General features: G+C 38.7%; 1 protein-coding gene across 7 annotated transcripts; it reads left to right on the top strand.

The window, feature by feature from the left end:
- The first annotated feature begins 22,591 nt into the window (after window positions 1–22,591).
- Window positions 22,592–139,356, top strand: adgrb1a (adhesion G protein-coupled receptor B1a). 7 transcript variants are annotated; one of them, XM_067448259.1, is made up of 32 exons: window positions 22,592–23,149; window positions 57,112–58,041; window positions 70,887–71,045; window positions 71,245–71,319; window positions 71,770–71,874; window positions 73,055–73,222; window positions 74,579–74,743; window positions 75,084–75,413; window positions 76,439–76,540; window positions 76,746–76,852; window positions 77,531–77,725; window positions 77,818–77,886; window positions 78,409–78,517; window positions 83,206–83,349; window positions 88,029–88,104; window positions 89,858–89,960; window positions 92,218–92,261; window positions 109,181–109,307; window positions 115,976–116,079; window positions 117,702–117,804; window positions 117,955–118,105; window positions 119,271–119,340; window positions 119,583–119,649; window positions 122,292–122,377; window positions 126,079–126,177; window positions 130,060–130,231; window positions 130,332–130,427; window positions 130,516–130,555; window positions 132,245–132,903; window positions 135,642–135,677; window positions 135,774–135,932; window positions 137,737–139,356. In XM_067448259.1, the coding sequence occupies exons 2-32, from the start codon at window positions 57,324–57,326 to the stop codon at window positions 137,929–137,931; spliced, it is 4,833 nt and encodes a 1,610-aa protein (XP_067304360.1). In that variant the 5' UTR covers window positions 22,592–23,149; window positions 57,112–57,323; the 3' UTR covers window positions 137,932–139,356. The 7 variants fall into 7 exon arrangements, with proteins under 7 accessions (XP_067304360.1, XP_067304359.1, XP_067304362.1 ...); XM_067448258.1 differs by having other exon boundaries at window positions 74,564–74,743; XM_067448261.1 differs by lacking the exon at window positions 71,245–71,319.
- The last annotated feature ends 4,823 nt before the right edge of the window (window positions 139,357–144,179 follow it).

Raw genomic sequence — 144,179 nt, 5'->3', positions numbered from 1 at the left:
CGCCACCTAGTGGATAATTTTTTTTTTCAAACGCTTATAACTTTGGGTGTGGTTGACATATTTTGATGGGAGTGTGTTTTTTGGTCTCCTGAATCCTTGCCGACTCCAACGATACCAGACTTGCCAGGTTTCGGCATATGGTTTGCGCAGAGTTGTAATTTAGTGCTTAAAAAACATTTGCTGATATCTTCGAAACCGCTAGTCCGATCGAGACGAAACCAGCCTCAGAAGTTCGGAAACATAGGTCGATAGCTATACGCTAATGCCCAAATCTCAAAATATTGATAGTAAGGGGTAGTAAAATCCAATCAAAGTCAGGTGTCAGTCCTTTTTTACGTGTTTTTTCATATAAATGTCTATAACTCCAAAACAAAATGAGATATTTTCACCAAACTTGACACACATATGTATGGGCTCACTATGAGGACACATAAAAAAATTGGTGGGATTGTGCCTCTTGGTGGCGCTATAATAAAACAAAACATGAAATTCCCATTGACTTCAATGCAGTATTATGGTTTAAAATGCTAATGCTATAATTTAAGAATGCATTAGCGTATCGTTACAAAACTCGGTATGTGTCTTCCGCTCCATGTCCTGAAGATACTCAAAAAGTTTCGGGGTAGCGCCACCTTGTGGTCAAAAGTTGTAATAAAATGTACAGAAATGCGAATAACTTTTGATTAAATTAACCCATTGTAATGAAACTGGTCATAATACAGTCAATGGCTCATGCCGAGAACATGGATACCAATTGTGCCATATTTTGCAAACCTATCTGTCCTCCGTCTTGTTATTTGTTAAAAACCTACTTTTTCAAACTCATCCTAGACCGTTTGTCCGATTTTCACCAAAATTGATCCGTATCGTCTTCAGACCATGCTGACAAATAGTTATGGATTTCGGATTGATAGACAAAACAGTTTTCATATACCACTGCAACAGAGTTGAGCCATGATGCAAAAATTACTCTTGAGGCTGTATCTCTGCAATGCTTTGACATATTGACACCAAACTTTGCATGTGTCATTGTCATCTCAATCTGACTAAACCACATCAGTTTCGTAACAGTGACACCTATTGGTCGAAAGTGATAAACCATTAAACCATTATTATTGACTGTATTTAAAATTTGACTGCTATTTTGCCTAAAATCAACTTAATAGGTCCTTAATGGCTCATTGTTGCAGTTGGCTTGAGACTTCCAGCCATGCTGGCATGTCTTGTCTTCTTCTTTGCGCTTGGCCCCGATAATGGCTGCTTGCAGCTATATTTAGGGGCCAAGCACCGAAGGTGCGGAGGCACCTATTGAAATCGTTAGTGTTCCTATTATTATTCTGCTTCTTCTTCTTCTTCTTCTTCCGCCATAGGAGTCTCTGGCAGCCCATAGAACCGTATGGTAAAAAGTTGTGAAATTTGGCACACTCATAGAGGCCAGTCTGAGCTGTCACTATAGCAAATTTGGTGCCTCTAACTCAATCCCTCTAGCGCCACCACCTGTCCAAAGTTTCACTCATATTTATGCTTATAACTTTTGACCCCTAAGGGCTAGAAACAAAATTCTTTTTTCATCGGATTCCTTGGCTCAAGCCGATTCGATTTCACCCTATGATGTCATTTTCCGGTATGCAAATTTTCCCGCCATTTTGAATTTTCTGAAAAACCTACTTTTTCGAACTCCTCCTAGGCCGTTGCTCCGATTTTCACGAAAATTGAAACAGATCATCTTCAGAGCATGTTGACAAAAAGTTATGGAATTCAAGTTGATTCGTCCAATCGTTTTCAATAAACGCACAAACAAATTTTACGTGGAGGTTGCAAAAACACACTAAAGGCTATATCTCCGCAACGCTTTATCGTATTCAAACCAACCTTGGTACATGTCATCACAAGCATGACTTGAAGCAACATGCAGCGTTTCGGCGCAGCGCCACCTACCTGTCCGGAGATACGAAAAATGCCTATTTTGGCTTATAACTTCTGAACCGTTTATCCAAAAATCATAAAATTGGTCTCATTAGATTCAGGGCGTCATGCCGAGTCGACTGATATCCAATTTTACCATGTCGGCCATTTTGGATGTCGGCCATTTTGAATTATGTGCAAAAATGCTGTATTTTATGAACGCATGAACAGATTGTTATGAAACTTGGTATGGGTCATCACCACGATGCCCTGAAGTAGCCTGACAAGTTTCGAAACAGCGCCACCTAGTGGAGAATTTTTTTTTTCAAACGCTTATAACTTTGGGTGTGGTTGACATATTTTGATGGGAGTGTGTTTTTTGGTCTCCTGAATCCTTGCCGACTCCAACGATACCAGACTTGCCAGGTTTCGGCATATGGTTTGCGCAGAGTTGTAATTTAGTGCTTAAAAAACATTTGCTGATATCTTCGAAACCGCTAGTCCGATCGAGACGAAACCAGCCTCAGAAGTTCGGAAACATAGGTCGATAGCTAAACGCTAATGCCCAAATCTCAAAATATTGATAGTAAGGGGTAGTAAAATCCAATCAAAGTCAGGTGTCAGTCATTTTTTACGTGTTTTTTCATATAAATGTCTATAACTCCAAAACAAAATGAAATATTTTCACCAAACTTGACACACATATGTATGGGCTCACTACGAGGACACATAAAAAAATTGGTGGGATTGTGCCTCTTGGTGGCGCTATAATAAAACAAAACATGAAATTCCCATTGACTTCAATGCAGTATTACGGTTTAAAATGCTAATGCTATGATTTAAGAATGCACTAGTGTATCATTACAAAACTCGGTATGTGTCTTCCGCTCTATGTCCCGAACATATTCAAAAAGTTTCGGGGCAGCGCCACCTTGTGGTCAAAAGTTGTAATAAAATGTACAAAAATGCTAATAACTTTTGATTAAATTAGCCTATTGTAATGAGACTGGTCATAATACATTCATTGGCTCATGCCGAGAAGATAGATACCAATTTTGCCATATTTTGCAAACATATCTGTGCTCCATCTTGTTATTTGTTAAAAATCTACTTTTTCAAACTCATCCTAGACCGTTTGTCCGATTTTCACCAAAATTGATCCGTATCGTCTTCAGACCATGCTGACAAATAGTTATGGATTTCGGATTGATAGACAAAACAGTTTTCATATACCACTGCAACAGAGTTGAGCCATGATGCAAAAATTACTCTTGAGGCTGTATCTCTGCAATGCTTTGACATATTGACACCAAACTTTGCATGTGTCATTGTCATCTCAATCTGACTAAACCACATCAGTTTCGTAACAGTGACACCTATTGGTCGAAAGTGATAAACCATTAAACCATTATTATTGACTGTATTTAAAATTTGACTGCTATTTTGCCTAAAATCAACTTAATAGGTCCTTAATGGCTCATTGTTGCAGTTGGCTTGAGACTTCCAGCCATGCTGGCATGTCTTGTCTTCTTCTTTGCGCTTGGCCCCGATAATGGCTGCTTGCAGCTATATTTATTATTCTGCTTCTTCTTCTTCTTTTTCCGCCATAGGAGTCTCTGGCAGCCCATAGAACCGTATGGTAAAAAGTTGTGAAATTTGGCACACTCATAGAGGCCAGTCTGAGCTGTCACTATAGCAAATTTGGTGCCTCTAACTCAATCCCTCTAGCGCCACCACCTGTCCAAAGTTTCACTCATATTTATGCTTATAACTTTTGACCCCTAAGGGCTAGAAACAAAATTCTTTTTTCATCGGATTCCTTGGCTCAAGCCGATTCGATTTCACCCTATGATGTCATTTTCCGGTATGCAAATTTTCCCGCCATTTTGAATTTTCTGAAAAACCTACTTTTTCGAACTCCTCCTAGGCCGTTGCTCCGATTTTCACGAAAATTGAAACAGATCATCTTCAGAGCATGTTGACAAAAAGTTATGGAATTCAAGTTGATTCGTCCAATCGTTTTCAATAAACGCACAAACAAATTTTACGTGGAGGTTGCAAAAACACACTAAAGGCTATATCTCCGCAACGCTTTATCGTATTCAAACCAACCTTGGTACATGTCATCACAAGCATGACTTGAAGCAACATGCAGCGTTTCGGCGCAGCGCCACCTACCTGTCCGGAGATACGAAAAATGCCTATTTTGGCTTATAACTTCTGAACCGTTTATCCAAAAATCATAAAATTGGTCTCATTAGATTCAGGGCGTCATGCCGAGTCGACTGATATCCAATTTTACCATGTCGGCCATTTTGGATGTCGGCCATTTTGAATTATGTGCAAAAATGCTGTATTTTATGAACGCATGAACAGATTGTTATGAAACTTGGTATGGGTCATCACCACGATGCCCTGAAGTAGCCTGAGAAGTTTCGAAACAGCGCCACCTAGTGGAGAATTTTTTTTTTCAAACGCTTATAACTTTGGGTGTGGTTGACATATTTTGATGGGAGTGTGTTTTTTGGTCTCCTGAATCCTTGCCGACTCCAACGATACCAGACTTGCCAGGTTTCGGCATATGGTTTGCGCAGAGTTGTAATTTAGTGCTTAAAAAACATTTGCTGATATCTTCGAAACCGCTAGTCCGATCGAGACGAAACCAGCCTCAGAAGTTCGGAAACATAGGTCGATAGCTATACGCTAATGCCCAAATCTCAAAATATTGATAGTAAGGGGTAGTAAAATCCAATCAAAGTCAGGTGTCAGTCCTTTTTTACGTGTTTTTTCATATAAATGTCTATAACTCCAAAACAAAATGAGATATTTTCACCAAACTTGACACACATATGTATGGGCTCACTATGAGGACAAATAAAAAAATTGGTGGGATTGTGCCTCTTGGTGGCGCTATAATAAAACAAAACATGAAATTCCCATTGACTTCAATGCAGTATTATGGTTTAAAATGCTAATGCTATAATTTAAGAATGCATTAGCGTATCGTTACAAAACTCGGTATGTGTCTTCCGCTCCATGTCCTGAAGATACTCAAAAAGTTTCGGGGTAGCGCCACCTTGTGGTCAAAAGTTGTAATAAAATGTACAGAAATGCGAATAACTTTTGATTAAATTAACCCATTGTAATGAAACTGGTCATAATACAGTCAATGGCTCATGCCGAGAACATGGATACCAATTGTGCCATATTTTACAAACCTATCTGTCCTCCGTCTTGTTATTTGTTAAAAACCTACTTTTTCAAACTCATCCTAGACCGTTTGTCCGATTTTCACCAAAATTGATCCGTATCGTCTTCAGACCATGCTGACAAATACTTATGGATTTCGGATTGATAGACAAAACAGTTTTCATATACCACTGCAACAGAGTTGAGCCATGATGCAAAAATTACTCTTGAGGCTGTATCTCTGCAATGCTTTGACATATTGACACCAAACTTTGCATGTGTCATTGTCATCTCAATCTGACTAAACCACATCAGTTTCGTAACAGTGACACCTATTGGTCGAAAGTGATAAACCATTAAACCATTATTATTGACTGTATTTAAAATTTGACTGCTATTTTGCCTAAAATCAACTTAATAGGTCCTTAATGGCTCATTGTTGCAGTTGGCTTGAGACTTCCAGCCATGCTGGCATGTCTTGTCTTCTTCTTTGCGCTTGGCCCCGATAATGGCTGCTTGCAGCTATATTTATTATTGTTATCATCATCATCTTGGATAAGTTTTTTAATTCATGTCGTGCAAACACTGATGTTTTACTCAGATAAAATAAACTTACATTGACATAACATAAACTTACACAAATCCTTGGTTCACCCGTGCTCATCAGCATCCGTTTTCCGAGAGAAACAGCAGCCGTCCCACTCCGAGAGAAACAGTTCTGTTCAAGACGACGCTATCACGCATGCAGTATCTCAGCTCACCGGTTCTCACAGCAAAACATGTCTCAGTTCAGTGAACTGTTGGAGTTACAACATATACTTCAAGATATTAGTTTATTTCTAGTCTGAGGGACTGTCACTCATGTCAGAAAGTGAGTAACTATAGTAACTTGTGTGATCAGCGCTGATTTGAGACGTGAAACGTTTAGAACGATTCAGTCCGATTTGGTGAACTGGTTCGACCGGATCACTAAAAAGATCCGGTTAAAAAGAACGATTCGTTCTCTAACCGGACATCCAGCGGCTATTGTTTAGGTATTGCCACCACGAGACAAATCGGCATTGCAAATTGAACATATAGCTCGACTTGAATTGCCTTCTTGTGACTGAAAGTACTGCCAAACAACACATTTTCTGTTCACAAGTTCCATTTTCACTTTCTCCCAGCTGCATTCGAATGGTCCACCTAGTAAACACGTTGCCATAATCAACCGCGGCATCATGTTCGACTGCGGGTTCGGTTCGGTCGAAAAAAATTCTAAGGTTCGGCAGAAACCGAACCCATTCAAAAAGCCCAATATTCGGCCAAATCCGAACCCGAATCCTGGATTCGGTGCATCCCTAAAAAATATTAAAGGAGTGTCTATTCACACCGTGCAAATAATGTGCCTTGTTGGCAAGTGCTATTCGCACTAGCTTTGCCTAAAAATGCCTGGCTGTACCAAACAAAATAAAAATAAAAACGTAATAATTCAATCTTTTCAGTGGCGCATTCAGTAATGTGTAGGGATAATTTATTATTTTTTGACGTGATCATCACGGGTTCAAATCCAACATTTGAAGAGCTTTCTATTCTCTCTTTTCACATCACAAATGACATCAGAAAGGCATTTACTTTCAATAAAAAATTAAGAAAATGTTCTACATATGAAAATAAAGTGCCTAACGAAATAAGGCACTTAATAATAATAATAAAAGCATTCATTGGGTAGGGTTAGGGTTAGGTTAAGGGAGGGCTTTTATTGTTTTATCTTACTTTTACTATACTTTTGATAGAAAAATGCAGCCTTGAATGTTCAAAAACATTAAAAACTATATTTTAAAGCTTATATTCTATATGTTAAAATATATGCAGTATATATAGTGTCTCTGTTCCTTTTTTCAAGGCAAATCAACCCGCTTTTCAATTTTCACAGAATCAAAGGCTATAGGTAGATGAGGAAAATGTCAATGAAGGAGATTTAAGATGTGTAGGAAGATTGAAAGGAGATGAAGTGAGCAAAGAGGGGGAACAATTCCTAACACACCACATCAAACACTGTTCCTTCCATCAGAGCTGAACGCTGGATGTGTCTACTTGCTGAATTTTGTGCCACCATATGGTAGTCGTTTCAAGTCTGCAAGTTCATCTCATCTGGATTATTCTCATATTCAAAGCTATCAGATTGTTTCATGTGGAACTGATTCATTGAGTCTGTTGAAATTGCGGGTTGTCTTTCATGTGAAATATGCTAGCTTTTGAAGTTTTCTTGTGTATTGGGAATAGTAGATCAGCAAGATTAATAATATCCATATATAAAAAGAAAGTCCGGTGGGTTTAACCCTGAGAACCGTCCATGTGCATTGTGTGAAAGTGTTTGTTATTTTCAGCTGTGACAGCATATGGGCCGGCTGTTTGTTTATATCTGTGTGTGTGTGTGTGTGTGTGTGTGTGTGTGTGTGTGTGTGTGTGTGTGTGTGTGTGTGTGTGTGTGTGTGTGTGTGTGTGTGTGTGTAGGTTTTCCCTGAGAGAGGGAAGATTGTAATGACCTCCAGGCTTTCACAATAGCACATGAAATGCTTACTCTGTTTCCACGACCATGACCTTTCTAGCCTGAGGTCAAAATGTCTGACACTCATCTGAACATGGAGAATCTCTTCTCTCGCTCTCTCTGGATGGAAAACAGTCAGGAAGGGATGCTGAACCAAATAGAGCAGAGCGAGCATTGAGCTGAATGACTAGCACAGCACATTTCAACACAGAAACAGAGCTACACCCTGCCAAGTTGCATCTGACCCCTCCATAACATGCTGGACTTTTTTTCTCTCTTTAGGGATTGTTTTTCTTTTCTTGTTACATCAAATCAGGGCTACAGTTAGTGATTCTTGGGGTATGGACAAAACCATCATCACCCCGACCCCCACCCCCTACATTGCACCCTTTCGGTTGATCAAATCCGTTTGTGAGCCAAGCAAACTAGTTCAGTGAGTCGGTGTGACTTGAGCTTTGATTCTTGAACAAGTCAGTGTGCTCAACTGAATCATTCTATCCAGTGTGTGAACCAAATCAATGATTTCGTAAGATGATTTCTGATTCTTGAACAAATGAGTCAGTTCAACTGAACTGTTTTATCCTATTTGCAAAACAAATCAGCTGATTAATTGAATAGTTCAAAACAATTTGTTTAACAGTTTTTTAACCTGATTCCTTAAATCAGTGAACTGATCTCCAATTCTTGATCAAATCAGTCAGGTGCATTTCCCATACAATGATGCATTTTGCTGATGTTATATATACAGTATATATATATATATATATATATATATATATATATATATATATATATATATATATATATATATATATATATATATATATATATATATATATATATACACACACACACACACTCACACTCTAAATAATGTTGGTTTATTTTTTAACCCAAAATGCTGGGTTAAGACTGTTGGGTAATCTTTGTTGGTTTATTTGATCACATTTTAAACACCATTGGGTAGTTTCAAATTTCCAGTCATTGGGTTAAACCTGCTGGGTCGCAATGCTTGGTTGATTCTACCCAGCGCTTGGTTGTTCCGCGTGCTTCCCGCCTTGATTCGTTTAAATTCGCTCTCAAACTGTCATTTTGAAAGGACAATGCAAAAGGCAAAGCCACTGGTTGCGGATGTTTAAAGATAAGTTCATATATTTTCATTAATAATCATTTTAATTAGCATAATTATAGTTTTTTTTTCTTCTTCTCGGCAACAATTCTTAAGCTTACATGACGTTAAGACGACAAAAGTTTTACCTCAGAATCTGATGCAATGTACTGACTCGTGTTAGTTTAGGTAGGCATGTGAGACGATAGATTACAGTTTGTGATTACACAGAACCGTGATCCCCTTACGAAAATTAAACATGTTTGTATGTAGGGATGTGGATGTCAGAAGTACCAGTACTTCGCTACCAAGTAGGCCTACATACTGAAATGTTAAAAATGTGACGATAGTATCTGTATTAGCATCGACTCACATGTAGACTGTATTCGGTCCCACAGCTGCGTTCAGTCGCGTCACGCAGGGCTCCAGACTGTAGCTGAATATATAGGAGTTTCTGTATTATATACTATTTAAATATTAACGTTACTCTTCCTTGTTTTGCGTCTCTATGTGCTTGTCTTATCATGAACACAGAGACTCAAAAGTCACGGCAACCCGTCAAAATAAAAGTTTGAATTAAACGTGAATAAATTGACAGAATATATTAGGTTTGTAGTTGTCATTGTTGCCAATTTTAACACATTTGTGTATTGTACCATTTGTCAAGCAATAAAAATGATTGTTTTAACAGTCTAAACATGCATTCTTCATTTGTTCTTTCATTATTGTCTAGTTGTACAGTAGGCTAATGCACAGGAGATATTTTAAGAACAACCCAGCAAGAATAAGCCAGAATAGCAAATCCATTAATGGTAAAAAATTGACTACATTTTGGGTTTTCTCAATAGCCCAGCCTGCTGTGTTAAAATGCCACTGGGTTAATTTAACCCAGCATGTGTTCTGTCCAATATTTACCCGGCGCTGGGTTGCCAATTGGGTTGTTTTTAACCCAGCCATTCCGATTACTTATAAACTTGATAAAATGCATCGCCTAATATGGCGAATAAGCCCCGCCTTCGAAATGAAAGAGTCAATCTTGACATGTACTAGGGTAATGGACAGAGGCCAGTAAGAGCTTAGCATGTAAACCTCACTCCTCTAAACTCAAGAGGCAGTAGCGACTGACGTAAGTGGCTGCGGTCTTTAGTGCTCTTTTTAGCTTGCCTCCCGTGCCAGAGACTCCGGTTTGAATCCCACTCGGACACTTGCATAGATGCTTTTAGTCAGTAGAATGTCTTTTGGGGGACAACCACAATAAAGAGTTAGTAAATATTAAGCAGATTCAACTAATACTGCAATGTGAGTTAGTTGACATATAGTTGCTAAAGTTATAGTTAAAGGTGCCCAAGAATGATTTAAAACGATGTTAAATTGTTCTCTAATATCTAAATAGAGGGTATGTGGCTTATTTAAGGTTAAACATGGTCCAGAAACAGTTTTACAGGTCCATTTACAACCCTAGAAATTGTCCCTAGGATGTAATGCTCTGTTTTTGCCTTATTTGGAAGCGTCATGAGTATTAATGCAGAGTTCTGCTCTGATTGGCTGTTTCACTCCACTGCTGCTTAATGACAGCTAACATATATACCACCCGTCATGGAAACAATTTTACAATGATAGCTTTTCAACTTTGAATCACGAACTGGGTAGCGCGTAAATATGTTGTTTGTACATTAACGTTATAGTTTGACAGTAGAGTTCTGATTTGAAAGTCGATTTATTTAGCCAAACAAAGTAATGAATAAGCCACAATAGTCAGTGTCATGTGTACTACTCACCTGCTGCAAAATAACACTTCAGTCCTCAAAAATGTAAATTTATTTAACAAATTGACTAGAAGCATTGTCAAATGACCATCGTTTCAACTTAGATGGTGGAGAAGGTGATGTTAGCTACAATGATCGACTGAGCGATCTGTAAGCAACTAAACCGTAGTAGTAATTAAACGTAGTTAGTTTCTGAGTTATGTGTTAATGATGAAATATAGGCTAATTTAGATTTCATTCCATCAAAAGGGATCGGCATACATATCTACTGTTGTATTTTATGACAACACTGGCAGGAAATAATATTAACCTTTATCATTTGACAAACTGTTATGTGTGCTACTTGGAGTTTCCAATTGTTACTTTAGCATCTTGCGTTAGATCTAGGCAACACAGGGGATATTATTCTAATGTTGTCTTACTAAGAAACTTTCAATTTAATCCGAAATGGGTTTGACAGTCAATAAGTGGATAAAATCACTACCTACTGCTTCCAGGAATACGGTTGAAATCGGCCTTTCTTCAATATCAGACGCTGAGCTAATCCTGCTATATTACCCCAGGTTAGAAAAACTCTCTGCAGTGAAATGGGGAGCAAACTAACAACTTAGCATTAAATTGTTGCGGTAGCCGATTGTAAATAAACATCAACCATTGTTTATCTGTAGGAAGGCTATGAAAAGTCCTGCACAGCCTGGAACATGACATCTGTGATGATCTGCCGTTTTTGCTATCCTCGCGTGACCCTTGTTTACCTGCTGAACTCCCGACCACTGCGCAGTTCCGCCTGAAAATAAACATGGGCTGACATACAAATGTTGGGGGCGTACATATTAAGGATCTCAGCGATTGTGTCACAGTTGCGGTTATGTTGAAAATAGCCTGTTTTTCATCCTTGGTGTTTTTCACAAACAAGATTTACATATGAAGGAGGAGGCAATGGTGTTTCAGACTCACAGTATGTGATGTCCATGTATTGAATTCTCGTTATTTAACAATGGCAAGGTTAATTCAATTTTTCATTCTAGGGCACCTTTAAACAAATGTTCAAAAGGGACCATCGAAATAAATTGTTACTCAATTTTTTTTTGTTTAACCAAATCAACTGGTTGACCTGAATCTTGAACAAACTAGTCAGTTCAGTTTGTGAAATGGATTATTAAAAATATTTTTTCAAAAGGTCGATTTACTGCTGATAATGCTGAGTTAAAAACAACTCAAGTTGGGTTGAAAATGGACAAACCCAGAAATTAGGTTGTTGGAACCCAGTGAATGGACCCATTCAAAAACCAATTTCTGGGTTTGTCCATTTTCAACCCAACTTAAGTTGTTTTTAATCCAGCATTCTTTAGTGTTTATTCATTGATCTGGTTCTCAAGCATCAAATTCAATTGATTAAATTTTGATACAAAATATTGTGTGGTTTCAAAACTGGTGAGGTACTTTTATAGATTCCAGCCGAATTTAACTCTGCCCACAACATTTGAGCTCGGGAAATTCGGTCTGGACTTGATCCGTTGTGGAGCAACTATGTTACAAGTGTCACGTTACGCATACAGTCCCTGACAAAAGTCTTGTCGCTTATCTATTTTGTAGAAATACCTGATATTAACCTGACTTTTAATTCATCAATTGGTGTTAGAAATAGCTCATATGAAAAGCAAAAACTCTCCCAAATGATGTTTAATGCACTGAAATAAATAATTTTCACAGAAAAAATATATATATCATTTAATCAAGACAGAAAGGTCAAATTTTGGCAAGACAAAAGTATTGTCGCCTATACAGAAATGTAACAAATTTACTGCAAATACAAAAATATGTCAGCAAATTAAGTTGTGGCGCTGTGAGATCCAAATTTAATATCTTGTATGACTTCCATGAGCTTGAAGGACTGCATCCATGCGGTTTGGCAAGGATGCATACAATTTATTGATGAAGTCATCAGGAATAGCTAAGAAAGCAGTCTTGCATGCCTCCCAGAGTTCATCAATATTCTTTGGTTTCGTCTTCCATGCGTCCTCTTTCATCCTACCCCACATATGCTCAATGATGTTCATGTCTGGTGACTGGGCTGGCCAATCCTGGAGCATCTTGATCTTCTTCGCCTTGAGGAACTTTGATGTGGAGATGGAAGTATGCGATGGAGCACCGTCCTGCTGCATAATTTGGCCTCTTTTATGGTTGGGATTATAAGAGGTAGCTAAGATTTCTTGGTATTTTAGACTATTTATGTTCCCTTCCATCCTGCAGTTCTCGCACACCCCCATACTGGATGTAACCCCAGACCATGATTCCGCCACCAAACTTCACTATTTTCTGGGTGAATCTCGGATCCATTCGGGCACCAGTAGGTCTCCTGCAATATTTGCGGCGACTGTGGTGTAATTCAACTGAAGATTCATCTGAAAAATCCACCTTCTGCCACTTTTCCTGCGTCCATCCTTTTAGCAGGCTGTGGGCCTTGGCAAATGCCACACGGTTTTTCAATTGTCTTTTGTTTAGTGCTGGCTTCTGGGCACTGATTCGACCATGGAGGCCATTTCGAGACAGAATCCGACAAACTGTTCTGGTTGACACAGGGACTTCAGGTGACCAGGTCTCGTGGAGCTCTGCTGCAGTGGAAAATGGGCTGGCCTTGGATTTTAGAGCCAACAAACGGTCCTCTCGAGCAGTTGTCTTGTGGGGTCTGCCTGACCTGGGCTTGTCAAAAACGTCTCCAGTCTCTTCAAATCTTTTTTTTATCCTCTGTACTTGATGCTGAGACACATTGAAGGTGTCTGCCACATCAGCAGTGGATCTGGTCTTCAGCCTCTTGATAATCAAAACTTTAGTCTCAGGGTGAATCTTAGGCATGTTTGCAGAGGTCTAGTTGCAGTTGATGTGAAGGTCTAGCGTACTGGGGTTCTTTTTATATACACTTGAGACCTAATTGATCCAATATTAGTCACAGGGGAAGCTCATATGACAAGGTGACAACACTTATGTCTTTGCAAAAATTGACTCAATGGGCTTTACCAAGCTGTCAATATTAGAATACTTTTTGAAAGTTTAGTTTTTCACTGAAACGTTTTCACAAAAGCTGGTGGGATTAAAATGAGCCATTTCTTGTAAAAAAAAATCTTGATTAGAAATATATTTCAGCGGCACTTTAGGTCAATTTGTACACAAGTGACAAGACTTTTGTCAGGGACTGTAAAGGAAAATGGTGCGAGGACTCATTTGCAGGAGAAGAAATAATTTTTTTACAAAACCAAACATAATTACAAAACAAAACCCACAAGGGGGAAAAACACATAAACTAGAAAAAACTGAACACAACTTAAACATACCAGAACAGAATCACGGTGAGGACGGGAGACGTAGACATTACATAACAAGGATCCGACCCAGACTGACAAACACAGGGAGCTTATAAAGGAGCGGCTACCAGACGCTCCTCTAGGGACGGGCGGGACAGACCGGGGGGGATGGGAGGGACAGACCAGGGGGGGACGGGAGGGACAGACCAGGGGGGGACGGGAGGGACAGACCAGGGGGGGCACAGGAGGGACAGACCAGGGGGGGCACGGGAGGGACAGACCAGGGGGGCACGGGAGGGACAGACCAGGGGGGCACGGGAGGGACAGACCAGGGAGGGACGGCAGGGACAGACCAGGGAGGGACGGGAGGGACAGACCAGGGGGGCACGGGAGGGACAGGGGAAACAGACAAGGAAGGAACTGGCAAGGAAGGGGGCAACAAGGGGAGAAATGGGAAAACAAAAAATGTATGAGGCTATGGTGGCCCACAAAGTTCAGGCGCCCAGGGCGACGCGGTCGGAGCAGGGTGCCGGTTCGGCGCAGGCAGAGCAGGACGCCTCAGCGGTGCGGGCAGAGCAGGGCACATCAGCGGCGCAGGCAGAGCAAATTAAACAAATAAATGTTTAATTTGACCGTTTTACAATCCATTGTTTCCAAACTTTAAAATAATACAGTGATGAGACAGCTTTGTTATGATGTTTCCAAACGTGATTAGTTTTATACACTTAACCTGTATTTCATTCCTCTGAACAAATAACACACATGCGCAGCTCATCGGCTCATCGGTTCTCAGTATCGAACGTGTCCGACAGAAACGGTTTTCGATTCTGTACTGCTGAACCGAGGATCCGAGAGCCTCTCATTCGGTTACACGCGCATGCTCAGTATCAGCTGCTCGTGAGTTCATCAGATCTCTCAGCAAAACATGTCTCACTTCAGCTAACGATTGGAGTTACAACATCTACTTCGAGATATTAGTTTTATTTCTAGTTTGAAAGACTGTCACTCATGTCAGAAAGTTAATAACTATAGTAACTTGTTGGATCAGCCCTGATTTGAGACGCGAACCATTTAGAACGATTCAGTTCGATTTGGTGAACTGGTTCGACCGGTTCACTATAAAGATCCGGTTAAAAAGAACGATTCGTTCGCGAACCGGACATCACTACACCGGAACACGATCCACCGACACCGGGACCACCGGCATCGGGACCACCGGAACACGATCCACCGGCACAGGGACCACCGGAACACGATCCACCGGCACAGGGACCACCGGAACACGATCCACCGGCACAGGGACCACCGGAACACGATCCACTGGCACAGGGACCACTGAAAGTGGCACGGAGGGAGCATTCCTTCTCCTTCTCCGTTTCAAGACCACCAGAACAGGATCCACCGGCACAGGGACCACCGACATCGGGACCACCGGAACACGATCCACCGGCTCAGGGACCACCGGAACACGATCCACCGGCACCGGGACCACCGGCACAGGGTCCACCGGAAGTGGATCCACAGGTACCACAGGACTCAGGGGAGGGGCCCTCCTCCGCTGTCCAGTGAAATAATCCACCATCACCTCGAATGTTGCCCCCTCCAGTGCCCTCATTACAGTCCAATCGAATGGTGCGTCGAGGGCATAATTGAAGAGCTCCTTAAGAGTCTCATCTCTGTATCCCAGTCCCTCTGCAGCCCTCTTAAACTCCCGTGCAAATTCCCTCAGATCAGTTCCCTGTTGCTGCATAGCTCTAAGGTTGCTAAACTGGACTATACGGTCCCAGAGGGGACAGGAGATAGCAGAGGGAGGGGATTGCGGTGACCTCTTTCTCCACTGAGTCCTCATATTGGTCGGATCCTTCTGTCACGTTACGCATAAAGGAAAATGGTCTGAGGACTCATTTGCAGGAGAAGTGATAATTTATTTACAAAACCAAACATAATTACAAAACAAAACCCACAAAGGGGCAAAACACATAAACTAGAAATAACAGAATACAACTTAAACATACCAGAACAGAATCACGGTGAGGACGGGAGACGTAGACATTACATAACAAGGATCCGACCCAGACTGACAAACACAGGGAGCTTATAAAGGGAAGAAATAAAGAGGGAACAGGTGGGAGACATTAAACACTAATCAGATAACAAGGGGGAGGGATCAGACCATGACAGGAGCACATGCTCAACTAACAAAAACCCACACGTGCACACAAGACAGGACAGGCATGTGACACCGAGCAGGAGCTTTTCGGACCAATCAAATTGTCAGAGCGGGATTTATACGATGATAGACAGATGATGAACAGTAACGTAAGTATTAACGTCACCAACAAAGCACTTGGGTTGAATTCGTTCTAATCCTAAACACAGAACTTGTCCGTATATGCATTCACCTTTAGTATTTCTCTCAAAAATGATGACCGTGTCAGAAAGTACTTTGTGTGTCCTTAAGTTTTTTAACAACACCGGGAAAGATTGTTTACACTCATCTTCCTCTTCTACTTCTTCCAGCATGCGTGCACTTGAGTTCTGTTGACAACTATGCGTCGCTCCATTGCTCTGATTGGTTGTAGGTCTATCCTATTATGGTCTTTCCTGGTTCGGTTGAAACACGCCCCATAACCACAGCCCTATGGAGCAGTTTCAGACTCCTATTCAGGCTAGAATTGAGTATGATGACGTCAGGCAAACTTCTATGGTGTCTTGTGGAACAAATTATTTTTGTTCAACTATTCCTTTAACTACTATAACCACTCTAACAAGGTGTTTACGTGTGTGTTTGTGCATCTGAAGGTCCATATACGAGATTGCGCATGCAAACACTCACAGGCAGAGGCAGATGGTTGCATTACTCATCTGAGACTCTAAAACTGACACATATTTTCATCCCCCTCTCCTTCTTCCTTTCTCAGCAGAATCGCGGCCCACAGTGCTGTGCGTTCACACGTCCAAACCTCCCCCGTATTCCAGCAAGACGAGACGCTTAGATAGAACAGGGACTGCTGTCCTAAAGCCTCACCATCTTTGCAGAAGCCATACCAGTGGAAAAAAAACAAAAAACAAACACCTTGGGTATAAGACAAATAAACAAACAAGTCAGCTAACCAACAAAACCACCTGCTTCATAAATAAGGCATGATTAAAACACTTTTTTGTATACTCTATAGATACAGAGCCGTGTTGAACATGACACTTGTGGTATGAACATTTTGCTGATGGTAACCAACAGTATTTTCTGTTGCACTTATATTTTATTCACATTCTAGTATTTGTTTATCCCCACATCTTGCCACAGTTTCCATGTGCCGCAATCTGAATCCAAATGACAGAAAAACCTCAGGGTATGGCTGAGGGAATTTTATGCAAGTATGCCAGCAGACGTGCCTTTAATGTCTGTAATAGGATTTCTAACAAGATGGGGCTGTGAAAATGACAAGTTAGATGGTACTAACACAGATAAGACATAATTCAAAAGTGATGGCCTTTGTACATTCCTGCCTCATCCTGGCCTTAGTTATCTCTCCACTAGATCATTGCAGCTCACTCATTTCTAGTTGGCCTGTATTCGTCATTTGCCCCCTTGAGCACAACCAAAACACTGCCTGCTGTCTGACTTGTATTCAATCTGCAGACATTTTCACACACTATGCCTTTGTGGCAAGAATGAGACTCAAGACAGCTTTTCTGGCCTCCATTGCAACTGTGATCTGCTGATTGTTGCTCTTCATTGTGAGAATGACCTCCCAAAAACAATCAACCACCAACTAACCCACATGGGTTGCACATTATTGTTTATTTTAGGGTCCCATATTCCCAGATACATTTGGGATATATTAGGCTATATCTATCTATCTATCTATCTATCTATCTATCTATCTATCTATCTATCTATCTATCTATCTATCTATCTATCTATCTATCTATCTATCTATCTATCTATCTATCTATCTATCTATCTATCTATCTATCTATCTATCTATCTATCTATCTATCAGAATGCAAGGATTTGGAAGGTTCAAATTTCAATATTTTATTCAGAATACAACATAGAGGACCATGTTGTAATTGATGCTGTATGTGGTCTGGTATTGTTATTTTGGAAAAAGGTCTTCCCTGAAAGAGACGTCTGGATGGGAGCATATGTTGTTCTAGAACTCTAGAACTACCATCAGAGATGCAGGCTTCTGAACTGATAACAACTTGTGTTGTCCTTGTCCTCTTTAGTCCAGATGACATGGCGTCAGTTTTCCTAAAAGAACTTCAAATTTTAATTCGTCTGACCACAGAACAGTTTTCCACTTTGCCACAGTCCATTTTAAATGAGCCTTGGCCCAGAGAAAACGCCTATGTTCTGGATCATGTTTAGATATGGCTTCTTTTTTGACCTGTAGAGTTTTAGCTGGCAACGGCAAATGGCACGGTGGATTGTGTTCACCGACAATGTTTTCTGGAAGTATTCCTGAGCCCGTGTTGTGATTTCCATTACAGCAGCATTCCTGTGATGCACTCTAAGGGCCCAAAGATCACGGACATCCAGTATGGTTTACCGGCCTTGACCCTTAAGCCCCGGGTATACTTCACTTTCCATGCACGGACGGTCACGAAATATGGGCTGCACGCGGACGGGGTGTGTGACCGGCCCGCGAGCCCTCCGCATGACGAAAATTACATCATGTGGACGGTGCAAGAACGTGGACGGACGAAGTATACCCGGGGCTTTACGCACAGAGATTGTTTCAGATTCTCTGAATCTTTGGATGAAATTATGCACTGTAGATGATGATAACTTCAAACTCTTTGCAATTTTTCTCTGAGGAACTCCTTTCTGATATCCTCTATTTTCTGCCGCAGCATTGGGGGAATTGGTGATCCTCTGCCCATCTTGTCTTCTGAGAGACACTGCCAGTCTGAGAGGCACTTTTTATACCCAATCATGTTGCCAATTGACCTAATAAGTTGCAAATTGGTCCTCCAGCTGTTCCTTACATTTAACTTGTCCGGCCTCTTATTGTTACCTGCCCCAACTTTTTTGGAATATGTAGCTCTCATGAAATCCAAAATCAACCAGTATTTGGCATGATATTTCAAAATGTCTCACTTTCAACATTTGATATTTTATCTATATTTTATTGTGAATAAAATAAAAGTTTATGAGATTTGTAAATGATTGCATTCCTTTTTTATTCACAATTTGTACAGTGTCCTAACTTTTTTGGAATCGGGTTTGTAAATATATATACTGTTTCAATATATGAAAGTAACCCTAACAATAACCCTAACCCTAAATCTATCACAACTTCCATTTCATGTCAACTTTAAAGGGGTTCTTGATTATGATTTCACTTTTTTAACTTTAGTTAGAGTGTAATGTTGTTGTTTTAGCATAAACAACAGCTGCAAAATTACAACGCTCAAAGTTCAATGCAAAGGGAGATATTTTCTTTCACAGAAACCGATTTTTAAGGACTACAACAAGCAAGGGTTGGTGACATCATGAACCCTAAAGTTCAGTAGCCCTGCCCACGGATTTGAGCATGACAAGGTAAATAACAGATGTGACACTAACACTGGATCTAACAACTAAGTGATAAACATGCCTTTGAAAAGTGCAAAATGTTTTGCAGTGCCAGGCTGTCGAATAACACAGTAGCTAAATTGGATTTCCAGAGAGCCTGAAATTAAAAAGCGATGCTGTGCCTTCTTCTATATTGGATCCGTTGGGAATGGTGCAACACACTTATGCTTCGTTACAGATTGTTTATTTATGTAAATGTCTAACCAAAATCACCAGTATTTCTGATATGCAATGATTCATTTAGGCCTACAGTCAAATGTTTTTGTCTCAAAATCGTTTATGGCCAGTAACTCAAATCAGTGACTAAATGGTCAACTTCACATTTTCTCTTAGTAGGATAAATAATAATCTGTTGTTTAAACTGTGATTAAATTATATATAGAAAGCGATCAAAAAACAACCCCTTTGCAATCGCTGAAACTGAATCACTTTTGTGCCAAGATCTAAATATAATGCTATAATTAACACTTTTCCAAATTAGCAAATCTTGACAACTGTAATAGTATAGATGTGCTAAATGTTTTTGAGAGAGTTACATATGTAATACTTTGCTATTTCATATGCAAAGATGTTAGCCAATCACAGTGAAGTCTGAAGTCTTACAACAGACACACCCCTTAAAACAGAGCGTTCAAATCAGAGGACTAAAATCAGGTCTTTTATTTTTAAATGATGACATATTTTGATGTAAAAAATCAATAGCATTATAATTGCACCCCAGGAAACATTATAAAATAATAAAAATAATTCAGCCCAAGACCTCTTTAACTAATGTTACCCCTTTAATTAATGTAACTAATGTTAATACATGTTGTGGTGCTCATGTGAACAGTTTAACCCAAAGGTAAGACGGCACTCTGGTCTAGCTCTGGCGTAACTCTATTTGTATGTATTTGTGTCTGTATTTACTACGTCAACAGCGTAGGAGACTGACAGACGCGTAGAAACTGTTGAATAGTTAGCTCTCGGATTTCATCAAAAATATCTTCATCTGTGTTCAGAAGATGAACGAAGGCCTTGCGGGTTTGGAAAGACATGAGGGTGAGTAATTAATGACTGAATTTTCATTTTTGTGTGAACTAACTCTTTATAGTTTGAATAATAGGCCAGATTAATGCACTTTTCAGTGCAAACCAGCACTTTTCAGCAGGGACGACATTTGCTTCAACCACACCTGCCAACTAAATAATATTTCTCTTCATCTGATACATGGCAGATCGCTCTTACAGCCTCCAGATTATTATTTGAATGCTTCCACCAAATCATTGACTCTCATTTAACATTACAGGCATCCCTTTACAGGAACTTGAAGTGTATGTTTTTCACAGAACACTTCAATTTATAGCTGAGACTAAATAAGGAGCAAAACAATAACTCCAATCTAACTGAACCTGTCGACAGGGTGAGAGAATATAATTTTATTGCTGAGACACGACATCAGCGTCTCCGCTTACTTTGAGCTACTTTATAATACATTCATTTTTCTGATGGCATATAAATCAAATATGCATATTAAAGAATAAATCTGAAGCCCATTTGTAATGACTGTGTTATGTTTGATTAAATATTTTAATAACAAATGCATGGTAATAGTGAATAAATCATAACCTGTAATGGCTGAAAATGCAAATGTTGTTAGCTGAGAGTGTGTATAGATTTGTGGGATGGGTAAGGGATTGAAGCGGACATTACATGCATCTCAGTGTACCTGTATCAGTGAAACCTTTACCCATGCTCCTGCTCCGGAAACACATTTTCTTCTTCATTCTCACATCAGAGTGTTTCCCCTGCTGTGATGTCCAAGCCAGGGGCAAACACTGGAATAAATACAAGTCGTTTGATCATAAAGGCAACACATTTGTGCTGACATCTGAATACGCAGTGAAAAAGACGATAGCATTATCCGAAAGTTAAAATAGATCAATGAAGCCCAAAATAGGGATATGTATACCCCAGGGGGGCACTTAAAGGAATGATTCACCCCAAAATGAACATTCTTACAGTGTCATTCCAAACCCATGTGACCTTTTTCTGTGAAACTGCGACAACTCAAAGAATAGGAACCCTTTACTTATAAGTATACATATGTTACAAGCCTTCAAATAAGAGTTATTGGAACATGAAGGCATGACACCCTAATGATGGATAAAAAAAAGTATTACTATTTGTACTAGGCTAATTGTTTTTCTGTTCGGGGAGCGTGCAGAGCACATGGTTTAGAAATACCCTTCACATAATTCACAATTTCATTATTCTGTCATTCCGATCTTATACACATTATGTTGCAAAGCGTTCACACTTCATGGCACATGACACAGGTAGCCCAGCTGCTTATCCAGATTTACATCCTTTGCGCACAGGAAAGTGGCGTCTGGTGCCCTGATGACGACATGTTTTTGCGTAATATTGCTCTCCCTGCTTCTGCCAGGCCCCGATCGCTTCTATGAGGAACAGCTTTAGCATCAGAAGCCTCCCACTCCCCGCCCTCGAGCTGGAGAACCCAGAGTCTCCAGCTCGAGCGCACGCGGTGAGCAGGTGGCCGCCCACGGACCAAACGCTGGAGAAGCCGAAGCGCGTCTTCCAAGCGCACCTCCGTTGGTTTGGCGCCAGAAATCAGTGAGAGTACATTCAAATCGATGTCGCATATTGTTGTGTATCACGTTTTCCCCTCTAAAATGTGTTAAATACATGTCCTTAAAAAGCATTGTGGGAAATTGTGCGGTAGACTCCGTTGGACTGCTGTTTAGAATAAGTCTGACAGAGGTGATAAAGAAGTTATGGAGATCATGGCTATTTATAAACACGCACACACACATGCTCTTATTTATTTATTTAATAAATCTGTTATGCATTTTTTTTTATGCTTTAAAAAAAACATTTTTAATAATGTAAATTATATATATATATATATATATATATATATATATATATATATATATATATATATATATATATATATATATATATATATATATATATATATAGTTATTTTGTGTTATTTTTTCTATTTTTATATAAAAATAAAAGTATTATTTTTATTATCGGCTTTTAATGGGTTAAACAACTGCCTCCGTGCGTTCTCTCTCTCTCTCTCTCTCTCTCTCTCTCTCTCTCTCTCTCTCTCTCTCTCTCTCTCTCTCTCTCTCTCTCTCTCTCTCTCTCTCTCTGTGCGCTTCATTTTCACTTTCTCATCGTTGTGTCTCCTTCATTCTTGTGTGACCCACGCAATGCTGTTGCTCCACAAGGGGGGGCTGCTGGATATATGCTTTAAGTGCCCAACTCCTTGCCTTCAAACACTAAATCCAGTTTGTGTGGACAGAGCGGGCGAGGAGAGGAATACTCCCACTGCCTCGACACGAGAGAACACCCGACCCGAGCCTGGGCTACACTCATCGCACACTTCCCTGGAGCCTTCACGCACCACCTGAGGACTTTTTATCCGGAAAAACGGGAGAACCATTACGACTTGCAGTTTGGATTAAATAAGAAACATTTGGGGGAAAGAGTAACATTATCAGAAGTGACAGAATAGAAACACACATTAACGGGATCCGCTGTGAATTTATGGATGCTTGTTGCTTTATTCGGTCCTATGAGCACCCCTCGTCCACTGGAGCAAACAGACCTCCTTTTGTGTCATTTTTCAAGCAGATATTGCCTGTTGAAAGAATGAATACACCGAACTTATTCTGAACAAGTTGGAGGAATAGTCGAAGGCTTTTTTTGTGTGCAGACAAACAGATGGGACATGACAACTTTTCGGAGGTAAACCCTTATTATGATTGCTGACATCTATGCGATTTGAGACCCAACATGACAGGGTCATCTGTGCGTTTGCACACATAATAATACGCATTTGTTTAGACTCACACGATATCAGTTATGCCTTATAAACAATAATTGAGTGACATCTTTTACGCACGCATTTATGGAGGCTAGGGTTATGCTCATAAACTCTGTTGCATCTTTCGTCTGTTCTTCATAAGTGCTACATCAAAGAATGACATGACAAATCTGTGTAATTCAGTTTGAGGAGGATTGTGCTGTGCTTGCGGTTCTCGTCAGAGAGCTTCCCTGTCCAAGGTACCAAACGGCGTTGTTGACCAGTCCAGTGTCCAGGGAACAAAACACTTTTGACATGATTTCAAAACACACACTACATTTCATCATTTTAACTTAGCTAATCGCATTTAAACAAGTGCTGTCTGTGTATTTTCCATTGGTTTTCCATTGTGCGCAATAGTTGCTGCTCGTATCTCCCTTGTGGATTGGGAATACACCTTGCCGTCTCGTGCCTCCTTCGCTTCCCCAATACGGACAAACAGTCTAAATGTGTTTCAACTGTTTCCAACATAAAACAAAGTTTCCCTCTAGTTAAGATTTTACCACTTTTTATTTTTTATTTTTTATTATTATTATTAATAGTATTAGTCACATTTTAAATCGATGTACCATTATAATTGCAACGACACGTTACACATGTTGGTATCGGTTGCAAACACGCGTTTTGCAGCATTTTATGTGAGATAGCATATATGACATAGTTTAAATATTGTTACTGAACCTGTATGTCATTTGGTATTAAGTGCAAAAACACCTGTGATGTAGAGCCAGTGCAGTATTCAGCAGCACATGGAAAGAAATAAAAGGTTGAGAGCTCGTGTTTTGTCCGGTTCAGTGATGATGTTCCTCTTTAACAAAGACAATAAAAGGCAAAGTCTCTCTTTTCTCTCTGCCTCTCTCTACCTTTCAGTTTTTCAATTACAGAGTACTTTGCATGTTGTTGCAAAATTACATCTTTTTTTTTCAATAAGAAGCCAGTGATTTGACTAAAATAGCATAATATTTGCAATAGCCTAATGTAAAACACAGCAGAGCCAGTGAAGTGTGACCTATCTTACTTTAATGAACACTAACTCCTTAAAACGGTCTCTCTTTTAGACTCGTTCAGATTCTGTTAAACTGTCTTACCACATGCTGCTTACGATGTCGAAAGCAAGCTACATGCGCCATTACGCACCGACAGAATGGCAACTTCTCGTTTGCTAATAGATGTGGTTTGCTGGTGTTTGGCGGAGAGTCAGTGACGGCGAGCGAGTAGAAGTTCCGTGTTTGTACAGTAGGGGGGACTGTGCCAGCGCTCAATTCCCTCCGTGGGAATAGGGGAATAAACGGCGATCACGGAGCGGGAGATGCCTCACTGCGCACTTTTGAGACTCACAAGACGGAGCCCCTGACTGCAGCACACAGCAGAGCTCCACAACAGGTTATGATGGTGCTCAACCTGTGTGCTTAACTCAAAGCTATTGTACAGATATCTACAAACACATTTTTTTTTTTTTATATTAGCTATATTTTATCATCAGTGTCACCAATAGCGACACGGGTGATTAGATAGGCCTACATAATTTAAAATGTTAATAATAATAATAATAATAACAACTACGTTTGCAGAGATGAAACTCGCTGATAAAATTGTGTAATGTGCCCACGGTACCCCAAGTTTTCTCAGTACATTGGCCCGAGCCAAAATAGCCCGAATCGACGTGACTGTGATATTCTGGTGCTAAGATATACGGTTGCTGGGCTGTTCTGACTCGTTGTTAGGGTGTGGCTAGGAAGTTGCTATAGTCTGTTAGTGAATGGCCTGAATTAAAAATCCCACCTCCTAGTTTTTATTACTCTATGATCTGAAGAATATGACCCCTCACATATGACAAAGATTGTGACATATATATATATATATATATATATATATATATATATATATATATATATATATATATATATATATATATATATATATATATATATATATATATATATATATATATATATATATATATCACAATCTTTGTGTTAAATCTAAATGGCACATTCATATCAGTTCTGCCCGACTGCATCTTTTAGATACATGTATGCCGCGAGTCTCCAGGGAATTTTGAGCTTAAGAGAGGCAAGCATAGAAGGCAGCGCTTGCCCGTGGCCACGGATATTTGGACGGCCGTGTTTTCTTCATCTGAGGAAGGGAGAAGAAATGATACATTGAGAATAAAAATAGAGCAGACTGACTGACAGCATAGTTTTGAATTACGAGCTGAGGTGAAATTGGGCAAGCTGGCACTATTGGCTTTTTTTGGAGGGCAGCCATGCATGCCTTTTAACCTAGATGCCCCGCTTTTGTCTTTTTCTACAACCTTATTCTGTCGCTCACTTCCTCTCTTCTTATTTCCCTTTCTCGTCTACTATTCCTCGTCAAGACACGGAATCAGAAGAGCACATTTCATTAAGCACTATCAAAGAATACTCGCCACACCTCATCCAAATGACCAAAAATGCATTAAGCGCAATCACACATGCAACATCGCACCAGATTTGAGCCTCTCACACGCCTCTCGACTAGTCTGTTTGTGACAGGTTCCTGTTCCCAACATACACAGAAACACTTCACAGGCCCTCTCCCTTGGTTTACACAACACGTCGTGTTCTGAAAATAATATTCGAGGCTTTTCGTAGTAGAGAGACTTGGAAGGGATTTCAGTTTAATGACATTCAGTCAGCAATGAAAAAATGCTGGCTCCTGATGTCTCACTCAATAAGCCACCATACACTTTTTTTGACTATGCCAGTCAAAAGATGTATTTATTTGTTGTATTATGCTCAACAAGGCTGCATTTCTTTGATCATTAATACAAAAACAGTAATATTGTGAAATAGTATTACTATTTAAAGGAACTGAGTTTAATATATTTTAAACTATATAAAAAAAACAGCAATAATAATAATGAATTGGAAAAATCGGAATTTTCATCATCCATTACTCTTCAAAAAATCTTTAGAAATCATTATGCGGATTTGGTTCTCAAGAAGTATTTTGGTATTAACACTTTATATGGGAACAATTCTCACTTTTAACTAGTTGCAAATCTGCAGTTTATTAGTACATATCAGTGCTGTATTCTGCATGACAACACTTAATCCTACCCAATACCAAAACTTAAATGATACAATAACTACTTTATTAAAATATGATATAAACTGAGGCATAATCAGTAGTCAATATGTGTTCCCCATACTAAAGTGTTAGCAATATTTCCTATTATAATTTTTTTTTTGTTGTTGTTGTTTTTTTTTGCTGCGTCAAGTAAGTAAAATAAAATATATACATGTTATGTATGTCAGATTTCATCAGGCTCAAACTGTAAAAGAATATTGAGGGAGCATGAAGAATATTTCACGCATGGATTCCAGACCATAAATTCACTAAAGAATCCTGAAAAACTGCATAATGGGATCCAAAAAAATATCAATAAAAAAACATTATTACTAATTGAGCACCACAACAGCATATCAGAATGATTTCTGAAGGATCGTGTGACACTAAAAATTCAGCTTTTCCATCATAGGAATAAATGACATATTAAAATATATCCAAGCAGAAAGCAGCAGTCGTATTAAATTGTAATAATATTCCACAATATTACTGTATTTTATATTAAATAAATGCAGCCTTGTGAGCATAAGAGACTTTCAAAAACATTAAATGATCGTAATTATTCCAGCAATTTGACTTGTAGTGCAGTGTATAGATATAATACGATATATGATATGAAAAATGAAATGGGGGATGCGATTACAGGCCAAACTCGAACCTGCAGCCCCCACATGAGCAGCACCACACTAACTGTAGCCACAGCGTTGTCTTGCAGCATTATTAAGACTCTGTGATGCTGCATACATCCTTTAAACTAAGGTTGCTGACTGTTTTGACCTCTTATGATGGAGCTGGTATGGAGGGGGAGGCAGGTGTTGAGCGAATGAGGTCGGTATGTTCGCAAGGTGCTAAGCGATTAGTGGTATGATTGTGCACAGGAGCCTGTGGCCCCTGGCCATCCTTGTCGAGCACAATGATCAGGGCTGGAACACAGCGCATTTGGCCATTCGCTCTCTAATTAGGGTCTAAACGAGAGCCTGTGCTCCTGCCTAATGAATCTTAGACGGAGAGCCGAGAGACAGAGGAAGCAGGCTTGGAATGAGGCGGCGAGGAGGACACAGTTTCCAGCATCCCATCTGAGGTCCTTGCCACGAAAGTGTATTAATGGCTGCTTTTCAAACGCCGCGCAGATGGCTTTGCCACTGTCTGTGTTTGTTTCGGTGCCGCATGATGCAACTTAAGAGTAAAAGTGTAAATGGGTGTGCCATTATGTATCTGGTGCAATGACAAAATGAGCTGTATCTGCTGGATAGATCCAGATGTGGGTGACGCTTAAACCAGAAGTGTGTCAAAACTAAATGAGAAGCAGTTTTAGATTCTATGCAGTTTCTATGTAGCAAATATTCATTGTGTACAATAAAAAAAGAAAGAAAACAGGAAGGTTTCTGAACAAAATGCATCATGCTGTGTGCTTGAGACAGAGAAGTGTGTGGTTGTATATCTCGCTCAGAAGGTTAAAAACATTAAAAGACATTTTAAAAAGTGTACTGGCATTGTAACTTAGCTCAATGTTACTCTCAGCAAGTTCAAGTTTCTGAGACCTGCGCAAAAAAATGGAAACGTGGCCATTCAAAATGAACTTGAAATCACATTGTGCACATTCCCAACCATTGGCTTCATAGACTCACCATAGCTTTGTAAGGAGAGATATTGCCATTAGAATATCCAAACTATCTCACCACCAATTTGTATGTATTTTTGATGTAGGTTTAGTGGAGGCATTAGGGGTAGGCCATTTGTACAAATTCATATTGGGCAACTCGGAAAATTGACACATTTTACTGTTAAAATAGTATTATAAATATTAGATTATTAAAAATCATCAATTATTTTAAGGTCGTTATCCATTCCCTGAAAAGTTTACACGATAAAAGTCAGATTTTTAATAAATGCATTTTTTACATTTGCAAGATGCAAATGCAGGCCATGATTCAACATATCATCCTCTCATTGACTCGTTCACCGGTCATCGCCCCAACATAAAAGTGAAGAATATGGAAAATAATGAGGCCTATTTTGTCTGAGTGCAGTCTGAGAGGCTGGATGGTGCTGTTCCACGAACCAGCGATCTCACAGATCTGAGCTCAAAATAAAGCTGTGATTGCTTCAGGGAGGGAAACACCTTGTTTGAGAACTCTTTTCTTACACGCATACACATCTAACTCCGTATGTGTTTTTTTTAAAACTGAAATTATGCAGAGAAACTCCATGAGTGGAAGGATGGCAGATGACACAATGTGTGAGGACACCGGAGCTGGATGACACCTTTGTCAGCTAATTATAGATGGCAAAGTACGACTAGAGCATGATGACGGGAAGCTTTTTCTTGGCTATGCGCGTGTTCATATTTTTAAATGTCAAATGCATGTGCACAGAGGCGTTTCATTGTTTCAGTGGCATCCGTACGGGTGCCGAAATCAAACCACCCATACACAATGAAAATGTTATTTCTCTCCTCTCCTTTAAGCAAAGAATCAAATAAGGCCGCTGGTCTTCTAATGTGAAGATAACGAAGCACTATTTCTCACTATTTATGAAGTGAAAATTAGCCCGGCAGACCAGGACTGCACTCTTTTTTTGTGTGAGGATTTGATACATAATTGAATTGGAGCGACTTCCAATGCTTTGTCGCTGTGCATGTTCAGTGAAAAGTAAGATAGTGATCTTCCATTCATATTTACGGTAGGCACATAAAAGTCAAAAATTGGAGAAAAAGATATCAAACCAAGGGTTTTTCCCCCCTTCTGGTCTATCTACTTTTCTAAGCCATTTTTTAAATTAACTTTTAACCAACCGGTCTCAATAGGTTTTTTTATTGGATGCATGAAATCAGCTCATTAAGTTAATCACAAAATTAGATTTTTTGCTAACACTTTATTTTAAGTTTACTATAGTAATAACAGTACATTATGCATAATTTCAAGTAACTAACCCTAACCATAACTCTATCAGCTATTATGTGATTTTGTTTTTGGTGATTTTAGTATCTTATTTCTCTCTCTCTCTCTCTCTCTCTCTCTCTCTCTCTCTCTCTCTCTCTCTCTCTCTCTCTCTCTCTCTCTCTCTCTCTCTCTCTCTCTCTCTCTCTCTCTCTCTCTCTCTCTCTCTCTCTCTCTCTCTCTCTGTGTGTGTGGGTATGTTTTTGTGACATATGAGGACACAAATGTGTATAATTACATGGGTATGACGTAGTTATTACAAAGAGAGGGTACAATATGAGGACATTGGCCATGTCCCCACTTTTCAAAATGCTTATAAATCATACAGGATGAGTTCTTTTGAGAGAGTAAAAATGCAGAATGTTTCCTGTGATGGGAAGGTTTAGGGGCAGGGGCAGTGTAAGGGGATAGAAAATACGGATATACAGTATATAAAAACCATTACGCCTATGGAATGTCCCCATATGTCACAAAAACAAACGTGTGTGTGTGTTTGTGTGTGTGCGTGTGTGTGCAAGTGTGTGTGTGTGTGTGTGTGTGTGTGTGTGTGTGTGTGTGTGTGTGTGTGTGTGTGTGTGTATTTTAGTTATTGTTATTCCCCTATTATAAAGCACTTTGTAAACACTGTTTTAAAAGATGCTATATAAATAAAACTTTACTTACTTGATATTACTCAGTACTTATTTGAGTAAGTACAATGTAACTTCACCTTAAAATAAAATGTGACCCATTTCAGAAATTACAGAATTATTTTGTATGCTTGTGCAACCTTTCTTTAAAAAATGCCAGTTGGTGTGATATAATGCTATGGAAGTCTCAATATTTTTTGGTGAGGATATTATATACACCGATCAGGCATAACATTAATATTGAGTTGGTCCCGCTTTTGCTGCCAAAACAGCTCTGACCCGTCAAAGCATGGACTTCACTAGACCCCTGAAAGTGTGCTGTAGTATTTGGCACCAATATGTTAGCTGCAGATACTTTAAGTCATGTAAAATGCGAGGTGGGGCCTCCATGGATCAGACTTGTTTGTTCAGCACATCCCACAGATGCTCGATTGGATTGAGATCTGGGGAATTTGGAGGACAAGTCAACACCTCAAACTCATTCCAGAGCCATTTTTGCATTGTGGCAAGGCCCATTATCTTGCTGAAAGAGGCCACAGCCACCAGAGAATGCAGTTTCCATGAACAGGTATACATGGTCTGCAACAATGCTAAGATAGTTGGTATGTGTCAAAGTAACATCCACATGGATGGCAGGAACCAATGTTTCCCAGCAGAACATTGCCAAAAGCATCACACTGCCTCCCTTTGCCCCAGCCTTTGCACCCAACGTGCATCAATGAGCCTTGGCCGCCCATGACAGTCATCGGTTCACCACTGTTCCTTCCTTGGACTACTTTTGATAGATTCTGACCACTGCAGACCGGTATCACCCCACAAGAGCTGCGGTTTTGGAGATGATCTGACCCAGTCGTCTAGCCATCATAATTTGCCCATTGTCAAACTCGCTCAAATCCTTACGCTTGCCCATTTTCCCTGCTCTAAACACATCTTTGAGGACAAAATGTTCACATGCCACCTGATATACCCCACTCACTAACAGGTGCCGTGATGAAGAGATAATCAGTGTTATTCACTTCACCTGTCAGTGATCATAATGTTATGCCTGATCAGTGTAAATGAAAAGGTATCCCATTTCATGCCGACTTTAAACACATTAGGAGAAAGGAGAAACAGAGGATAAAAGAGAAAAAGAAAACAACAAAGTGAAGGAGAAAGCAATGATACATATCACAGATGGCGAGCCTTTTCTATCGCTGTGATTTCATTTTAAATATTCATTTGACCCTTTATCTGCAGCAACCAAGAACATTTAGAAAAAAGACAAAAGAAAGCAAAATGGCTTGGTTTTTATCTTTGGCTCACTTTTTATAGGTCTTTTTTTCCCTTTCCTCTTTAGTCATTTGTTTTCTGATAAAACAGTGTTTTTCATGCTAAAACAGTTTACACAAAGAGAGTCCCTGTCTGCAGCAACGCATGCAAGACTGAATAGCTCAACATCGTCACATCCTAGTGTGCCTACGCAATTTTGTACAAGAAATCTCTTTTAAAGTCTTTTCAGGGCTTTGTGCCGCGTCGGTTTAAGGCCAGTTTGTGTACAAACTTCAATCAAAGGGGTCTGTAATAGCGAATGAATGAGTGTAGTCGCTCTTTTTCCGCCTGTCTATGTTCTCTTGTGAGAACAAAGCTGTCTTTGATGTGAAGTGCATGCATAATCCTCTGTATCTGACATTGCATCTCTGTCGCGGAGTAAAGCCCCCTCAAATCTCGGAGGGCCTGCGTCTCCGGAGCCGTGTCGTTAACTCCCCCACTGCGCCGCGTGTCACTCTCGGCACCGTTGTAGTGCTTGAATAGCTGTCAGCACTACGTGTTTGCTATTGTGATATACCTGACTCTATCACTGTTACTGTTTGTTACCTGAAGACATGTTTGTGACTTTAAGTCACTGTGCATCAGTGACTGAGGGCGCAGCATTCTTATTTTTTCTTTTTTCAGTTCTGAGCTCATAGTGTCCTTTCAACATATCGCTGCTATTGCCTCTCGTTGCTTTTTATGACTGCGTAGACATAAAAAGCAACAAGAACAGATGAACCCCAGTGTTCCTCATCTGTGATTCTTTCTACTGGCTAACGTGTTGTAATCAAATCAGTCTTTTGAACAGAATACATCTGCGAGTAATTAGACTTGCTTTATTTCTCTGTGTTTATCATAAAAGTATTTCGTATTTTTCCCCCTTCAATAAACAAGTTCAAGGATGAGAAAAGCAGAAGAAAAGTGAAAACATCTGCTCCCGGAAGTGCAGACTGTCCAATTTGGCCATGTCAGCCATTTTTGTCGACTCTGGTGAAGTAGAGCATTTATCTGTGGCAGTGAAAACTCGTTCTTTCCATCCCATTAATTACCAAATTCTGCACAAATGTGGTTTCCCTCAGGCAAACTGCAGCTGCATTTCTGTTTACTGCACATATGATGCAGTGGGTATGAATCTACAGGCCCAAATGTGAAGGGGTCATGTGTCGTTTCTGAAATCCACATTAAAAACGATTTACCAATTTTAACACTGGAAAATTAAGCATTGAAGACTGAATTCATACAAACTATTTGCAAGCTGTATTTCACCTGACTTGTGAGTGTGAGTTTGTCGTTTGTATTGAGTTTGAAGCTGATTTATGAATAAACACTCTTAAAAACTAGCCTGGGAACAGCTTCCTAGACAACTTCTGGAAAATTTAGAATTGGTCTGCAAGTAGTCTGCCAAAAGAACCCATTCAAACCCATTTCTAAACTGTCAAAAATGCGGCACCAATCAGAAATGTTGGGACGGGCTTTACACGATGACAACAGCGCAGCGACGGTGAAGCAGATTTTGTTCACTACAAAGATGGATGCCGTCGTGAAACATCACTCGTTCGAATCAGCTATTGTGTCTGTTTTAAGCGATTTCTTTTTTGTTAAAAACCGAGCAAAGAACACTCGGCTACCAGATGTGGATTAATATCACACCGGCTACTTTGATGAGGAGGATGGGGAGTGTTGATCATGTGCTAACCATCACACAGCAGCTCTGGATCCGGCCTTTCTGTGCTTATTTCCTCACACTAGCCAGATATGAAAAAAGACAAATTCGCAGTTCCAGTAAAGCATCCAGTAAGCGGCAGTCCTGTGGGCAAAAATGCTTTGTTGATGCTAGAGGTCAGAGGAGAATCGGCCGACTGATTCAAGCTGATAGAAGAGCAACTTTGACTGAAATAACCACTTGAATAATTTCAAATTGGTTTCTTGAACATGACAATGAGTTCACTTTACTAAAATGGCCCCCACAGCCACCAGATCTCAACCCAGTAGAGCATCTGTGGGATGTGGTGGAACGGGAGCTTAGTGTTCTCACAAATCTCCATGCTATCCTATCAATATGAGCCAACATTTCCAAAGAATGCTTTCAGCTCCTTGTTGAATCAATGCCACGTAGAATTAATGCAGTTCTGAAGGCGGAAGGGGGTCAAACACAGTATTAGTATGGTGTTCCTAATAATCCTTTAGGTGTGTGTGTGTGTGTGTGTGTGTGTGTGTATATATATATATATATATATATATATATATATATATATATATATATATATATATATATATATATATATATATATATACCCATATTGAGTACCAGTCTGTGATTGCACCGTTCTTGAAGAATTCAGATTAATGTGGTGTTCAAGGTTGGCTAAAGCGTACCTGTTTTATACCCACAATTTTTGGTGATTTGCTTCTAAAGGATTATTCCTCACTTCACTCTGTCTCACAAATGTCAATCTGTCCACATTGTCCATACAGATTCTTATAATAGGACTATATATCTTTTCTAATGAGAGAGAGCAAAAGAGATTAAACAGGCTGTAATCTCTCTTTGTCTCTCTCTCGCTCTCAGGTTGGGACAGTTTGATGGATGAAGCGGGTCATCTTTCAGGCGCTGACAGTGATAGCCTGTGTCAACCCTCAGATAGTGACTTGGCTCAATTGCTCTCGTTCCCTCCCCCTGTCATTCTCCTGCTCTTTTCATATTATCATTACTGTACTGAGGACAGATTGGGTGGGGTTATCTCAGAAAGAGGTTTGGATTACTCTGTATGTCTTGCTGGCATGAAACAGTGTCCCACCGGTACTGTCAATGCGTGTAATCATCCATATCCCCCTGTGGAGTCTGCGTAACTTGGCTTCTCACTCATAACCCTGCTGGGGAACCAGGTCATACTAGCATAAGGTGTTCAAGCTGGTTTTTGGAACATGGTGAATGTTTTTTTTATTTTTTATTGTGCTAGTTCAAGATGTTCCACCAGTCCAGCCAGGTCCTCACCAGCTGGTAGTGCAGCTGGTCAACCAGCTAAACCAGCTTGGACCAGCGAGGAACCAACTGAAACCGGTTCCAAAACACAGATACTATACAAATTTGGTTCTAGCTAAATGTAATTTACACACACCCACACACACACGCACGCACACACACACACACACACACACACACACACACACACACACACACACACACACACACACACACACACACACACAAAATGGAAATGTCGTGTTTCCATAGGTGTAATGGATTTCATACTGTACAAACTGTACATCCTATCCCCCTACACTGCCCCTGCCCCTAAACCTACCCATCACAGGAAACATTCTGCATTTTTACTTTCTCAAAAAAAAAACTCCTTCTGTGTGATTTATAAGATGTTTTCCTCATGGGGACCTAAAAATGTCCCCACAAGGACAAGGATTTCGGATATTGCCATCTTTGTGGGGACATTTTGTCCCCATAACGTAGGGATTACCAGGCCACACACACACACACACACACACACACACACACACACACACACACACACACACACACACACAAAGATTAAACAGTAGGTGTTTATTTTGCTTCAAACTAGTAGTTTTAGAGGCCATTCACACAGAATGTGATTATGTGTTGTACTGCAATACAAGGACAGTTGAATTGGGGGGGAAAGCAAGGCCTTCTTCTTAAATTCTGTTTTTAGAATGCTGTGCAATCAGTGAGACACTGCAGAAGATGCAAGACCCGTGCAGTCAAAGACATGTGCAGTTTTTTCTTTTGGTTACATGAGTGACTTTTTGGCATACATTTGTGTAACCGAGCCATCATGTTAGCATTCCATTGACTCCCATTCATTTTTGTGTCACTTTGACATCTGAGGTGTTTAAAGACTCCATTTGTCCATTGTTTATTTCTAAAGAAACACAACAGTTTGAAGGCACCATTACTTTGTATCTTACACTATTGCCCCGTAGAAGCCGTTTTTGTAAAAACAGGCTAACGGTTGCATCATAACTAAACGACAGTAGAGAAATTACCTTATGGACCCGTGTAGACAGGAGGAAAAGCTCGCAGGCACATACCGATGTTACATTTTAAAATAAATAATACTATGCAAAATGTCCTAAATAATTCATCAGAATACTTAACAAAAGTTGATCTTGCTCACGCTCTCCATCTCTGCAAGATTCGGTGATTCAGATTTTTACTTTGGACAACTACTAGAAGACTTACAGCTGTCAGACAGGTTGCTTACATCACATCTACGTCGTCAAGCTAAGTCTGAGGGAGCGCAGTTCGCTCAGCCATCAGGAAGTGAGTGCTTCTAATTGACTTCACTTTTCTCAAACACCAGTAAAATGTTGAATACCTTGTATGATTCATTTAAATTTAATTTTGTGTCTGAAAGGGAAACTCCTAAACATAAAGTCAGCTATAAAAATATAGCCTAGAAATCTAGACGCACCCTAGCGGCAGCAAATTTAATCTGCCCGCGAGTGTCGTCTAGCAACTCTCAATACCCTTCTGAGCTGTATTCCCCTAACTCTTGCCGGGCCAATCACATTGTGTATAGAGTCGGTGGGCGGGGCCATAATGACGACGGCCGAGTTGCATTTGCGTGCTTCTAGTAAACATAGAAGCTGGCGAACGGCGGTCTTTCAAATCAGCTTTGACCGCGACTCTGGAAGACTTGGAGTTAAGCTTTTCTCTGAGAAAAGAACAAAGAACGGCACTGAAGTCATTCTTAAAAAGGGAAGATGTGTTCTGAGTTTTGCTGACCGGATACGGTGAATGTTTAATCTGTCAACGAGCTCCGTTTCACCTTCGTTGCTCTGGTTGGTGTAGCGCTATCCTATCGCGTGCAGAGGGAGTTTGAAAGACAACCGTTTATCCCGCCCCTCGGATTGAGCCCTGTCAATGGTGAGTTTCCAGACCAAACATCTTGATGTGGGTCTGGCTTGTCAGGCTAGCAAAAATAAGTACTAAATCCTAACAGTAGTTTTTATCGCCAAATGAGGGTTTGCACGTTAGTAAATCTAGCCCTAAATCTTTATTCAATCAAAAAATAATTGATAATATTATTTATATCATCTAGACAAAAATTTAAACAAACCATTTCAAAATATAATATATATATACATTGAATACGCATCATTTCCAATTTAGGAAGAAATGTGAAAACATCCTTTTCAATGCTAGCTATGAGACAAAGGTATTAGCCATTTTACTCTAAAATAAATAAAAAAGAAAGTTAAAATACCATTTCCAATACATCATTTCAGAATGATGACTTCCAGAAAAGAAAAAAAAATATGATGCACGTACAATACATACAATACTCAACAATGTTCACTAAAAAATTTGTGAACGTTTTAGATTTGTTTTAGAAAATAAAGTGCACACGCTCAAAAGTGTGCACAGCTGAAGATACTATATCATGGTACATACACGGTACAACTTTTTAAAGAGAGGTTAAGGATACACATAAGTTCCTTGGGGCTCCATATGGACGTGCGCGCGTGCCTTCAGAGACCCCTCTGTGAAGTGCCTGCATGAAGAGCTAATTGTTGACATTGGGTAATTGTGCCCTGAAGGTCTGTTGTGTTTTATTTAGTTTCGTGATGAGCAACCACGACAGGCCCCTCAGGCAGTGCAGGGCAGAATGGAGACAAATAGAAAAAGGAAAAAAAGCTGGATAATTCTTTAAACTTTTATTGCTTCGATGGCACTGCGATCAACTCAGCAAGCATTTAATGTAATTAGCCACTGAGCGTAATGTTAACACTCATTGACTTTTTTGTTTGTTTGTAAGACATCTGCGTGCCAGTGCCGTTGACCCCGCGACGGAGCTCACTCTCAGCCTCTATATCCGCCGTTCGCATCTCGATACCCTTGTTTATGTATTCATTTATTCCTGCCCATGTAGTGAAATGTTAGCTGCATTGGCCTATAGGTAAAACTCGTAAATTTCCTGCCATTGATTTGTAGTAGATATGGATTCTTCTCTCTCTCTCTCTCTCTCTCTCTCTCTCTCTCTCTCTCTCTCTCTCTCTCTCTCTCTCTCTCTCTCTCTCTCTCTCTCTCTAAAGTGGTGGGGTAAAATAAGCTTTGTTTGTTGGACCGGCCTTGTGTAAATCTGCCTGTGACATTTTGATAGCTGGAGATATACTGGAAAAAAGCAAATATAATTAGAGAGGAGGCTGGACTAGAAGCTGTCACTCAAAAGTTCCATTATCAAACCAGCCAAGAGCGCCGGGCTCAGAACGGATGCAAGAAGAGAAGACCAGTTTCCGTACAGTACGTATAACTTGGAGACAAAGAGAAACAGCACAGGAGGAGAAAACGCGAGGGGACGAACTTGTGGGCTAGTCAGTCCGAGAGTCTTTCAGTAAACAGCGAGTCGCAAATATTTCAGCCGTCATGGCAAAGTGTCGACAGCTGTTCCCATCTGCATGTTAATGAAGGCAGAGGCGAGGGACTCTGGCTCAATGGGTCCCTTCAGCTCCCATACTCTCTCTCACGCACACACACACACACACTCCCACACCCAAACTCTCTCTCTCTCGATGTCTGCCACGGCTCTCTATCACTGGATGGGCATTGTACGCCCAGAGCACCCTCAGTCCCACGTATCTACAAACACACTCGTGCGCTTGTTTCTCTAGAGCAGCCTTGAGGTCAGTAGGCTATAGACCGAGAAATATAGAGAGACAGAAAGAAAGAGTATGAGATGGATGACGTGGTTGAGTGTGAGATCAAGTCAAGGTGAGTTTTGAAAGATACACAATATTCCTTAATATACATATATTATATTATAAATTATTATAATTATATATATATTTATGCCTACATTTAGATTTTACTTGTATTCTGATTTTATATTGGAATTTTTTTGAGCTTAATTGATTTTAAATAATTTATTGTATAATAGTATATTTATGAACATTTTAACAGTCAATTGGGGGGTTTTGACACAGTATTTTCTTTTAGATTACAGTTTTTCTCAGTCGCTTTGGTACATTTCTCAGATCAGAATTGAAATTCTCAAAACTACCTGTTTAATTCTCACATCATTGTGTCACTTGTGCACATCAAAAAAGCAGTTTCTCATTTCTTTGAACAATTTGCAAATGCTTTGGTACATCCATGCCAATGATTATGTCAAATTCTCTGCTGTTTCCTACGTTATCAGTTGCTTATGTCATCAAAATGATTATATTGGGTCTCTGTTGAATAGTCTCACTCCCCTCAACATTTAGGCACAAGCTCATAGCATCTTTACATGCAAAATAATTAAACAAGTTATCAAAATATGTCAAGCATATTTCTATACTTTCTATATTTCCAGTAGACTATTTTCTAAATCTGTCCTGAATTGGTAAATTTCTCCCAGGTGGATCTTGACTTTATCTAACGAATGTGCTTCTCATGAAACATCAACTAGCAGGTGTATATTTCTACAGCACAACATGTACAGTTTTTCCTATGTTCACATTTCTTCTTTAATTTTGTTTGTGCTATTCAGTGCTGTATTTTCATTTCTGTATCTCAATGACATGTTCTGTCAATAAAATACAGGAAAAACAGTAAGAGTGTAAATTTGAATCTTTTCCATTCACTTGCAATTCCACTCACACATAGGCTAAGATATAACTTACAATTGACAATATTATTGTCATCAAAACTTTAGCCATAGTTTCCATTAGAACATCACTCCAGAGTAAACTGTTATTTTGACAACATGACTTAACAATTTGACTGTCTTATCCGTACACAATGACACAATGACTTGTCATTCTGATGGCAATGACATGCTCATTGATACAGACATTTACTTTTGAGAGATCGAGGGTTTGAGTAAGAGGTGTTTTGGTCCATGGTGTTTTGCTATTTGTACAAATTGTTTTGAGAAATGCATTTTCTGTTTTGCAAATTGTGAGTTTGATTCGAGAAATGTACCAAAGCGACTGAGAAAAACTGTAATGAGGTATTTTTTTTTTACATAATATTATGAAAATAATACATGTATGAAACCATTGAAAAAATTATCAAAATTAAGAATATTATATTATCTACCATAGTGGCACATGGGTTTCAATTTTGTGCAATACTAAATTACTAAATTAGCAAATTATTTCCTTAAATTTCTTCTACTAATATACTAAAGCCGGGTGCCCACTGTGCAACTTTGCCCACGATTTGGCCGTCTGAGACAAATTTTGCAAATCCTAAAAGATTTCTCTGATACTAGGCTAAAGTCTGAAGTCTTTGATCGTTAGTTCGACATGTTCACCGGCAGCCGATTAATGAACGCTACGATTACATTTTACCTCGACGAATAGATAGCCACCATTTCAGTCCCGCGTGTAATGCAGCTAACTGTCACCGAACCCGTCATTCATTGATGATATAAAACTCAGGATGAGTTTTCTTGTGTGAGTCCGTTTTTAGTGCGCCTTGAATATACTACAGTCTGACATTCGTGACAACTGAGATCTAACTGTGTGACATGGCTTACATATATATATATATATATATATATATATATATATATATATATATATATATATATATATATATATATATATATATATATATATATAGCTTTATATGAGTAGCTTTACAGTGTACGCTTTACAAAGTAACTTTAAAGTGTAGGGTTTAATAAAAATTATGTACGTCTAACTCAGTTCAGTTCTCATACAGTGTCAGTACAGTTAGATCAATAATATTGTTGAATATTAAGTGTACCCCAACTAAGCAAGCCAGAGGCAACAGTGGCACGGAACCCAAACTCTGTCAACCAACTGAATGGAGAAAAAAAACAAGCTCAGTCAGGAGGCCAGCTTTCCTCTGGCCAACAAACAAACACAGTGTGATTATGATTCAAGCTGCATACTATATGTAATAATGTATATGCTGAACTCATATCTAAATATGTTAGAATTTATCAGTAAATGAACAATGTTGTTAATGGGATATCTTCTCATATATACTTTATAAGTATCGTCAAAGTGAAGGCACCTGGGAAACAAAAAATATGCAATGATAATACTGTCTCTGAGTAATGCATTAACAAAGGCTATTATCTGCAACATTAAAGCGCGATTATGTGTGACAGCTCTCCCTTGCTCCATAAAAGAGTGCCATTTAAACATAGGACATGTTATTCTGGATAAACAAAAAAAACTGTGTCATCCATCTAAGGCACAAAAACAGTTCAGATATCTTTTTTGTATGTGTGTGTCAAAGAATCATGATGCAATACTTCTGGTTATGGTTGTCCTTAGCAAACGAATTCCCCCTTTCGTCTCCCGCCGCAGATGTCCCCTATAGTCAATGGGTGAGAACTGACTCAGGCTAACAGAGTGGGATTGTTAGTTCTGTTATGGAGCTGATGAGAGCCATACTGTGCCTGTGTGTGTATAAGAAGAAGCATGCAATGTTTAGCCTCAATGTCACCTCGTGGATGTTGTGAGGTCATTTAGTCTCTCAGCTGTTGGGGTCAAGACCTCAGTTCTGCATCATGTGCTTATCAGAGCTTCGTACAATAATACTGACGGAATGGATGCTTTTATTTTGTAATTGTCTAGAGCATGTCTATTTAGGCCCTTTTTGACAAAAAGAAACCTCAGCCCTTACAGTCTTTTTCTGAATCTAAACATTGTGGAATACGCCGTTGTATAATAGACAGACAGACAGACAGACAGACAGACAGACAGACAGACAGACAGACGAGAGACAGACAAGAGACAGACAGACAGACAGACAGACAGACAAGAGACAGACAGACAGACAGACAGATGAGTGACAGATGAGAGACAGATGAGAGACAGACAGAAAACAGACAGACAAGAGACAGATAGACAGACAGACAGATGAGAGACAGACAGACAGACAGACAGACAGATGAGAGACAGATAAGAGACAGACAGACGAGAGACAGACAGACAGACAGACAGATGAGAGACAGATGAGAGACAGACAGACGAGAGACATACAGACAGACAGAGAGACAGATGAGAGACAGACAGAAAACAGACAGACAGACAGACAGACAGACAGATGAGAGACAGATGAGAGACAGCCAGAAAACAGACAGACAGACGAGAGACAGACAGACAGACAGACAGACAGATGAGAGACAGATGAGAGACAGGCAGAAAACAGACAGACAGACGAGAGCCAGACAAGACAGACAGGTAGGCAGAAAACAGACAGACAGACAGGTAGGCAGAAAACAGACAGAAGAGAGACAGGCAGATAGATAGATAGATAGATAGATAGATAGATAGATAGATAGATAGATAGATAGATAGATAGATAGATAGATAGATAGATAGATAGATAGATAGATAGATAGATAGATGGATGGATGGATGGATGGATGGATGGATGGATGGATGGATGGATGGATGGATGGATGGATGGATGGATGGATGGATGGAGGGAGGGAGGGAGGGAGGGAGGGAGGGAGGGAGGGAGGGACGGACGGACGGACGGACGGACGGACGGACGGACGGACGGACGGACGGACGGACGGACGGACGGACAGATAGATAGATAGATATACAAACCTACAGATATACACATGGATTTATGCATGGATGGATAAATTATCATGGATATATAGATGGATGGATGGATGGATGGATGGATGGATGGATGGATGGATGGATGGATGGATGGATGGATGGATGGATGGATGGATGGATGGATGGATGGATGGATGGATGGATGGATGGATGGATTAACTAATGTTGAGAAGTAGGAATGTCAAGCAGAAGGAAAGAAAGAAAGAAAGAAAGAAAGAAAGAAAGAAAGAAAGAAAGAAAGAAAGAAAGAAAGAAAGAAAGAAAGAAAGAAAGAAAGAAAGAAAGAAAGAAAGAAAGAAAGGATCTTGTAAAAAAAATTGGTATATTAATAAATACATAACACTTAATACTTATGGTAAATTCGTAAATACATAACAATAAAAATTATGATAAAAGAAATAAAGAAACATGAGAGAAGCTGTTGGTATCAAACCTATGAGATGGTCCCTGAACAAGTGGGTTCAGTCTGGCAACATAACACCTCATGGTACGAAACCTTTATCCCTGCTCTTAAAACCCAAATGCTCCGCCTGGCTCATTTGCCGTGGACGTGATATGGCTTGATTGGATTCGATGTTCACTACAATTCCCTCTCATATGTATCTGATTATGTTCAGGCACAAAGCACTCATTATCTGTGGGATTGATTCTGATGGAGAAAAAAGAGGACAGTCTCGACACCATCTGCAACAGCCCCACTGTGAGATGTGTGAATTATGACCGATTAGCCATTTCATCTCCCGAACTCTCCCAAACACTGTCTGCACGCTAAAATGCACTCACTCACACACACACAGAGGCCAGTGTTTTTCCCAGCCACGATTGATTCATTTTGTCACCCTGCTTCCGGAAATAAAGGACCCCTTTTAAGCTAACTGAGCCCCTGATTGTAAATGTTTGTGACAAACCACTGCAGCAATGAATGTGTTTATCATTAACAGCCCATAAAAGTGTTTGTAAAACCACTTTTATAATTTTCTTTGTTTGGCTCCACTATAATCCGAGTTACAGATGTTGTAAATTCTGCCGGCATGAAACCCAATTAGGGTAGTATGCAGCGCTGCATCCTTTGCAAGCCCCTGCTCGGGTGTTGTGTATGGGAGAAGATAATTGCTTTCTTTCATGTAAAGGGATGATGCCTTTGGGTATCTTCTGGACGGATGGACAAAGCACACACAGATGTGGAAGCTGGATAAGAGGAATTGTTTATTTAATGAACTGTTGGTTCACATATAATCTAACTGTGAAGGTAATGAAGAGGCATCAAGTACATGCATGTTAGCCAGAAATTAAAAGAGCTTAAAATAGATTTGTTAAAGACACTAGGTTTCATTCACTGTTTTAAGTCTTACGCATGCAGAAATGATTCTCATGCAACATCTTCAGATTCATAACATCGGTTTGTTCTTATCTTTATTATAATATTGATGAATCTGGATATATCTATAGACGGTTTCATCGAACGCACGCGCGTTGCTACGGTTACGCGCCTGGCCCGAAGTTAACTTCCGGTCTGTGTCTGTTTGTATGGCGCACTACTCAGTAGAAATACATTTTGACGTACTATTCTTGGTTAACATGATATAAATATTAAAAATCAAGCAGAGAGCACATGACACAAGTTTCCCAACATTATTCTTATATTATGAAACAAAGAAACATGTTATGCCGACGCATTGCATAATTGAAAGGCGAGTGCGCATGCATTTATATAGGCTACTGTGAACCCACCGGTAAAATTATGTTCGTTCAAATCCAGCTCAGACATGACATAAATCTGTAGCTTACTATACTTGTTGTAGCCATTAAACAATGTTTTTTTTTCTTCATATTTATGTTTAAATATTATAATATTATTTTTAGATTTCATCTGATTATGATAGGCTATAAGTGCAAAGATGCGAGTGGGTCAGAAATGATTTTGGTGGTTATATTTAGTTTAATATTAAGTTTTGTTTTGTAAAAAGCCTTTCTTTCGTTTTGTACAAATTGTCTCTTAATTTTAATAAAGGGTTATTCGGTTAATTGCATGTATTTAATTAATAAGAAATAAATAAGTAGACTAGGTCGCGGAAGCCATCGCTTTCATCATGAACCGAAGCGCGTCTCAAACTGAAACTCGGCAGGCTTGCCTCACAGACATGAGGAATAGCCTAATATGTGTAGAAACGAAAAGATTTAAATAAGCACATGGTCGTTTTCTCTAATGATTTCAAAAACATCTTGTAGTGCTTACCTGCTTGTAGTTATCAGTAGCTGTACTGTTATATTCTATTATATGATTTTGTCATTTCACACGGTGGCCAATTTAAATGTTACCAACTAAATGAGACATACTGAGTTTATAATTAAATTTATTAATTGCGTTTAATTATTGCATCTAAAGATTTTTCACGTGAATAAAGGCAAATAGATTTGCACACTTTGTTTAATCACTGGTCTAGTCTGTTAAACTTGTCAGAAGTTCTCGTTTCTAATCTGCCCTCGTGGTCTATTTTTTCTCTCATCAAAACCGAATACCATCAGTGGTTGTACATCAAGAGCAGGAACAGTTTTTGTGCGTTTTGTTTCGCGATCTGACCGGAACAAACAGAAAGTCTCTGCAACGGCGTTAAGCGTTAGATTAAAGCGCTCGTCTGTGTGAAGATTGCATGAGCCGCGTTTGCTGCATTGAACTGCATTGTTTGTATTAGTTAGGTTAATCCGTGAAGCAAGATGTTTTAAAAAAAGTGGTAGGGACATGTCCCACCTGTCCCACCCGCAAATTACGCCTATAAGTTAAAAAATTGGTTGATTGACGCCAATCGGACGTTCATGTTTTTTTTTCCGTCTATTTGAAAGTTCGGCTAATAAACATGGTCATTTTTTTTTAAGTTACATAAACTGCTTTCAGGAGTTTTTGACCGGCATATCATCAAAATGTCCGGCACCATTTTTTTCTAGCGGAAACTCTGGGATCAACGTGACGGTGAGTAATGAATGACAGGATTTTCAGTTTTGGGTGACCTACCCTTTAAGTGGGGCGTTTTCCCACTCTATATTAAAGACATAAATGGGAGATTATTTATAATAAACATGCTGAAACAAAAAAAAAATCTACACATTAAGATAATGGTGCACAATCAAAATTAAAGATGCTAACGCATAAGAAAGATAACGCATCCTCTGGTGTTATTGATGTCTACCGGAAGTTAAGTTTGGGCCACAAAAGCGCGCATGCGCAGTAGCGTTTGTTTATGTTGTTACCGTTGAAACCGTCTATAGTCCACAGTTAGTCATTTTTTGGTAACTAAATCTCACTCCCCTGATCTCAGGAGGTGCTCTAGAGACTGATGCTAGAGACTGCGGTCCTTGTTAGAGCGCCTCCCATGCCAGAGGCCCGCACAGAGCGGGGCGAGTAGTACCTGACGACTTACATTGGTGCCGTGACCCAGATGGGAGTGAGGTTTAGGGCGGTGAGTATAATGAAGGCCAACTAGTAAGAGTTGCACAAGTAAACCTCACTCCCCTGATCTCAAGTGGCCCTCTTGTGACTGACACTAGAGACTGCGGTTTTTAGCCTCCTTGTTAAAGCACTCGCCTCCCATGGCGCAGACCCAGGTTCCAGGTCCACATAGAGTGTGGCGAGTAGGACCTGGGAAGTTACATTAGTGACGTGACTCAGATGGGAGTGAGCTTTAGGGGGTGATGATGCAATAGTCATAGTTATGGTTGTTCTTAGCAAACTATGCCCCATATAGTCACTGGGTAAGAACTGGCTCATACTAACAGAGTGGGATTGTTAGTTCTGTTATGGAGCGAGTTGGGCCTGAGGGGTTACATTGGTACCATGACCCAGATTGGAGTGAGGTTTAAAGGGTTGAGTGTAATGTAGCCTAACTAGTAAGAGTTATGCGAGTAAACCTCACTACCCTTATCTTAAGGAGCCCTCTAGTGACTGACACTAGAGACTGCGGTCTTTAGCCTCCTTGTTAGAGCGCCCGCCTCCCACGGCGGAGACCCGGGTTCGAGGCCCGCGCAGAGCTGGGCGAGTCAGACTCGAGGGGTTACACATAAAAAAACATCTCCATATAGGGATTTTCCACACAATTTGTCTTGCTTAGCCATTTGTCAGAAACATACTTTACACAAGTACACACACAAAGGTGCAGTCCAGTACTGAACTCAAGGGGGCGATAGAGTTATAAATGTCATTAAAACCTTAGATGTGTTTTAAAGATTTTTTATCTAGTGCCTTCGAAGTATCCTAAGATAGATGGTCTAAAATAAAAACTGCTTATGCCGTGGCTTTTACACAAGATCTCACAGGGCTTATATACAATTTGAACAGCAACAATCGTAAAGAACATTTTATTTTAAAAGCACAGTGTGTACTTGGTAATGCGCTACTAAATACTTGATGTTGGTTTCCTATGCATGGATGTGTCCATTTGTTTATATTGTATCTGTCTCCTACAGTCTGTCTTAGTTGTTGTCTCTGATGTGGCTCTTCAGCTTTATTCATTTCTTCAGACAGTTAGACGCCTAATTGAAATTAGCATCAGGTAAGCGCTAGTCTGTGGCAGAGATGACAGAGAAAACAAACAGTAGCGGAGCAGGCGTGCCAGGGGAAAGAGAGCATGCAGACGCAGCCTGTTAGATCATCACACAAACAGATGTTCAGTTTTCTCTTTCCCCCCTCAACATTTGTCCTTCTAACACTCTCCATCCCCTGGCAGTGTGTCCATCTCTTACTCTTTTTCTATCCAAATCATGATGTCAACCTCTGCCTGTCTCTGAGCAACCTCTGTGCGATTCGTACATCTGAGTTTTGCGTTAGGCAACAACATACTTGGTTTAGGTCAAGTAGGTCTATAATACCATAGAAGTGCATCATTTGAATTCTTTGCTACCACAGAAGCTTTTGAGTCTGTCACCTGAGCCGTAAATGCCATGTGACTAATCACTCTGGAGCCAGAAGGAAATTGTTGTGACAACAGTGATTGAATGATGGCAATGATCTTTAGCTGCGATATAGGCAAGAATATGTGAAAAACTGTCAATTTCATGTTTTTAAGAGCTCTCAATAAATCAATGAATAAATACATAAATACTATGGTTCCAAATAGTGTAGTCAAAGCTTCCACCAGGAGGGGCACTTGTAGAAACTTACAAACACAATGAAGCTGAAGCCACAAGTCTGCTCATGCTTCATTTCAAACCTGAGGATGTTATCTTTAAAACTACGAATTTTATGAAACATTTTCTAAGACCATTTTCTTTAACCATTGTTAGAGAAGGCTGATATGATGCTAGTAAAATATTTTATTGCGCTGTAAACACCTACTTGCTGTCTATTGTCTAATGTCTGGTGAGGTTAACTGCTCCATTGTGTCTATTGTTCTCACCCAACGAACCTTTCACACCTCTCCTGTGAACGAAACCTAATATTCATTATTCTTTTGTTTGTATTAAGCCATTATTAGCCTTTATTGCGGCATTTATTCTTTCCCATCCACATCACTTTGATCCCACTATACATTAATCCATCAATTATCTGAAGTCTTTCTGGAAAAACAAACAAAAAAAAAGCATATTCTTGGGACAATATGTGCATTATTTTATGGAATATAATTGCTCCTGGAGCGACAGGTGCATTAGAGCTACAATTAGCATCAAGCTATATGACAATTTTACTTAAAACTCACTATAAACCTAGACTGGGTTAACCCAGCCTGATCTGCTGGCGATATGATTTTCGCCCTGCATCTCAGTTTGGAAACCTGTGCATCCATTTCTACTGCTTCTGTTACACTTTTGCGGGAACCAATCACAGACTGGCTTAACCACTTGGCACACGATTGGCAGGTTTAACACAATGACAGATAAGCCCCTTATACACTGCGATTCGGCAAATACACGGATAATGCGACCCGGCATTTGTTCCCGGCAGCTAGATTTGGTCCATTCACACAGCCAGCGAAATACCGTAATATGTGCGCTTTCACACACAACCCGTAACGGTCCCAGGTCGAGTTGACACGTGACATCCTGATGTGACAAATAACGGCGAGCGATCTCAGCTTCAGCGCGGATAGTAAGGAGCTCCGTGGTCTCGACTTGTGTCCAGTTTGTGCACATTTCTGCTTGTTTAATTTTAGTTTATTTTGTATACGAACACTCTCTGCGTTTAAAACACTGACTAGCTTTCTGGCACTGCAGGGTTGTGTTATTGAAAAAACAAGCTCTAGGAGTCGCACGATAACTACGTACACGTTGCGGCATTAGTTTTGGCTTTTGTTCACAAAGCGCTCGTCCCGGGTCGAATCCCGCAATATTACTAGGTCCCCAACCCGGGTTCAACTCGGTAATCAATTCCGGGACGTGGTTGCTTTCACACAGAAGGCGACCCGGCAATGTTCCGGGAATATTGCGGGTCCGACGTGCAGTGTGAAAGGGGCTATAGAGAAATGATGGGTCGTAGCCTGTTGATCACGCCTCTTGTGGTCTGTTTGGTTGAATGACTATCCAGTTGCATACAGAGTCATTCAAATAAGGCTTGTTTATCCCGCCTCTTGTGCAGAAGAAAATGCAAAGCAGACTTCCCAGACCAGTATTCAATTTTAAATTGAGCTTGGTCTGGTGATAGCCACACAACTTTAAACCACCATTGAGAGTTTGTATTAATTTCCAATCACAATCTAATGTGAATCGATGTTATTAAATAATCATATAATTATGTTGAAAAATGTTATGTTAGTCTTTTTTATGCAGCTAATCGCTAACATGGATCAATAAAGTATAACCTTTAGGGTTTAAGTGCAGAAGTGGGTATTTATAAGATAGCCATATCTTATAAATGGGTATAAATAGTATGAGTGTGCAATCTCTTGGAATGTATACGCCAAAATGGGTTTTGACGTGCACTTGCTACGCAGTTTTACGCGTGCATATGATACACACTTTATTGCGTATTATATGTAAGAACCACCCACCCCACCACCCCGTCCTACCCAAGAGTGTTATATGCAGGCCATAAAGTGCGTATCATATGCACGTGAAAAACTGCGTAGCATATGCATGTCAAAACCCATTTTGGCGTATACATTCCACGAGATTGCACACTCGTACTATTGATACGCATTACCATGAGATCGTGTTGGCTAGAGAGATGATATTCATATCACACATCCTCAGTTAGCACCAAGTGGCAACCTCCCCCAGTATCTCTTGAAGCCAATACGGAAGTGACTGTATCCATTGATTGACCCTTATGGACAGGCTCCAGAAGGGAGCAGAATCTTATTGAGCCCCATGTTAAAATGCCCAACTTTACAGCAGAAAAAACATGTTTACAGCCTGGTACAAATTGTGGTTTTGGACTATATGGCTAATTTTGCCCTTCATGACAACTGTGAGGGGGCGTGAATTTATTTGTTTACATTATATAAAGCCTTTATTTCACAATTAAGGGCGAGGCCATTTTGAGTGACAGGTGGATAGCAGGTTTTTTGCTGTCTATTAGTCATCACGTCACCTCACCTCAGCTCCGCCCACGTCCCACATCTTTGCCCATTGTCAGTTAACCGGGGGTGACGTGTTGCAAAGATGGCAACGGCCAGCTCGGCCCTATTTTACACTTCAGAACTGCTCTTCATAATTTTATGGGTGACATATATTTTTTTACAGTCTATGGTCTGTAGCAGTCCAAGCAGCCACGTGTGACCATTACTTCTAAAAAAAAAAAAATAAATAAAAAAAAAAGATCAAGGTAGAAAGTAATATTTTTGTCACACTGTATAAACTTTTTGCATGAAGCATTGATTCATTTTAATAATTTAAAAATAATTGTATTCAAGTGTTTTCTTAGCTCCTAAAAGGCATAGCTAGCATGTCGCAAATCAATTGTGTCAACCTAAAAAATAGCAAGTTTCATCATGGATGTCAATTTTATGTATTTATAAAGAACCCCTGTTAATAGTCAGAAGAAAATCAGATTAGGCATACATTTCAGCATGCCACAAGAGGAAATGCACAACTTCTGATGTCAGCAGCAATAGTGAAGCACAAAGGCCGGACACTGGGGTCTGAGGCAAAAGACTTTACCATTTGTCACATAACCTTGCAAGAATATATATTAGAGAATGTATTCCAACATTCACTTAAAAACACAGTTCTTTAAGCTTTTACAGAAGTTCACAGATTATTACATTTCAGTGTTGATTTAGATTTAAAACAAATTACTTCGTAGTTGAAATGTATTGTAATAATTGACCAAAACCTGGTTGTTACTTGTTACTTGAAAATGCTCCTCTTATGGACTGATGCAAAACCTCTGTTATGGGGTCAGTTGGCAACATTTGACATTGTATATTGGGGTATAATTTGCACATATATTATCATATCTACACATGTTGCAGTAGTGTGGGTGTAGCTGACAGATATATTGTATTAAAATTTTGGCTTTCCAATCCAATACAATATCAAGAAAAAGCTAAATGTGTTGCAACCATCTCCTCTCTCCTCCTACAATAATGTATCATGTTCAATGCCTGATCTGGACCCTTTGGTTTAGGCTAAGAGTTTTGAATATACTCTTCAGGAATCTAAAATAAATGTGTTTGTGCTAAACAATTATGGGGAAGAAAAAGAAGGGCATTTCATTTCAATACAATACTTGCAAGCGCTAAAACATTCTGTATTCATGACAAACGCGTGCAAAATATAGCACACAAACATATAGTTTATATTCTATAAAATATAGTGTGTTTTAAGGGTTTCCAAGCTCTTTGCTTAACCTCTCTCCTAATTTTAGACTTAAAGACGATATTAGCTCTGTTCCGTAAATCTCAGAGGCAAGCTCTGATCCTATAGGTCACAGAGAGCTTGAGACAGCAGAGTTAAGTATTTCCAGAGCAAGAATGCTGCTACCTTGGATCTGTTTACAGGAAGCACTGAACATTGAAATTAAAGTCTATTCAAAGAGAAAAGTCTATTCAACCTCACATAATTTGAAAACCGGGATTTTTTATTCAGTGAAACAAAAAGAGAGATTTTTGCAGAATAAACTGCTCTTTCCACAATTCACACAAAAGTATGGCAAGCTCCCCAAAGCTCCTCAAAAATAGTCCATACCAAGCCTGCAGTATCCCTCTCAGATACTGAAGCTTTAGCGCCCCTCCTTTCCTGTACTTCCAGCTCTCTACTGCGCAGACTCGGCCCCAAGATGTCAGTGCCGTGCAGGCCATCTGAAAGCTTCAAATCTGGCGAGCGGAAACGGATGACGAGTCGTCCATATTTTTTACGGTCTATGGTCCATACATACAACTCAAAATGTGCTTCTAAAGTCATACTCTTCATGGGGAACCACATTTTGTTCTAATGCAAATACAAAGTGTTTTTGATTTTGGATGACTTTTAGCTTTGAAAATGTAACTTCACTGGTATTATCTGGTATTGCTGTATCTCACAATTAACAATGCACAAATTATCCCCTTTTGACCTCATACAATGAAAGTCCAATGTTGCTTGAACACCAATAGTCATCATAATATCTTCTTTTGCATCAATACATTCATACAGGTTTAGAGCGAGGTTTAGTCAATGATCACTTTTTGGGTGAAAAAGTAAGGACTGTCCCTAAGGACTTTTTAAGAACAAAAGAACCTCCATCTGACGCAAGATCTCTCCTCCCTGTACTTTGTCTGATAGGAAAAGCAACGGTTTATAAGCTGATGAAAGAAGGCCTGGCATTTAGCACGGTAAACACATTCATCACCAGAGACAGATAATTATCTCTTTAATTCCACGACCGCGTGGGGCCTAGCGCTTGTTGTCACAGACGTTGGAGCGCAAATAGAGGAGAATGAGGTTGGTCTTGAAAGAGGCTGCAATGCTTGTTGCCTTCTGTTTGCTCAAATAACCTTGTTCGCTGAGGTGTCATTGTAGCTCTTTAATTTGAGAGGAAGAAAAAATAAATAAGGGGCGGAGCGCAGAAAAAGCGATGAACGAGAGCACCCATGCGACATGACAGTCTGTCTTCTCTCCTTTCTCGATCCCTTTATCTTTCACTTTGTCTGTCGCTCTCTTTATCTGTCTATTTGTCCTCTAACTCCGGCGTCTCCCCCCCACCCAATGTTTTTACACAAACTAACAGTGATACTTTAGGCACTGTTATCATGATATACTATGATTGCATGCTGTCTAAGACAGACAGTGAAATGGATAATGAAATGACATTTAGAAGCCAACACAGTGTAAGAGGGCAGAAGTCTAATTGAAAGAAGGCGGTTGCATTTTCCGAGAGGTTAGAGACATCATAATAATCCTTATTTTCTGCCTAATAAATGTGGAAAGCAGGTCCCATCATGGCATAATCCTGCTATGAGAAAATTCCTGTATTTTCTATACCTTGTCTGTTTTTTTATCTACCCACCTTCCCAGAAGCCAGTGGCGTACATGAGCCCATTCTGCTTGGGCGATTTTTTCCCCAGCATATTTACAATCCAAGGCTGCTAATAATATGTGAGAATCCATATTGGATATAATACAATATCTGTGTTTCCATAATGCCTTAACGCCCACTTCTGGATTTATCCAAATACAGATACAAATAGAAATACTTTTGGGACTGTTATAGATATTGGCTCCACTGCACACCCCTACTTGACATGTGTAAGCAGTGTTGGGGAAAGTTACTTTTTTAAAAAAGTAATGCATTACAATATTGCGTTACGCCATAAAAAGTAACTAATTGCATTAATTAGTTACTTTAAATTTTAAAAAGTAATGATACTTTTGTGTTACTTTTTCTCACATGGGCTGGGCTTGTCTGTTTTTTAATAACAGCAAAAAAGTTCTTTGTTTTTGGCAAATGTAAAGGTCCTTTCACACCAAAAGTGAAACGAATAAGCCTCAGCCTGAAGGAAATGCTAATTTACACCTGTTAAGTAGAGGGTGCAGCTCAAACAAACCTCTGTGCTGCCATTGAGGATTATAAAATATGAGATTTGAAAGAAAAAAGAAAAGCAAACAAATATGATGTGTATCTAAAGTCATTTCTTTTGCTTATTAGTGTGGTTGAATTTGATCATTTAATGTCAGCAGCAAAGACATTGGTTAAAGGGATAGTTCACCCAAAAAATATATTTACTCTCCCTCAATTTGTTCCAAACCTGTATGAGTTTCTTGAACACACACAAATTCATATTTTAAAGACTGTTGGCGATTAACCAGTTGATGGGCCCTACTGTCTTCCATATAGGGGAAAAAATATGGGAGTAAATGTAGCTCCACTGTTTGATCAGACCAAATGGGCCAGTCTTCGCTCCCCACGTGCATCAATGAGCCTTGGCCCCATCACCGGTTCCCCATTTTTCCTGCTTCTAACACATCAGCTTTGAGAACATAATGTTTACTTGCTGCCTTATATATCTTACCCAGTAACAGGTGTCTTGGGTTTATCTGTCAGTGGTCATAATGTTTTGCCTTATTGATGTATTTGTGTAATATGGTATATGTAATTATTGCAGGCTTGAGTAATATTCTAAATTGCATCCCACAAATTTTTTTCTTTGATTTAATTTTTTTCATTTTGAGGAATATTAATCACTTGTTTTTTTGTTGTTTGTTTTTGCGAGTGAAATGAATAAATACATGCTCACATTTAGTCTACAATAGCCATCATGTTTACACGGTGCACATAATGCCTCTGCACTTACTCACAATTTATCTTAACATGGGGGACAGGAGAGCTGAGAGTCAATAAAACAAAGTAATTTGCATTACTTATTTGCAAAAGTAAATATTTTGATGGAATTTTAAAAGGAATGTTACTTCCTTAGAAAAGTAATCTGATTACATAAGTTAAGTTACTTGTAATGAGTTACCCCAACACTGTATGTGAGTGACAGATAAGGAAATGTTTGAATGCCAATGACTGCATCAAAAAAAAAAAAAAAAAAAAACACACACATTAAAAAAAGAATACATATGAATAATTTAATCACCCTCAGTCCAATTCTGTATGACAGTCCTTTTTCTGTGGATATTGAGAGAAATGTTTGAGTTATTAAGTCAATTGTGTTCAACATTGTAAGTAAATGATGAAATGGTAACTTTGGGCTGAACTATCCTTTTAAAGTATAACAGCAAAAGATACTTTGTCAGGTTTTGTCAGATCAGTCTGTTACCCCTGTCCAGAGTCTGTTGGAGTCTGTCAGACCATGTTTTTTGCTGATTAAACAAGCTAAATCGGGATTTGCCTTTCTTAAAACGTCTTAGAAGTGATGTGCTGCAATTTGGTGAATGTCAGCGTTGGTCTGTGTCTGTCGGTGCAGTGTGAAATAGCCCTAAAGATACAACCAACCAGACTCATCTGTTTTTTTTTTTTTCTCACCTGGCTCTTTTGTATCCATCCAAAATGTAAGTTGTACAGCCTTTCTTCCGAAATGGCATAGAGTGTAAAAGCTTGGGCTCAAATAACCGAATAGCAGTTTTTCTGTGTGTCACTGCTACCGATCAATAAACAAGACATGTCTACAATGGGCTGGCCACTGCGCAACACTTGCCGACCCCTTCCAGGGCATGCTTGGATAGTAACATTTCTTGGGGAAGAGGAGAACGAGTGCTCATCCCTGCATCTGTAGAGGTCCTTCATGTGATTCAGCCTTGAAAGTGTCCTGGTTGACGTCAAGGCTAATTTAAACCATGGGTTATACGATTACACCTTCCAGCTTCATTATGGATACCACTGGTATAAAAATCACTGTTTATTTTGTTTAAAATACACCCAGTCTTTGAACTTAAAGACTTTTGCTCTGAGCAACCTGAACACAGCGTATCTTGGACCAAACAGATATGTGCCGTTGTGTGTTTGTGTGTGTAAGGCAATGTTTGAGGTCATGCTGAGATCAATTGGAGCTTTTTTATGTTATCGGCCCATGAAAAGATTAAACCACCTGTGCAGTCAGCAACATCAACATATTTTGGTCTGCTTTTCACCCTAGGTGACTACAGGATGCAGTCTGAGGTGAAAGGTTTGGGAGTTTAGTTTTGTTATTAAAATATAAACTCTTTACCCAGGGGATTCCAAACTCGGACCTGGATCATGTTTGACTTGGGATCGTACGGGCTCTGACGCGATTGGGAGCAGTAAAATAGTCGCAAGGACACCACACGATTGAGGTTTGCGACTAGCCTAGAATCGGGACACACCCCCCCCAGATTGCCTGGGGGTGAAAATCAGGCTCAGAATTGGACTTAAAGGTCCCATTCTTCGCGTGTTTTCGAAGCTTTGATTATGTTTACAGTGTGCAATAAAACATGAGTTCATGTTTTGCATGTAAAAAAACAGTATTTTTCCCACAATTTACTTATCTGTACAGCGCTGTTTCCTATGTCCAAACGGCCTGATGATTTCCTTGTTCTATAAAGTCCCTCCTTCAGAAATACGTAACGAGTTCTGATTGGGCCAGCGCTTCCCGTGTTGTGATTGGACAGCAGCTTAGCGCACTTTGCCCGGAAAGGTCCCGCCTCTTACGATAACGGGGAGATGCAAGCGCTGAATGCGCGCTCTTCTTCACGTGGGAGAGCAACAAGACCACGCCCCCTTTTTTGCGTGTTCTTGTGGGCGGAGGGTTAGTCAACAAACGGTTCTAGTGACGTCATTACATCCCTGCACTTCCTGCTGTAGTCCAAACCGGCCGTCCGCTGTAGGCTTTGAAAAGGAACTTCTGTTAAATAAAATATCTCGCTTGGCATTGGACTTTGAGCTTTATAATTTTACAGGTATTATTTATGCTCTAACAGCAACATTACACACTATCTAAAGTTTGAAAGATGGAATCGCGAAGAACGGGACCTTTAAAATCTTCAAGTGTGTGACCAGCCTAATTAAGACTTTGATTAGCTGGTTGAGGTATGTTTAATTGGGGTTGGAGCTGAACTTATGCTGCCCCCAATCGCGTCGGAGCCCACACGATCAAAAGTCAGTAATTTGTCATACTTTATTCATTAGTGTTAGTTGATTTTTCTTTACCTGACATTGCTATTATGTATGAACGCCCTCTAATGAATAAAGTATGACAAATTACTGACAAATTACATTTTTATCAAAAGACAAAATGTATGACTAAAAACAAAATATGGTGCAAACTACACATACTCACTCTTGCACATTCACAAAACTGGATTCAGTTCTGTAGTTGTAATACACAGGCATACACAGATCTTTTGGTTTCATTCATTTGCTGAAGAATGCACACTCTCATAGACATACACATCGATCTCACCCACACACATTCATAACAGCATTATCCAGCATGTTTGTGGAAACTCCTGTTCTCAGACAATACTCCGCTATACACGGCAATAGCGACTGCTATATTTATTAACAATACTGGAAGGAATGAACATACTAAGTTTGCTGAACATATTCATTACACATATTCAAGACATAATGATTATTATAAAGATCACTTAATGTGAAGCTTCCCATTTTTCTTTACCCATTTCCAGAATCCTCCAGTATTTAAAACCCATATATGACTCGGTGCACTTTTCCCCCCCTGTCTGGGTTTGTCTCATTTCTTAGCATGCTGCATATGAGGAACAAAGCTAATGCCTTTAGATAAGGATGATTAACCTAGAATAAAATCTGCATGGTATCTTCCTGTATAGTATGTGGCTCTCTGGGTGAGCCTGGTGCTTGGGCGCTCACTTTGTAAAGTGACTAATGGCACATGGAAATGTTGCGATTACATCAGAATAGTCTCCAAGATGTCTGTCTACTGCTCTTGGATGTGACCTCACATATTTCTTTTCTTTAAGTGCTGTAAAACTGCACGAGACACTCAATTGTCAGGGAAAGGAATGACAAGCTGGCCCGTCTGAGAGATGATCCAGCCACTTTTAGCCTAATGATTCGCTGAGGACTGAGGCTATTGATCATTTTGGCATGAAGCAAATGCACTGGAAATAATGAATGACAGCAGGTGTTCATATTTTTGTAATTGATTGCTCCATAATTGGACAAATTATTGAGCTCACTGATGAAATGCAAGATTGAGGATGACGTTTTTGTAGAAAGTGACTGCTTGCAGGGTACAAAGTGTTCTTTTTGAATGTGAAGCACAGGTGTGGCACTTCTTAATCAATATATCCCAGCGTGGTAATTCCTAAGTACCAAACTTTGTCATGTTGGTGTCTACACACTTTTGAAGTTATTATGTTCACTCATATCTGGTCAATGGATAATTGCTGTTGTTTTCCCATCTGGCTCATACAGTCTTTTCTCTGTCTTCTCTAATCCTGCAGATCTCTCTGAGGGCGCCTGGCATCATGGACAGCAAACTGGATCAATGAGCCAAAGTTCCCTCTCATCCTGAGCTGTTGGTTCAGATGGTCCTGCAAACATCTGAGAATATTGGCTTGTCAACAAAACAAGGCTGTTGATCCTACGTTCACAAGCAAAGACGCAGAAAAAGTTATCTTCAGCCTTTCTGCAAACCGTTCTGCCGTTTACAGCCATGATATCAAAATTCCTACCGAACTGTTCATCGTTGGTGCTGCTGTTACCTCTTCTTCAACTGCTGCGGCTGGACATGCTCAACGCTGCTCCCTCTGGTCCGGAGTCTGACACCTGCTCCACACTGGTCCAGAGCCGCTTCTTTGGATTCTTCCTCTCGTCCTCTGTATTTCCCAGCACGCCCTGCTCCTGGACCCTGCAGAACCCAGACCCACGGCGCTACACCATCTTCATCAAGGTCACAAAACCAACCAGAGACTGCATTCCCCGACAACACCGGACCTTCCAGTTTGACTCTTTCTTGGAGACAACACGGACCTTCCTCGGGATGGAGAGCTTCGACGAGGTGGTGAAGCTGTGTGATGCCTCTACCCACGTTGCCTTCCTGGAAGCTGGGAAACAATTCCTGCAGATCCGGAAAGGGCTGCCCAGAGCAGGTGCCGGGTCCAGGAATGGGGATGGGGAATTTAAGGTGGAGTATCTTGTGGTTGGGAAGCGTAACCCCAGCATGGCAGCCTGTCAAATGCTGTGCCAGTGGTTGGAGGACTGCCTGACCTACAGTACCTCCAACCGGCCCTGTGGCATCATGCAGACACCATGCCAGTGTTGGGACCAGCCTCCTCTGGACAAAGAAACCAATGGATGCTACAGAGATGGGGTCTACTTGGAGAACTGCATCCCTGTTGTGAAAGAAGGAACCACTGACACTAACACTAGCGGTAAGCTAACAGTTTTTTGTTTAGTTATAATTCAGAGTGGTTCAATGCTTATTGAATTCAAAAAATGTTGTTCTATCACTGTGGAGTTGGTAGCTTGTCATATTTAGTAGCAAAGCAACAGAACATTTGAACAAACAATAGTTCAGAGAGAACTGATGGAGGTTAAAAAAGAAGAGAGAAAAAAGGAGTTTTAGGTTTCAGCTGATGTGTCCTAGCTAGGTGACCTTGGCTTCTTGGCGCCATGTGTAATCCTGTGAGGGTTCAGATAGGGATATCGGATCGGCCCATGGGACAGTTGATGCGGCAGACATGCTTTGGGAGTGATACAGGATAGCAGTGGTGCTGTGTTTGGAGATTGATTATTAGGAAGGGAATGTGGCTGGTTACTGAGTTCAGAGCTATGATGTGATCTCTTTTCCAAGAGTGGATGTGGCACAGAAACTCAACCCCTAGGAGAGGCTACAGCCATCGGAGTGGAAGATCACTCACTCCCTTGCACTATGTGACCTTTATGTGGACTTTCTCCTCCTCCTCCTCCTCCTCCTCCTCCTCCTCCTCCTCCTCCTCCTCCTCCTCCTCCTCCTTCTTCTTCTTCTTCTTCTTCTTCCTCTTCTTCTTCTTCTTCTTCTTCTTCTTCTCCTCTTATATCCCTTCCTTTTTTCTGCTATTTAAAAACATAAGAGGGTAATGGATCGCCACAGCTCACAGTATCCAAAGATATCTAAAAAAAAAAAGCTTGTTTAACTCTGCAGTATTTTTATATTTAAAAAAAAGATGACACCACAACAGTCAAACACACTGTCTAATGCACGTATAGCAGAACTTTTCCTATGTGAATGGCAACTAAGACAAACAAGGCAGATGAATAGATGGGCAGAGGGCATGATAAGGAGTGAACATCTCATTAATTGATCGAGAGCTTGGGAGGCAAGCCAGGAATGTCCGGCTGGGCCCACTGGATGGAGCCAGGATAGAAAGGCAAATGAAAGATGACTTTTGAAAGATAGGCTGTGCATCATTACGATGCTCTCTGAGACCTATCACTCCATGGTTATCCCCAGCTCAGTCTTAATGACAGGCTGTCCGTTTTATCTGCGGCCAATTTGGAGACGGGTGGGGGTGGGGGGTTAAGTGGCCCACCCCTCTCTTATTCCTAAGAGGGAAAGTGGAGAGTTAAATAGACTCATGAGGGAAAGAGTGTGCATTCCATCTTAAAATGCTAAAGGCGTGTCTATTGTGTGAATGTGACCCATTGCGCAGAGGCAAGGCATCAAGGCAGATGAGTAGATTCATCTCTCGCAGCTCAGAGCAGTGACAGATTACGGGCTGGATTTGAGAGACAGAATGGAGGAGGAGTTGAGTGAGAAAGAGGTGTGAGGTGACAACAACAGAGAGAAGAATATCCTGTCCTCATGACTTGCACTTTTTCACTGTTTGAGACTGATGCAGAGAGCTTTGGTAAAGCAATATGTAAGCACATACTTGTTCTTTCTCAGCGAGGTGCTTTGAATCGAGAGCAGGGCTGATTACAGTTTGGCTGTAATGTTGCTAAACGAGTGATTTGAAATAGACTGCCCCCATAGTCGTCAGTTCTTCATCAGGCACAATAACAAGATTTAACTTACTGTTTTGTTATAGTCATGTTTCCTCTGACTATAACAAAACACACACACACACACTTCTGCAGGCTAGTGAGTTGTTTCATGCTGAGCCATTTCATTGTGGATGGCTGAAAACGGTTGTGCGGGCGGCACTCTGTCACTGCTTGTGTTTGTGGGGGTATATGTGTTATGATCGTGTTTGGCCACCAGGGGCACAATCGTTTTTAGACGTGCAGCTTATAAAACTGCTTTGAGAGGGATAAGCGCTGTGCTTATCTCTACTGGACGGATGGTCCGTCTCTGTATCTTTTTCACTCTCTCGCTCTCGCTCTCTTAACGTTGCCAATGCTAGCTCATGGGCCCTCCACAGTTCTCCAGAGCTCATGAAATATTAATGTTTTAATTAAGCAGTTTTACTGCCTCTATGCCTGATAATAAAAAAATGCCCCAGGTTGGGTGAGTATATGTATTTTAGCAATGTATGTTTTGCTATGAGACTGTGACTAGTCTATTGTAAACATTCATAGGGGATGGGGGTGTTGAGGAAGGGGAAATTTGTCAAACATCTGTCTTGCTTTAGGGGTTCATTGCTATTTCATGCACACTTTCACCGTGGGATTTTTGAGGGTTTGTTTCAAGAGGGTGTTGCATTGTTGTTCAGGAGAATATCAGTTTTTCATTGTTTACTTTGCGACTGAAGTTGTTTCAGCTATATTATCTCTGTTTACAATGAGACGCCTCATGTTTGTCAAGTAATTGGCTAATAATAGCTCTAAATCTGTAGTAAAATGACTGTATTAAAATAAAGAGAATCAGCATTGAGAATAATATAAATTAAACATAAAAAATGAATGAAATAAGAAATAAAGTAAAATGTCCAGGCATGTTATGCTAATAGAAATTTAGTACTACACTTGTACTACACAATATATATATATATATATATATATATATATATATATATATATATATATATATATATATATATATATATATATATATATATATATATATATATATATATTGTTATATATTGTTATATATATAACAATATCAACGGCAAAATGAATTTGCAGCAGTCAGGTGATACAAGAGTGAGCTCTGCAAGTTGTTTATCAAGTTGATAAATGTTCATTATTATTGTAATGTTATGTGCATTGTGACTAGAGAAGAGTCCGTTTTGGAAAGATGAAGTATGTTGTGTAACAGTATATTGGGTCCTAGAATAAACTCTTAAACTAAGGCTAATAATCCTGCTGCTGTCTGTCATGTTAATCATAAAACAAAGGGCAAAGAAAATAACTCTCTGCTCTTGACTGAACAAGGGTTATAATAATAATAATCCAAAGTGATCTTGAAGTTAATTCTTAAAGTGATAATTGTGTGATATCAAAATGCTTAAAAGTGCTCCCACAAACGAATACAGGCATTTCAGATTGGTGTCTGGCCCTCGATGAGCTTTAAAAAGTCCAAGGGAGCTGCTTATTAGTGAATACGTGCTCCTGCCGATAGATCTGTTGTGTTTGTGCGTGGGAGTATGTGTGTGTCTGTGATGGAGCACGAAAGACAACATGCTGTAAAGAGCTCCCCGACCTATCTGTATGATTACCCCCTCTCACATCTCTAGAGTCACATCTAACCTGCAGCCCATACAAAATAGAATCTATAAAAGATAGAAAATCTCTTCTAACATGCTAAGATTGACCCAGTGAAAGCGAGCAGGAGAGATTGAAAGAGGAGAGATGAATGGTTTGATTAGTGGGATTAGGGGTAATTTGTCTGATAATGCCACACACTTTTGAGAGGCACCACAGATGGACATGTAGGAATGCCTAATGCACCTAAGACTCTTGAACATACATGTGCCATCAAAGTGGTTTCCATAGGAACATTAGCTCAGGGTGAGACACTCAGTATGTACACTGTTGAATTCCCAATCTGAAGGCTGTTTTAATCAAGCCAATGCATATACTAACAAATGCATATTTATTTCTACTCTCTTAAAGTGAACATTAAATAGAAGTTTTAAGTGTTTTTTCTTCTCTATATGGTGTACACTATATTGCCAAAAAATTTGAGACGCTTACCTTTACATGTACATGAACTTTAATGACATCCCTAATCTTAATCTGTAGGGTTTAAAATAGAGTTGGTCCACCCTTCACAGCTATAACAGCTTCAACTCTTCTGGGAAGGCTTTCCACAAGATTTAGGAGTGCATTTATGGGATTTTTTTGACAACTTTTCTAGAAGCGCATTTGTGAGGTCAGGCACTGATGACGAGAAGGCCTGGCTCGCAGTATAGGTCAGTCAAGTTCCTCCACACCAAACTCACTCATCCATGTCATTATGGACCTTACTTTGTGCACTGGTGCACAGTCATGTTGGAACAGGAAGGGGGGCCAATCCAAACTGATCCCATAAAGTTGGGAGCATGAAATTGTCCAAAATGTCTTGGTATGCTGAAGCATTAAGAATTATTTCACTGGAACTAAGAGGCCAAACCCAACCCTGAAAAACAAATTACAGAGCTGAAAGTTCAGTGCAAACAGAGACATTGTCTTTTAAAGTTACGCCAGTTTATTGTCACAAAAACTACAACGAGCTTCTCGCCAGGTTGGTGACATCATAAACCCTTGCTAGTCACTGCAGATGTGACTTCCTGCCCATAATGGTAAGGGGCGTGGCATTTCCAGACAACCTGTGCTTGGCACTGCAGCCAATAAAAATACATGAAACTACATTTAGCCATCTAACCAATCTAAAGCCTAGTTCAGACTGCACGATTTTCAAACTCGTCGGGTCACTGCTCTATTCACACTGCATGACTATCTGGGGTATCATTCAGTCACTGCTGTGTTCACACTGCACGATGGTTTGACGACAGAGGAGTTCACACTACATGACTGAACAAGAGGAAGAATCGCCGACAACTCTCTCTCTCTCCGGTGCGCAAACTACGTTTCCCAAACACACGTGCGATGTGCCGAGTAAACAACGCGAGATCACACGTGCATCAGACGGGAGTTCTCGCGCGAGACTTTGAATTGTTATTTAAAATGATAAACTGCACAACGTTTGCTTGAAACTGTATGTGCGCTGATTTGTGGAGAAAAAGAAAAAAGATTATGGTGGAAGAAATTGTTGGAGAGACAGAGGGAGCCAGGATTGTGTTCTGCAAAGACAGTTTGAGGTAAATAAACAATTTTGTAATGCGCTGCTGCTGTGGCTGGATGTGCAAATGTTTGGGCTTTGTTTCTGTTTGATAGAATTGTAAATATATCTATTAAAATACTGATATTCTGCTCTATAACTCCTCTCTGAACGTCCTGCTGCCCTGTATCTCACTCTTTCATTGGCTGTCGGTCATTCCCGATGTAATTTTCAGTCAGAACGCAGTTCACACAGCAGGAGTTTGAATCGCCGACAGCTCCAGATATTTAGCATGCCAAATATCTCACCGGCGTCGGCGACTCGTCGGCGATTCTCTCTGATCGCGTCTTTGATTATTCACACTGCGTGATTGTCACTCGCGTGCATGAGCACCGATTTGCCTGTGATCTCGGGCATTTGTCGGCGATTTCACAAAACCTGTCGGCGACTCAAAATCGGGCAGTGTGAACTAGGCTTAAGACCGTTGCATTTTTCGGAGGAATGGGCTTCATAGAAGCAGGAATCAAACAAGCCGTTCAAAGGACAGTTGAGACAGTTGTGTGGAATAAAGGAAAAATATAAGAAAAATTTGCTGTTTAAAAAAAAAAAAGTATTAAGACATGTTATACTGCTCCCCATAAACACAACCAAGCCTAAAAAAAACCCCACAGAACCACTGCTTTAATTTTTGTATTGTGGTGTGCTATTACTGAAATCTCATATGATTGACAGGTTTTCTCATCCTTTTGCCGAAAAAAGCCATCAGAGAGTAGATGTCACTGCAAGTGGGAAGAGAAGGTTATTTTGATTAAAGATTACGAGAGAATGTGAAAAGATACCTTTATTACCTTAAAATACCTTTATCTCCTGTTCTTTTAGTGTAACTGCTGTTGGAGTGAAAACGCTAGTTCATGGACCAACTGATATTCAACAAGTAGCAGCCTCAAGTATTACTTTTATTTTAGTTTAATTTATCTATGGAAATTTAATGGTATAAAATGACTTTTTTAACTGCTATTTAGAATAGCAAGATATTTTAATTGCATACACGTAGAAAGAAATAAAAATTGATTTCAGTTTCTAGGCCACAGATCAGAAATATACTAGTTTTCTTGAAATGGTCAGACATTAAATATATAGAATTCATAGCAAGTCAGAAGCTGTGAAACATGCCAGGACATAATCAATCAATCAATCCATCAACTTCTTTTGTTTTACTTTCCTCAAAATTAACTGGAATTATAGGGCATTTTGCTATTATAGGGTTATAGGGTTATAATAGGCAGTTGTGACCTAATGGTTAGAGAGTCAGACTTGTAACTCCAAGCGGGACTCGAACCCGGGTCCGCCGGCATGAGATTTGGATGCTCTAACAAGGAGGCTAAAGGCTGCAAGCACTAGTGTCAGACACTAGAGCTTGAGGTCAGAGGAGTGAGGTTTACTTGCACAGTGACTACTAGCTGGCCTCTGTTACACTTACCCTCTTAAACCTCACTCCCACCTGGGTCACGGCACCAATATAACCCCTCCAGTTCAAACCGCCAGCTCCAAGCGGGACTCATCCACCGGCATGAGAGTCAGACGCTCTAATAAGGAGGCTAAAAGCTGAGCGTCGCTAAAGAGTCGCTTGAGATCAGAGGAGTGAGGTTTACTCACACCGCAACTACTAGCTGGCCTCTGTTACACATTCTCATTCATGGCAACATCAAACTACGCCTTTGTATTGAATAAGCGACCTCTAGCGGGGAAACTTACATACTGTGCTTTTAATATATATCAGTATCAAGATTACAGTTTTATTATTATTAATACGATTATACATCAATGTGATTTATTTTTTCTTAGCATTTAAAATCAGAAATTAAACTAAACGCATTTAAAATGCCTTTATTTCTCTGTAAATGTCATGGAGTTTTGAAGAGTTAGATGCTATTCCTGGTAGTTCAGGCCCAGGGTGATGATCCATTTGGTGGTCACTGATCCAAAAGCTGAAAGTTCATGGAAGTGAGGGCAAGATGGCATGTTTATGTGTATATTTGTGTGTGCGTTCACATGTGCACCCACGTCCTTTTGCTCTTATGAGCAGATGTTTCTCTGCCTAAGATTGATGTGCAAGGGGAAAATAAGAAAAGCCTGTTATTTTTCCACTCATCTGTGGGCCTGTGAAAAGTGGGAGGCCCATCTGATCCTTTTAGTGAAGGTGTTTTTGATTCGAGCTAGATTTTTCGCCTTTTGTTCCTGCAGAGGAGAGGCATCCATCTTCGGAATTGAAACGTCGACTTCTCTGACCCGCACCTGCAACCAAAGAACATTCAACCAAACCCCTATTCATATCTCTTTCGTACTTTTGATCTGTTTATCTACTTGCTCATCAGTAAACAGTGTAGACTCTGAGCTCCCCACCTGACACAGTTAGTAATCCTGTAACGCCTGCACTCCGCCGATGAGAAGTCACTGCTATTGTCATTGCGTGACCATTGAAAGACAGAGCAGTAGTTGTGATCATCACTAAACCGGTATCACGGTCACCAGGATGAACCTATGAGATAGAAAGACCCAGGCCCATTGCTCATTATGAAAGTGTGTGTGCGTGTGAGTGCGTGTGTGTGTTCATGTTTTTTCTATCCCGGTAGGGACTTTCACCTGAATGCACACTGACTCATAGGACTCAATTGCGGTCCCCATGAGGAAACAAGCTTATCATACTAAGTGATGTTTTTCCAAAATGTAAAAGTGGAGAAAGTTTTTGTGATGGGTAGGTTTAGGGGTAGGGTTAGTGTAGGAGATAAAATATACAGTTTGTTCTGTATAAAATCTATTACATTTATGGACAGTCAGAGTCCCCACAAAAATAGCAAACCAGACGTGTATGTGTGTGTGTATGTGTGTGAATTTTAGTAAATATCATACACAGCATATTTAGTTATTTAAAAATGTATATTATTAGGCAATTAAAACATGTATTGTGTTTAAATTGAGAATATTAGACAAGCCACCATATATAATCTCCTCTGGACAGTTGCCAGTTGTGAGAAATCAATTAGACTAACTTAGTTTGCTGCAGCACTCAAATATTTTCTGAGAAGATGTATCTAATTGGTTGGAAACAATGTTTTTTCTAGACATCATATTGTACTTCTAACATTGTTGGATGACAAAAAATGCAGATTTTAATTTTTTTTATTATTTTTTTATTATAGTGTAATGGTGGTTCTAGGTAGATCCTTTATATATATACATGTAATTTTCTGCCAACATAACCTTTTTACAAAAAAAGTTGTTTGCAGCTATTTTCCATCTTTGAAATATGAAGACTAAATAGGCCTGCAGATATGCTGGGAAGATAAGAAACTAAACGTTACTGCAAAATGAATAAAAAGACCCCCTCCCCCCCCCCCCCCCCCACACACACACACACACACAAACAAACACACAAAGACACACACACACACACACACACACACACACACACACACACACACACACACACACATTTTAGTGTCCCTTGCTTTATTATTTATTACCACTACTACTTATCTAACTATTATGAATGTATATTTTGTTTATGATGTTAAATAGAAACATAGTTTGCTGCAGTAATAAGGATTTTTCACTAGCTTTATTCCAATGCTATTCATTTAAGTGAGCAATTAATTGTTAATTATAATTAATTATTATTATTATCTTTTACATTATCAGTCACACTCTGATTTGCTCATCGATAAGCAATTGAGTGTAATGAATAATAGCATGAAATAGGCTACTTATAAAATGTGCATCTTTATAAAAAACATGTACAATTTACTCTTATACCATGGTCTGTGTAAATACTCGATTCTGATTGGCTGGAAAGTGTGCAGTAAAATTGTTTAATGCACAAGTAGTTCCAGTCAGTTTTGATTACAGCTTGAAATTAACCTGCCACTATAAACACTGGTAAACATAGTAACAAAGTTAAGAAAAAATCTTAATATTTATAATGTTAAAAATATTACTTATTCATATTAATAAAATAATGTCCATCCATCCATCCATCCATATTTTTTTAATTAAATGTGTGTGTGTGTGTGTGTGTGCGTGCGTGCGTGCGTGCGTGCGTGCGTGCGTGCGTGTACATAATAATTATACACAGTAGGCCTACACACATATTATGTAAACACAAACTTTTATTGTGAATGCGGTTAATCGTGATTAATCATTTGACAGCACTAGTATCTCATTTTCTGTCTTTATCTTGTATTAAGATTACATCTACATTAAATCAACCATTGATCATCATGATCTCTCGATATCAGCAACCCAAATCAGATACTTTAAACCATTGACTGCTAGTTCAGTGCACTGAAAAAGATTGAATTCATAGCCAGATATATCACCTGCTGCCTGTAATGACATAAATCTGTCAAAGTATGACAGAAGAAGATTATTTCACAGTTTAAAGTCTGTAGATATCTCAAAGTCAAATGTTGCAAATGGTTGACGGAACACTTTGACGAAAACTGCGTATAGGTACTACATTTTTGGTCGTTTAAATGAGTATCGGTTTGCGTGGAGCACTTTGGGCACTGCTGCGCAGGTGAGGGAAGATTATGTTAAGCGGCGAGGGTGCAAGCCTAAGTTGTGTTTCCTGCCCCTGGAGTGAGGTTAATCAATGAGATGTGTAAGCACAGCTGTTCAAATATTTATTCTAAGCAGGATACTGACAGCAGAAATGCACACACACAGAACAAGTGGATTAGACCTGTGAGCTTCAGCCATCAGAGGGACTGAGAGAGGGACAGAGAAAGAAAAAAAAGGTTTGAGATGATGGATGGCTCGTTTCTTTTTGCACAAAAACCTACTAATCTATATTTTATGTATTTCATTTCTACATCAATAAGAAAATACTTTTAAAGAAACTTGTTTTAATGAGATCAGATAATAATTTTTCTTAATCAAATATTATTATTTTTTTTTTTTTTTTCCCTGCACGTTCTTTTGTTGCCGGTGTAGATACCAATGACGTGTAGCATCCTCTGGGTGTCAGCACTTCCCATGTTTCACTTTCCATCACTGATCCACAGTCTGCGTTTTAACGCATGAAACCAACCAGAAAACAGTGCATGAAGTCAAATTTGTGTCATTTGAAAGTCTAATTTAGATGTACTGACCGACCTTGGCTTTGTAGCATATATGCACGGGGCTATAGGTAAGATTAAGGTTAGATCTTGTTGATGATTTCAGATCACTGTCACTTGAGTTGCTATTAGACCTTGCCGGCCAGTGAGAGAAAGTGAAGGTCACTTTGGGGTTTTCGTAAGCCTTCCAACAAGATGATATTTAGCAACTAATGGCCAGAATGATGTATCCACACGGTCGTCCTTTGAAAAACAGGTGCGTGCTGCAGCTGCAAGTGGAAAAACTGGGGACAAGTCGGAATGATGGAGGAAGGGCTGATGAATAGAAAGAAAGAGCAGAGCAGAGGACGAATATGAGAGATTAAAGATGATATAGCATTCGCTGCGAAGAGTCTAGATGTACGGGAGCTACCACCGAACATGCGAAGCACACTAAATTATTGAAAGCATAATAAAATGTCCTTGGGGACGGAGAAAGAAAACACTACATTATTCAGCCCCCCTTTTCTCCTTCAGCCAGTGATTATTGAGCCAAAAAGGTTGTAATCTCCCATCGTTTTTCACAGAGAGAGAAAATCTTATCTCTAAATAGAGGTATTTGTTATGTTTTATTTTTTCTTCGAAGGACTTTTTTTGTTTCTTCCGTATTCGCTTTTCTAAAGATTGTTTTAGAATATGCTCACCCTACTCTTTCCAGTGTCCCATCATACTCGCGTTTGTTTTAAATAAGATTATTAAGCAGCACAGAAGCTGAGAAGCTTATTTAAGACTGATTTCCGCCACTTACAGTCCCCCCGGGGAGCAGGGATTGGGCTAAGCGTGCTGTTTATGCCACGTGCGATTGGTTGATGAAGCCATCTGACTTGAAGCGTGATTGGTGGATGGGATTAATCAGGGGTGCGCGCGCTGAGAAACGTCCCGGTTCATTTTGCATGCGATTGTCACTTGCTGTGCAATGAGGACATTTGATTGTGTATTCAAGGCCATGGCACTGAAGATTAGAATCCGTTATGTTTTATCAGGTGAATGTGTCTCGCACAACACGCGGCAAAGCCAATCTCAGCACCCCAAGTAAACAATTTGCCATTAATCGCTCATCCTGCTCAAACAAATAGATATTGATTCTGCTTTTCAGCACAGCTTGCCGGCAGATTTATATCAGCACTGCAGAAAAGGCATAAATTGTTTTTATATCTGGAATTTATGTAGTGGGTTATATTGTATGAACGTGGGCTTAACATGTGGGTTGATTTAAGTGTAAGTAAAGGGTTCAGAGATGTAGCATCATGTTTTTTGTGTGTGTGTTTTTTTTTTTTTTTTTTGTCTGGCTTTACTAAAGGTATTAACTAATAATAATAATAATAATAATATTATTATATATATATATATATATATATATATATATATATATATATATATATATATATAATATTATTATTATTATTATTAGTATTATATATATATATATATATATATATATATATATATATATATATATATATATATATATATATATATATAATAATAATAATAATAATAATAATGATAATAATAATAATAAACAGCAATTCCTGTTTTTATTCTCTCAGTAGTGGCCAACAGATATGCCTGGAGGATTATTTTTAATTTTTATTATTAAATATGAGGGAAGAACACAACCTCTAATATTTTTAAGGTATTTATTTGACAAAACCATTTGGCAAAACTACAGCTACATGTTTTATTTTACTACATATGCAAAATAAATAAATCATAGAAAAACAAAAAGCTCACTGGTTCTCTCTTGTTTTGTGTTCATCATTTTGTTGTATGACAGCCTGGTCAAAAAAAATATGTCAGCATTTCATTGCTACACAACTGTGCAATATGCAAAATAACACATTTTTAATAAAGGAAAAATGGACATCAATAGACTGGACATCACTTTTGGCCACTATTCTATGTAACTTGAATTTTAATACTTAAAATTGGTTGGGGTTTAAATAAAAATGTATGTACATGTTGTTGTTTTTTCTAGTAAAAGGGTAAAAAAAAATAAAAGGGTATAAATCTTACTAAAAAATAAATTAAATGAATATTCTTCTAAATTATATCAAGGCTATACATTCTTAAAATAAACGTAGACATAATGGTGGTGTAAAATGTATTTAATGTATTTCATATGACATTATTATTATTTGTTTTTAAAATGCTCCTAATGTTTGTCAAAAATATGAAACTTCATTTGATTACATTTTTAGCATTTTTGAACCTAGATTTTGTTGTCCTTTTTTAACTAGATTTCTTATTGTATTACTTCGACATACACACTGACCCCATTAACCCTTTAGAACCTGAAGCTAAAGGCATTTTCACATATTTTGTTTTTTTTTCGACTGTAGAATTATGAGGGTTCAAGAGTTACAGTAACTTGAATACAGCTTGGTTGGCGGTGTCGGCGACGACACGTTTGGTTTCAAAGGGTTAACTGATTTTTACATTGTCTGCATATGGACCCTCCCCATATAATACATGCTAAAATCCACAAGGACATTTCAAACATGGGCTGTATCTGATTCTTTCTCACTTTCATTTCAGTTCCCAATTTCCTGGCAGAGCTGCGCTGAGTGTAGAATTACGTACCCTCCCCCGTACAATTGATTTGTGAGTAATTAAAAATGTCTGCAGTTGGACATGGTCCAGCTTCATGTTCTATTCATGCAGATTAATACATATTTGTCGGGGCCTCCGGGATCAGACAGGCAGCAATGTCTGCTATTAAACATTCATGAGGGAGCAGAACACAGGGACTCATATCCTACTGGTATTTATGGGTCCATTTCTACATCTTAGTGCCATCATAATGGATTACGAAATCAGAACATTATTGCTTAGCAGGGATGGAAATTTAATTTGTGTCATGGAAATTTATTAAGAAATGGCTTTTTCTTGGGAATTACGCTCACACGCATTGTTCATTGTGGGTTTAATGCAGGTGGCTGGAGTCGGTGGGCCAACTGGGCGGAGTGCAGCAGTGAATGTGGGGGCGGAGTCCAGACACGCACACGCACCTGTCAGTCACCTCCCGAGGAGGCGTACCTGTGCGAGGGCGTTTTGGAAGAAGGTCGTCCCTGCAACGCTCAGCCGTGCATTGGTAAGTTCTACACTCATACGAGTAGGCATGTGACACGTTCTCTCTCTATCACTATCTGACACCTCATTGTTCACATTTCACTGTAAAAAAAACAGATGTTCTGCTTCCTGTGTGACATAATGAAAGAGCAATAACGATAATGCAATAATAGGCCGATGGTAGAATGAGCTTTTTTGTGTGCTTTTCATTGGACCCATAGGCTACAGGCAGTATTCCTCTAAAGGCAAGGGTTTAAGTCCAGTGAAATACAAAGGAATGCAAGAGGCCATGCTTGGTAAGGGCGTCACAGACCAAGTCAGTGTGAATGTGACTGTAGTGAGTAGATCTTCACCCAGTTTGGATGGAGGCCATGAGTAAATAACCCACTCCATGGTCAAGGCCATCGGCTGCAGATGTCTTTACCTCGATTGTCTGTGTCTCTGTTCCGCATGGTCTGCTTATTTTTTCATCAGCCATCCACTGCTCGCTCCATCTTGCCCTCTTTCAGCACACTTTTCGATGTTAAGATCACACGTTTCGAGGTCACGCAAACTCAGAAGTGTCCGAACTCTCAGAGTCTCGCGTTCGCATGGAGAGCATCGAACCGAACACGGGTCCGCTTCTCAGCTATATGTAGCCTTACCTTAGACTTCACACAAAATCCCAAGCATGGCTGATGCTGGTCTAGATGTTCAGGTCGCACAGCACAGTCGACTGTAGTTGCTAACCCCACCCCATCCTGCAGGCAAAGGCAGACTTGGCACTCGTAGCCAATCCCTGCGCTCGGTGGACAGCCGTAAACGAGAGGACTCTGATAAGACCCGCAGTGGACAGCAGTCTTCCCAAACAGGTAAGAAGACAGGTGGCATCAGCCTCCTCTTCAGCTTGGGGTCACACACACACACACACACACACACACACACACACACACACACACACACACACACTTGCAACCGTTTCACTCACTAGTTCACATTCAGGGGAGTAGACTGGATGCGTATGTGGCTATGGCCTTGTTTTTTTATGCTCCTGTCCGTCTGATTTAAGTTTTGTTTGTCTTTGTCATGTGTATTACGGCATGGTTCATGGCAGAACATCATGATACCCATGAATCATGGACACCATTGCTTGCAAGGAAGCTAAATGAGTTTTGAAAGGGTCGTAACCCCATATTATGAAACAAACAAGAACAAGGGGGTGGTGATGCTTGATTTGCATGCTTTAAAATAAAAGAAACATTGGGCTTCTAATATGATGTAACCCCTTTTATTTGGTGTTTTCTTTGTGTGTACTGCATGAATGTTTCTATTATATTTACAGTTAGCACCAATACGAGTCTCCACAAAATGAAGGTCTTTTTCTTCTATGTCTATGAATGTTTCTAAAAGTTAGCTTTTCTTGTAATTAATCAGATATTATGTTTAAAAATGTTGTGCATGGTATTACAATTGTTATATTTGGAAGGAGATGGTAACAACTATTGTAAATGCGTATTGTTAATTATGCCTATGAAGGGTATGGAAACTAGAAAGTGTAATGCCCCTAATGTTGTTAGAACTATAGGTTAAATCTTTCTCTCCTTATCAGTTTTCATTTTAACATTCAATATCATTCTATTGGACATTCTTGATTCTCCATTTCGTTCCATTGGATGGTTATGATAGCCTACGTCTTCCTATCCTTATCAATTGGAATGTCAGGGCAGCTAAGCGTTTCCTATTGGACATTAATATCTTCCCATTCCTTTGGGATTACAACATGATTCCTCGGCTTTCCCAGTTGCGCAGATATTAAAGTCTGATATATTGAACGGCCTTGTGAAATCCTTGTATAGATGGCTGACTTACATATCCTAAAACTGAAAGCATGAACTTCTATTACGGGTAAATTCTGAGGATATGGAATCAGCGATGAAATGATTTAAGCCTCCGCTGTTAGACGAGGTGGCTAATCCTGCATGCTAATTAGTTTTGGCCCTTTTCCTACCCTTTCCTCCGCACCTTACCCCATCCCATCCCCGTCCCTCTCAGTGGATCCTCCGTCGGGTGAGGAGTGGTCTGCGTGGAGCGTGTGTTCGGCCACGTGCGGTGAGGGCTGGCAGAGCCGCACGCGCTTCTGCGTCTCCGTGTCGTACAGCACGCAGTGCAGCGGGCCGCTGCGCGAACAGAGACCCTGCAATAACACCGCTGTGTGTCCAGGTAAGCACAGCCCACCTCAGGCCTCTCCTCACCCCCACCATCTTCCTCATCCACCTCCCATCGCCTGTCCCACCTCCAACGGGGTCCATTAGCTTTGCCACTCACCTTCCAGTCGCTGCCCATCTGAAGCGAACTCTTCCTGGGCTTCCATGTACGGCTACTCCCCTCTCAACCCTGGATCCTGGAGAGCCGTGGTAAGATGGTAATGGGTTTAAGTCCAGCATTGTCAGCTAAGTCCCTATAGTTCCCACTGCATGTAGGCTGGTCTCTCTCAATCTCTTTTCATTCCACCATTTCAGCATCTCCGGGGCACACACGAACATGTTATTCAGTTAAAAACACATGTCTAGCCAAGCACAATGCTGTTTTAAGTCCTAATCATTTTATGCAGAAAAAATGTTTTATTTACTCTTTAACATCAGAACTTACAGCCGAAAATTGGAGTGGTCTTTGAACGCTAAGAGTTCCATGTGTTTTATACTCCCTGTAATTCTCTGTTCACACTGACAGCTGTTTTGTGCTGCATTTTTTGTTGCTATAGTAGCAAAGTCCCTTTGAAACGGAAGTCATTTTTGCAATGCCTCCATCCATGCAATGCCTCCAGTTCTTATGCTCAAATAATGTCTAGTGTAATATATTTCTGATTGTCTAGCGCTACCTCTAACCAAAACACATGTGCAGTCCTAAATATGAGTTTTAGGATACTATGGGAACTGGAGTGTCTAACTGCTGCAATGACATGATGTCCTTCCCACCTGCTAAATGGTGCTTTTATTTAGAAGGCGGGACTTCCATTACTAGAGCCGCCATGTTGCGTGTTGCAGTTTCTCCAGTACATAGAAATACTATTGAACCATTTTGTAGTCTTTTAGTTGGAATTCCTTTTATTGGTTGACAATGTAAAGGGATATAGCTTCACAGCATAGCTTCCAAAAATGTGATGTATTGCTGGTAAAAAATAAATAAATAATAATGTGTTCTTCTGTTTGGATAGGTAATCAGGTTTCTTACTGCTAAAAATGGAAAATGTTTATACAATTGCGACCATACATCATATCATGAACAAGATGTACAATGATCAATGCATACTGCTCATTGTGCTCCAATGTCTTCACTCCTATTGGTACTCACCCCATTACGTCGCCTCTCATAAAACATTTCTCGAATTTTTCTCACCCCAGACGGTCACTCATGACATCGGGAAATTGGCAACTCCCATTGAAAAGAAATGAATTAAAATTGCTGCAGATTGTTGTCAGTGTGAACCCCTCTTTCGTTTTCCTCTTGTGCATGTGTGTGTGTTGTCGAGGTGCGTTTTTCTCTCTATAAATCATACCCTAGCCGCTCTGATTGCAGTGCACGGGGCATGGGACGAGTGGTCTCCATGGAGCTTGTGTTCTTCAACGTGCGGCCGCGGCTACAGGGACCGCACTCGCTCCTGCAAGCCGCCGCAGTTCGGAGGAAACCCCTGTGAGGGTCCGGAGAAACAGACCAAATTCTGCAACATTGCTGTATGCCCAGGTGATCTTTGGGTCTTTAAATACAGACTGTCTCATACAGATTTAATGACTTCCATCAAGGAGCACAATTAAAGCCTAATGTGAGGCACTGAGATTGAAAGGAACCATTGTGAAGTTCACAGCAAATGATGGTGATTAAGTGAGGCTTTAAATCACTGGGAATTCAACTAGAGTTTGGCAACCCAAGCTTCCTTTCCCCTGCAATATATCATTTAATAATGTCACCTTATCATGCTCCAATTTCAATCCCTCTCTTTTGTCTCTCTAATGTTGCTTTGTATCCTCTACATTCAGAATATTCGTACTTTTTGCCTTCTAAGTTCATGTCATTTCTTCTGTAGTGGATGGAGTGTGGAATGAGTGGTCCAGCTGGAGTTCCTGTTCCTTATCCTGTTCGAATGGAACAATGCAGCGCACTCGAGAATGTAACGGGCCCTCATATGGGGGCCTAGAGTGTCAGGGCGAGTGGCGTCAGACACGTGACTGCTTCCTCAAAGAGTGTCCTGTGGATGGCCAGTGGCAGCTCTGGAGCTCTTGGGCTGGTTGTACCAAAACATGTGGTGGAGGAAGCCAGCAGAGACAAAGGGTGTGTTATGGGCCCTTTTTTGAAGGGGAGCCATGCCCAGGGGACAGAGAGGAAGTTAAATCTTGCAATGAGAAGAGATGTCCAGGTGAGACGATCACGTGGCTGTACCCAAAAATTCATTGAAAATAAAACTATAAAAATTTGACAACTGGTATATATTTTGAATCATTGTCTACCAGGGTTACGCTCAAGTGACGATGCAGATTCGCGGCATCACCAAACTTTACAATTTTAACTTTTTATCTCACAATTGGCAAGATATAAAGTTGAAATTGTGCTATAAAGTCAGAATTGCGAGTTATAAGGTCAGAATTGCAAGCTATAAAGTCGGAACTGTGAGATATAAAGTCAGAATTGCGAGTTATAAAGTCATGATTTTGTGATACAAAAGTCCAAATTGCAAGTTTATATCATACAATTCTGACTTTATAGCAATTCTTATAATTAAAAATTGTGAGATATAAACTCAATTCCGACTTTATATCTTACAATTGCGTCTTATAAAGTCAGAATTGCAAGATATCAACTTGCAATTGCGACTCTATATCACACAATTCTGACTTTATAATGCGCAATTGTGACTTTGTATCATGCAATTCTGAGAGAAAAGTCAGAATTGCGAAATAAAAAAGTGTCAATTGGGTTTTTTGATGTGGCTTTCACAATACTGAGTTACATTACTACATTACTGAGTGTTAGGTCTTCAATAAAATGCAGAACCCTTTACTTAAATTGGTTGGGCTAGTAATTATTATTATTTTTTTGCTGTGATTATTGATATAATATATATATATATATATATATATATATATATATATATATATATTTTTTTTTTTTTTTTTTAATGTAATTTAAAATGTTGCAATTGTAAAAACTTTATTTCCACACACACACACACACACACACACACACACACACACACACACACCGTTAACCGTAATTGTGAAATAACGGTTATAAAAATTATTTTGTATAAATATTTTTTTAAGGAAAAATTAAGTTCTATTGCTGTAACTTGTTTATTTGTTTTGATCACAATTGAAAACCCTCACGTTTTTGTGGCATTGATTGGGGTATTTTGTCTTTTCTGACTTCTGTGGTTTTATGCAGAGCCACATGAGATTTGTGACGAGGAGAATTTCTCCAACGTAGTATGGAAGAAAACACCTTCAGGGGACACGGCGGCTGTCCGCTGCCCTCCAAATGCTGTAGGTAAGACATGACTCATGCAAACACAAATAATGGAATAGCTTTCTAAACCATCCCTTAATGTTGTAGTCAGACATGTTCAGCACCGTGGACAGCTCCAGGAGCTTGGTTTAAAAAAGGAAACAAGAAAAAAAAAAACATGTAGCATACTTTTTTTAACCAATTCTTGTTCGAGATCTGGTAACGGTGACCCACTTCTGTGATGCAGGACTAATTCTTCGGCGATGTTCGCTGAATGATGAGGGTGTTGCGTACTGGGAGGACCCAACGTACATGAAGTGTGTCTCAAATGATTACAGAAGTATCCAAACGCTGGTAGGCGATCTCCAAACTAAACCCTAGCCGTTTTAAAGGGTTACTCCACCGCTTTTTCATATTAAACTATGTTATTCCCTTAACTAAGACGAGTTGATACATACCTCTCTCATCTCAGTGCGTGCATTTAATCGCTCTGTCGCGCGGTGACATTCTGATAGCATTTAGCTTAGCCCACTAAGCCCAGTTCATTCACTATGGTACCAAACAGAGATCAAGTTAGAAGCGACCAAACACCTCCACCTTTTAATACCTTTTTCCTATTTAAATACACAGACTATTTAAATACACGGTTACACGGATAGTTGAACGACCTAGTATGGTGACACAAAATAAAACGTGGCGCTTTTCTTAGTGGGTTAAAAAGGAGAACTATAATGTGTGGCGGAATAGCACTTCTGAGAGTACTTCGACTCGGCGCAGTAAAAAGTCACGCCTGAAAAATCCTCCCTCACATCTCCACCATAGTGAATGAACTGGGCTTAGTGGGCTAAGCTAAATGCTATCAGAATGTCACCGCGCATCAGAACGATTAAGAGCACGCACTGAGATGAGAGAGGTATGTATTAACTCGTCTTAGTTAAGGGAATAACATAGTTTAATATGAAAATGCGATGGAGTATCCCTTTAACACCAAAAGTGTCTCCAAAGCTAAGGTTGGTTTTGTACCTTCTCCAGACTCGAGATCACCTTTCCAAAGCTCAAAGAGGCCTTGTGGGAGACGGGGTCTCGGAAGTCATGACCAAGCTGAGGGTGACGTCCAGTGATGGAACAAGCTACAGTGGAGATCTTCTGGCTATCATAGATGTACTGAAAAACATGACAGAGATATTTAGGAGGTCCTACTACAGCCCCAGTAATGCAGACATGAGGGTTAGTGGAAAGTTATTTGCTTATTTTCAAATAATGGGCCATTTTGAGCTAGACTGCCCATGAATTTAATTTTCATGTGGTCTTGTTCACAGAATTTTGTGCAGTCAGTGAGTAACTTACTGATGGAGGAAAACAGAGAAAGGTGGGGGGAAGCACAACTGGTGAGTCAGCCTTCACTTTCTTTTCTCTTTCTTTACATTTATGTCATGTCATTCATTCATTCATTCATTCATTCATTCATTCATTCATTCATTCATTCATTCATTCATTCATTCATCCATCCATCCATCCATCCATCCATCCATTCATTCATTTATTTTTCTACTAACTCATTCGTCATACACTCATTCAGTCTTTAATGTTGGTATCGTCTCACTCTCTTTCACTTAGTAACTATGCGAGTTTCAGCTGGTTCTAAAGGTGATTAATTGGCTAATTCTCTTTTCTTCACTGCACATCTTTCTTTCAGCTGTTTGTCTCCTGCTGTTTAGTTAGATCATTAGTTAGTTTACAATTTATGTCTTAACGCGAGCTTCAGTTTTCGTTCCGAAGGAAGGATATCATTAAGCTTGTGTAGTGGCAAAACTGTATGATTATCATGTTATCTTAGCAAAAATATTTAAAATGCACTTATAGAATCACATATGTGAATTAACATTCAGCTCTGTTTTTCTTTCTGGCAGCTGGGGCCCAATATTAAGGAGCTTTTTCGTCTAGTGGAAGACTTTGTGGACGTCATCAGCCTCCGCATGAAGGACTTCCAGGACACTTATGAGGTCACCGACAATCTGGGTCAGTTTCCGCTGACATTTAGCTCGGTTTACACCCCTGCAATAATGTCAGAGGATGATGCTTATGTACTTTGAGGGTTGAATATTTGGGCAGGTTGCCTAGAAGTTGCAGCCACAAACCCAAGAAAGAACTGGAGATTTGCATGAGGTTAATTATAATGTAAAGTAATTCATTATTAGATGCGTGTCCAATACTGTGGAAATGTCTTTAAAAAAAAATTGTTTTTGTTTTTTATAATTCAAGTTTTTATCGCTTTTATCCGGTATATGACAAAATCATAGATATATACAAATGCTACATATAAGGCCAAAATATAGACCGTGGTTGTACAGTAATTAACAAAAAATAAATAAACAGAATACAAAATGAGGGAAAAGCAACAGAGAGAAAAATATGAAAAATAAATATACTGTAAATAAATAATTACATGATCTTGCATCTAAGTAGTGCAACAAATTAAGAAGTCAAAGTTATTGTGTCACATGGACAGATAACGTCACATAATACCAAAGATCTCCCCAGGCAGGGATACACACAGGGACACATGCTCTTTTTTATTATGTAGTTTGTGTCTTTGTCATTATGTTGACCCAAAAATATTTGGCATCTGTTCCCTGTCTCCCAATAGACATCATTTTGGTAATAGTGGATTTGTTGTTCCAAGCCATTTGTGCAAAATAGTTACAATTTGTTGCCATAAAGGTAGAATAAGTGGACACTCCCAGATACAGTGAATAAAAGTACCTCTGTCCTTATGACATTTCCAACAAACTTTATTTGTCAGACCCATTCTATAAAGTCTAAGAGGTGTCAGATAGAACCTGTGTATGATTTTGTACTGTGGAAAAATTATATTCATAATTACCTGTATTTGACACATTTCTTTTCCATTCTTCATCCCCAATTACAGCCCCAGTGTCTTTTTCCAATACTGTCTTTAAATTTGTACAGTCATTGCTGAGCCCATGGTTGGTCATCCTGTAGAATACAGAGGCTTTTTTTTTTTTTTTGGAAATGCGGCAGTGTTAGGAAGTCCAAGATATGGTTTCTGTCCGTGTACTGGATTTTTGTAGAAACATACTTTCTAATGTGTATGTATTTCCAGAAATGTTCTTTCCCCTTTAGATTATACTTCTGTGCAAGGTTATTATAAGACAAAAAATACACCCTGTTCAAATAAGTCTACCACAGTGCACAAGCCATTCATATGCCCTTACTTCCAGTACATAAGTGATTCCCCAATACAAATAGCATAATTATGCAATAGGGAAGAGTATGGTCGTTTACATTGTGATATTTTTTGCATCTTGAACCTTAGCCTGTACCTCTCTGGAATGCCCCATGATAGATTTGTGTTTATGTCTAAACATTGAGACAAATGTTCAAAAGGGCTGTATGGCCAAGACAGAGTTTTCTCAATAGTAACCCAATCTAATTGATTATTATTGTTCCAAAGTTTGGCCAATTTGGCCATTTCAAAAGATACCTGATAGAGCTGAGAGATTATCCCGAGAGGTGCATAATTTGTTCAGCTTTATCCTGGGCCTTTGCCATTACATAGGAAACAGTGGTGTTGTAAGTGGAAGCATCATAAGCATGTAATTAAGCTAAGGCGAGAACACCAACTTAATTATATTTACCTTCCCCTATAAAGTTACCATCATTTTTCACCATTTGTCCAGGTTATTTCTTATGTTTTGTAAAAGTGGTGTCAAATTTTACATAGGAATCTCTTCTAACTACGTGCTTATCCTGATACCCAAATATGTTATCCCTCTTGGGATCCATCTAAAGCCATATATAATGTTTTTTCACATCACTATAGGCTTTTTATGGTACTGTAATAGATGACCAATTGACATCCCCCAACAGTATAATGACATACACTGAACTCTACAGTTTCACTCTCATCTTAAAGCAGTAAAACATGATACATATGTAGCTCTAGGCATTTCTGTAGCTTTCAAATCACACTCTAAACCACGCACATCTCTCCTGCACAAGGAAGACTCTGGTTTACTCAGCACCCAGGTTCGCAGGAACAGAGGAAAGATGAACCGCCATGGTCATACGTTGTGGGCCGCAGCTGGAAGAGTTTAAAAGGGGGTGTGAGGGGCGGTATTAGGTTCTGTTTACCTCTGAATCACTGAGCCGCATATGAGCTCTGATTCTCCCATAGTGACAAAACCTGTCCTACAGCAATGACCTATGAGTCCCACACACAGCTATAAGACATCTATACATAACAGCACACATTCATCAACAGACTGAAAATAGAACTGCATCATGAGAGATAGTTAGTAACAGTTAGCACACATTGAGGCTTGGTTTTAGTGTGGGAGGGCAAGTTCAAATATTTTTGCTCTTATTCACAAAACAATTAAGGCACAATATGTAAGATTTTCAGATTAAAATATCCAAAAACCACTAGAACTATCTATTTTGTTGACTTGTGTACTTACATTATCTCTAATGTTTCCAAGAATGTTAAAATCCAGAGAAATAAGCTATTTTAACCAGGACACAGATCGTGTCCATGCGACGCCTATTAATCGTACCCGCGTTAAAACCCTGGTTTTATTTTGTAGAAACCATGAAAATACCAAAGACACTATAATATACTGTGTGTTTTATTAGACAGGTATTTTATTAGACATTTGTTAAATATCCCAGCACAGTTAGTCTTATTGTTTAAAGGGTTACTTTACCGATTAGCATATGGCTTTGTATTAGTAGAAACCTTGGAGTATTATTCTAATGATCGTATATTCGAATGAAATATCATCAATTTGTGTCATTGGAGGAATTTTTGGCCAGAGGCTAAAGACTACAGCCAGCGGAGGGCGCTATTTACCTCAGCTCTCATCATGAGAGCTCATTCAGCTCATTTATCACAATTAATGTAATCTGACTCCTGCTGCATTTGTGCCGTGACACTCGCTCGGCGACTAAAATCACATCATATTGAAAAGACACGTTCAGTTTTTAATTGTAGTGTCTGTTCTCTAACTGAACGGATTTTATGAAAATGAACGCGGTGGGAAATTGATCCAGTAGCGGTGGCTTTGGGAGTGTCCTTGTAGGGAAGCGAAGCATTCTGGGAATGGTTGTCTTTCATCCCCATGAGACAAAAGTACATTTTCCGTCTTTTCTCAGTCTAGAAAGCACCGAATTCAAAAATAATTTCACATTTCTACTATATTACTGACCCAGTTTAAATACAGATCCATGTTTCCAGCGCTAAAGTACCCCTTTAAAACTCTTTTTCTTGATTTCTAGTGTGTACCATGTATTGCCATGCCTAATATCGATCTAGCTTACTGCAGTGGGCTACACGTGTCTCACAGTAGCTGCAGAGTGAACGCACAGAGTAGCATTATAATATAACTTTCACTCAAATAATGTATCTAATATGATCAAACAGTGCTGTAAGCTAGATCGATATTAGGCATGGCAATACATGGTACGCTCTAAAACAAGTTTTACTAATAAAAGCTCCACGAAATCAAGGCATCATCAAGCTATGCCTTTTTTTTTTTTTTTGAATAAGTGATCTCTAGCGGCGCAAAATGATTGTGGCTTTAATGTCTCATCTTTACTTCACACAAAAAAGGTGATGGTTTTTCAGAACTGAAGCAAAGCGGTTATATTCTGTATAAAATGATTTAGAAAAAAGTTACCTTGGTTGCCTTAAAATTTTGAGTTCATTGAAATTAAAATTTTGAGTTAATACAATGACAATTTTTTGAGATTCGACAACCTTTATTAAAATATTATTAAAAGATGTTGTAAGCATATTGGGGAATTGTGTGTGTTTTATTTCTGATGATGCAGTGAAGCATGCCAAATAGTGCTATTTTCATGATTTATCACATTTTTTATGTGGTTCAGATACAAAAATATTTTAGTTTCTATTTATTAAACAAATTTCCTTCATTGTATCAACTCAAATTTTTAATTTCAATAAACTCAAAATTTTAAGGCAACCAGGTTACTTACTTTTTTAAGTTAAACCAACAAAAAACAACCAAATTTTTTTACAGTGTACACACAACACAATTGAAACGCTTCTAGTGATAAGAACCAGGTTCTAGTTTGGACTCCACTACTAGTTAATCTCATTCAAAATAATGTATTTAATCCTCTCTGCTGTCTCTGTCAATAAAAATCTGGGGGGGAAACTCAGTCACTGTATTGAGCTAGTTGGAATAAAAGTCATGTCCAACATGTCATTATATCAGCCCAGTGTCTTGTAAACACAAATTCTGAGGCTGAGATTAATTAGTTGGTTACTTGATTGTTTGGTTAGTTGGGAAGTCATGAAACACAAGCAAAGCAAATGTCTGAGTAAATCAATCTTAAAACCATTTGTATGTAAATTGCTCCATTACATTGAATGCAATAACTTTCAATGTACAATAATAAATCATTCAATCATATAATACAAATTAAACGTTTATTTCACATATTTATTTTTTGAGCTTCGTGAATAAATCAAAATGAGAAGGCAGCAGAAGGCTGAGATCAAGAGAACGAAAGAGTTTGAGCTGAGAGAGTTTGTATGGTGGCGTATATGGCGTCGTCTGACAGCATGACACTTTCTCTAGTTGAGATGCGATCGCTGTGCAGTGAGTCAGGATATTGGTATTGCCATGCAGCTTACTGTTCCCTCTGGATTCTCCCTCCAGTGTTGAGTATTCACAAGCGGCCTGTTGCGGGAAATGCAGATATCACTTTCCCAATGAAGGGATGGAGGGGGATGGTGGACTGGGCTCGCAACTCAGAGGACAAAGTCAGAGTGGCTAAAAACATCTTGGTCACTGGAAAACCAGGTAAGAAACACATTCTTACACAAGTGCACACGCTATGCTTGTAAGCACAGTGGTCGAGTGGTACATACTACAGATACAATGAGCCGTGGGGCTCATGTGGGAAGCACAGGTTTGAGTCTGGCCTGCATTTTGTGCTCATCAGAGGCCTTATGAAATCCCCCAAATTCTGTGTATTCCGTTTTTAATCGGAAAACAATTGATTAATTCTTTAAAATGTAACCAAATTAAAATGTAACAATTAATTTACAATAAAATGTATTTAAATAAAATGCAGCAAAACAGAACTTTACAGTATGAATTAAAACTTGAATGTAAAAATCTCTTGATTATGATATTCATTATAATAACAATAATAATAATAGACCATTGATATTATTATTATTACTTTCAGAGATATGTTTTAATATATATAATATAGAGGCGGACAGTAGTGGATATTTTTACTTTCTACTCAAGTAAATGTTTAAGTATATACTTCATCCGTGTTTTCTTTGGAAAACTTTTACTTCACTGCATTCCAAAGCATAATATATAATTTCATACTTTTTACTGCACTACATTTCATAAATAAAAGTTGTTGTTTTCTTACCTTTAATATTTATGTAAGTACTGTTTTATTTGTAAAACATACTCAACTAACACTTTAAATTACTTTTACTTGAGTAAAAGTATGCAGTTCATTTAAAAAAAAATGTAATTAAGTAGTGCATTATATTCAATATGAAATGTATTTCAGTTAAAAGTACAATATTATGTTTTGGAATGTTGTGAAGTAAAAGTTTTCCAAAGAATAACACTGATAAAGTACATATACTTAAACCAGGGATTTTAAGGTATAATTGTTGGATGATTTTGTTTTGGAATCTTCAGAAAACTTTAACTCAATTCTTCTCAATATTAACTAGCTCAACCAGTAGAGTGTGACGCTTGCAACCTCAAGGTCATGGGTTTGATTCCCAGGGAAGGCAAGAACTGACAGTAATGTAAAACGTGTACCTTGAATGCAATGCAAGTTGCTTTTAATAAAAGTGTCTGCCAAATGCATAAATGTAAATGTACATTAACTTCAAATAGGTTTAACTGTTATTTATTGCCTGACTCCAGCAAATCATACATCCTTTAGAAGGTGTTTTAATAAAGAGTGAAAATAACAATTACTCATTCTTGAAAATGTGCTCATTGCGACTCATTTTGCCAGCACGGGTCGTATATATTTTTGTCACTATTTTTCAAAGTAAACTTGGGTTATCATAAAGATTGTATATTTGACATTTCACAAGTTTATTTCATTTTTCCAAATGAAATGGTAAAATGCTTATTAAGCTTAATCCCAAAGCAGATCTGGAGAAGTTCAAGTGTCTTGTGTGTTTGGTATATGAAACACAGAACAATCAGATTATATATTAAAATAGCAGTCCTTTTTGCTGTTTAACTTTCATATTGCAATTTGAGCAATTTTACAGTGTTACTATTGATTTATTATTCCAAAATGTGCCAAATTCTCTGCATTATTTGCTAATAAAACCGTACACAACTAGATTCATTAACAAGTGTTTGGTGTTTGTTTAAGGGTTTTTCTCTCCTTTGTTTGAGAGCATATTTCTGTAGGCTGTTCAATCCTTGCCATGTCCGACTTCACAGGCCATTAAAGAAGCTCCTTCCCCCGCGAGTATGCTAATAGAGGAGTTGCTACTTAATCAGGAGTCGGCAGGAGCCAATCAGGCACAATTAGGTTTAATTCCCCTTCCCATTGGGAGATCTGTTGCCATGCCACCAGCGGTGGATTGACAGGTCATCAAGCTTTGGACATGCTGTGATGAGCTTTTATATTAAAGACACTTTAGAATGAGGCGAACGAGAGAGGGATTTGACAGAATGAATCCAATGAAACACATTCCCACCGAGCGAATGAAACGCTTTCATCAGGATCTGCTCTCGTTTAGTTGGTCAAACAGGATGTCTCACTCACTCGTTCAGGCGTGTTTGTTTAGCTGGTCTAACCAATAATATCTGCCTTTTACAGCCTGCACTTGAATGGCATTAAAGCAGAAAAGGACACTTTAGTGAACCAAAACATATTAGTATTCGTTCACCTAAATAATTTGATCAAAAAGAGCACCACTATTTAAGTTGAAATACCCACATCAACATCCAATCATCAACCAAACCAACCAAGTGTCCACCTACATTTTCTCTTTTTTAATCTTTTACACTCAGATGTAGCCTACAATATGCAAGAAAAGATGTGTCGCTGTTCTATTTCATCGCTTCTTTAAGTTGACACAACTTAAAAAATTAAGTTATAGTAACTCAGGTAAATCGAGTTCATCTAAATTATTAATTGTTATTGTATGGTTTAAGTCACAACTTTTTTATTATTTTAAGTTGAACTAAATTAAATTAATTTTAAAATGTTAATGTGGACGTAATATATTATGTAAAAAGGATTAACGAAATGCACTGTAAAAACATTCTAAGTTCTAAATATATCAAATATTAATGAAATGCATATTAAAAGAATACCATTTATGTCATGCTTAGCTTAATTCAATGTGTTATTTGCCGTTTTGTAATTATTTGTTAAATTTACTATCAATTTCTGAGAAAATGTTTCAAAGTAAATCCAACATAATTTTTCTCATTATAGGGATTTAGAGCCAGATTTATCAGCTTTGGTTTGCACTCACATTAATTTACTGGTATTTGTGGCATTATTTGATGGCCATAAAAAGCCATGACTGTCATAACCGGTAGACTGGGTTGTTCATTATGGAAATGATCGATTGCGCCGTCGTCAGTAGATCACGGGCAGAACTTTCCTCTCCCATCAAGTGCTTTGTTTTGGTTTTGTGCTCTAATTCTAATTTGCCCAGTTTAGTAAATCTGGCCCTTAACATAAAACATAGCTTAATATGAAGTAACAAAAAAAATACTGTACATTCCTCTAGTACTCTCTGTTGAACATAAAAGCCCCCCCGAGTCTCATCTGTTCCCATTATTGTGGCTTTGGCATATTAGACGGAGGGGAAAGAGGGGTGGGCAAGCAATAACCTGAGGGAGCTCAAAACTGTCGTGCCCCCTTGGAGCTCCTGTCCCCCTCCATCAGTCTGTGTTCTTGCCCATGGGACCTCAGCTGCAGCCCTGGAGCTGTGGCCTCTGTCTGCCGCCTGGCACCCCCACAGACTCTCCCTCTTTCTCCCCCCTACAGAGCATGCCAGTCTGCCACATGTTTTGGCATGAGCTGGAGCAGTGTAGCTTGAAGACCAGATGGACTTTGTGTGTATGCATGTGTTCATGTTTGCATTGTTTCAGGAGGTTCTACTGGCTGTTGCTCACTGACAGTGATGCAGTGTGAGTGCGACAGAGGCTGGACCGCTGCCATTTCCCCCTCACTTAACTGCATCAGTCTCTTCATTAGTAAAGGAAATATCACCTTGTCGTTACAATACAACCATGATTTGCTATATACACACTGCAGTTCAAAAGTTTAGTACGTTTGGGAAGAAGTTTTTTGAGAGAGGTTTTTCTCTTATACTCTCCATTGTTGCATTTATGTAACCGTATATTATATGGATATTTATGTAACCGTAAATATCTGTATATATATATATGGATATTTATGTAAATACAATAATATTGTGAAATATTAATTCAAATCAACTGTTCGTTATTTTCTATATATTTTAAAATGTAATGTATCCATGTGATTTCAAAGCTGAACTTTTAGATATTTCCAGTCTTCAGTGTCACATTTTCCTTCAGAAATCACAAAATTTCATATTATTATCAATGAAAAGAACAGATGTGCTGCTTAATAATTTGGGAAAACAGATAAAAACATGTCCAGGCTTCTTTGATTGAAGCATTTCGTGTTTGTTTGTTTTTTATAGATTTTCTTTGTAAAATTATAAACCAATTTACTGTCAATCATCTTAAATGCACTCTTTCTGAATACAAGTATTGGTTTCCATCCATCCATCCATCCATCCATCCATCCATCCATCCATCCAATTTAAATAGATTTAAAATGTACAATAAACATTTTTTTCTACACTGTAAAAAATTATTTAGAAAAAAAATTACCTGGTTGCCTGAGTTAAATGAACATTTTTTGAGATTCGACAACCTTTATAAAAATATTATTAAAAGATTTTGTAAGCATATTGGGTATTTGTGTGTGTTTTATTTGTGATGACACAGTGAAACATGCCAAATAGTGCTATTTTCATGATTTATCACATTTTTTATGTGGTTCAGATACAATAATATTTTGAGTTTCTATTTATTAAACAAATTTCCTTCGTTGTATCAACTCAAATTTTTAATTTCAATAAACTCAAAATTTTAAGGCAACCAGATTACTCACTTTTTTAAGTTAAACCAACAAAAAACAACACATTTTTTTGAACAGTGTATGCACATTTGTGTGCATGATTTACAGTCGGTGTTTGTCAAACATATGTTAAGTAGTTAATCATGTTGGCCAACTCATATGGTAAGGAGATTGAGGGAGAGAATAACCTGCATTACAGGCCTCTAAATGACGGGTTTGACACACAAATCAAGTCTATATCTCAGTGACCTCTTCTTTAAAGTACTTCTTTCTCAAATCAATTTACTTACTTCCCAGGGACTGAGATTATATATCTTTTATTTGCATGTATGTGTTTGTGTTATAGATGAAGACGACGCATCTGCATTTGTGACCGGCATCGTACTGTACAGAAACTTGGGCAGTATTCTCTCTCTACAGAGGTGAGGGTTCGCTTTCGATTGGTGAGACGTTTTGCTTTTAGATACATCGGTAGCACTCAAAGTAAGACTGCTCGTCTTTTAAAAAGTGTTTGTTTACTTAACACTGCATATATGCTTTTAGCTATTTATAGCATTATTTGTGCTAAAGTAGCAACATTTGTAATACCACTGATGTCAGTTACTATATTTATCTTGACTTTTTTAAAATGTTCCAAAAATGATTTAGCATCACCGTTCTTACCCTCATGTTAATCCAAACTGTCTTCTGCAGAACACAGAAGATATTTTAAAGAATGTTGTTATAGAACATTTAACATAAAATCCTATCCCAGTTTCAGTTAAATTTCTCTAAATTAAAAGAAACCAGTACATAAAACTCAAAACAGTGAAACAATTCAGATTACTTAAAATGTGTGATATTTTCCCCCATCTAGCGGTGAAAAGGTATATGACCATCCAGCGAATAATAGTTTCTGTTCCTCTCAAATCTGATTTCGTTTTAACTCCTACAGTGGCCGATTTAGTCCAAGATTAACATGGCAATCCGCCTCTTCACATTCGACACCGTGCCATTGAGTGTTAAAACGCAAAAGGCGCAGCTTGAATTTAGGGGTATGTCCCTCTTTGGCTAATGTACTTTCAAGATGGAGAAGCAAAATGGCGACCGGCATTCGAACCCCTCACCCGTATGTATTTTCAATGGCATATTATAAACTTGCGAGAATACTTTATTACTTGAAAGAAGTAAATATACATTAATGAGCACGTATATTTTTGAAAGAACTAAGTGTTTTTAGCTAAGAATAAACTAAAAAAGTTGCACAGTGTAGCTTTAAAAGAAAAAGAAAGTTTAGAAAATCCTAAGTTAATTTGACTGAACTAATTCGAGATAGCTCTACTCAAACCAAGGCACACATTCCCTCGGCATACATCTTGTTAGTATTAGATATATATGTCTAATATGTCAAAAGTGTAAAAATGTTTCTTGTCTCTTCACATTCACATTTAAATTTAAATGATTGCATATTTTATATTCAAAATGTTATTTTCAAATGACAAATGACTAGACCAATTCATTATTTTGAGTGTTAGAGTTTTCAATGAACTTAGCAATAAAAGCTGATTCTGATTCCTTTAATGGACAAACAAGACATTTCTTAAAATATCTTTAATGTTTCACAGAAGAGAAGAAAGAAAGCCAATGATTAAATTGACACTATTTTCATTTTTAGGGGAATTATTAGCCTACTTTACTAATTTACCCAAAATGTATCTTTTTTTTTTTTTTTTATAAAAATGTAATAAAAACTCACAGTTTGCCTTGTAATATTATCATAGCCTTTCAGAATAGCTGGACAATGTATTTAAATCAGCAGAAAGTTGCTACTTTCTGTTTTTATACTTTGTTTTCAACCTGCTGTTGAAATGTGGTGATTCTGAAGCCGATACCATGTGACACAAACACTTTTTGTTATTTTGTCTGTGTTAATGTGACAACATACATGAACGTACAACGTACATGAGACTGTACGTGAAAACGTGTCTGACTGTAGTCTATAGATAGATGAATGTGCATATTCTGTTATTAGCAAATGACATGCACATTTATCACAAAGTGAGACAGCGCAAAGTGAAGAGTCTTGTGTAACATGCGACAGCTTCTCTAGATGTCATGACCTCTAATCTTCTTCCTCTACTGTTTTTTTGGCAGTCCTCCTCATGTTTTCTCTCATCCTTCTCTGTATTTTCACAGAAATAGCACAGTGCTGAACTCCAGGATGATCTCTGTGACAATCAAACCCACTCCCAATTCTCTCTCTTCTCCACTAGAGATTGAGTTCTCACACCTGTACAATGTAAGTCAGCCTCCCCTTAAACACAGTGTTGCACCACATGGGATTTGTGTAGTCTTCCATTATTATTTAAAGTATGGCTAGAAAACTGTCATGTTGTGTCACGAAGCAATCCACTGGAGGCAAGCTTTGATGAGAACCCAAGTGCAGTTTATTTACAATTGAACATAACATACCAGGACTTGACTTGGACAGACTTGACTTGGACATGAACTTACCAACAGCAGTGACACAAACAATACTAGACAACGACGCATGGCAAACATGAGGGCTTAAATACACAAAACACACCTGTGAGCAACCAAAACAATGAATCAGTGACAGAACTGGGCTGCGTTTAGCCCTGACAAAACGTTGCAAAGCGTTTTTTAAACGGAAACGGTGGCTCAACACCCTGTTCTTATGACGCAAGTGTTCTATCTGACTATCTGAGAAGGCCATTCTTTGTGTTCTTTTTTAATAATTTTTTGGAGCTGAATCGGTATAAATACATGTTTAATACTGCTAAACACGCTCAATTTTACTGCCCTTTACTGGCAGAAGAACTTTAAAAAGTTGTTGCTCCCAGGGGCCCTGGTTTCGACCAAGCAGCAATCTCCCGTGATCTCTCTTGAAGCCAATACGGAAGTAATGTAAACTGCAATTCCTCGACTGGCCACTAGGGAAGAAATTATTTGTTTACGTTCTATAAAGCCTTAAGTTCTGCATAATTAAGGGCGTGGTTACTTTGAATGACAGGTGGATAGCCATTTATCCGCCATCTATAGTCATTGCGTCACCCAAGCTCCGCTCACATCCTGCCGTTTTGCCTATATTTTTTTACAGTCTATGGTTTCGACACATCATCTGAGCAGAAATTTTTTTCTTGTGGGTGTCCGAGAACGTCTCCGTTACGTATGTAACCCTCGTTCCCTGAAGTAGGGAATGGAGACGCCACGTCGCTGTACCAACGTATACAAATTATATTTGTCAGTACTCCGTCGTGGCGTAGAGAGTGACCGACTGAATGGGAACTATTGTGTGACTAGTCTGAAATTTAAAGTGGGCGTGGTTAATGCGGAGAAACGCAGATGTTTGGCTCCTGCTTTTCTTGTGAAGTATGGAATGTCCTGGCCAGAACGAACTTTGTTCTTGTTCTTGCGAACTCAAGAAAACGAACAAAATTCTTGCAGAGTATGTACCAAGCCTAAACGGATTTAAGCTTTGGACATACTCTGCAAGAAAAAAAGAGGTGGCAAGAACAAGAACAAAGTTCGTTCTGGCCAGGACATTCCATACTTCACAAGAAAAGCAGGATCCAAACATCTGTTTTTCTGCATTAACCACGCCCGCTTTAAATGTCTGACCAATCACACAATAGTTCTCGGACACCCTCAAGAAAAAAGTTCTGCTCAGCTGATGTGTCGAGAACAAGCTGGGAGAAGTCCCAAACTAGGGATGCGAGAACAAAATGACATCATTTTGTTCTCGCAGCCCTTGGAGCAAGAATTGTTTTCTCTGTTCTTGCGGAGTATGTTCCAGACTTTACTTTATGTGAGCTGTCTCTTTAATACCGTGTGGTTTATATATGTTGCTGCTGATTGGGCTGACATTTTTGACACCCACATATGGGATTTTAAAATGCTTTACCTTTTTTTTTATTTAATTTTAAGTGTTTAATGTTTATTTACTAGAATTTTCTAAATTATCAAAATAATTACCAAAATACAATTTAATTATTTTTTAATTAAGATGTCTTCATTATTCCCCATTATTGTTGTTATTATTCCATTATTATTAATGTTTTAATTATTTCTAATTAGGTTTGTATTTAAGCATTTTGTGTTTAAATAATTAAAATTTGTTAAAATCACTGTCCTCAGTGCTGCTGATGTCTTTACCATTGTGCCAAGCTTTTTTTCTTTTCTCAAAAAAGTTTGTAAATTAAAAAACTTAATCCAAAGCTCTAACTTTTTTGGAGAAAAAAAAAATAAATGGAAAAAAAGAGATAACCATCACATACAATTAGCATCAAACACAGCATCAAAAACCACTTGAAAGAGTCCACTTGAAAGCTGATGGCAATGATCAGATCTTTATTCCAGGACATGTAAAAACTGTTTGAAGAAATGGGAAAAAAAATGTTTTGAAGAAGTTTCATATTTAAAGATTTCAGGAAGTGAAAAGTGCCTCTAATTGAAGAATCACCAATACATATTTGCAAGGCAAAATCACAAGGTGACATCCTTCTCTGCCTCTCGCCCTCTTATTCTCTCCACAGGGTACCACAAACCAAACCTGCATTTCCTGGGATGAGAATGACAGGTGAGAACCTGAATTAAATCTGTTTTTGCTGAGCTTTTGCTGGGAATCTTCAGTCACAGTAGGTGTATTTCCCAAGACTTTAGGAGGGGTGTGTTGATAAAGGGTTAGAGACAACGTACTGTTAAAGAATGTTAAAACGTTGATGGAACGTGGATGACAGGGGATTCTGAATACTGCTGATAACTGATCTTGACTTGACCCAGCTTTGACACTGGATGATTGTTGCATGCAGTGTTCCTTCAGTGTTATATACACATCAGCAGTAATTATGGAAATCACACTTCCATTTTAAGTAGAGAAGAAAGAAGAGAGAGAGTGAACGAGACAAGAAGGGTCTAGCTGTAGACATGCATTCTGCCTATGCCTGTGACGTCACATGCGTTCTCTGTAAAAGAACAGAAATAAGTTGCAAGGATAATGTTGTTAGAATGTTACAAATTGGCATTTTTGTTGATGTTAATTTTTCTATTTATGTTGTCTTATTTATGGTTTAAGCCAAATTTGCATGACAGCTTTTTTACAAATTTACATTGATTGCTGTGATGCCGCCTTGCAAACTAATATGCAATATAATATAATATATATATATATATATATATATATATATATATATATATATATATATATATATATAGACACACACACTGATCAGGCATAACATTATGACCTAATATTGAGTTGCTGCCAAAACCAACTCTGACCCATCGAGGCATTGACTCTGCTAGACCCCTGAAGGTGTGCTGTGGTATCTGGTACCAATATGTTAGTAGTAGATCCTTTAAGTCCTTTAAGTTGCGAGGTGGGGCCTCCATGGATCGGACTTGTTTGTTCAGCACATCCCACAGATGCTCGATTGGATTGAGATCTGGGGAATTTGATGGCCAAGTCAACACCTCAAAGTCTTTTTGTGCGAATGACAAACACACATAATGAACAGCAAACAAACGACAAATGAAAGATAAATGCACCTAACAAACGGCAAACGAATGACAAACGAAAGACAAACGCACCTGACAAACGGCAAACGAATGTCAAATGCGCCTAACAAAGGACAAACAAACGAATGACAAATGCACTTAACGAACAGCAAACAAACGACAAACGAAAGACCCAATGTTTCCGAGTAGAACATTGCCCAAAGCTTTCTTCACATAGTTCATCCTGGTGCCATGTGTTCCCCTGGAAAGCAAAGCATACGCACCCAGCCATCCACGTGATGTAAAAGAAAATGTGATTCATCAGACCTGGTCACCTTCTTCCATTGCTCCGTGGTCCAGTTCTGATGCTCACTTGCCCACTGTTTGCACTTTTGGCAGTAGACAGGGGTCAGCATGGGCACCCTGACCGGTCTGTGGCTATGTAGCCCCATACACAAACAAACTGTGATGCACGGTGTATTCTGACACCTTTCTGTCAGAACCAGCATTGACTTCTTGAGCAATTTGAACTACAGTAGCTCATCTGTTTGATCAGACCACACAGTCTTCGCTCCCCATGTGCATCAATGAGCCTTGGCCACCTATTACCCTGTTGCCCGTTCACCACTGTTCCTTCCTTGACTGGAAACAAAAGAGCTGGAGTTATGGAGATGCTCTGACCCAGTTGTCTAGCCCTGCACATTTTGTGTGTCTCCCCCATTTATTACACCTGATTCAACTCATCCGCTCATTAGTAGAGACTGCAAGAACTCAATTGGGTGTGTCTTATAAGGGAGATATACAAAATGTGCAGGGCTGGGGTGCCTGCAGCACAGGTTTGAAAACCATTGGTCTACCCATAACAATTTGACCCTCATCAAACTCGCTTACATCCTTACGCTTGGCCATTTTTCCTGCTTCTTAAACATCAACTTTGAGGAGAAAATATTCACTTGCTGCCTAATATATCCCACCCACTAAAAGGTGCCGTGATGAAGAGATAATCAGTGTTATTCACTTCACCTGATCATAATGTTATGTCTGATCAGTGAATATGTATATAAATTGTCAAAAAAAAAGTGAGACTTCCAGCGTCATATCATACTGCCATATAAAAACTACTTTAGAATAATTTAAGACCACTTTGTGTTTTTGTTTTATTGTCTTGGAAGCACTTTTCAAAAAGGGTTGATTTGTTAAAGGGTTAGTTCACCCAAAAATGAAATTGATGTCATTAATGACTCACCCTAATGTGGTTCCACACCCGTAAGACCTCCGTTCATCATCGGAACACAGTTTAAGATATTTTATATTTTAGTCTAAGAGCATAATGCAGTCTATGCCCACTTTACTGTCCATGTCCAGAAAGGAAATAAAAACATCATCAAAGTAGTTCATATGTGACATCATTTAGTTGATTAGAATCTCTTGAAGCATCCAAAATACATTTGGATCCAAAAATAACAAAAACTATGACTTTATTCAGCATTGTCTTCTCCTCCATGTTCCTCCAAAAAGAATCAAACGGTTATTGATTCAGTGAATCGATTAATGATTCGGGTCATCAATGTCACGTGATTTCAAACCGAGCTGCTGAAATCACGTGACATTGGCGATCCGAATCATTGATCGATTCACTGAATCAATAACCGTTTGATTCTTTTTGGAGGCACATGGAGAAGACAATGTAGTTTGTGATATTTTTGGACCAAAATGTATTTTCGATGCTTCAAGAGAATCTAATCAACCCACTGATGTCACATATGAACTACTTTGATGATGTTTTTATTAGCTTTCTGGACATGGACAGTACAGTTGGCATTGACTGCATATGCTCTGAGACTAAAATATAAAATATCTTAAACTGTGTTCCGATGATGAACGGAGATCTTATGGGTGTGGAACGACATTAGGGTAAGTCATTAATGACATCAATTTCATTTTTGGGTGAACTAACCCTTTAATGCTTTAGGTATTATGAACCTACAATAAACTAAAATTTGTACAGAATCAAGTGTTCTTTTATAAATATACTATCATTCATATTAGTTAGTTAACATTCAGTGCCATTCAAAACTTTGGGGTCAGTAAGAATTATTTGAAAGAAATTAATACTTTTACTCATCAAGGATTAAACTGAAGTGACAGTAATGCTACAAAAGGGTCCTTTGTTGTTCTTTTAAACTTTATAATCATCAAAAAAATCTAGGATAAATACACTGATAATAATACAAGCTGCAAATCAGCTTTAGATTGCTTTCTGGAGGTGTAACACTGACGCCTGGAGTAATGAGGCTGAAAATAAGCTTTGACATCATAGAAATAAATTACTTTTTGAATTAACTCTTTAAATTACTTTTTATTTATTATATTAAATATATTTTAAACTAAATTAAAACACAAAACAGTTATTTCAAATTGTAATAATATTTCAGAATATTACTGTTTCAGTGTATTTTTGGATCAAATAAATAAAGCTGGTAAGACTATAAGAAATTTTAACGTGAAAAAACATAAAAAATGACATACAGACCCCAAACTTTTGAACGGTATTGTATGGTAATTTATACAACTTTACATTTTAAAGTGTATTATGTAACATTTAACCTAGATGAATAAATCCTGTAAATGATTATATTAACAAAGATGAATAAATACCGTAACAAATTACTCATTTGTTAGTTAATATATAATGTTAACAAATGAGACCTTATTGTAAAGTGTAACCGTATTATCAAAAATAGCAGTCACACAAATAAAATAAAATAAAATACAATCATATAAGCTACATTCAGGTCTCAGGAAGTTTAATACACTATAAAATATAAAGGTTTTCATCATTAGGTAAAAGGATTGGCACCTGACATTCAACTGGAAATCCATCCTGTCATCTCAATAATCATCTCAGTCATCTGAATAAATAAATGCTTAGCCTGTTATCACCAACATGATTAGTTCGTCTTAACCGGTGCAGAGAAACATAACAGGTAAATCATGACGACGTCGCTCTAAGTGCTTCAGCTGCGGAATTTACATCTGAATTATTATTGTCACAATCAAAATACACAGTGCAGAGTTGAAATAGGAGAACCAGTATGTATTACCATGAGAATAAGTTCGGTTTCATTAGCAAACATGAACAGAATCTTATTTTTTCTTTCTCTGCAGAGAAAGAAAGTAACAAATAGTGAGTGCCAGTCTCTGAAGCCAGATTCTATTGAAAGAGACAGACAGACGAGCACCAGAATTATGTTGTACTTTAACAAAGAACCATGGGACTCCTGGTCATGCTTGTACTTTCACCCCCTACACATCCATCTGCTTATGCTCTCTTTTGTCTTTAAAAGTGCGAAAGACTTTTCTGTGCCCATAGCACTTAATGCAGTGTAGGTGGAACATTTGCATTTAGATGGATACATATGGATATGTTACAGATATAAAATGTTTTTTTTTTTTTTTTTCTGCCGTTGCCTCGAGGGGGAAAAGACAGAGAACAATAGAATTAAAAAAAAAAAAAAATCTGAAGAAAATGTGAGTGCAAAATTCACTGGTGCTGCTATTGGTTATCAGGGCTTTGCAATGCCATTGCTAAGGTGATTCATGTGGTTTTTTAGTGTGTTGCTGTGCAGTTGCTGGGATGTTCTGTGTTTTCTTGCTTGTCCAAGTCAAAAGCATCCATATACCTTTTAAAAGTTTTGGATCAGTATATTTTTTTTACAATCATTTTTAATTTAGCAAGGAGATTAAATTGATAAAAAGTGGCATTAAGGGTTCATGCATTGTTTGATTGGTTTATAATGTTTCCTGTGGTGCACTCAATATTTTTACATCATGATTTTTACATAAACAGTTGTTATAATTTAGATATAAACTGCATTTTTCCTATCCTGATTTTAGTCCTCTGATTTGAACGCTCTGTTTGAAGGGGCGTGTCTACTGTGAGACTTCAGTGTAAACGCCCACTGCTGTGATTGGATAACATCTTTGCATATGAAATAGTGAAGTATTATGTCTAACTCTCCCGGAATCTTTAAGCACATTTTTACTATAACAGCTCTCAATTTAAACGAATCGTGAAAAGTCCAGAAGTCACTGATAAACTTGTGCTGTTTGATTGACCGCTCCAGCGATTGCAAAGGGAGCATTCTTTGATCGCTTTCTACACTGTAAAAAAAAGAAAAAAAAGAAATTCAGGCCCCAAATGAAAATGTTTTTATGTTACTTATGACATCTACATTTTTCAGTTGGCCAAATTGAATTTCTGTCAATTGATGCGATTTAATTCACATAAATTCAATTTGGCCAACGCAAAAATTTAGATGTGATCAGTCACTAGAAGATTTTCACTTGGGGCCTGATTATTATTTATTTTTTTAAATTACAGTTTGTATATATAATTTAATCACAGTTCAAATAACAGATTATTTTCATCCTACTAAGAGAAACAATGTGAAGTTGACCCTTTAGTCACTGATTTGATTTACTTACACACAAACACCATCTGACTGTACATGAATCATTACATATCAGAAATCACTGGTTACAGATCAGGCATTAGAATTAACACAGTTACTTACATCTTGCGTTAGAGTTCATATCGTAAAAGTCTGTTTGCAAAGGTTGCGCCAAATCCACAGTTAAATGTATCAAATACAAATTAATAATGCTGAACGGAGACATTAAATAAATAAAATAACCACATTCCTAGCATTAGAATAATTTGGATGATAATGTTATTTGTAGTCCATCCTGTATTGCCCTTCTCTCCTCATCATCTCACTAACACGAGAGACTTCTTCTCAAAAACATTAGAATGTCCACATTCGATTTATAAGGTCAAGAATAGCATAAATATTGTATATGCAGAAAAAAAAAGTTTTAACTTTCATCTGACAAAAACATGAATCCAATTTATTACAAAAGTAAAAGGTGCACCATCACAAATTATAACAAAATAATAAAATAAAATAAAACATTAATGCAGAGAAATGAAAAGACGAAAAAGGAGAGACAAGGAGAAGGGTGACAGAGAGGAGATAAAGGGAGTGAACGAGAGTGGGTGAGAGACAGGAAGAAGACAGTGAAATGTAATCTGCCCGCATTGAGCGAGGCAGAGGAGTCGGGGCTGGTGTGTGTTCGGTGCAAAATTAAAATCCCTCTTGGACAGCTGCTATGATTAATGAGTTCATATTTGGGAGAGAAATTGGAATGTGAGGAGGCGTCCTTGTCACTGACTGTCTTTTACTTAACAGCTTTAAAGAGTGTGGGCTTTCTGTTGACTCACACTTCAATCACACCTATACAAGCCAGTTGTTGTTTTTTTCTTGCTGGTTCATACATGATCCTTCTCATTCACACTTTTAAAAAGAAAATCTGCATGAAATGGAATTCGCGATTAGTCTTTTCTTCTCTCTTATATCTGAATAAAACAGGAAGAAATTTGGGGTCAGGACTTGATTTTATCCATTGGGAGTTGATCGGATCATTGAACTGTGGTTTGCTATTGCTGCAATCTCATGTAAGTGACAGGATGTCCACTCCACACCGAGGTCCAGACCGCTGTATTTTTCTGAGGTGTATATAATAAATGTTGTTTATTACTTATATACTGCTGCTTATATACCACTTATATGTGCTGCAAGGAAACCTTCTCATCTGAGCTCAGTGGTCTGTCATTGCTTGTCAATTACAAAATATTTTAGATGACCAATCAAATTAAAATATGTGGGCCTTATGTTCACAGAAGCGCAGAGAATTGTAGCGCAACGCTTCAGTTAACGGTCATAAAGTGTGAGATAATATGAGAGTAGCTAAAAAAAACATTTCATATTTGACTAATATTTGATTTTAGGATATAATAATCAGGCTGGCACACTAATAAACTTTTGTCTCATTTTGCCATTTTTAACTGAAAATAGGCCACATTTACGTGATTCATGTAATGTCATGGTGTTAGGGGGCAAGAAACATTAACAAAGCTGATTCTTTATATTAGGCATAAGATTAATAATGATTGTGAATGATTTTAATAAATTTAGGGTTAGGATTAGGGTTAGGGGTAGGGTTACCGAGCTTTCCTGATAGGCTTCAGTAAATTCACTTACAATGGGCCAAAAAAGTATTTATTCAGCCACCAGTTGTGCAAGTTTTCTCACTTAAAAGATTGGAGACCAAAAAGACACAATGTGTGATTTTATAAGAATTTATTTGCTAATTATGGTTGAAAACAAGTATTTGGTCTCTCAGTACTTTGTTATATACCCTTTGTTGGCAGTGACAGAGATCAAATGTGTTCTGTAAGTCACCACAAGGTTTTTACACACTGTTGCTGGTAGTTTGGCCCATTTCTCCATGCAGATCTCCTCTAGAGTACTGATGTTTGGGGGTGCAAAATCTGGAGACTGGCTAGGCCACTCCAGGACCTGCTTCTTGCTTCTTACGCAGCCACTCCTTCATTGCGCGGGCGGTGTGTTTGGAATCATTGTCATGCTGAAAGACCTAGACACATTTCATCTTCAATGCCCTTGCAGATGGAAGGAGGTTTTTACTCAAAATTACATGATACATGGCCCCATTCATTCCTTCTTTTACACAGATCAGTCGTCCTGGTCCCTTTGCAGAAGAAAATCCCCAAAGCATGATGTTTCCACCCTCATGCATCACAGTAGGTATGGTGTTCTTTAGATGCAACTCAGCCTTCTTTCTCTTCCAAACATGACAAGTTGAGTTTTATCAAAAAGTTCTATTTCATCTGACCATATGACATTCTCCAAATCCTCTTCTGAATCATCCAAATGCTCTCTAGCAAACTTCAGACCGGCCCGGACATGTACTGACTTAAGCATCGGGACACGTTTGGCACTGCAGAATATGCGTAGAGTGTTACTGTCCCAGCTCTCTGCAGGTCATTCACTAGGTCCCCCCATGGTTCTGGGATTTTTGTTCATCGTTCTTCTGCTCATTTTGACCCCACGGGGTGAGATCTTGCGTGGAGCCCCAGATCGACGGAGATTATCAGTGGTCTTGTATGCCTTCCATTTCCTAATAATTGCTTCCACAGCTGATTTATTAACACCAAGCTGCTTACCTTTTGCAGATTCAGTCTTCCCAGACTGGTGCAGGTCTACAATTTTGTTTCTGGTGTCCTTTGACAGCTCTTTGGTTTTGGCCATAGTTGAGTTTGGAGTCTGAATGTTTGAGGTTGTAGACAGGTGTGTTTTATACTGGTAACAAGTTCAAACAGGTGTCATTAATACAGGTAATGAGTGGAGGACAGGGGAGCCTCTTAAAGAAGAAGATACAGGTCTGTGAGAGCCAGAAATCTTGCTTTTTTTGTAGGTGACCAAATATTTATTTTCCACCATAATTTGCAAATAAATTATTTAAAAATTCAGATAATGTGATTTTCTGGATTTTTGTTTTTGTTTCTGTCTATCATAGTGTACATATGGTGCAAATACAGACCTCTCTCATCTTTTAAGCAAGAGAACTTGCACAGTGGCTGACTAAATACTTTTTTGCCCCACTGTATCTAAGACAGTGATTCATAAAACATAAATATCAGTTGACCCTATCAATGGTAGAGACAAAAATGAAAACACTATCAGTCACACTCACATTAGGAAGGAAAGAGAAGAGAGAGTGCAAGATAAGGAGACTAAGAGAAAAAGAGTGATGGAGATGAGTAGAGAGCAGGTATTAAAAATCTACTGACCAAAAACATAGTTTTAAAGCTATTGTTATCCCATTTTTTGGCCTTACAATTTCTTAAAATGCTTATATGTAGATCCAAGAAATCAAAATGTTCTTGGGGTACATGAGCCGAACCACCCTAGCTTAAATTTGGGATTATAAAACCCTGCCTATGGCTCTGCTTCCCTTAAAGAGGCCATATTATGCCATTTATAAAGTTTTGAGGGTCTACTAGAAAAGGTTTTCTTACTTGAATGTTCAAAAACCATGTTTTTTTGTGCATATTTTACATTACATTGTTGTGGCACCTCTTTTCCCAGTCTGTCAGTAACACACTGTTTAGTTCATTTCTAAAGCCCCTCCTTCCAAATGGGCAATGTTCTCTGGCCAGCTAGACCAGTGTGTTGTAATTGGTCAGCAATTTCAGAAATGTCATGGCACCCTAAACCCTTGCGTTCTTCCTATGACTTTGCACTTTCGTGACCTATAGCGCTATTTTTGCTGTCAGGATGTCCGTTGCGTGCTCGGCAAAAGTGTGCATCGAGGGTTCATAGCGAATGCAAAGGGGGCATTTGCGAGCACCGTTCTAAGACCTTAAATGAAATTAAGTATAGTGTGTAAATGTTAGCAGCATCTAGTGGTGAGGTTGCGAATTGCAACCATTCACAGCTCACCCCTCCATACATAGGCCCTGTCCCAAAATGCACACTTCATATGCACTTTTGGTCTTATGGACTTGCAATGGCTGCTGCATGCATGTGTCCATTAAGTCCACGAGACCATAGGGTGTCCAATTTCTCATTTTTGGTCTTAGAAGGGTGCTCACGAGTGCCCCCCTAGCGGTCGATATGCGGCCTCGATGCAAACTTTTGCCGAGCCCACAGCGCACGTCCCGGCAGTCAAAGCGGTGTTTCGTCACAAAAGTGCTGAGTCATAAGAAGACCGCAAGGGTTTAGGGTACAATTTAGAACAGGACCATAGAGAAGCTACGGTGGCTGACACAGGACAAAGATGCCGTCGTCTGAGACAGCAGAGAGTAGCTAGCGCTCTGTAGAGAAGTTTGTCCGTTTAGGGCTACTGTAGAAACATGGTGGCGCAAAATGGCGACATTGATAATTAATGGTAAATGGGCTGCATTTATATAGCACTTTCAAATGGCCCATGGCCACCAAAGCGCTTTACATATTGCCTCATATTCACCCAATCATTCACTCAATAATACACCAACAGCGGTGTCAGCCATGCAAGGCACCATCCAGCTTGTCGGGAGCAGCTGGAGTTGGGTATCTTGCTCATGTACACCTCGACACTTGGTCAGGTGGAACCGGGGATGGAACCACCAACCTTCCGGTTTGTAGATCACCTACATGAACACCTACATAAACCACTGAGCCAATGCCGCCCTGTTTTTAGGTCTAGTTTATGACAATAATGTTGCTATTTATGTTGATAATGCCTTGAGCGTTGTGACGTGACGTGGTACTGTGACGTGTACTTTTCCAGAAGAAAACTCAAGACTTCAAGGAGTTCAGAAAAAGTGCTTTTGAGGTATAGAGAACAACTTACTTTGGAGTGGACTTTGTGTTTTGTAACTTTGAATAACTTTTTCATGCTCAAACAGCAACATCACATAGCCTACTACAGAAAGTTAAAAATGTAAAAAAGCATTTTAAAGTCGTCATGAAATGGAGGTTGCAACTGTGCTCTTCGCGATTCTTTACACGATGACGACAGCACAGCGACGGTGAAGCAGATTTTGTACACTACAAAGATAGATGCCGCCTCGTTCAAATCAGCTATCGCGTCTGTTTTAAGTTATTTAAAGTTTTCATTTTCGTTAAAACCCGAGCAAAGAACAACACTCGGCTACCAGATGTGGATTAACGTTACACTGGCTACTTTAAAGGGTTAGTTCACCGAAAAATTAGAATTATTTAATTCAATACTTACTCTCATGCTGTTGGACACCCGTAACACCTTTGTTCATCTTCAGAACACAAATGAAGATATTTTTGCTGAAAGCTGATGGCTGAGTAAGGCTTCAGAAAGGCCTCCATTGGCATTCAGTACATTCCCACTCTCAAGACCCATAAAGGCACTAAAAACATTGATACAAAGTACATCTCGCTACAGTGGCTGTACAATAATTTTACTAAGCGACAAGAATAGTTATTGTACGCACAAAAATCAAAATAACGATTTTATCCATCAAGTTATTGACGTGAACTTGACGCATGCGCGAGAATATGATGCATATCCGCCGTTCGATACATGACCCAGAAGCGAGGAGGAGCGCGCTATCGTGTGAGTTCACGTCCGAGACCTACACGAAAGACAATAGAGATGGACTTTGTATCAATGTTTTAAGTGCCTTTATGGGTCTTGAGAGTGGGAATGTAGTGAATGCCAATGGAGGCCTTTCTGAAGCCTTTCTCAGCCCTCAGCTTTCAACAAAAATATCTTCATTTGTGTTCCGAAGATGAATGAAGGTGTTACGGGTGTTTAACGACATGAGGGTGAGTAATTAAAGAAATAATTTTCATTTTTGGGTGAACTAACCCTTTAATGAGGAGGATGGGGTGTGTGATCATATGTTAACCATCACACAGCAGCTCTAGATCTAGCCTCTCTGTGCTTATTTCCTCACATCTGGTAGTCATGTGAAATATGTAAATAATTATAAATAAATAACTAGCATAACTAGTCAAATCAAGTACCCTTGTACTTGCTCAAGTCACATCTGTAATGATTGAATTTGAATAAAGTTTGTGAGACACAAATTTCCAAAGACTCATAAATATTATTTTATTTTCAAAATATTGCAAATCGCATTCTAATCGCAATATTTTGAAAATTAAATAATCTTTGGAATAATCTAATTAAAGAGTCTTTGGAAATTTGTTTAAAGCCAACAGAGGCAAATGCGATCAGAGCTCTGTTTTCTTTTCGACCGTCAATCCGAGATGTTTCAGTCTGTCTGAGATGCTATTAGGTTTTCCAAATTTTGCAAAAATGTTGATGGAGTGGTGGTGGACAACAGCTATTATCATATTTCTTTTACAACAGAAGCCATTGCAACACCTTCCTCGAAATCACAAACAGAGATTTGCTCTCTAAGATGTTTCTCTATCATACGTCATGGTCCGTTGGTGACTCCCCTTTGGAAATGATTTGTCTATGAAGTTTTGCCAGACCATAACTCTGTTACTACTGAGAATGGTCTGGTTTTAACCAGGCTAGCTCTTAGCTGTGACGTATATATGAGTGAAAGTGTAACTTCTCAAAGAGGAACAAATGTAGGGCGGGACTTGATTTTGTCCTCTGGGAATCGATTGGATCACTGTGGTTTCCTATTGATGCGATCTATGTGAGTGATAGAGTGTCTTGCCCTCACTCCATATGCCCAACACGTCAGTAGAGATGTTGCTGCAAGAAGTTATTTTGATTAAAGTAACACTCCACTTTTTTTGAAAATAGGCTAAACAGTTTAACAGTTGAGTTTTACCGTTTTTGAATCAATTTAGCAGATCTTTGTATCTGGCGGTAGCACCTTTAGCATAGCTTAGCATACATCAATGAATCAGATTAGACCATTAGCATCACGCTCAAAAATGACCAAAGACTTTATATTTTCAAAGATAATATTTTTCTTATTTAAAACTTTACTATTCTATAGTTACATCATGTACTAAGAAAAATCTAAAATAAATACATTTTTAGACCGATTATAGATAGGAACTATCCTCTCATTCCTGTGTAATAATCAGGGAATCAGGGACTTTGCTGTCGTACCATGGGTGCAGCGGCGCAGTGATATTACGCAGAAAATAGTTCCTAGCTATATCGGTCTAAGCAACTTTTTATTTTCTGTTGGCCTTAGTACACGATTTGACTACAGAAGATTGAAGTTTTAAAGGGGGGGGTGAAACACTCAGTTTCAGTCAATCTCATGTCAATCTTGAGTACCTATAGAGTAGTATTGCATCCTTCATATCTCCGAAAAGTCTTTCGTTTTATAATATTTGTAAAAGAAATATGGGCTGTACCCAGTCTTTCCGGAAAAAAACGAGCGCCTGGAGGCGTATCGTGTGGGCGGAGCTAAAGAATGACGAGTGCGCACAAAGCGGTGACGTCCTCAAGCGTGGAGAAGAAAACGCTACCCTAAATATACCATGGCATCAGATTCAACTAATACAGATATGATCCAGAATCAGATCCGGAGGCTGAAATAAATTGAACAGGAGAAGCAACAACAGCAGGACGTCCGGCTCTGTGGTATGTACTGTATTTAGTCAACATTTGTGTGTGTTTACTGGCAGTTTATGAGGACATGATTCGGTTTATGGACTATTGTATGTGACTAAACCTTAGCAGTAGCAAGCAAAACGTTTTTGCACGTCAGACTAGTGTAACATTATACATAGAACAAAAATGGAGGAACCGTTAGCACATTTGAATGACGAAGCACGCTTTGTGAGAACGCTAGGTTTATGTTTGGGTGGTTTTACAATAAACAAACTGACACCTATATTGGTCAGCTAAGCAAATGTATTTGAACACACACCATAGATTGCATGCTCCATTGATAAATTAACTAACATTATATACGATCGTGTTGTTTACTGATGTTTACTTACGCGACGATAGTCAACAGCATAGACATTTGAAGCAGTTTTACTCACCGCCTGCTTCCAAAGCAGGACCGAACCTTTATCGTTGGGACCGCTCCGTCAAAAACACACTTCTTTGGTAACTGTTGATTTCGTGAAGTCCTGACAGCAGTGACCGTGGAGATCCACTTTTGCGACACGACTGAAGCGATGTTGTGAAGCTTCCCGTCATTTCTGCGTTCAAATCGGTTCAAATGCAGCGCTGCCTCTCCCGGAATGCCCATAGGAATAAAGTGGAAACTTGTGACATAAGTGTTCACGGACGAGTGTATCTACTGCACCTGAGAGCAGTGTTTATGGGCGTGCATTTGCTCTCTTGCTCTAGTCACGCGCGCGCACTCTTCCGGGCGAAGAGCCCGTACGGCCCATACAAGAACCTTCCGCTCTGTCGACGTCAAGTGGACCCATACTCGAAAAAAACTCTACGAAACTTGTGAGAAACCGGAAGGAGTATTTTTGACACAGAAATACTCCATAAAACGTCCAACATTAGTTTTTGAAACTTTGTCTATGTTTAGGATGGGAATCCAAGTCTTTAACAGTGTAAAACGCTCAGCATGCATGAAACAGCATTTCACCCCCCCTTTAAATAGGAAAATATGGTGAAAGTCTTTGGTCATTTTTGAGCGTGATGCTAATGGTCTAATCCGATTCAATGATGTATGCTAAACTATGCTAAAAGTAACGCCAGATACAGAGATTGGCTGAATGGATTCAAAAACGGTAAAACACAACTGTTTAACTCTGAATGAGCCTATTTTCAAAAAAAGTGGAGTGTTCCTTTAAAGATTACAAGGGTACTTGATTTTATTTTTTAAGCATGGAAAAATCCATTATAAAAATCCATATATATATATATATATATATATATATATATATATATATATATATATATATATATATATATATATATATATATATATATATATATATATATATATATATATTATTTATTATTATTTTTTTATTTATTTTTTTATTATTATTTAACGGCATTTGACATGTTTTGTTGTGTGTGTATATATGTATATATGTATATCAAATTGTTTATATGATGCTTGCTTTTCTCATGCATTTGCACTTGGCATGTTCTCTGCAAACATGCACACTGCAGCTGGACTGCAAGCCCAGTGATCCAATTACACAGCCATGCTGCGCTGTCTTTCTATTTGTGTGGTCGACACAAAGTCTTAATCGTATCATGCACAGTGTCTGTGCGGTGGGTGATAATATATTGAGTTTCAGGTTTATGTGCTAATGTTAACACTGAGCCCTCCCCTGGGGCTGCAACATGCTGTGCTTCCAGCTCTATACTGTTTGGCCCTCAACGCTCTTCAAGCCCCAGTGCATTGTGGGTATCCTAGACTGCAGAGCTCTACCGCACAGTGGGTTTGGAATGGTGCCGGTGGCCTTGAGTTTGTGTGGAACAGTGTATGCGTGTGTGCGTGCGTATATTGACTTCACGTTGCAGCCGCATGAAGAGGATGCTACATGATTGATGGCTTGCTATTAGGATCAGTTGTGCATGGAGTGGGTATGTTTTGATATGACTTTCATATCACTTTCATTGATGTCATTATGAGGTCTTTGTTACAATTATTTGAGCGTCAGATCAGACACAGCGAATCATGCTGTCAAGAGGGCTCCTCATCAAGATTATGAGATTCAAATGTGTGTAGGTGGTGGAATAGACTAATTATTTAGTGGCTTTGGGCACTAACCACAACATAAAGGCTTATTTAGTTGTATTTATTATATTTATGCTTTTTCTGTCATCTGCTTTGATGCAAGTTTAGTCGCAACCATACAATGGACTTCATTTCTTAGCAAATAATAGAAAGATGTGGATTAATGATCCTATGAAAAGTCAGCTGTTTGACGACATTTATGTTTAGTCTATGTCTTAATCTCTTCATAAATTCTGTGATATTTTATTATTATTCAGTTTTCTATTCCAGTCAAACACATGGTGAATTAGAAATAATACTAATTCTGGTCTGCATTGAGTAAACAGGTTACACTTCACAATAAGGTCCAATCAGATAATGTGAGTTAGCATAACATGAGCTCTGTTAATGTTAGTTAATGCAAAGAATGCTCAGCTCATTGTTAGTTAGCTCAGGTCCGTTTAATATTATAAACAGATAAAACATTTGATTTTAACAGGGTGTTAAAATGTAGAAATGAACTTTAATCCTTTTTGTAAAGTGTTACCAGTAAATTATTAGTTTGTTCATTATTCTGTGTCTGAACATTTGGGACATAGTACGTTTATTTAACATAGTAAACATAAGACACACTTCACTGTTCAGATTTTTTTTTTTTCCTCATGTTGTGCTTCAAGTCTCAATGTCCCAATTGTAATATCTATCCTCCGCTCCGTTGCACTTTTCCTCCACACTTTATAAACGTACAAAGTTTTGACAGGTAGAAGAGACTGTTCTTTACTCCAATTGTAAGACTTGCTGCAGGCTAAACACAGTTTGAAAAGGCTATAACCTACCCCAAACTGTCCTCTGGGAACTTTCATATCAAAGTGATTTTGTGTAGTTTGGATTTTTTTTTTTTTTTGGGGGGGGGGGGGGGGGGGTGTTTTGCAATATAGCAAGCTTTAGAAGCAGTGCAGCAGCAACAACAACAACAACAACTTTATTAGTAGTAGTAGGCCTAGTAGTAGTAGCGATTAAATGTAGGCATTTATAGCTAATTCTGGTGTCAACGACAGTATGAAACGATGCAGTGCTATGGTGAGTTGTTCACCAAAAGGCAACCAATCGATTCAGCGTTTCCCTCATTAAATAGTCATTGATCTTTGTCGAATGGGGAGTTATTAACCAACAGACAACCAATATATTCAACTTCCCTCATTAAATATCCATGCTCTTTGTACAGTGCGTAGAGAAGTTTAGGCTTTTTTTACCTGTTTCAGTTTCTGAGGGAAAATGTCAGTTATGCTAACGCAGTTAAGAAATGTCTCGGAAATTCGGTTCGGCTGCCGAAATTATATGCCGACATTTTTACAGAACACTTGCTCATCACGTGGTGTCAGTGTTTCAAAAATAAGCTGACAGGAAGGTTGACCCAGTTTACTAATGCATCGTTTAAAATATGGAACCTGAATACAAAACGTAAATTAGCCTATAGCCTAACCCTGGCTAAAATGTGTGCAGTGTGAAACAGGAACTATAACCCAGGATTATTTTTTACCCGGTGTTAAGAATGTGCCATCTTTTCAGTGTAGCCTACAATATAATAATAATAATAATAATAATAATAATAATAATAATAATAATTGGCTAATATGCACAACTATTAAATTGTATTATTATTAGTAGTAGTAGTAGTAGTAGTAGTAGTATTAAATAGTTTGCAACGTAAACAGCATTTGTTATTTTATTTCAGAAATTAATAATATCTTACATTTTGTTGCTGTTTTTACATCAGCTAACCTGGCCATGCAGAAAGCAGAGGTGTGCGCTGCATCACATCGTCCATTCATCTGTCTTTTCACTGTCTTTTCTCGCGCTCCGGCTCTCATACGGCGGGCTCTGTGTGCGCTGGATCAGGGAAAATAGCTTTTTTTTTGTATCGCGCAGGGATTTGATCTCATTCCGCGCTCTTGTCTGTCTCCGCTCCGCAGCTCGTCGTTGCTGGGCTCCTGGTCTGCGCGAGGCTGTAGAGCCGTGCCCGTCGACTCCAGCACAACCAAATGCTTGTGTGACAGACTCTCCACCTTCGCCATTTTAGCACGCCTCAATCCCGATGTGGTAAGTCTAGCCATTTCTTCTGTGTCCTTCTATGCCGAAGAACGTAAAAAGGCACGTTTGTGTGATAATGTGTGATTTTATTGTACCGCTTTTTTGGTCATAGGCGTCATTGTCATTATGTATCAACAGATCCCTCTCTCTCACTCCCCCCTCTCCTCCTCTCCACGACATGCCAGAGCCATACAGCAGATTTAATGCAAACAATTTAAGACATGTTTCCATCTTTAATGGGTTCTGAGTATATGCAAAGATGTTTCTGAGTAAAATTATGTTTTGCTGTGTTTGTTGTTTTCATGCCAGAACGCAGTGCATGAAACATGCTGGCATTTAAATTGGATTTGCATACATTAAATGTTTGTACAGAGAAAATGCATGTGAATAATAATTTAATGGTTCAAAATAGCCCTCTACGTACATATGTTAATGAAGACTATCTCTATTATATGTAATGAAATACATTGTTTTAAACACCAAATCACAAATTTCCATATATATTTATATTCTTATTTTGTGCTATGTGGACATCTTGAATACATTTTACTTGCTACATTTAAATGTCCATAGGTTGTGTTTTTTTTTTTTTGAAGGCCTTTTAATAAGTGCAAAATATGTATGTCTTAATTACACGCCATCGGTTCATTTGGGCCTGAGAGGGTTGGTCTTTGTGTAAACGTGTCTACCTTTAATGCCATCTTTCTATAAAATGATGGGATTTGATTTGGTTTAATGCAGGAAAGGGCTGTGTCTTTGTGTGGAATTTTCATTCAGTGTGATTAGTTATTATTAGACTGGAAACTGCCTCTGAAGCAGTTTATTCACCAGTTGCCGTGGAAACAGCATGGGCAGTAGAAGTTCTTAAAGCTATAGAACACGCTATAACACTCTCTTTGTGCAGCTTGGCCCAGATATAAGCCAGAGAGCCCAGAAAAAAAAGAGGAAGAGGAAGCTTGACACCCTACTGGCCAAAACAATGGCCACGTCTTCTCTCATTTGCTCTGCCAAGATGTTTCAGACTGGTTGCTTCGAGAACAGAAGTCACTGTTGTGACACTGTTTTGATTTGGGAACCCAAGCGAAAAAGGGACATCGTAACAAAACAGAATTATGATCTCAGCTTTAAATGCAGGCTATGGTGCACAAAGCTGCAATATAATATATTGTACTTAATGTAAAGTTTTTCCTATAAAAGAAGACATATAAGGTAAAAATGTATTGTGATACTTTTCTTTGGCAATCAATTATAAATATGGGCTTTAAAAACAAGTTACTACATTTTGATTAAAGTTTAAAAAGACAAACTACACTGCCCAGCTAAAAATAGTTGCTGTTTATATTTAAATGCAAATGCTTAAGAGTAAATAATTGTATAATTATTACAGTGATTATTATCTTATATGCACCTCTTGATGGATTGTGGTATTATTTCCATCAAGAGGTGCATCAGTTTTTAGTGAAGATCTTGTATTAACAATGCAAGAGTCAAACACTCTGTAAAGTCTCCTCCAGCACATCCCAAAGATTTCCAGTGAATTTAATGTCTGGACTCAGAGGTGCTGAGTTCTTAAAGGGGTATTTCAGCACTGGAAATATGAATCTGTATTTAAACTGGGTCATTAATGTAGTAGAAATGTGAAATTATTTTTGAATTTGGTGCTTTCTAGACTGAGAAAAGATGGAAAATGTATTTTTGTCTCATGGGGATGAAAGACAACCATTCCCAGAATGCTTCGCTTCCCTACAAGGACACTCCCAAAGCCACCGCTTCTAGATTACTGGATCATTTGCCCACTGCATTCATTTTCATAAAATCCGTTCAGTTAGAGAACAGACACTACAATTAAAAACTGAACGTGTCTGTTCAATTTAATGAGTGAGTTGCCGCGCGAGTGTCACGGCACAAACGCTGCAGGAATCAGATTACATTCACTGTCATGAATGAGCTCTCGTGATGAGAGCTGAGGTAAACGCGGCCGCCCTCGCGGCATACATTCACAGCACGTGTTCAGTCTGGCGCGTTTTCAGTTAATGCCTTTAACTTTCATAGGAATTAATTAGAGAAGTTGAAACACTTACTTTGCTCTTACTTTGGTTGAAAACATGCGGAAATAGCTCCCTCTGCTGGCTGTAGTCTTTAGCCTTTGGCCAAAATGACACAAAATGTCCTCCGATGACACAAATATCGTCAATTTGCGTCATCAGAGGAATTTTTTCAGAAATCTTCTTTTTCTTTCGGCTGTTCCCTTCAAGGGTCGCCACAGCGAATCATCGGCCTCCATCTAGTCCTAAAATGCATAAATCTCTCGTCTCAGGGGGATATGAGGGGGGGAAGCACAATCATTTGAATATACTCCAGGGTTTCTACTGATACAAAGCCATAATGCTAATCGTTGAAGTAACCCTTTAAATGATTCTTCATGCTCCCTCCCAACTATTCTTTCACTGTTTGAGCCTGATGAATCTTGTCATTCTGAAATATGGCCATGATTGATGTGTTTTCCTATATGTTTGTTTTAAAAATGAAAAGCTACACTCTCCATAAATTAGGTTTAGAAGAACTTTTGCAATATATGCTAGAAACATAATCACTGCAGTATTGACCCAATCGTTGACTCTTAAGCATTTGCCTATTTAAATTCAAACAATCTTTTTTTTTTTTTTTTTGGCTGGGCAGTTCATTTATTTTTATTTTATTTGATAGAATATGCACTGATTGATCATTCACAAAAAATCCAAGAAAATGTAAGAAAGTTCATATTTATTTCTTGCTCAACCAAAAGTTGATGTTGATGTTACATTCCAGCAATGTCTTTCAGATATATTGTTATGGTGAATGGGATTTCCCCAAGTACAACATTTTCCTGAATCAACGCCTTTGTCGATCCTGGAACAATATTCCACTCAACCAATCTTTGATGGGACAAGTTTATGTCAATTTTAGGCTTACAACCAGGGTTAGGTTCCTTCTACATCAGTGTTATTCACATATCTTTATTAATTCTAAGTTATGGGTATAGGGTTAGGTTCAAGGATATGGTTAGGACAAAATTTTCAGACATGATTGTTGTTCTAGGATCAACAAAATATGATGATCCAGGAAATCACGGTGACCATATTGATAGCACATTATGAAGCACATTATACACATGTGTACCTGTGTTTTAGAGGGCTCCTGTGTGCATTTATGTGCTGCTATTTGCTTTCATGGATGTGTGTGTAAAGACAGCATGATTTGCTTGTCTCGTCACGATGAGCCAGAGCATAGTGGTATGCTAATCGCTCACCTTATGATGGCTCCCTGTCCTGCTCTACCTGGTCAGAGAGACGTGGACTAAGGGAGTGTCGCAGTTAGCCCTTTCCATGCCTCGTGGGAAGCATATTGTGGGGATTTCATTTGTGTTGCCGTGTGCCAGCAGAAGGGAGGACCGCTCCTCCCCTTGGCTCCACTCCCTGTCTGTCTCTCTCCTTCTCTAGCCTTCTCGCTCGAGACCCCTACTGCTATGCCGCTAATTATTCCTGCGGCTCCACTTGCCACCTCAAAATGGCCCATGCAACGGCCCCTCCGCTGGCAACTAGCGTCCTACAGCTTCAGAATGATAAAGAGCCGGAGAAACACTTCTCTTCCCTCTTTCCCTCCCACATTCTGAGACTGGATATACAGTCAGCTGCAGTGCTCACGGAAAGAGAAGGGAAACAATAAAGGGAGATAGTACACTGCAGCTATTTTAATCACACTCCAGTCTTTCTACAGATGTTTGCAGCTTTGAGCCAGGCTCTGGTTTACATGGGTCAGATTGTCTTATGTTTTATAGGCAGTTTGATACGAGAAAATCTCTGTGGTTTTGCCCAGACTGAATATTTATGAGCTGAAGCTTGTAGAAATGCACAGTTACACTGCAGTTGCACTTGGATGAAGCTCTGAATACATCATTCCCAAATATGGGTCAGTGAAGACGGTGAGAAAAAGAAATCGCACACTGTGTTGAGGTGTTTCACGTTAGCACGTTCTTCTGAGGTAGGCCGTTGTCTTTTTGCTCATCCCTTGCACAAGATTCAGTATTGCCTTTGCAAGTCGAGTTTTATGTTCTTAGACAAATGTGTGCGCTGTCTTACTGCGTTTGCATTCAGTTTGGCGAGTTTGAAAATGTTAATAAATTGTTGGACCAATGTCTAAGACCAGTGTAACTTATGTATCGTTTAATTTATTAGATTTTTAAATAAAATCCACTCATTTTAAAATATTTATTTATTTAATGTTTTGCATTTTATCTAAAGGAATTAACATTGTATTCCAGGTATACATTTAAACATTTATTATCAAAAAGGTTTGTTTGTTTATCCCTAATGCATGTTAGGTTTTCATTATATTGTTTAGTGATTATTGCCTCAAAATCTGAAGTAAAGCAATTATGGTTATGGTTATTGGGAATAAGGTTTCACTTTGATGGTTGCTTTAACACATTATGTTGACTATCGGTAATGTTGCACCTACATGCCTACTAACTCTTATTAAAATGTTAGTAGAGTATTAGTAGACTGATAGGGTTAGAGAGAGACAGAATAAGTTGAGATGTAGTTATGTTTAGTCAGTAGAATGTCTGCTGGAGGACCATCACAATAAACACAGTTAGCAGATATTAAGCAGTCAGTACTAATACTGCTAATACTCTAATGAGGGACATGTAGTTGCACAGTTACTTATATCCACCGAATGGTCAAAAGGGACAATCAAAGGTCATCAAAGATGCAATATTGGCCAATCTCTATTTTAAATGTTGTGAAATGTGTCCTCTCATTGTCCTTACACCTATGGCATATACTATTTTCAAATGGCCTAAATTATTACAAAACTGAACAAGTTGTATGCAAATGATGTAGAAGTATTTGCTATCATTTGTGACCCTGGACTAAAAAAACAGTCATAATGATAAGCTTTCCATTGATGTATGGTTTGTTAGGGTAGGACAATATTTAGCCGAGAGGCAACTATTTAAAAATCTAGAATCTGAGGGTGCAAACAAATTGAAATATTGCTAAAAACCGCCTTTAAATTTAAGTCCTTAGCAATGCATATTACTACTAATAATACAATTTTAATATATTTACAGTTGGCAATTCACAAAATATCTTCACTGAACATAATCTTTACTTAATAATAATAATAATAATAATAATTCATTAAATTTATATAGCACTTTTCTAGGCACTCAAAGCACTTTACATAGAAGGGGGGAATCTCCTCAACCACCACCAATGTGCAGCATCCACCTGGATGATGCGACGACAGCCATATTGCACCAGAATTCTCACCACACACCAGCTGATTGGTGGAGAGGAGACAGTGATTAAGCCAATCATGAGAGGGGGATGATTAGGAGGCCATGTTGGACAGGGGTCAGTGTGCAAATTTGGCCAGGATTCCTGGGGTTACACCCCTACTCTTTATCGAAGGACATCCTGGGATTTTTTAACGTCCACAGAGAGTCGGGACCTCGGTTTAACGTCTCATCCGAAGGATTTAATATCCTTATGATTTTAGGCATTAAAGAAAAATCGATCATTTCAACCCATACAATATATTGTTGGCTATTTCCACAAATATACCCATGAGACGTTACGTATGACAGGTTTTGAGGTCCAGGGTCACGTTTCAGAACTGACTTCAGCACAACTTTCCCAAGCCTCCTTTTGCTTCTCGGAAGTACCCTTCAAACATTTCAGAATTGAGACGACTTGATAATCTAGAGTTTCTGTTCCCAGCTTGCTATGGGTTTCTGTCTGCACTGATGGACTAAATAATTCCCCTGGTTCGATAGAGGTTTCTCTGAGTACCAGCCTGTCTTACACAGCTTAGGCTTAGTCAGGTGTTTGATTGGCCAGGGGAAGACAAACTTAGTCTCGGAGGATGCATTTCTTTCTTGATTGTCACTGGGGACCTCACTGCAGTGCAGATTAATCAGAGGGATTTAATTAACTTGGCCCTGTGCGGACATTAAACCTGGAGACAAGACAGGCTATAAACTCAACCAATTATCTTTGTGTGTAAGTGTAGGTCTGTGTGTTGTTGAGTTAAGGTGAGGAGTCCACCACACCTCTGAGAATGCGTGGTGGTGGACATCCTTAACTCCACAATACCACATAAATGTATTTAAAATGTTGAAAGGCCAGTAGTTATAAGCATGCATCAGAATGCCTTGAGACTTAAGCAAGGAATGCAGATATTCACGAACACACAGGCATGCACTACTCACACCTATGGTACAGTTAATGCTGCGTACACCACTGCAGTGGCCGCTGTTTCTCCACCACATCACCATGGCAACCAAGACAATGGTTGCGCAAGCCTGCAAATGTGTTATAGCTGAAGCTTTTGGTTCACAATCTTTGTATGAGTAATGCACAGCATTAAGCAGTTAGCTTTTCAAATGGTCTTTATGGTATTAGAGGCATTCATAGGTTGCTGTACTGTAGCTCTCTGCTGTGCCCTCTGGATATCTCAGTCCTCAGTATCAGCCCTTTGCCGAGTGACCTTCATCTCACCTTGTTCCTTAGCCGGAGCCACACGGACAGCAGCCCACTCTCCCCAGCTCGTTTCAGCACAGAATCGCGTAGACGACGGCACGCGGCTAGCGTCTGTGAGCACTAACTGAGTCTGTTTTCTTGTGTTGACAGAACATGGATAAGTCCCTGCTTCCATCTGTGACTCTGATCGTGGGCTGTGGAGTGTCGTCCCTCACCCTGCTTCTCCTCATCATCATCTATGTGTCTGTTTGGAGGTAAGCAAGATCTCCACATCAGCCACAATTTGGCTGTTCACCAGTAAAAGACACTCGTAGACATTTAATGGGAAGCCACGGGGGACTTTCAGCACCGCGGACAGCGACATGTTTTTGTATAAAGAGCTTTGAGATGCTTTGGAGTTTGAGATTCAAATCAATTATTTGACATGATGTAATCTTAAATAATTCAGGTTGTTATTTATGGTTTAATGTAGTTATTTGTGTTATTAGTGATACAAGCCGATAACTGTAATTTATCAGTACATTAAAGGTACAGTATGTAAGATTTTAGAACAGTTTTTAGAGCGCTAGAACAGTGTTATATATTTTGTTGACTTGTGTACTTATATTATCCCAAATGTTTCCAAGAATGTTTAAATCCAGAGGAATAAGCTATTTTAACCAGGACACGGACCGTGTCCATCAACGACATACATTTCTTTCTATCAATGACATTCGAAATTACCCTCGATTTCTGGTTTTATTTTAAAACACCAAAGATGTTAGTCTTATTGTTTAAATCTCGTTTTCTTGATTAACCACGAGGGCCATGTTTTACTAAGCCTAACATTGATCTAGCTTACTGGAGTGTGCAACAAGTGTCTCATAGTAGCCACCAAGCGAATGCACAGGGTAATATTATAACATTCAACACATGTATGTATCTAATATGATAAAACAGCAGTGCGATAAAATGGTAATATGATTACCCCACATACGCATGACCGGAAGAAGTGGTTTTAACTAAGGGGTCATGCTGTTAGCTGTCATAGTTTTTTTCACATTTTGTATTATTCCTAAATGAATTTTAGGTAAATAATGTATGGCCATAAAAGAGACTTACATTGTTAAAAAAATATAATAAATGCTGTTCTCTTGAACATCACAGAATCTTGATAGACATATATCATGGTTTCCTCGAAAATATTAATCAGCTCAACATTTGTTATCGGTGTTTAAATGTTTTCAACATTAATAATATAGGAAAGTTTCTTGAGCAACAAACCAGCATATTAGAATGATTTCTGAAGGATCATGTGACATTAATGGCTGATGAAAATTCAGCTTTGCTATTAAAAGGTATAAATTACATTTAAAAAAAATGTAAAATAGAAATGTATTTTATTTTCAATTGTAATAATATTTCCCAAAATTGCTGTTTTACTGTATTTTTGGTCAAAGTGATGCAGCCATGGTGAGCATAAAATACTTTAAAATGTTTTTTTTTTTAAACATTAAACTGTAGTTGTATATACATAGGCATCCAAAGTACTGATGTTGTACATCTACAAACCAAATATACAAAAGTTTTCCTACAACTTATATTTGAAATAATTACGTTTCAAAGTATATGCTCTTTTAGCGTTAATGACAGCAACTCTTGAGATGCAAGAACTCCAAAAGTTCATCTCAAGATCATGTTATCAAGCCTGATTTGAGAATAATCCAAATAGCATTGTGTGATTCAGTAGTCTGTACAGAGGCGTTCACATCTTGGTCACCACTAGCAATTATACATTAGTTCAGGTTCCATTGATGTGCCCATCTATTGAAAGCATTGTGAGCAATAGACATTGGTCAGACGTATTAGCTTGGTGTCTCTGTGTGTTTTTCTCCAGGTATATCCGCTCAGAACGCTCTGTCATCCTCATCAACTTTTGTCTGTCCATCATCTCCTCCAATGCACTCATACTTATCGGACAAACCCAGACCCGGAACAAGGTACGACCAAACAAACACAAATAAACTGATGAAATCCTTAATCTACAACAAAATATGCTTCATAAACTTCCTATTTTCTCCTTTTTAAGTAGCCATCCTTATCTTATCTGGATGGATTCTCTTTTTATTTCTCTATTTTCTTGCTCCCAGGTTGTTTGTACTCTTGTGGCTGCATTTCTGCACTTCTTCTTCCTGTCCTCTTTCTGTTGGGTTCTCACGGAGGCGTGGCAGTCTTACATGGCTGTGACTGGCCGTCTTAGAAACCGCATCATACGCAAACGTTTCCTCTGTCTTGGTTGGGGTGAGGCTTGTCCCTTTGACTTCCTATCCATCTTAATGCGTCTATTTGATCACTTTATGCGTTTTCACTGATCGGGTAGCTATCAGCGAATTGTTAAAACTGCTCCATTTACATTTGGCCACATAAATGTGTCTCCGGAAAATGAATATAAATCAGATCTTCACTATATGCAAATTCAGCAGAGTTCACATCAAGAAAAGCAACAGATATGAGCTGCATGTTATGTATCATCAGCTAATTTCAAGATCAAAAACTGCAATAGGAGAGAGAGCGGCATCAGTACTGGTGAGATAATTTAGCCTCACTCCTTTTTGATGAAAATGATTGTCTGTCAAGTACGGTTGGGCCAATTGACAATCCATCGCCGATGGCTGACAGACATCACAATGTCGAGCCGGCATCATGGTACACCCCACCCCGCCCCCGGCAATTAATGAAGTTGTTCCCGGTCACAATACAAATTACATTCAAAACAGTTCAATGAACATAATTTAAACATTAACGATTTTATTGTGCAAAAAACGCCAGACGAGGTATAAGCTACTAAATACGTTACACACAAACTATACCAAAGACATTCAAATGGCGGACCGCTGTCAGTTTCCATCCGGACCGCATGATAGAACAGTAGCACCATTTTCCTGTTTCTAGTTAAAGTAGTTATAGCGTCAAAACAACGCTGCCGATCACACCACAAGCACTCAGGATACTTTATTGTCATTTTATTTCAGCAATATATCCTCTAGTCATTTTATGTAAAGCTAATCAAGCTTCATTCAAGCCCTTTCAGCTTGAATACTTCAGTTTTTCCACATTAACCAAGCTTAACGCTCAAGCGCAACCCCCGATGTCACCGTCCATTACGATTTTTCACTGTAGACATCGTCTGATGCCAATTTGGTAGGCATCGCCCAACCCTAGTGTCAAGCTTCATGGTGCGACGCCAAACCAATGCCGTGGAAAAGAGTTTTGCAGGGTGGGATGTCTGTAAATTGTATTTGGGCAAGTAAAATTTACATATGTTGTTTCAACAACCAGATGCATTTACACCTCCTGAAGTGGTTGAGTGATCGGAACAGATTGTAACATCTTGATGTTGAATAAAAAATTCAAGTACATGATACATGTGAAGTAAATATGTCTCATTTCTGTTCCTTCATTATAGGTTTACCTGCCCTTGTTGTAGCAATTTCTGTTGGATTCACCAAGGCAAAGGGATATGGCACTGTTAACTAGTAAGTATGATCAAGAAGGAGTTTGATCAATCACATATATTTTTCTGGTAGTCCTAGGGCTCCCTATCGCCAGTACGTCCCTGCCTTGCATCCCTCACATAGACACTTCAAAATGTCAAAAACATCTAATGGCAACCACAATATCTGACAACCCCATCACTGATTTCTCTTTTCTTTCTGGTCTCTTTCTTCCATCTCTCTCATTCTTACTCTTTCTTTTTTGCTTTTGTGTTTTGTATTAGTTGCTGGCTGTCTCTGGAAGGTGGACTGTTGTACGCATTTGTGGGACCAGCTGCTGCTGTCGTCTTGGTACAATTTCTCTCTCTGTTTGATTTATTCACCGAAATCTTCTGCCCCTCATTTCCAGCTTTAGTGACAAGCTCTTAGAATGGAAGTGACGTGTAGAATGGAAAATTCCAGATATTACTCTCATAGCGCCGCAACTTAATATCCAGCAAACACGTTTTAGTGGATCTATTTAAACGGCATATGATAAGTGCGGTCATAATAGCCACTGCAGATTAATTACAACTGATTTGGGTTTATACTATATTAACATGGATTACGGCAGTATATTTTTTATTGAACAACAGACTTTTTATTGTGTCATTCTAGTGCAATTTTCTGTGCAGAACCAAAGCATCTCACAGTAGATGTTTTTCAACCTTGTTTCAGAGGATTCTGTAAATGTAAAAAAATATACAATTTACAAATTAAGGTGTACATTTAGTAGCATATAAGTATTTGCTGTGGTATGAAATATCAGTATACATTACAAAATCATAACATTGGAAATTGACTGCTAAAATATTGGTAGCGCTTCTAACAGTTCAAAATGTTATGGTACGTCCGACATCATCATCGTACCAGTTGTGCTTTTTTACGCTACATCAGACATCATCTTTACGCTTTCTTTAAAATGGAAAGCTAATTGCCGGAAGCTAGATATTTTACTTTATAACGTGTTAAATATGTATAATGATTCGCTTCAGAAGGCCTTTATTATCCCCCGGGGGGCATGTGGATTATTCTTATAATGGATGGATACACTTTTTTTGGTCTTCAAATTTTGAAGCTGCCTTTCACTGCCATTATACAGGTGCTGGTCATATAATAAGAATATCATCAAAAAGTTGATTTATTTCACTAATTCCATTCAAAACGTAATTTTTTTTATAATATATTTTTGTATTATATATTATCCATTACACACAGACTGATATATTTCAAATGTTTGTTTCTTTTAATTTTGATGATTATAACTCCCAAATTCAGTATTTCAGAAAATTTTAATATTACTTAGGACCACTACAAAGAGGAATTTTTAGAAATCTTGGCCAACTGAAAAGAATGAACATGAAAAGTATGTGCATATACAGCACTCAATACTTAGTTAGGGCTCCTGTTGCCTTAATTACTGCAGCAATGACATGGAGTCAATCCGTCTGTGGCACTGCTCAGGTGTTATGAGAGCCCAGGTTGCTCTTATAGTGGCCTTTAGCTCCTCTGCATTGATGGGTCTGGCATATCATATCTTCCTCTTCACAATACCCCAAAGATTTTCTATGGGGTTAAGGTCAGGCGAGTTTGCTGGCCAATTAAGAACAGGGATACCATGGTCCTTAAACCGGGTACTGGTTGCTTTGGCACTGTGTGCAGGTGCCAAGTCCTGTTGGAAATTTAAATCTGCATCTCCATTAAGTTGGTCAGCAGCAGGAAGCATGAAGTTACTTCCTGGTATATGGCTGCATTGACCTTGGACCTCAGAAAACACAGTAGACCAACACCAGCAGATGACATGGCACACCAAACCAGCACTAACAATGGAAATTTTACACTGGACCTCAAGCAACATGGATTGTGTGCCTCTCCTCTCTTCCTCCAGACTCTGAGACCCTTATTTCCAAAGGAAATGCAAAATTTACTTCCATCAGAGAACATAACTTTGGAACACTCAGCCTTCCTTTTTGTCTTTAACCCAGGCGAGACGCTTCTGACACTCTCTGTTGTTCAAGAGTGGCTTGACACAAGGAATGAGACAGCTGATTCCCATGTCTTGCATATGTCTGTGCGTCGTGGTTCTTAAAGTACTGACTCCAGCTGCAGTCTACTCTTTGTGAATCGCCACCACATTTTTGAATGGGTTTTGTTTCACAATCCTCTCCAGTGTGCGGTTATCCCTATTGCTAATACACTTTTTTCTACCACATATATTCCTTCCCTTCGCCTCTCTATTAATGTGCTTGGACATAGAGCTCTTTGAACAGCTAGCCTCTTTTGCAATGACCTTTTGTGTCTTGCCCTCATTGTGCAAGGTGTCAATGGTTGTCTTTTGGACAACTGTCAAGTCAGCAGTCTTCCCCATGATTGTTTAGCCTACAGAACTAGACTGAGAGACCATTTAAAGGCCTTTGCAGATCTTTTAATTTAATTAGCTGATTATAGTGTGGCACCAGATGTCTTCAATATTGAATTTTTTCACAATATTCAAATTTTCTGAGATACTGAATTTGGGATTTCCCTTAGCTTGTCGGTTATATTAAAATAAATAAACCAAATTAAAATAAATAAACATTTGAAATATATCAGTCTGTGTGTAATGAATGAATATAATATACAAATTTCACTTTTTAAATGGAAATAGTGAAATAAATCAACTTTTTGATGGTATTCTAATTATATGACCAGCACCTGTAAAGCTTGGAAGATTCATTTTTAATATAACTCCGATTTTATTAATCTGAAAGAAAAATGTCATATACAACTAGGATAGCTTGAGGGGGATTATATTAGGGGTCGATTTTCATTTTTGGCTTGACCTATCCATTTAAAATACATCAGAATCCTCCTAAGCAAGTCACTTTGTAGCACACAGAAGTACCATTTTTCTATTGTGAGACAGTATTTTCAAATGCATTTGTGTGTTTACCTCTTTCCTCTGTCTTTACCAGGTTAACATGGTTATCGGGATTCTGGTTTTTAACAAACTGGTGTCCAAAGATGGCATAACCGATATGAAACTCAAGGAGAGGGCCGGGTATGCCTCACCGCATTCATTCATCTCATTGGCTGACCTCTAACCAGCTCTGGAAAAGACATTCATTGGCCAGACCTTTCATAACGTCTCTCCCTCCTCCAACAGGACACAAATTAGCATGAATTAAAGAGAGGAAAAATCACATTCATTATCCAATTTTTCTTACCCCATTTCCAAATAGTTTTTTTGTTTTGTTTTACAAATAAATTGGCAAACAAATTTTAAATGTTTATCTTTGAAAGAAGAAAAAAAATGCTGTTTTTCCTTTGGAGGGGAAGAGACTGACAAGGACTGGTTATTGGTCCCATCAAAAGCAAGATGACACCTTTGCTCACTCATTGCATTTCTTTTACATTTCCGTTGGTGATTTGCCACGTGCCGCTTAATCATTTCTCCAGCTTCTCTTGATTTTTAGGTGTTGCTGTGCATCTTGATTTAAAATCATGTTTCTGTGTGTGAAACGTTTATTTGAGGGGCAGTCGCAAAGGAGCCGGCAAAGGAAATCTCACATAAGGCGTCAGCCTCATGCGTCTGATCGATAGCACTCAAGCTGAGCGAATTTCTCATTTTATATCCATTGATTTTGACAAGTTTTCAGTCGTGTGAGTTAATGATTTTGACAAGTTTTCAGTCGTGTAAGCTAAATGTCATTGAAGCTGAAGTATGAACCGAGAATTGTTATTATAGACCTCATTATAAGGGTTTCTCAATCGTACGCTGTCCATCTCCGTGCCATTGACCATCAATTACACACTGGATTTGTTAATCTTCCAAGATTCACATGCCTTCTACCAATCAGGCTTTAGAGCAGAAATGGGGCCTGAGATTTATTACCGAGAAGACGAATATTACTCATGTTATGACTCATGATTGACTGTCTGTGTTTCCTTTTCTGGGCTGTGCTCCACTGCCTGCAGGCTGACGCGTGCCCTTACTGGCATCATTTTTGCATCCGAGTGTTTTCTTTCCTTTTCCTTCTCTTTCCATTGTGTTTTTAGATTATTACTATGATTATTTCATTTCAACAGCATTGTGTTTGCCTCTGCTATGATCTCTCTGCTCGATTGTGTTTGTTTTTGTGCTGTTTGAGACATTGTATCTGAGTTACCACAGCATCCCCTCGCTCACACTCAGGGCTCTCCTCTCTGCCCCGCCCACCCGCCACTGATTGGCTGACATGCAGGTCCGCCCATCCTCTAATTTAGTTTCTCCCACGATTTAACCGCTACAATGTTCAGTGGCCTGTACACAATTAGCTCTTACATGCCCATCTTAATCTTTTTGGACTCAACCCTGTCAACTAATTCGGATGGAAGCATGCTGGTTAGATTTAATGTGCTTTAGATTATACATTTAGATTTAGAATAGCGGTAGATTCAGCTTTCTGATTCATATTTGGTTTCATAAATTCATAAAGTCTATCTGTGTGTGTTTGGGAGTGTGCAAAAGTATGCTTGTATGAGTAAGTATGTGGATTTCATTGTTTGGCATTTTGAATCGGATTGGGAAGTCAGAGTTCTGTTCGTGTCTAAGTAATAATGGGAAATATTTCTGCAATTCCAAAACTCTTATCAACATGTTTGCTTGAGTGTTTTCCAGGCGTATTGTATTTTCTGCAGAAATAGATTAACTCAAGACTGGCTGCCGTTGTTTGGTGCTGATAGATGGGAAGGGGGAATTAGATTTAGAGGGAGGATTGTTTTATCACTTTTTCCTCCCTCCTTCGCCCTTGTTCTTAAACAAAACATTTTTCATTGGCCTAATTAATAAGCGCTGCTGATAATTATGCGTAGCGCAGCAGCAGCACTTTGGTTAGTCTCTGTACACCTGTAAATTCTGACATTTTCTTTCGTTTTAGAATAAAATGCTGTGGTCCACATCAAGAACTTTCACATTCCTTTACTACCTGCGGCAAGTAAAAAAAAAAAAAAGTAAAAAAAAGATGAACTGTTTCAAAAATGAAGGGTAAAATAAATGAAAACGTTTTTTAATATTTGGTGCAGGATCATATCAGCTCGGTCTTTGAAGTTCCTCCACAAGGACTAAAAAGATGGTTTTATATTTAAGAAAAAAAGAAAAGCTGATTGCTTTTTAATATCACTGCCTCTAGTGAGGTTTTATTGGTTGCTTTGGCCTTTTGTTCGGAATTGAATTTCTTATATTATGCTGGGTTTAATCTACATGTCTGCCAGTAGCAGAATCAACTTCCTGTACGTTTGGGCAGCCATGCCAAACAGATGGATTTATTTTTTTATCTTTTTCATTTTTGGTGTGCAACAGAAGGATTACATACAGTACTGTTCAAAAGTTTGGAGTCAGTAAGATTTTTTATTTTTTTTTCAAATCAAAGAAACAAATCAAAAGTGACAGTAAAGAAATGTTTAATGCTACAAAATCTTTTTTTCTATTGATTTGTTTCTATTTCTGTTCTTTTGAACTTTCTATTCATCAAAGAATCCTGAAACAAATGTATTGCAGTTTTTACAAAAAATATTAAGCAGCACAACTGTTTTTAATTTTAATAATGAGAGATGAAAATTCAGCGTTGCATCACAGGAATAAATAAAGCATTTAAATATATTACAATAAAAAAAACAGTTATTTTAAATTATAATAATATTTCACAATATTAATGTTTTTCTGTATTTTTAATTTGAAAAAAGCAGCCTTGGTGAACCTAATTAAAAAAAAGAAAATATCTTACCGACCCAAAAATTAAAAAAGTAGTTTATGTACAATGTTTAATAATTAATTCAGCCTCTTTTGTTTATTTATTTGTTTAAACTAGATTTATCCAAAAAAGGAAATGCATACTTTCCATATTTTTTCACATAAGCTGTCAGCAAATATTAAAATGTTAAATATAAAAAAATATTAAAATTTGAGATTCTCTATGCAAGCATATTTTAGGATAAAGGTAAATAATCTCTGTCTCAACAGTGACATTCCAGACTGAAATATTGTATACTGCAATTGTTAATTTAGTTATTAAAAAAAAAAAAAAAGAAGAAGAAAAAGCCAAACACATATATATGCAGAGTTCGTGCATGCAGTATATTGGCAGTTATGGCTGTGGATGACTTTAATGTGTCTCCTAAAATGACCATGATTTAGCTCGTGTCTGTGAGTGCACGATCTCTGGCTGTCAACACGCATGAATGTTTGTGTGTATGTTTTTCAGCCAGCTTTTTCGAGTTCCCATGTCTCTCTCCAGGGCCCAAAGACAGATGCAGATTGGGACGGATAAACTGCTCGCAGCCTAAATCAAGCAAATTCCATATGGCATACTAATGCAAAAGAAGATTTTGATGTCATTGATATGACAGAATCAAAATCCTATCATGTAGCATATTACGTAGAATGTCACTGGAAATAAATGATGGTAATCCATACACACAGTACATGCACAACATATAGAGTAGATTTTTTACTTGCTTGCTCTTTGTCCCATATGTTCAATCAGGCCTATTTAGAAATAAAACTATCGTGACAGCATCTTTTCCATCATTCCTGTACTCTTCCCAAAGCCTTGACAGAGATCTGCCCTGAGAGTGAGAGCTGGAAGGGGATTCTGTGTCCGCTAGGTCTGTGTATCCACATGTATATTAGGTGTATGTGTCTCTGTGTGTGTGTGCAAGAGAGCGTGTGTGGTTATATATCAGCGTACATGTGTATTTCAGTGTGTTGATTTGACTTTGCAGTCAGATGACAGTGCCACTGTACAATATGACGCTCAAATGTGCCAAGTGCGGAGTTATCTCGTCGGCTGATGTTTCCACCACAGCTACCAGTAACGCCATGTTAGTCCCGCTAATTATTTACCAACTCTTTGATGCTCTGCCTTCGGTTCTATTTTTCCTTTTTTTCTGCATATTTCTTAACCTCACCCCTCTTCTTTTTTTCCTTTTCTGGTTTTCTCGCCCATTCATTTCCCTCACCCTGCTATTGCTCCTTAGCTGTTACGTCAGAAGCGATTAGCAAAGATGGGGCTTTTTTGCTGTTGCAATGCTAAATCATGTAGATTCCAATAGGAGCCCATCTTGAAGCCCTGCTGTGTATGTTTGTGTGAGTGTGCAAGTTTTCAGTCCGCGGTTTACCAGATGGCTTCTTGCTAAAGATTACCATGGTAACCATAATTTCTGTCAAAGTAGCCATAGGTTTATAAGTTTAGATATAATAAATTACATTTAGGCACTTTGCAGACACTTTCATTCAAAACGACTTTCAGTCTATTCAGAATGTGCATGCCCTGGGGTTCAGTCGCCTTCTTGTTGCTATAGCATAATGCTCTACCAAATATTGCTTTAATTAAGTGGCAAATCAATATATCATTTAGCTTTTAAGTTGGTAAATTTGCCAGTATCTGGTCAATTTGAGAAGTCTGACATAAAGCTAATTAGACGGTTGACATATGCGTGGGCACTCTCAGGTTTTCTTACTGTTAACTAAAACTATTAAAAATGGGTTTGGGAAATAAAAATCTTTAATAAAATATAATTATTAGAAATATTGTAGTACTAAAGTACTAAAATTATTAAAACTGAGATATATATATATATACAAATGAAGCTAAATAGAAATATAAAAAAAAACGAATACAAAAGCAAAACAAGATTATTAATTAAAACTGTAAAAATAAAACATGAAATGCCATAATAGTGTATACACTCACCTATAGGATTATTAGGAACACCATACTAATACTGAGTTTCGCAACACTTCCGCCTTCAGAACTACCTTAATTCTACGTGGCATTGATTCAACAAGGTGCTGAAAGCATTCTTGAGAAATGTTGGCCCATATTGATAGGATAGCATCTCGCATTTGATGGAGATTTGTGGGATGCATATCCAGGGCACGAAGCTCCCGCTCCACCACATCCTAAAGATGCTCTATTGGGTTGAGATCTGGTGACTGTGGGGGCCATTTTAGTACAGTGAACTCATTGTCATGTTCAAGAAACCAATTTGAAATGATCCGAGCTTTGTGACGTGGTGCATTATCCTGCTGGAAGTAGCCATCAGAGGATGGGTACATGGTGGTCATAAAGGATTGGACATGGTCAGAAACAATGCTCAGGTAGGCCATGGCATTTTAACGATGTCCAATTGGCACTAAGGGGCTTAAAGTTAGCCAAGAAAACATCCCCCACACCAATACTCCACTACCACCAGACTGCACAGTGGTAACAAGGCATGATGGATCCATGTTCTCATTTTGTTTACGGCAAATTCTGACTCTACCATCTAAATGTCTCAACAGAAACCAAGACTCATTAGACCAAGCAACACTTTTCAGCAACAGTCTTCAACTGTCCAATTTTGTTGAGCTCGTGCAAATTGCTGTTGTAGCCCATCCATCTCAAGGTTGTGCGTGTTGTGGCTTTACAAATGCTTTGCTGCATAACTCGGTTGTAACAAGTGGTTATTTCAGTCAAAGTTGCTCTTCTATCAGCTTGAATCAGTCGGCCGATTCTCCTCTGACCTCTAGCATCAACAAGGCATTTTTGCCCACAGGACTGCCGCATACTGGATGTTTTTCCCTTTTCACACCATTCTTTGTAAACCCTAGAAATGGCTGTGCATGAAAATCCCTTTAACTGAGCAGATTGTGAAATACTCAGACTGGCCCGTCTGGCACCAACAACCATGCCACGCTCAAAGTTGCTTAAATCACCTTTCTTTCCCATTCTGACATTCAGTTTGGAGTTCAGGAGGTTGTCTTAACCAGGACCACACCCCTAAATGAATTGAAGCAACTGCAATGTGATTGGTTGATTAGATAATTGCATTAATGAAAAATTGAACAGGTGTTCCTAATAATCATAAATGTGCTATATTATATATATATATATATATATATATATATATATATATATATATATATATATATATATATATATATATATATTAGTTGGCATAATTCAAATGAATTAACCTCAAATCAGTCAGCCACTATCCTTAAAACAGTACAGGAATCTTTTTGCATCTTTCTGTCATTATTTTTTTATTTCTTTTGTGATCACAGTGGTGGCCAAGTTATCAGAGTTTTTGCAGTAACACTAACCGTAGGGAATTTAGCTTGGGCTCTTGGTTTTTTGATAGAAGCTATGGTTGCCATGGGACATTTGTGTAATGGCTAATTATAGCAGCCATGCCAAGAATGGCTTTTATAGATTGCGTGACTGAAATGAGCCATGTTGGCCTGGTCCCTGTCATTAGATTTTTGCTGGTAAGCTGGCTGTGTGTGTTTCGCTCTATAATATGAGTAGACTAGCCATTTATTAATGTATGTAAGGGGGTTTTGTATGTGGTGTGAGCTAAGAAACAATAACAGAGGTTAGAAGCATGCAACCTACAATATGGTAAATTGCAGTAAGTTGTACCTCAGCAGAGTAGGGTGAAAGGTCAATGACGTTTTACCACATTATGCATTTGTTGGTATATATAGATGTACAAAGTTGACTACATTTGTGTTTAGCAGTGCTAGGTTAAAGCTTTATAGGGCAGAGTACTTCATAAGATGATTATGTACATCCTTATGGGATCTGCATATCTATTCATAACATAAATGTTATTGTAAAATTGTAAATCCCTAATGCATATCCAATAAATTAATGAATTGCGATTACACAACAGTGTTCTATAACAGTATAGCCACTTAACAAGATAATATTCCTTTCTTGATCTGGACAAGCTTGCATTTGTGTGTGTGTGTGTGTGTGTGTGTGTGTGTGTGTGTGTGTGTGTGTGTGTGTGTGTGTGTGTGTGTGTGTGTGTGTGTGTGAAACACAGGTCCCCTCTTGGTTAGTGTAGAGTGATAGTCCCCTGTTGGTAATATAGACGTGTGTGTGTGTGTGTGTGTGTGTGTGTGTGTGTGTGTGTGTGTGTGTGTGTGTGTGTGTGTGTGTGTGTGTGTGTGTGTGTGTGTGTGTGTGTGTGTGTGTGTGTGTGTGTGTGTGTGTGTGAAACACAGGTCCCCTCTTGGTTAGTGTAGAGTGATAGTCCCCTGTTGGTAATATAGACGTGTGTGTGTGTGTGATTGGTGGTGTGTTTGTTGGTCAGTTTAAAAGATAATGTTAACAATACAAACACAATAGACTGAAGCAGATCAAGAATACATTTTTAAAATAATAAAAGGGAGGAATAAAATAGTGAGATGTAGGACTTGCTGAGCATGCTGGACCTTTCCTCCAAATCCATGACCAGGGGAGAGGTTTTTTCTCTCTCTCTAAAGACCACTGATGTGTCTACATTCCTTCATCTTTCACCCTCTCATTTGTCTTCCTCTTTTTCATCATCCATTGCTCCTTTTTTATTGCTTCTTTTGGCTTATTTTTACCTGTTGCACCTGTTCACATGTATTGAACTGTGATTTTTGAGTATATTGATATTGTTTAGAGTATAATCAACAAAAAGGGCAACTCTAGCTCATATTGAGCACTGTATTGATCTGCGTATATTAATGTGTTTTACTGCAATATCTGCAATAGACTCATGTCTTTAAAACACTCATCAGACATCCAAGAAATCAATAATATGCGTGATAAATAGTAATTTGTTTTATAAGAAATTGCTAAATATCAACAAAAGTCACACACTTTAGTTTTGCCCTCTTTGTCTTTTTGTATGCCAATGGTAATACAAACCCCCACTCACTGTAATTCTGCTCCTGTCCTGTAGGGCGTCGCTGTGGAGCTCTTGCGTTGTACTTCCACTGCTGGCTCTCACGTGGATGTCGGCGGTCCTGGCCATCACTGACCGCCGCTCAGCCTTGTTTCAGATTCTTTTTGCCGTCTTTGATTCTCTCGAGGGCTTCGTTATTGTGATGGTACATTGCATCCTCCGCAGAGAGGTGAGTAAACCACGACAGTCTTTAAATTGAATTTAACATCTGACTTTTCGATTTTAGATGCAAATGAAAATACTTAGACGTGATTTTTACAACTGATTAGGTCCAAGAGGCAGTAAAGTGCCGCGTTGTTGATCGTCAAGAAGATGTAAACGGGGACTCTGGTGGATCTTTCCAGAACGGCCATGCTCAGTTGATGGTGACTTGCAATTACATTTCTGTAATTCTGTTACACATAAACTGTAAAAGTTGTGGCTTAAAATTCTCATTCCCACTGTTTTCTCCAGACTGACTTCGAAAAGGATGTAGACATGGCTTGCCGATCAGGTGAGTCTCTCGACACTGGTCATTTAAATTTGCTGTGATGTCCCTCTGAAAGGTGCAGCCGGCTGTTTGGACAAGACAAATGCCATTTTACAGGCGCCATAATGCATTTTCCTCAAGGAGATTCAGAACACGATCTGATTGCTGGCGAGCAGCAAAATGCAGATAAATAGACTTGTCTGTTTCCTTGCCGAGCCTCAGATCTGGCGGCCTGTCCTAATTAAGTCCCTGCCGACATTTCGTTATCAGATACCAGCTTTCTTCTCTGATATCTATCGGAAATGGGATTCTGATTATTTGTCAAGACGACCTATCAAGCTAGCATCTGGAAATAGAGACTTGTGATGTGATATTTTTTGCTTTTTTGAAGTGTGAAAGACTAAAAATTAAGCCTTCCATCAGCCTAGCTTCACTTTGTTATTCAAAAGACCCTTTAACATGACTTTTTTTAGCTGAAGCTGAAGTTTTGGCAACATTAGTATGTAAAGTATTGTAACCATGTAGGAAGATATGTCATGCCCATATTCCAAGATGACAATGTCAAGATTAATCAGGCTCAAATTGTGAAACAATGATTGAGAGAGAGCATGAAGAATAAAAATGCACATGGAAATAACATCACTATTTATTTCCATTGAGAGGTGCATCAATTGTTGGTCAAGATCTTGTATTGACATTGCAAGAGTCAAGTACTCTGTAAATTTTCCTCCAGCACATCCCAAAGACTTTCAGTGAATTTAAGGTCTGGACCTTGGAGAGGTGCCAATTCATGTGTGAAAATGATTCATCATGATCCCTCCCAACCATTCTTTCACAGTTTGAGCCTGATGTATCTTGTTATCCTTAAATATGGCTGTGTGTCTTATATGGTTGGTTAAGAAATGAAAAGCTACACACTCCATTAATTAGTGATAGTAGAGCTGTTGCCAAACATATAACATGATAAAAACATAATCACTGCAATGATTCAATCATAGAGCATGTGCCTATTTCAATCCAAACAGCACCTTTTTCTTTGGCTGGGTAGTGTATTAGAAAACCTCTAGACTTCACTGTCTACAATTTCTGCTTGCTACCATGGAAGCTCATAAAATTGCTCTTCTGTGAGGTCAAAGTGTTGTCATTTGTGAGATGCGGAAAACTTGGGTCGGAATCATGGAATGCAGGCATAAACATGGAATTTACTTTATAGCATTGAATGCCATAGAGTTTGTCAATTTTTGGAATAATAAATCAAAAGTAGGTCTGTAAAATTTATAATCCGGAGGTCGCATTTGTCGGCTGCATACTTCATTAAGGCTGCTTCTTTTCAGTAAACTGACCACTACATTTCAAAGTCATTAAGAAATGACAACAATTTATGCTTTACTAGGAATAACGGTCAGTTTTATAATGGTTAATGTTCTGAAATGAGACATCCTTAATGATGTATGCGGTCGACAAATGCAACCTCTGGATGACGCAGCCTTCGAAATAAGACTCAACTATATACTCAAACACATGTGACGCTCGTAATATTTGAAATACTTCATGAGAAACACTTCATGGCAATTTGCCAAAACAAATAATAATCTTGTTAACTAGCAAAAATTGTGATCTGAGCTGATGAAAGGGCAGTAAAATTCAGCACTGCTCTATCAAATCAGCATGATCTCTTTTCACTTACAAAGGCTTTTCCCCTCTGATTTGCAGGCACCCTGAAACGTTCCTCCCAACAAGGTGAGGAGAAGGTAGCTTCACAGCAGATCACAGTACAGAAAGGCTCCAACTTCAACACCCTTCCTGCCAGCATGGCAAAGGTCCACCTGCAAAACGTTGCCGATTACGCCAGCCACACTCTCACGATGCGACGCGACAAAGGCGGCATTGCCGGGGTCAGCACTGAGCTCCCTGGAGCCAAATCTATTTACATCTGTGACGGCGAGCTCTTCAAGCAGCTGGACGGAGCTCCGGGAGACGGCGGCGGTCTTGAAGGCGGAGGAGGAGGTGGAGGACCGGGCCAGGGTTACATGCTTCTGCCCAACAACAACAACACCCTTAGGCCCTCGAAGGGTGGTAAGGAGGACCAAGCCACCAAGTACAACATCAGCATCGAACAGTTACCTCAGACCAGGCTCATCCACTTGGCCAACCCCGCTGGCACCGATCCCGTGCCAGGCTTCGGGCTAAAGAGCTTGCCCACTGACAGAGTCAGCGTTTCCTGCACGGAGAGGGACCCCCCGGGGCAGACATTGCAGAACATCTCCAACGAATCCCAAATGACAAACACATGTGAGCAAGGGGACTCTGGGAACTCCGGCATCATGTCTAAGAGTGAGACCGTCTCCACACTGTCAATGAGCTCTTTGGAGGTAAGAAACAATGGTTATCATGAGATCAAACAATGCAACCCCCTACGTTACGAGTAAATCACTTTCATATAGTTCAGGGATGTGGACTCGAGTCGCATGACTTGGACTTGTGACTCGACTCGACATGATCAAAGAAGACTTGAGCCCTCTGACTTGGAAAAACTTAATTGCCTACCTTCTAAAACCAAAGATCAGAGTTGTTGTGATCACTGTAGGCTAGTCCCTGGAACATATTATCAAACCGGTATGAGTAGTGCTGCTTTCGCCCTTTGGTCGGCACTGAGCCAGAGACTCACTCAGCCAGTGCTTGTGTAAGTGGTAAACCAAATAAAAGGTTTGTTCAACACACAGATTTAGATTTAGCACAGATATATATTTTCACTCACCTACACGAACACTTGAGTTTGTACAGCACACTTTTCCTATTGATATCATATACTGTAAATGGATGCACAACCTATTCTGATGAACTGTAAACTCTAGTGTTTTTGCTACCGTGGAAATTGCTCTTCTTCGGTGTTGTTGTAGGGCCCTATGAAAACGCGTGTCACATGATGTTCAAGTGTGAACTCCTCCGCATGTAGACTGCTGAGATATTACACAATACATTTTAACGGCACCACGGCTACTTAAAAGGAGCACAAAGTCAGCAAAGCATGCAGTTTCGTCTCTGTGTTATTGTTTTCATGGTGTGTTACAGAGCCGTTAGAGAGACAACTCTGGGCTGCGTTTCCCAAAAGCATTGATACAATAAGCCACCAATAACTAGGCTACGTTCAACTTAGGCGTGCAGTGCTTTTGGGAAACGCATGCTGGCGTAGCGTAGACAACAGGCTAAAGCATAGAGACGTTCTGATAGATGTCCTGCACCTTTTTTCTTCATTGTAGACAAGCATGTTTGACTTTGTTTTGTCTAAATTATGACATCACAGTTTGTATGGAAATAATATTGACAGTCTGAATGATTCAGAATCCCAGTCACACAACCGCTTTCTAAATGACTATCCATTAACACTTGATGGCTAACAGCACATCTGCATGCGTCTTACAACTCTGTGGATTCTGTTTTTGCGGTCTTAAATCACGACGTTTTTTCATTCTTTGTCTTGTAGACTTTTTTTCTCAGCTGTGATTATCCCTGATAGTTGATGGACACTTTGGTTTCTGGTCCAAAGAAACATGCTGTAGACCCATCTGCCTATAATGCTGTGAATTCACATCAATGTTTGTCATATCTGCCACAAGGGAACGAGTGTCCTAATTTATGTGTGAAGTGAAAAAAAGCATGTTTGTGGAGAGTGTCTGTCATTTACGTGGCTCAGAATTACATTTCAACTGACATCAGCCAATGCACATGCACTCGGTTTCAATGAAAACTGCATCAGAACACTTAACGGAATGAGAGATCTGCTGTTTCCGAAAGGAAGAAATGAAAGAAGGCTACATAAATTATGCCTCTTTGCATTTGCAATTATCCCGCTTAGAAAAGAAAGTCTCTGCAAAGGTCAGATTTTGCTCATGCTTTAAAAGGGAGCAGATGACAAGCGTGGATTCCTCACCTCAGGCCAAACATGCTCCCAGAATGCATTGCAGGCGCACAGCTGCAGCCACGCACAGCACAGGCAGAATGTCAGACTGCCCTCAGACGCTCTCCGACAGGCTAAAGAAAGGCCATTCGGTCACAAGCTGTTTACTGCACGCTCGTGCCAAGAGCGCAGCAGAAACGTGCAATATACAAGCGACACGATACTTTCTAAAAGTCTGCCCAACGTGCCAAAATGTTACAATCGTTTTTCCCCTCCACTTATTGCTTTTGGGTCATTCTCAAACAGTATTGACTTTCTGACTTATATTATATTTATTATAAAATGTTGAGCATTTGAAGTTCAGTTTTTCTCTTTTGATTTTTGTTTTTTTTTAAATCAGAATAATAGTTACTTTATACTGACACCAAGGACATTAAATGTATTATTTATATTATTAATGGAGTTTATATTAGTTGCTTTAAATGTTCATTTAAAGTTTTAATTTGAATTATTTTAAGTTATAACTTTTTGGCTTATTTTGCACTGAAGTTTAAACTGAAATAATCTAAATTATGTTATATTATTTATAATATAATATATTATTATATTATAGTAATTGTTTTTTATTAATTGATTTAAATTTGTATTGTATTTTTTTATTGTTTACACTAATGTTTAAACCAGACAAACGAAATTAGTATATTTAAATAAATAGTTCAAAATGGATTGTTTAACATTAAACTATTATATTATAGGTAACACTTTACAATAAGTTCCATTAGATAACTACTTCAGTTAACATTAACTAACAATACACGCCGTCATTTATTAACCTTAACTAATGTTAATTTTAGCATTTACTAATACTTTATTAAAATCAAAAGTTGTATTTGTTAACATTAGTTTATTCACTGTGAACTAACATGAACAAACAATAAACAACTGCATAACTAACATTAACAAAAATTAATACTGTAAAACATATATTGCTCATGGTTAGTTCATGTTATTTAATACATTAACTAATGTTAATGCATGAGATCTTATTGTAAAGTGTATTTTATGTTAAATATTTGAAATTTTGTAAATGACTGAAATGTCTAAGGACATGCTTGTCCCTGTATTTTGGGAATGGCCCATTTGCAGATTTTTCCCCAAGACCCCTTTGAAAGGACACACAATAACATCCTTTATTCTCATTTGTCCTTTTAGAGACGAAAATCACGCTATGCAGAGCTGGACTTTGAGGTCAGTGTAATGTAAATCTTTCCACAAATGACGGCAGTCTTGCGTGGTGCAGATTCATTCATCTGCGAAGGTTCTAAGTCCGGTTTTGTCTTGCAGAAGATCATGCATACACGGAAGCGCCACCAGGACATGTTCCAGGACTTAAACAGGAAGCTGCAGCATGCAGAGAAGGACAGAGATTCTCCCCCAGTGGATATGAAGCCTGGGAAGAGATGGAGTGTGTCGTCAGGAGGCAGCGATAAAACCAACCTTAGTGTACGAAATTACATTAATCACTCCACGTCTGGGAAGAAAAAAAATCATCCCAAAATCAAAAGTATTTAGGAATTGTATTTGGGTTTATTTTGTGACAATTAATATAATATAATATACTTAGTGCATAGTCAAATCGATTAATCGCCATCAATGTATCAAAATTAACTCATTGATGCATGTAATTAATTTGTTCAGTTTAACACGTTAAAAATATTTAATTCAATTAACGCAACATCCGTTTTTCCATCATTCTTATGCTAGCGTTACAAAATATGATCATGCTCTTATTTGACTAAGTGCTTTTAATTCTGTGCATCTCCTGTTTGTGTAACACACCCACGACCCACAGAAAGCTGTTTCAGACAGTGCTTGAATGGACAAAAACACACAATTGTGCTGTAATGCTTATTTTGTCAAGTATACTCACTAGCACAGTCCTAAATAAGGTAAATTAACATAAAAAGTTGTGAGAAAATGTGGCGCTAGTCAGATCCGCTAGAACCCGCTGCTGTCTGTCGGTAATCAAAGAAGAAAAGAAAAAGAGAAAATCACTCACTGCTCTTTACTGGATAACTTTTGTAGCTTTAATAAGGATTCATCTCATTTAAAACCAGTGAAGTGTTGAAAAGCTGTTTAAGTGTTTAAGCAACTAAAAATCTTAAAGCACTGTTTTAGAGGTCACATGGGTCAAAAACAATGAAAACAATAAAAAAGTTGTGCATTTTGACAGGGCAAGTAAAAATCTGAATCAATTGAGCCTGATATATTGAAGGGCATAGGTGAATGTGTCATTTATTTTAATGGATTTGTGGGAAGATTGTTTAGTTAAATTGTATCGGCATCTACCCCTCCCTTTTGAAGCACATAGAGAAGCTACGGTGGCAGACACAGGACACTTATGTCGTCTGAGACAGCAGAGAGTAGCTAGCGTTCTCTAGAGCAGTTTGTCCGTTTAGGGCTACTGTAGAAATATGGCGACACAAAATGGCAACTTCAGTGCAAAGGGACCTGTGGTGTATGTAGATAGAAATGGCTCATTTTAAGGTAATAAAAACATAACAGTTCATTATGAAAGTTCTTGAAACTGAAAACATAATTAGGTATATTATATTGCATTTCTGTCAATAGATCTACACACTGCACTTTTAAATTAGATGTTGTTATATTTATTAAAGCCTAATAAATTTTCAAATTGATATTTTTTAATTATACCGTTTTTTATACTGTAAAAAAAAAATCAATTACTTTCATATAGACATGTTAAAAAAATGATTTTAAATATACTGTAGTAAAAAAAAGAAAGGCTATTGGTATTGCTGATACTGGTCTTCTTTCATAAAAAGATGCCATTAAACAAATATTTAAATTACTGGCTGATGTCTTTGTTGTTTCATAACAAATGTTCATACATAAATTAAATAAATAAATGACTTGGAATAAATAAAATTATTACAATACAAAATATCTGGACTTGGGTTAAGTGCGATTAATCACAATTGATTGCAGAAAAATGCAGTTAGTTAGTTAATTTTCAATTGAAGGCACTAATTTTGTGTGTGCGTGCGTGCGTGCGTGCGTTCGTTCGTGCATCTGTCTTTGATATTTGTATAACAATTAATTTTAATGTATTTAATAATAATACAAATGCAATAGCATTAAATAAAATTAAATACAATAATAATAACTGTAATAATAATACTGTAATACATAATAATAATACTGTTTGTTTTTTGTTATTTTTTTATGCTGAATTAAGACTGTGAATTTCACATTTAAACCATTCTTCTTCTTCTTGATAATTCAGGACAAGCAGCAGACCCCCAGTAAGCGGGCGTGGGAGGGCATCAGGAAGACCCACTCCCCACCATCATGGGTGCGTAAGGAGCTGGAGCCGCTACAGGCCTCTCCCCTGGAGATGCAAGCGGTGGAGTGGGAGAAAGCCAGTGCCACCATCCCTCTAGTGGGCCAAGAGATCATGGACCTGCAGACGGAGGTCTGAAAGACCTTCAGAGCATACAGAGAAACAGAACAAACTCTACTCGCAGGGAAAAATGGATAAGAAGTGGGTATGATATTTGAGCGCGAATTCGGGCAAAAAAAAAGTATGCAAGAAAGACACTGAAAGAGAGTGAAAGCAACATGGCTGTGCAATTTTTATTTGTGTTGTTTTTTGTTTCCTTTCTTTGTAATCCTGGAATGGCCTTTTCCTTAATGTCAAAGCGAATCATAACACTTTCGGACATCCAGGTCTGAGCCTGTTGCTATGGTAAAGAGCTGGCACTAGCAAGGATTGCTGAACTAGGCAAGTGAAGTGGTGACCCGGGATGTTGCCATGGGAACATTGGGAGTTACGACTAAAGGGAAGGACTGGAATTCAGGCTAAGAGCAGATGAGCCTTAGTGAGTGGCCTTCAATTTCGTACACCTCTGGATACATTAGTGATCATGTCTCATTTAAGAGTGTTATGGAAGAGAGGGAGACGTTGCCCGGCAGGAATCAGGTGTGCTACACGTCATTTAAAATCAAATTCTTGAGTATTCTTAGTATTATTATCACCGTTGTTGATCAGTGTGACACATGCGTATGCTTGGGGCACGAGAGGTGACGCGATTGCCCGGAGCCATCTGCATATGACTGTTAATCTGTCTCAAACGCCCTCCTGAGCCAATACAGCCCACAACTTAGCCACTGTGCTGTCCCATGCACCATACCGACCTGCGGATCCTTCGAAAGTCAGTCAATGGCGAAGTGACATCAGCGTGAGATTCCGTTCGGAGGTCCGGTTGGTTGGTTCATGAGGATCGACACGTTTTCATTCGCTCAATGTTTTCATCAGAATTACTGGAGCTGAGAGACTTGAAACTAACTGCTGTGTCTCCGAATATGTGCAGAAAACAGAGATGAATATGAACATATAAATATATATTATAAATAGTCTTATATATGAAACTGCAGAGGGGTGTTATTCTCTGGTTAGATTGTGGTCGCACACAGAGAAAGCACAAGACTCACTCCTCAGAGTCCTGTTGTACAGCATTGTAATTATTTCCAGAAGAGTTCTACAAAATGAATTTTAGCCTATAAATATCTTTCTTACTGTGCTTGGGGACTATTGTTATCATTATTATAGATATCACTGCGATTCTGAGATCCCCCACCCAACTCTCATCGGGTTACTGGACTATATGAGTGTTCTGTAACATCATGTAACAGTGTGTATTTCAGTATCACTGACTGTCACTCCAGATGATACATACTTGCCTGAATTCTCCACCATGAACCCCCTGCCCTCCTTTTCCTCCTCTCCCTGCCTCTCCACACTTCCTTTTTTTAATTTCACTGGGGTTTCTTTGTTATTGTACAGTTTTCAGAGCACAAAATGAATGTGTCATATTTCTAATAAAAAGTATATCTATATAATAAAGGGAAAGATGTGGTATTTATGGTGCTGCAAAACTTTGAATTTGCACAGCCTTGTGTGTCTCAACAGATAAATGGACGGTCGGACATGGACAACCAGATATATGGACAGATAGATAGACAGACGGACAGATAGTTAGTTGGATGGATGGATGGATGGATGGATGGATGGATGGATGGATGGATGGATGGATGGATGGATGGAAAACATAAATAGACAGACAAATAGATGGATGGATCGACAGAAAGAGAAAAGAGACAGGATTAGATAGACGGACTGACGGATGGACAGAGAGAAATGAAATGATAGATAGATAGATAGATAGATAGATAGATAGATAGATAGATAGATAGATAGATAGATAGATAGATAGATAGATAGATAGATAGATGGATGGATGGACGGACGGACGGACGGACGGACGGACGGACGGACAAACAAAAAGATAGATAGATAGATAGATAGATAGATAGATAGATAGATAGATAGATAGATAGATAGATAGATAGATAGATAGATAGATAGATAGATAGATAGGAAATAAAAATAGAGCTAAATAGAAATATTTAAAACAAAACTAATAAAACACAACAAAAAACTAAACATTTCAATAACTAAAAATATAAAAATCAATGCATTAATATAAATAATACTAAAATAACACTCGATGCATTGCATTTTCCTCTGAGGAGCCTATAAATCCACTGATAAAGATTGAACTAACTGAATGTGCTGATGATAACAAATGTGTGTTATTATTCGATTAAAAGAATACATTAGGACTGGAGTCACAGGAATCTTGTGGGAGGGGAATTGTGGCCATGCTGAAAATGGAGGACATTAATTTCATGTCACCACAGAGCGGCCCGGTGTCCTGAACCTAATTATGTCAGCATTAGTTACTCAACACTTTTTTAATACATCACTGGATGCAATAAAATGGAAAGAGTTATATTATAGATCTGTAAATTGCCCGTTAATAGATCCACTGATGCTACAACAACAAATAACATTTATGAATGAATTATATGAAATACATTTTATATAAATAATTAAACAGAAGAAAGGGACAAGCAGAGCAATTATACCGGTTAAATGTAGGTTGCTATAGTAGAGCCAAAAGCAAAATATGATAAATATAGTATATAAAAAAATTAAACACATTTAACTTATTCGAAATGTAAGGCACAGCAGTTAGCCTATTTTTAAAAGACAAGGTCCATGTATACTGTATATATGATTTGTGTAAACAAAATTAAACAACAAACCGAATACATACACAGATACTGAGAGGGGAAATATCAAAGTGATAATTAAATGAACATAACCCCACTGGCTTTGTCTCATGGTGTGTGTTCATTTTTTATATTCGGTTCACTAATGCATAAGGACATCTGTTTTCAAAGTTTCCGATGTGCTGAAGCGTGTTAATCGTGACAAGTTCGGGCTGTTTAGACCAATAAACAAGCCCATGGAGCCTGTTTAATGCTCAGTTACAGCACCGCTAAACAGATCTTTCAGACGTTTGACGATGGAAAAGGACCTTTTATAACCTGTGCGGCTGGAAAGCAATGCCATAAACCGTCAGGTGACTGGAGAACATGACATTCTTCTAATTAAATGTGACTGAACAAACTGCTGGATGTTTATCTCATAGGGACATAAGGAAGCATGTTCTGACAAATCACTGTGTGCTGTGATAATTACATTTGATTTGAACAGAACCTTGTGGAATGTTTTGATTCCATCATCTAATTAAAAAAGCACTAATGAGTTGCGCTGTATGTAATGAAGCTTAAAGGTGTCATGACCTGGCTTTTTTATTTTCGTATACTGTTGTCTGAGGTCAACTATAATGAAGTTCGTGTGGTTTTTACATTCAAAAACATCATAACTAATAAGTAATAGGCTATTTTCTACACTGGTTTTGAGACTCTCTCCTGAACTCTGGGATTTGATGGGCATGCTGCACTGGAGACTTGGAAGTAAACGCCAACGGCTAGGATTGGATAAGATTTGAATATTTAATGAGCTTCAGCTCCCCTGTCAGTTCAGTTCACCTGAGGGAGAGATTGTTTTGAAAGCGGCAACTGAAATGATTCTCTCGATCACAGGGCTCGTAAACATCTTTATCAAACAAACACAATGATTTATTTCTCGCGATTGACTGGAATATTATTTATTTATTACATGGCATTACATAAGCGCAAACCACGCATGCACACACACACACACACACACACATACACACACACACACACACAAATGCAAGCTTGTCCAGATCAAGAAAGGAATATTATTTAACTATATTCTATATTACTAAACTATATAAGTTTGTTGCACCATTCCTGTCGGATCCAAAATAGAAGGCACAGCATTGTGTCTGCAAATCTAGCATCGACCTGACACTTGTTTATAAAAACTTGTCTATAAAACCTTTTTTTCTTTTAACTAACAAGGAAGTTTTCAGCTCTGAAACTTACAGGATATTATTATATTACCATGACCTTTTATATATCAAAAGCTCAAAGGAAAGTTGATTTCTCAATTCATCACCCCTTTAAAGGCAAAGTTCACCCAAAAATACAAATTAGCCCATGATTTACTCACCCTCAAGTCATCCTAGGTGTATATGACATTCTTCTTTCAGACAAACATTCAGAGTTATATTAAAAAAGTCCTGTCTAATCCAAGCTTTATAATGGCAGTGATTGTTGCTCTGTTTTTGAAGTCAATGAAAATTAATTTGTCTGTCAAATAATATGCTCCATACGGCTCTGGGAGGTTAATAAAGGCCTTCTGAAGCAAATCGTTGCATTTGTTTAAAACTTTTTTTAAAGGTGCCCCAGAATGATTTAAAACAATATGTTAAATTGTTCTCTGATATCTACTTAGAGGGTATGTGGCTTATTTGAGGGGGAAAAATGTCCAGATACAGTTTTACAGCTCCATTTACAACAATTGTCCCGAGGATGTAATGCTCTGTTTTTGCCTTATTTGGAAGAGTCATGTATGGAGAGAAAACAGTATCTAAACCTTCCACAAATGTACGTGAGAGATCCACATTCGCGTTTACCAATCCACAAATGCACGCGAGAGATCCACATGCGCGCGCACCAATTCACAAATGCACGCGAGAGATCCACACACACAAAGCAATCCACAAATGCACGCGAGAGATCCACACACACACATTTAATTATGTGTAAATTACACACCTGTAATTTAATGCACAGTAAATCACAAGTCTTTTGCATTGGTGTTCTTCTTAGAATGCCCCTGAATATGCGCTTTTGTACCTGTGGAATGTTTTGAGACTGTCGTTCCGTGGCCTTGATTCACAAATGCACAGAAGCCTGTCCGTATCTGTCCCAAAGATGCGATACAGTGTTCTTCCTCCAGAGGGCGCTTACTGGCCTTCGAACTGAATCTTCCAAAGGGCTAAATTCATTTTGTTTTCTGACTTGGTGAGACAACTGAAGTCTAAACATTTTTCACTTAATATCTTATACATAAATACAAATATAGAAAACAAACCTTTTTTTATTCTTCAACATGAGATCAGAAAATATATAGCCTATTAAAAAAAAACATTCGGATAACAGGAAAGCTTTTAAGTCTTTAAAATGAGTTCTGTATTAGAATATGAACGCATGGAAACGCCAGAATATGAACGCATGGAAACGCTTACGTGGCTTAATGCACTAAGACAGTATTAATATGATATTTCCTTTTGGTGTTTGGTGTGTTTTTAACACTGTCTTAGTACATCAAGCCACGTTAAGCATTTTCTTATAATGGTTTTCTATGGGAGAAAAACGTTTAACGTGTAATAAAACGCCTTGCGTTCATATTCTGGGCTATGATATTTCCTGAGTTTGGTGTGTTTTTAACAGTCTTAGTGCATTAAGCCACGTTAAGCGTTTTTCACGTTAAGCGTTTTAGCTGTGGAAAATCAGCCAGTAAATCGCATGCAACCCATAGCAACGCGCTATGGCAACACTTAGACCGACTGATAAGAAAAAATAAACAGACATTTTCCGACTTTTGAGCCATTCGTTAATATTGTACACATTGTCATGTTATTATAAGTCAAATCAAATTATTTTGTTTTATTGACCAAAAATATTATCATTGATATTTGTCTGAGAGGGGCACTTTTGATTTATTTTAAAAAAAGGGCTAGGGCTCGAGCACCCAAAGCTCCCCCTCTGCACGTGCCTGCCCTGTTCAGTCTCACACTTGGCACAGCACTTGCGATAGTACTTAGCCTAGTAATGACCAACAGTTACAGAAATCATTTTAAAGACTTAAAAGCTATCCTGTTATCCGAATGTTTTTTTTTAATAGGCTATATATTTTCTGATCTCATGTTGAAGAATAAAAAAAGGTTTGTTTTCTATATTTGTATTTATGTATAAGATATTAAGTGAAAAATGTTTAGACTTCAGTTGTCTCACCAAGTCAGAAAACAAAATGAATTTAGCCCTTTGGAAGATTCAGTTCGAAGGCCAGTAAGCGCCCTCTGGAGGAAGAACACTGTATCGCATCTTTGGGACAAATACGGACAGGCTTCTGTGCATTTGTGAATCAAGGCCACGGAACGACAGTCTCAAAACATTCCACAGGTACAAAAGCGCATATTCAGGGGCATTCTAAGAAGAACACCAATGCAAAAGACTTGTGATTTACTGTGCATTAAATTACAGGTGTGTAATTTACACATAATTAAATGTGTGCGTGGATCTCTCGCCTGCATTTGTGGATTGCTTTGTGTGCGTGGATCTCTCGCGCGCATTTGTGGATTGCTTTGTGTGTGTGGATCT

This window comes from Pseudorasbora parva, chromosome 7 (genome assembly GCF_024679245.1).
Source record: "Pseudorasbora parva isolate DD20220531a chromosome 7, ASM2467924v1, whole genome shotgun sequence".
Lineage (NCBI taxonomy): Eukaryota > Metazoa > Chordata > Actinopteri > Cypriniformes > Gobionidae > Pseudorasbora > Pseudorasbora parva.
The sequence above is the reverse complement of the archived record's forward strand: the minus strand, read 5'-3'. Positions and strand labels throughout refer to the sequence as shown.

Coding starts and splice junctions, on each gene's coding strand:
- adgrb1a (XM_067448258.1), top strand. CDS start 57,324: ATGATATCAAAATTCCTACCGAACTGTTCATCGTTGGTGCTGCTGTTA. Junction 58,042..70,886: donor CACTGACACTAACACTAGCG/GTAAGCTAACAG, acceptor GGTTTAATGCAG/GTGGCTGGAGTCGGTGGGCC. Junction 92,262..109,180: donor TCCTGGGATGAGAATGACAG/GTGAGAACCTGA, acceptor TCCGCTCCGCAG/CTCGTCGTTGCTGGGCTCCT.